Raw genomic sequence first — 128,310 nt, 5'->3', positions numbered from 1 at the left:
TATTTCAGTCATGTTCTCATTGAACTACAAGGCCTAATTATTTTGCTTTTCTTACACATGGAGGACAGTTGTGTTGGCTGGGCCTCTTTTAATACTGTCTCTTGATAAAAACAAAAGACTGTAATTAATCTAATACGTAGAAAGGTTTTTGTTATGTTATTTCAAAGCACATAAAACCAATTACAGGACAGAGTTGGAAGCAGAGCCAGACTTCCTCCTCAGTCTTCTCTGGGGAGAGGAACAGAAAACAAACATATATACAAAATCCTAAAAAGGTGCCGTTCTTGTGGCAAAGTCAAGGGAGCCTTGAACTGTGAAGTGGGAGCAAAGGATGGCTCTACACAGCTTCACAGACGGGGCGTTATCAAGGCTGCCTAAGTTTGGGGGAATAAGTAATATAATTGGAGTAGCACAGTGCCTTGCATGCTGTAGACACCCAATGAATCCTGAATGATTGTGTAGGTTAAATTTTCAATATCTCTACTATCATTTTCTAGTGCATAACCCACAGTATTTTTCTAAGGTTTCTCACTTTGGGAGTTTGCTGAGAACTTGAACATGGATCACTGAGAAGTAAAGCACATTGGAAGGAGTGTGTAGAACCTTGGTTCACACGGGGGAGGCAGGTGGTCACCTGAGGTCAGCAGATAGACGCTAGATATTCATGAATAATGATAGTCTAAATTCTCTAAAGAGAGGATATTTATGGACATCACATACCCTTTATCACCTACTCCTTGTAACTTTTCTCTTCCAAATCAGACACCTTTGGAACATACAAAATACCTGAGGCTTCTATTGTTTTTGTCTCTTAAACCCTAGTTATTTTCGAATAAGGATCATTATTGAGCAATACCGAGCAGGATTTTGCTTTTAAAAAATAGCATTGGTCTTCATTTTCATTAGAGGGACAGTGAACAGAGTGGCCCAAATGAAATATAGCTGAAATATAGCTGTGGGAAATGTATCCTTTGCAGCAGATGCTGTGGGTCAGGGGGACAGTCCCTGGGTACAGCTGTGAAACTGTTAAGGGTCATCTGTAAGTGGTTCTCCCAAGCACTTTTTCATGGCAAGAAGGATCTAGGCAGGGCACCTAGGAGCTTGTGGTTTTTGCTGTTAAAGGCCAGCTTAGCCCACATGTACACACTGACATGTTTCTTGAAGGAGTGGTCTCAGGATTGTCTTCCCAAGACACTGCCTAAATGTCTTCTCTGTTTGCTCTGTCTTCAGCTATTCCCTAGTTACCCAGTTAGTTTATAAGCATAGAAGGGGACAATGTGTTCAGATGAAACAAAGCACACAGCTTAGCAAAGCAGGTATTTCTGGTTTGAGACTGTATGCACTAAGTCCCATGAGAATCTACTTCGGAGATTACATTTATCTGGATTCAGCAAATCACGTTAAAAATTAACACTTTCTCCAATTCGAGTCAAGCCTGAAAATCCAGGATGCATCTAGAGCTGACATATGACTATATCCTTTGATTCTTTTTAGGTCTCATTCATTCTTCTCATGCCTGTTCCACTGGGGTTTTCCTTGCCCAGTACATGTGCCATAAACAGAACAAACAGATCTGGAGTATACTTCTAACAACTCTTTCTAAGTAGGATATGTATGATCTGCCAGTGATATACGTAGATTTATAGTAATAGCTCCGACACAGATATAAATGCTTGTAATCACCCATTAATATTTGATGATGCATAAATGTTATATTTATATACAAATATGGCAGGCCAGGTACATATACCGCGTCCCATGAGGTCCGTAAGTCGGCTTTGGCAACACCATTGTGTTATAGACTCATTCACTCTTTAGGAATCATAATTGTTTCAGGAGTAAACCAACTGAGCAGACTTTAATCCTTCCCAGTTTCATTTTTGCCCATTGGGAAGCCCAAGGGGAATCATCATTAGGTTACCTACTTCCAATTCTATGAATCCACTGCAATCAGTGAGAAGAGTGACTTATATCTCAAGGTGAAGCTTTAAGGCAATCACCTAGGTCACACAGATCCTCAGTGTAGGACTTCAGGTGGTGACACCTGAACCAGGAAGCTATCAGATTCCATTCCTTACTTGCTGTTGGGTGTGGAAACATAGCCTGTGGTCTCGTTTCCCGCAGAAGCCATGTCTCATAAAAGGCAAACATTTACTTCCCTTCTCCCACTACTAGTTAGCCTGGATGTTTATGAAAAACTAAAACAAGGATGCCAAGATGCCTAGCTCCTGGATTTAGGCTGGAAGCTGAGAAAGGCTTAGGGGCAATTCAGTTCTTGGGGAGATGTACTCCGGGTAGATAATGCCAGGAATCCCACGACCGATTGATTAGAGGGTCTCAGGTCATTTCCATCGGTGCATGGAGAAGTATGTCTTTTTCCCGTGTGCTGAAAGTCAAGAAGTCCTTCCGGAGTTGGGTAACTCATCTACTGGGTCCCCAGAAGAAAACCCAACCTTGCCATGGTTTCGCAAAGAGCACACTTCCCCTGTGTTCTCAACAGCAAAAGTGATGGTACAATATTTCCCTTTCGTCAGAGTCCAGGCCTCTGCCAGCGCTTTACTTTCCCATGAACCCAGCAGTCGGTCCGAACAGGTGCGCACACGCTGGGAGAGCCCTTCGCGGCTCAGGCTCCTGCCGGGCAAGTCTCAGCAGCCCTCGCCTGGCCCGTGACCGAAAGTGCTCGCTGTCGCACCCCGGGGAGGTGATAGCTCTTCCCACTTCGCTGCTCTTAAGCTCTTGGGACCGTGCACTTGTCTGGGTTGCTGGGTTTGCTTTTCCTACTCTTCAGCGGAACTCATTCCAAGCCAAGAAAAAAGGCCAAATGGGAATTTTCCGTTATTATAATACTTGCTTTTTGAGTGACAATAGTAGGACCTGGGAGCCTAGGAAGGTTAAGTTTAAGCTAAGAGCCTGCATTAGTTCTCAAGTGCGAGTTTTGTAATTCCACTTGTCAGAGGAGATTAATGGTCTCCGTATCTGTGGTAATTTCTGGCTAAAACCTGAAAGAAAGGCTACTGAGTGCCAACCCGGGCAGGTCGCGTTGTCCGCAGGTTGTACTCCTTGAATGGAGTGAGTTCAGAGCTGCTTCTGATTTTCCCAGAAGAAAAGCCCGATTTTCCCTCCTTTCCCCTCCTGTCTTTTTATTCTCCTTATCATTGTTGCCTCTTAAGGGACAGTTTCGTAAATGGCCATATGAGTGAGTGCAAGGGTTGGTTTTAGAATAGATGACAGGGAATCTTAATTGAATAGTATCTGATTTTATAGCATAAGAGCTATTTTGGGTAACGACATAGAGATGGTGAGAAACAACGCAGTTGAGTAGAGGAAACATTTGACTTAGACTCTGCCGGGTGTCAGCTGGATAACTTACACAAGTCACTTTATGTCCCAGCCTCCTTCCTTCCCATACATAAAGAAAAGGGGTTGGGTTAAAGGATTAAAACCCCCTTCTAGCCCTAAGAATGCATGATATTACGATTTACTTAATTTTTCTTTAAGAGGCTTATTACTATAAAATACGACTTTACCTTTTAAGTCAGAAGGCCCCACAATAATGACGAATCAGTTTGGATTTTTCACATCCTCTTTGGGGGAAATTAAATTCAAGCCTCTCTCTTTATATGATGGATTACAACAAGCTTGGAAGATGGCCACATTAATCCAACACTTGGTGTTTTGAAACACAATCAGCCATAATTTTATAAAACTGCTCTTTGCTTAAACTCACCGTCCCAGTCAAAGTAGTGATTCAGCTCAGGAAAAAGTGCTGCCCGAGTCACCATGAGGGGACTGGACACATCTACGGCCTCACTCAGGCTCTTACATCATTCCTGCTGTAGCAACAGAGCCCACTCCAATACCCAGAACAGTTTTCTCCAAACAGTGCTAATTGCATTCGGGAGCCTTTGGCAAATAAACCTGAGCAGTCTTATGAAACTTAGTGCAACACTTGCACAATAACAGCAACTGTCTGTAAATACCTTCCCTCTCCTCCCGTGTGCAGTCATACTCGCCCATGCCCAGGTGAGCCTGGGGCAAGTCCTTTCTCTGGTTGAGTTTATTCTCCATTTTTCCTCTTGGTTTGCATCACATCACGGGTAGAGAAGCTCTATCTGACCAGAGTGGAGCTGTGCTGGCTCCCACTGCCCTCTTTAGTGCCTGCAGAGTGTCTAGGATTGATAGAAAGCCTGGTCTCTATGCAAGGTGCAAGCCACCAGCCGTGGCCTTTGAACAACCTGTTGTGCTTTTTTGCTTCTGCTGCGACGGGCCACTGCTTGCATCCTTGCCCTTTGTCCAAACTTTTGCTAAATATGGAACAGGTTTAGTATTCATCGTGTTGTGAGCACCTTTACCACCAGAGAAGACTTCAGCTCTTTAGGTTTTGAGGAACCATGTATAAAAGTAGGACTAAATGGATTAGGCTTGCTTTTTTTTTTTAATTTAAAATTTTTAGTGCAGAAGACCTGAAGCAAGAGCAGCAAGAAAACACTATTTCTTAACTGACCCATATATGAACCCATAGGAAAGTAAGAGAAGCTTCCACGTTCTTATTTCAGTCATTCTAAATAATATTCCAAATAATTACTCATCAGTTTTTTGCTATGCCCAGCCTCGCTCCACCTTCCTACCTCCAGACCAAGTATCTGTTGAGATATTTTTAAAAGTCCTGATTGTTATGTAGGGCCCTTCTGTGCTGAGAATAACACCTGCTGCTGGGACAGATGCCACTGCTTTGCGGAGTCGGCACTGGACTGAGAGTGTGGGTAGCAACCAGTCTCCACATCCCCCGGAGACGCCCCAGTTCCTGGGTGAGTGCTGGAACGCAACAGCTCACTGCCACCCTTGTCATCATCCCCCGTGGGGACAGGGATGTGCAGTTAGAGCCTCACTCCTTCGGGGCTCTGTTTCTTCTCATGGCAACTACATAGCCTGCCTCAAACAGCCGGGAGAGAAATGCACACGCTAGCCAAGGAAGTTGGCCTAGCATGTCTCTGGGGTGTCCCCCCGTGGAGTGAGCTCCCTGAGATGTGTGACCAGAAAGCTGACACTCTGGGTGCTTGGGACCCAGGAGCATTCTGTTCGGGTCCTTACTGGGAACTCATCCTCTGGCATCCGGATCTTTCCACACACCCTTCCTCCTTCCCCTGGTGAACCTCAGCATTGTATCTCCATGTTGCACAACACAGACCAGATGATCTGGTCACTGCAGAGATTTGTATATAAAAACTACTTTTGTGAGGATTTTTGTATACTGTTTTTCTATTTGTTTTCTACAGCTTGAGGAGAGAGCTGGCAAACTGTGAATCTTATTTGATCTTGCTGCCAGCAGATATATTTTGGCTTCTTCATAAGAGTCTATGTTACCAGGGCCAATATATTGCCCTCCGATCAGTATTATACCCCAAACTCACAGATTCCTCCAGCCAATCTTACATTCTTTTTTTCCAACAAATCCCCGGGTTTCTTTGCTATTATTTATAAAGAGCATGAGAAAATGTATTTATAGTCCTGGATATTATATGTTTAATATTGATTTAGCCTTTAATAATGGTATAGGTTTCTATCTACTCTTCATAACTCATAAAGAACTCAGTGTAGGCTGAATTCCTCTATTTAGTATCTGTAATTTTGCAGACAGATATTTTCTTATGGTATTTTCTATACAATAACCACATATGTAGAATTGTCATCAATCAGAGCACAAGAAATTTCTACAGCAATTTAGAGCTATCAGTTGCTTCCTGAGCATACAGCCACATTTAAAAAATGTAAGGACCCAGTCCTTTACCATGTAATGAACAAAATGACCATAAAGAACAAGGAATTGCTTAACTCCATTAGCTGGATAGAATCTGCATCTTAACAATTAGTCTTTGTAATCAAGGGATGGTGCTGGTTTCTTATTTTTGACACCAGGCCTTGTTTTTCCAGCTAAGCATCCTAATTTGTACTTTTCTCCAAGATGAAAAATAAAGTGATAATAGCGGGGCTACGTCTGTATCAAAATCTCCCATGCCTTACTAATAATTTATGTAAAAATTGGCTTAGAAAAATTTGAATAGCAGAAATTGAGGGTTAGTGCTAAGAAGAAAATCAGGACAGATTTGTTGCAGTTCTTTCTTGCCAAACAAATTGGTTATAAATCTCACATTGTTATGTGAATTGAGCACATATTTTTAGGGGGAAAAAATGAAACAATATTGGGTCCATAGGTGGGAGCTTAAAGTCACACTGAAATTGTTTGGAAGCAGCCCAGGTAGATTCCATCCTTGGGTGAATAACAATCTATGTAATTTCCCCAAAAGGCAAACCAATAGTCACTTCAAAGACAAGGGGGGGGGCCTTCCTTCTGCCAAACACACTTTCCAATATGGTTGTAGGGCGAGTGTTTTTGCCATGTTTTAAGGCATAGTCAGTTACATAGAAAGTGCACTGGGATATATTTGAACTTGCTGCTCATTAAGCAAAAAGATTAGAAGTTCCCTCAACTGGCAACGATTGCGCCTGTGGTTTTTAAGTACAGATAGCTGTCAAAGCATGAAATTCTTGTGTGTACACAGTAACACTTGGTTCACGCATGAAGAACAGTGCCTATGCACTTGTGTAGCTATAATGTAGGTATCTATGTGTAATTTCAGTGAAATGGTGCATAGATGGAATTTAATTTAAATGTTAATTTTGGTTGTTCATCTAAATGTTGTAGACTGGTTGATTGGTGTTTCGAAACCCTTCTTTTCTTTCTTACGTACCCAGTAGTGAATGATTTCTCCTTTTTCTTAATGTGATTTGGGGATGTATATCAGTGAAGAACTTATCTATGAGTCCTTTGTACCGATGACTGTTTGAAAGTTTGCGTGCATCTAGCACCTTTTTAGATATGCAATTCAGAGCAACGGAGGGTTCGATGTAGGCCATGATTCTTAGTGAAAGGTCATCTGCCATCTGTCTAATGCATGGCAGGTGCAACTGTGGAGCTTTTTGATTGTCTAAGCTTAGCTGGGTTTAGAACGAGGATATGTATCTACAGCCCTCCTCTGCTTGGCAGATTGGGCTCAGAGAGACAAAAGGTTAGTCTGCTTCTGTGCATCATGTCCTTATGTAAAGGTCTGCCTCTCTGATTGCCAAATTCTGATTGTGTTGCTCACGGCTTAAAGGTTCTGAAGAGCCTTGTCTCCCTTGGTTTCTTGAGTCAGTATACAAGAAAGATATTTACTGACTAACTGCCATGCAGGCCAAACCCCACAAAAGCACAGTTCTGGCAGTGACTGCACAGTTGTCTGTAGAAAGAGCACTAGAAGCACAGGAATGGTCAGTGTACAGGTTTTGGGGCTGCAGAAAGGCAACTTATCAAGCACAGATCCCACATATGTGAAGGGAGTATGAACGCTACCTAATAGGCTCTGTGTGCATGTCTTGAGTGATTGAAGATGAGATTAACTAATGCAATTATACACTTGCTGCCTAAAACACACATTCTGTCTGATTATCACTAAATGAAGTGCTGTGGGGTCTATAGCTCCTGTAGCCCCTTTCTCCTCTGCAAGGACTGAGAAGAATGGCCACGTGCAGTTGAGAATGCTGTTCTCCTCTCTTTCCACAAGAGGAGTGAAGCCTAAGAGATCCCTTGAAGGCACAAAGCACATTAATTTTTAGTGGAGTGAGGGGTCTAGGTATGGTAGACAGCCACATTCTCCCTTGAAAATGTGACTTCCTCAACTCCTGTCAAATTCAAGGTAGAAACCTTGTTGAAAGAAAGCTAACCTTTGGGCAGGATTCTCCCTGAAGACTCTTGTGTGTCCAGAATGAAAGATAAGAATAACTGTTTTCCTCATATTCACAATCCCCAATGGCCTAAAGTCATGTAGCATAGAGCATCTATATATAGCACATAGTGTTTAAAGACTAATAGATGAAAAAAGATAAAAACTTCAACTAATTTTTTGGGTTGTTTCTTATACATGGTACTAGGAAATGCCTTGTTGGCAAAGCACATTTTGGGTAGTTGAGGTCTTTCGTGTTCACCTTTAGCTTTCTAAGCTTTCTTACAATGTGGACTGATTACTGTAACATTTCATGTGTAAAATAACTGGATATTCTTTATATACTGGAAATAATCTGTGAATCCAAGATTTCACTAAGTGTTTTAACTTTTGTGTATATATCTCTCATCAATAAATGTGGATTTCAATTTCTCTTGGTTGTTGTCTTGCCTTCAATTCCCATTTTAAACTAGTGTTGGTTACCTAGTAAGAGCCTCCAGTGTTTCTTTTGGAGAAATTTGAGGATTTTAAACTGCAGTGTCCAAATTAATATTTTCTAGGAAGCCTAGATATATACTGGAGTCACATGATCTAAAATTAGTGAGTTGGACAAGTATGGTGTATAATCAAAATGACCCCTGTGGATCAGTTAGTATGGACTGACCCTCAAATCTCAGCAACTTAAAACAACTAAGATTTCTTTCTTTCTCATGGGACATATCCATCACAAGTTGACCAAGGGACTCTGCTCCATGCCATCCTCACTGAAAGAGGAGCTTCATCTGCATGCTTTTGCAGTTGCTAAATATAGGAAAGAGGGAACATGGCAAATCCTACTGACTCTTAAAGCCTCCTCTCATATGTCACATACCTTACTTCTGCTCCTATTTGAATGGCCAGGGCAAGTCACATGGCTCACCTGACTTCAAGGCAGCAGGGAAGTTCAGTCTTACCAGGTGCCCAGGAAGAAAACTGGAAGTAGTTGTGAATAGCTGTAATGACTATCAGTTTATAAAATTTCCTTCCATCATTCATAAAGGATAATGTCCAAACACGTAGTCTTTCAGTAAGTCCAACACAGCATGTCTTTCTCCAGGATTGGAAATCATTGCTATGGAAGTAAGTGGCAAGCAATTAACAGCCATGTTGTAGAAATAAAATGCATGGTCTTCAAAAGTAAGATCATACTCAGCATAATGAGATTCTCAGGCAATGAAAGGTATACATACAAGAATGGAAACCCAGTGAGAGAATGGCGGGTTCTCTTTTTACGCTCCAGGGCACCCCATATTCAATAGAAAGGCTTGGATTAGAATTGTTCTTATTTTTCTTTTGGGGGGAGAGGGGAAAGAGGCAAATATTTGTTTTTAAATAAGTAAAATACATAGATGTGATACATTACAATTCTTTTCACCAATGTCAACAACTTATTTAAATTGCTGATGAAAATAATGGACACTTCATTTGAAAGGACACTTTTCTCCTTCCTTTGGAGTCAAGTCTACAACACATGCATGTTCAAAATGTTATTAAAATCTTATTTGTAGAAAATATGTTCACCAATAAAAACCTAAGCTGCCATTTTGTTTTAAAGCAGCAAAGAGCCACAGATCAGAGCTGTGGTAAACTTAACACATTAGTGTGGATACAATTTGACCAATATCAACCACTCTTTCAAAAAAGGACATGGCCAGAGGGAAATGTGACTTTGCTTGCTTAGGGAGTGTGATCCCCACATTCTACTTTCTTACCATTTCTTCTAGAGTGGAGGCATTTATTTCATTTATTGTCCTTGTGAAGGCCAGTGAAATATTGCTTTTATTTACCACTGCAAGGAAAAATTAATTTGAGGGGTGAGAGTGGAAGGAGGAGTTGTGGAGTAGGAGTTATGAGACAGGAGTTCTGATCTCCGCACAGTCAGTAAAGAGTTGAACAAACATGGTCAAGTCCCTTTCCAACTTGGAAGTCATTTCTGCATGTAAAAAATTAAAGGTTTGGATGAAATAATTTCTAAACTTTTGAACTCTGAAACTTGAATCCTACCAGGCAGGTGAGTCATCATGACTACAATTAGGTTATTTTTCAGTCTTATTATTTTAACATTATATCTCATACATCCAACAGGATATATGTAACCACATATACGTAAGTTATAATACCAGATGATACAGAAGCACACAAACCATTACCCAGGGCAAGAACCAGAGCATCACCGATCATTTCTCTTGACTTTTGTGCCTCCTTTATCCCGCTCATCTGCTTTACTCCCCAGAGGAAACTGCAGCTAGGAATTTTGTGTTTACCATTCCCTTGCTTTAAAATAGTTCTATCTCACACATATGCATGCCTGAAAAAGCGCTGCTTATTTTTTACCTTTATAAAAAGCGTGCCATGCTGCATGTAGTCTTTCCGAGCATCTCCTTTCTGGTTCACACTGTGTCTCGGTTCGCCCATGTTGTTACAAGTGGCTGGGATTGATTCCTTTTCCTTGCTGTGGGGTATGGTATGGAAGATACACTGCACTTCAGTGTTTCCTTTTCCTGCCGGTGGACATTGGCCTTGTTTCCAGTTGGTTTCCATGTCAAACAGTACTGCTGTGGACATTCTTGTATATGTCTCCTGGGTATGTAACCTAGGGACACTTTGACACATGCGTTCCTAGTTACAATATTAAAAAAATTGTGTGCGTGTGCACTCGCATGTGACTAGAGAGTTTCTGTTCAGATCTTCCACCTATTTGTCCTGGGCTCCCTCAGTGGCACCATTCATGGGCCTCTGTTGGAACCCCTGGTAATCCATACACTGTTTAAGGGAGTTCGTCTCTTTAACAGGAATGCTGAGGCAGGCAAAATCCAAGCAGTTTTAGGAAGGGAATTTAAATCTAAAGCTGAAGCCTTCTTTCTTTGGATTCACGGGCAAGACCTTTGAGCATAGCTCTGATGGTAGCTAGGGGCCCACTGAGTCTTTAATTTCTTTGGACAGCAATGCGCTAGGTCCAGCCAGCTCCACCAACTTCAGTAGGCTCTTGGCTATGATGTGAACAGAAAAAGTTGCAGGAAGTACAAGAAATCCCTCCACCTACACCAACAACCACTTGCAGGCCCTTCAGCTACAGCTCCTTGCTCCACAATGGAGGATTAGAGAACTATAAAGAGCAGTGTCTCTGCAAAGGATGAGCTGTGTGGCCTCCACCTGAGACATTGAACCTTCAGGGCACCCCTCCTTCCAGGCACAGTGACATAAACAGGAAGCCAGGGTTCTGTACCATAAAGCAGACATAAATCAGTATGTTCCACCATCTCTCTTTACTGGGTCAGAATGAATGCGTAGAACCCTAAGATCTACTTTTGTCCATAATTTGGGGTAATCGATTTTAGCCTTCCAACTCTTGTCTGGAAAAATCCAGTGTCTTCCAGCCAAGGGGAAAAGGCAAATACAGAACTGTGGGCATCGTGGTATGCTCCTTTTGTTGCATGACCTGGCTCCCCTGGAATTCTCCAATGGCTTCTGTCACTTCTCAGATGTTTTCCAGGCCTGGATAATGTACTGCTCACAGAGGGCGAGGCCGTGGAATTTCCAAATTGCCTTCATCTGAGTGAAAATTTCAACTGGAAACGTCTCCCTTCTTCAGTTGTTTACCCTCCTGATTCCAAACTTTCCTCTCATCTTGGCAAAAGGGACAAAGGTCATGCGAGAGTGTACACCCAGAAAGGACCTCAGAGGGTAAACCTGTGAGGTTTAGCCATGCCTTTTTGCAGATGAGGAAATTGACACCCTAATTTAAAATGAATTAGAGGTGACACTGGTGGCAAACCAAGATTGAATCCTGGTTCTGTCCCTTTCTTAGCTATGGGCTATTGGATTGTGTATTTAGCCCCACTTTCCTCCCCTGTGGAATGGGGCTAGTCATGCCTATGATATAGGGAGTTTGATGAGAGAACATCCGTAAGGCAGGTAACACCATACTTGGCACATAGCAAGGGTCCAGTCCATAATGAGCTGTCATCAACATCATCATCACTATAATCATTTTTAGCATTAATAATCACAACTTCTTATTGACTCAGCTGGAAGAAGCCATGCTTCCTCCTTCTCATTTTGGCCTCTTTTCCAACCATATCACATGGACATGAGCATGAACCCAGAGCTCAGTTGTCCTCCCCCCAAAATCTGAGCCTTGTTGACAGACTCTCCTGAGCCAACCTGGGATAACGCTGTCTTTACTCCCAGAGAAGCCCCTGCATCATGAGCCCGCACTAGCTGATGTTCCAGCTGCCCCTCCACACTTGCTCCTGTTACCCGCCCAGGCTCTGCTTCTTGGCAGCGAGGGAAGACACTGGACTTCTTCAGGGAAAGGAAGTGAATCTCAGCCCGGCCAAAGTGGGCTCTCACCCGGATGGGAGCCTGAGCTGGCTCTTCCAGTGAGAAGCAGGAAGGACATCCAGAAATGAAGAGACTCTTTTCTTCACTGGACAAGTCCTCCGGGGAGTTCCCAGCTCGCAGCCATTGCACGTTCTAGAGAGACAAATGTCATGAGAAAGGCTATTTCTGTGGAATGTACTCAACCCAACAGGACCCTTCAGAACTCCCTTGGCTGGGTCTATTCCCAGCAGCTTCCCTTCCCGCCATCCTTTCCTCCTTTGCCCTGGTGTCTTTCACAAATGACATCCGCTTTCTTGTTCAACAGTTTTAAGAACAGAACTTGGAAGAAACTTTTTAGAGTTTTTGGGGGGAGCTCGTTCATAGCTATCATCTCAAAAAGTGGGTCCCCTCTACAGTTTTCTGCAGCTTCGGGGTATGACCTTATCTTAGGAACCTGCTATTTATGATTAATAGTAGCTATTGTCTGTGGTGGGATCCCTAGAAGCAGCTCCTAAGACAGGATTCAAGTTCACATGATTTTCTTTGAAGGAGTACTTTTCAGGAAACCCTATAAGGGCACGAGGGAAGCAAGATAGAGAAGGGAAAGAGCTGAGCAAGAAGATAGTCTCAGGGAAAGTCTAACTTTGAGTTGTCTGTGCTTGAGGAAAGAAGACTTGTCTTTGAGCACCCATATAAGTCAGGCATTAGATGTGGGCTATTTATGGGACTGGAACATAACTTCCAGGGTAAGACAGGTCCTGTCTTCAGAGAGCCATTCTCTAGAGAAGGGAGGAAGCTGAGAATTGTTAGCTGTCAATGCATCAGTTAGGGGATGGGTGTACCAACCTGAGGAAGGGGATCTGAGCAGAATACTGAAAGCATCTATTAAAACTTTCATTCCACACATGCCTACTATGTGGCAGGCTCTCATATACATCATTGGGTCACTGAGTTCTCACAATATTTCCCAGAAGACAGATGTTTGGTAGCCTATTTCCCTTGCTATAGAAATGGAGTAGACCAGCAATTTTGTATTTTTAATGTTAAATTCTTTTCTGAGGAACAATAAAAGACAGCAAATGAGCCAATCTCTTCTTTGAGTAGCCCTAGATCTCTTAGCAAAGCCATTTAACCGAAAGAATACCTTCGCTATCAAAAAGTGGAGTTTCTATGAAACCTTCCATAAGCCCAAACGGCATAAATCGAAGAAGAAATTACCTTAAGACACATCTTGCTCACAGATGCACAAAATGAATCGAGATTAAAGCCTAGATGCTAATAGACACAGTTCAAAGCTACAGCTGCTTGACGCTGAGACCCTGAGTGCAGCTCCTTGGGAAGGAGCTTAGGGGCCACTGTCTCTGCTGGGGTCGCGCTGCCTTGTAACAGGTTCCTGCAAAACAAAGGCTGAGCGCTATTCCCACTTTCACTCTTTCTTATAAAAGCAAAAACCCTCTTTGGATTTCTTTCAGTTAGTGAAAACAAGTACTCATGTAGGTCTTTTGTAAAAACGAAGTGGTATAATGCAAACTTCCAAAAAGCATGGGCTACCTGTAATTCCAAACCAAAACCAAGAGCCAAAATTTGGTATAGAATCAAATTTCTCCCCAAACGCCACACGGACGAGTAATGTATGTTGCATTTAGACCCAACTAGTAGTCATACACTGCTTTGGAGTCACAGACGATTTTGAGATTCATTTCATAGCTTGTCAGTGCTGACACCAGCCCTCTTAGGAGCGGTCTTGAAACTCATTCCTGCTAAAAAGATCGATACGTTCTGGCAGAACGTATGGTGTAAGAGTTAGGAAAGCAGGGCCTGGCTCTAAGCTGCCCATGTTGGCATCTGGCCCTGCCACTTACAATGCTCCCTGTGCCTTAGTTTCCCCATTTGTAAAATGAAGAAAATAAGGTACTTTAATTCACACGGTTGTTCTGAGTCTTATTTTAGTGTTTTAGCACAGTCTTGTAGTGCTCTGTGCCAGGCACTGTTCCAAGACCTTCGAGATACTCATTCGTTTCTTCTGATAACTCTATGAGGTGGGTTCTGTGATCCATTTAACCACCGAGGTTGAATGCCTTCATTGGCTGATAGATGCAACATGTGTTGAACAGTGTGTGGTCCACAGGAACCATCCAGTCAGGGTCCGCCGTCATAGGCAGATGCCCCCCTGCACATCCCTTGGTCATGGCCACATCTCAGACAAGGACGTGTAGCCCGCACATAGCACAGTGCCAGCACATGGGAGGTGTTCCATATGATGACAAATGGCCCCTAATTAATATTCGCTTCTCCTCAAGATCTTTGAAACACAAGACATTGATTAAAAAGAAAATGTGGCCCATCCGTTGTCCCCTGAACCTTTGTCCCCGCATACAGGCAACCCAGTTCCGCTCCCACACCACACTAAGCCTTTGGTGCAGGGACACCCACCTTCTCTCTCTTCTTTCTGGTTTTACTTTGAGGGTTCAAGTGCTCAATTTCCACATGGAAGTGGGGGGGGGGGGATTCTGAAGCGTCCACTTGGGGGCGCATTATCCACAGGCCAGAGAAGGCCAACAAGATGAAGGGACAGGGAAAATGGTTTCTGAAACAATGTGAACTTAGGTGGAAAAACTCCCATGGAGCTCATCGTTGGCCGGCCAGACGAACACGTAGGACTTTTCTCCGTCAGCTTTTACACAAAGCTCTAGGAGGCAGGGATCTAAAACAGGGGCCAGGGAGTCTTTGCCTGTTGAGAGCTCCCAGCCTGGTGCTGCTCTAAGACAGAGCCCAGCATCACCCATGACTCTGTGGCCCGGGCCAGAGTTTGTGCTTCTGAAGGTGCCATGCCCCAGAGCTCCGTGAAAGTGGCTTCAGGGGGCAGAAGAGAAGAGAGGCCAAGTGTGGCCAGTCCTGCCCTGGGTTGAAGCCGGCAGACCTCACTGAAAATGAGAAGAGGGGTGCTGGCCTCACTGAGACTCTGGGAATTACTCCATACCTGTGCTGAGTTCTGCATCTGCCCTGTGCAGAAGGTCCTGAATAAATAATAGCCACTTAATTTCTTTCAGAGCAATTGCTCAAGCCCTGCTCTTCCTTGCATTCCTCTAACTAGTTTTATCCATCTGATAGCCTTTCCTGACTTTTCTTTCTTCATCTCTTAATGAGATTTAAAGAACCCTGGGAGGAGAAAATAAAAAGTAAAACTCTTCCTGAACTCCAGTAACCTCGCCTGGAGTTTGAATTGCCCGGAAGCCTTTAGTGCTGAAAACCCGTCTAGCCACTTCTGCATGACAAGTTCCCAAGGTGTGGGCCTGGGATCTCTGGAGCGAGGCCCGTGGAATTCCCACCCCATCCCTCTCTGCCCACGTAGGAGCCACCCTGAAGCTTGGCTCTCGCAGAGCCTTTGTGTAGTAAGATGTTGGCAATAATAATCCTGCCTAGTCCAATCTTCCCCAGAAAACAGAGGGGAAGCTCTTTTCCTTTCTGATGACCATTTGAACCTCTAAGGGTGGAGGGGGCTAGGTGTTTAGGACCCCAATTCTTAGAAAGGTGTGGGAGGGGCTCAGAAATTCTTGGAATAGCCCTGACTTCCCCTACATCATGGCTCATATTTTATCTATGTCCCTATTTATTCGCACAAGAAAAACTTTGAAGATGGCAGGAAGGAGGGAGGAGCACCTGCGTACATCTACTATATTCTACACATTTTACATACATTATCTTGTGTAATCCCCCAGCAGTCTTTCTGGTAGTAATTACTATTCCCATTTTATAGCTGAGGAAACTGAGGCTCAGAGTCATTCAATAGCTTATGTAAGTTCATATAGGGAGTAAGGGGCAGGGGTTGGATTTGAACTTGGAGTCTTCCTTTAGAGGCCACCGTTTTCTAACTAAACTTTAGCTGCCTTTCCTGAGGTCCTTGCCATTCCTCTTTCAGGAGCCAGGAAGGAGGAAGTGGTTTGGACCAGACTCCTGGAAAACAGTAGTCATCACATGGTGAGCAAGCAGTCTGCAGGCCCGAGGGGGTGGGGTTGAGGAGGCGGGTTCCGGGAGCCCCGACAGGCAAGCTACTGGTGTTGAAGGCCAGATGTCAACACAGGCCAAGGACGGGGCCGAGGCTGGGGTGCTGGTTACTGGGAAAGGAGTATGGTTTAGCCAGACTTCCTGTTCCCCTGACCCTTTGCCTAGAGCATCATAGCAAAAATCATATTTACACATGACCTCCTCCTTCTCTTTTGAATACACAGCAACTATGAGGTTGTTTACAGTTTCCTAAATTAAATCTGTCACCATTATGGCTTTTAATGATGAGTGTATCTTCACTTACTCACCCCCAAACCCCCCCTGTGGTTTCGGGAAGCCTCCTTTGGCCTCACCAGGCATAGAGAGTGAGGACATGCTGACCTGGTTTGCAGCATTTGGTGACATCTCTTCATTTCAACCAATTCAATTTACCAGGCTTCTGACAATAGGCAATGAAGTGTGTTAATTCAGAGCCTTTGGACAGAGCTGAGCTCTGATCCAGGTTCTACCACTTCCTGCTTGCATAGCTTGGGGACCATAATTAACTTCTTTGCACCCCCAGTGCCTCACCTGTTAAAGATGGGATGAGAATTCTCCTTCCCCACAAGGGGGAACACTCAAAGATACACCAATGCAGGCATCCCTAAGCACTCATAGGTGGTAACTTTGGAGGACATCATTGGTCTTGGCCTTCAGTTGTGTGTTGGAGATACAGAGCCAAATCCTGCCCTCAAGAGGCTCGCTTGTCTCAAGGAGGAGACAGGCCCAGGGGCAAATGAATGAAATGGCAGAGTAAGACCGGCTTCAATGACTTGTGGGGACAAGATAAAGAGGTGGCAAGAGAGGGGGAAATGGCCTGAGCCTGGGTGGAGGTGGAGTGAGACAACTTTCTTGAGGTTACGATCAAAGCATGGGTGGGGCCCCAACTTCTGCTAATCTGCAGGCACAGCTTTAGTGGCCAAGATTTCTTCAAGGGATAACAGCTAATCTGCTTCCTGGACTCCTCTCTCTTCAATCTTGCTTTGAAAGCAAACAGCAATTCTGTTAAAATCAAAGGAGCCTTAGGTTCTGAAATATTCTGGTCCCTGGCACCCTAGTTAAGAGCAACCCACACTTAAAAGCTGGTTAGAGTTCAGGAAAATTGGGAGGGGGAAGGATGGTAAAGGGAGAAGTTTAGTACCTACTGTGTGTATGGGGGAGATAAATTAATATACACATGGGAATTAATCGTTTTGAGAACCTGATAAGTGCCAGGCACTGCCATGAACTTATTACCTCATTTAATTCTCATAGTGCCCCTATGAAGGTTTTATTGTCCCTATTTTACAGATGAGAAAACTGAGGCTCAAAGTAGTTAAGATGTGTGAGCAGGGTTGCACGGTTCAGTGGTAGCATCCGTATTAAAACCCAGATTTGTCTAATTCCAAAGCTCATGCCTTTTCTACTATACCAGTAATCTTCCAAACATGTATTTACACAACACCCTGGTCCTTCTTTTTCCAAGAAACGTAGCGTTTATAAAGTTGTTTATGGTTTTCTAAATTAATACTATTACCAGTATAGCCAAATGGTGTGTATTTATTAAGCATAAACATGAGAAGTGCCCTTGAGCACTAGAATCTTCCAATGCATGTTATAGACTGATGGCCCTTGTGGCCCTGGTCACTGGCCTCCTTGCAGTCACAGTTTTTGCGATATGGCGTTGCAGTGCCTCCCATTAAGAAGTAGACTATGTTCCCCATCCTTTAAATCTGGGCTGCTCTTGTGACTTGTTTGGCCAGCAGTACATGGTGGAACGATAGAGTGCTAGCTCTGGGCCTACGCCTCAAGAGGCATTGTGGGCACCTGCTGTCACTTGGACCCCTGCCAGGCCTGGACTAGGCAGCTGAAAGCATTTTCAGGACACACGAAGAGCCTGCAGCCACCCAGCCATTCCAGATGAAGCCATCACAGATTCTAGAGGGCGTGTTTGTCAACCGCAGACACTGTGAGCGTAGCCATGCTCGACTGAGCCCTGCCCAGCTCAGCAGAAGCACCCAGTCAATGGGTGGGCTCGTGAAAAACAATAAAGGTGTGCTGTTTTAGGCTACTGCATTTTGGAGTGGTTTTTAACGCATCAATAGTTAACAGATATACCCAAAAAGTAATTTTCTTTTTCATTAGACGTCAATGAAGCCAAGGCATTTATTGTTTCATTTGTTAGCCAGTGCTCCAATTTGGACTGACTGTTCTCTAGGTCTGCTGTATAGCTGTCATCTCGGGATCTCCCTTTATCATCACTTTAGGAATTCCCTTTATTTTGTTTCCTGAAGCTCATGACTTCCCCTTTCTTGGTAACTCCCTTGTTTTGATGGAGTACATCCTTTGGGAGTTGCCTGAGAATGGGTGAGTAGGTTTGGAGACAATGCCTATTTGAAATGTCTTCATTCTGCCCTTTCACTTAATTTGTGGTTTATCTAAATTAGAGTTCTAGCTTGGAAACACTACCCTCAGAATTTTGAAGGCACTGTTTCACAATCTTCAACGTCACTGTTGGGAAGTCTAGTTCTATTTTGATTTTTTATCTCCTATATTAACCAGTTTTTTTAAATCTCTAGAGTTTACAGAATGATCTCTTTGCCTCAATTGTTATGACTTCTTAAAATGATGTGCTTTGGTGTGGACCTGTTTTCATCTATTGTGCTGAGCACTCACTTGGTGCTTTTTGCCCAGATATTCATATTCTTCAATTCTGGGACATCTTATTGATTTATTTTTTGGATGATTTCTTTCTCTTCATTTTCTCTCTTTTCTCTTTCTGCAACTCCTATTATTTGCATATCAGATTTCCTAGAATGATTCTCTACTTTTCTCATCTTTTCTCCTCTGTTTCCATTGCTCTGTCTTTGCTCTATTTTCTGGGACATTTCTTCAACTGTATTTTCTAAATCTTCTATTGAGTTTATTTTTAAGTCTGTGCTTTCATGTTTAAATTTTAAAGAGCTCCTTCTTTTAGCCGTCCCCTGAATGTTTTTACCCGAGCATTGTGTTCTTGTTTAATAGATACACCATCTCCTCTTACCTTGCTGAGGTTATTAAGGATCTTTTTTATTTTTAAGTTTCCTTCCCTGTGCATCGCCTCGCCTCCTCTGTATAAGAGTGAGCAGCAGATAGCTGAGAGCCTTGTGTGGTCCTGCTGAGGCTGAGATGTGATCTTCACTATAGATTGCTTTGCTGGGCCATGGCCTTGGGAAACTATCATGTTAGTATCTTTAGGGTTTTCTCTCGGGCTTATCAGATTTCCCAGAAAGACTGAACTTCTGCCTGGAGGACCGTGCTTGGCTGTTGACATTCTGGGAGCCAAGTTGGGGCAGAAGGCTAGGCAGGCTCAACACATGGATTCACTTTCCAGGATAATATTTCCAGTGTCAACGGTGTGTGCCTTGTTGCGCTTCAGTCAGAGACTCTATTTTGTCCCATTCAGGGGCTAAACTTGTGGTCATTTGCTGGAATTGGGAAAGAACAGTCACTCAGCTTCTTCGAGTGGGGAAGGAGATCTGGGGTTCTAACCATGTCTTAAATAGACTTTAAACCCATCCTCCTAATTGAGTCCCACCTCCCTACCACATCCAGAGGTAGCCGATGCTGGCAAGTCCTGAGCCTTTGTGGGGTGAGGTGGTGGTGGTGGGTTCTGCTACACAAATCTGGTTACTTCTCAACTTTCCCCATTTCTGGATTAAGATTCAGCTTTTCCAAATTCACTCAGTTACCAATGAACCATCACTTTTCAGCTTTAAATTTTTGTTACTATTGTCTCTTCTTCCATTCTCTTTGACCCTGATGGTGTATGCCATCTTGAAATACCTCTTATTGTCCTTTGAGTCTTGCCTGAGGAAATGGAGGTATGTTCATTTTCCTCTCTTTACCTGGAAGTCCAGGAGTAAGTAGTCCTTGACTTTAAAGAACTAACACTTCATGATATCATATTTAGTTTAAAATATGTGGACCACACATCTTCAATGGAAAATTTAACTTTTTCCAAAAGAAGACTCTCAAGTGATAGAATTCCATGATGTTTTCCCTTTTAGAAAAAAACAATATGAATGTGACTCTTCTCTAAATCTTTAACCTTGTGCTTCTAAATTACCCAGACAGGCAGAAAATCCCAGCTCTGCCCCTCCCAGGCTCCCACCCTCCCTTAAATCAGAGACTCCTGAGTCCATTTTCTTTAACTTTTAAACAGTAGCCTTTTAATATTTTCCAATAAGCGTTCAACTAGGCAATGTACATATCATGCTTTCCTCATTATTACTGACCCATCAATAAATATACAAAAATCAGAGGAAGGGTGTGCTATGAAAGGTCAAAGTAACAATGGTCATCGTACACATGCGAACAACAGAGGACTCTTCGGAAACTCAAAGTGATTTACAAAAGGCACAGCTATGGCACAGAGGTGAGCGAGCCATGCTGTCCGTGTTCTCAAGCACATTTCACGCTTCGAGGGAAGTGAGAGGTTTCCTCTCTCACCCCCACTGTACCAGCATTGAATGAACATTGGCTATGAAATTGGTCTTCGGTGCCATGGTCTTGATGTAAAACTTTTTGAGAGGTTTGGCTGGAGAAATCCATTCTGCTGGCTAAAATCTACAAAATATAGTATGAAAGTGTCTTTTGTCCCATTTTATTTTTCACCCAATACAAATATAAAGAAAGCCCTCAGGAGACACAAAAGATTTATGATTACAGAAAAAATTACATCTAAGTCTTAGCTTTGGGGAGCTCTCAGCTTTGTCCTCTTAAGCTTTGCGAAATAATGGAACGCTGGCCCCTTACTAATACGAACAAAGCCCAGCCGAATGATTTAGCTCAGGTCCCCTGGCAAGTCAGGGGGAGGGATGGGGTGTAGCCAAGCTGTGCTTCCAGAGTTAGGCCGGTATGTCAAACGGGGGAGAAGGCGTCCTGGCCCCTGAGCGCCAGGCGACCCTGCAGGTGCAGGGCCCCCAGGGTGCCAGCCCGGGGCTCCCGCTAGGCCTATCCTGAGGACACAAAGGTGGGTCCAGATGGAGGACTACCACAGTAATCAAAGGAAAGGTCATCGTTAACTCCAAAATTAAGTAGGAAAACATCCCCTCTCGCAGCCTATTTGTTGGGAATGTCTAGAAGGGGAGGAAAACCATCCCAGCTAAGCAACGGGTGCGACTCCCCAAGGCCCTAGGGAGCAGCCGGGCCGGGTCCCAGGCGGCTGCGGCGTTGGCCTCCCTGGGCCGGGAAGGGCTCGGGAGCTGAAGGCGTTTAGACACCGGTGGCCGTAGCCACGAGTGGACAGATGTCCATTTTCTGTTCTTTCAGCTTGAAAACAAAAAGGAAACCAGACAGCCGAATGCGGAGGCGGCCAGGACTGCGCCCAGGAAAAGAGGAAGAGGAAGGGCCTGTCGAAGGCCGCGGGGGGGGGGTCGGGGGGCCGGGGGGGGGGGGAGCGGGGGGGCGGGAGAGCCCAGGGCCCCTCCTCCCTCCGAGCAGCTCCCCAGTCCCGTCTGCAGCCCAGCCTGGGTCCTGCGGGACCTTCTGCCTTGCTCCCCCCTCCCCCTCCCCCTCCTCCTCTTCCCCCTCTCCCCCCCTTCCTCATCTTCCTCCTCCTCCCCTCCCCCTCCTCCCGCCTCATCTTCCTCCTCCCTCCTCCTCCTCCTTCCTCCGCTCCTCCCCCTCCTCCTCCCCCCTCATCTTCCTCCTCCCCCTCCTCCTCCTCCTCTCCTCCCCCTCCTTCCTCCGCTCCTCCCCCTCCTCCTCCCTCCTCATCTTCCTCCTCCTCCTCCCCCTCCTCCTCCCCCCTCATCTTCTTCCTCTCCGCCCCTCCCTCTCCTCATCTTCCTCCTCCTCCTCCTCCCCCTCCCCCTCCCCCCTCATCTTCCTCCTCTCCTCCCCCTCCCTCTCCTCATCTTCCTCCCTCCTCCTCCTCCTCCTCCCCCTCCCCCTCCCCCCTCATCTTCTTCCTCTCCGTCCCCTCCCTCTCCTCATCTTCCTCCCTCCTCCCCCTCCCCCTCCTCCCCCTCCCCCCTCATCTTCCTCCTCTCCTCCCCCTCCCTCTCCCCCTCTTCCTCCTCCTCCTCCTCTCCCTCCTCTCCCTCCTCTCCCCCCTCCTCCTCCTGGCTCTTTCTTCCCGGCTGGGGAGCATCACCATTCAGCACATTAGTTTGGGCAGCAGGCCGCCTGTGCAGGGTCTAGGGAAGGGGGCCCCGTTTACAGGGGCTCCCCCTTTCCAGCTCTGAGCCCCCCGGGAGGACAGGGCCTTCTGCTCTCACGAACAAAGGCCACAGAAGACCCGCCAAGCGCCGACAGGCCCCTAATCTCCTATTCGGCCATAAACTCGGAATCCGGCCCTGAGGCTGGGATGGCGAGAAGCCCCAGGCTTTGGAGAGAGTCCCCAGGCACTTAGCTTCTGCGTAGCAGCTTCGTCGGGGACAGACAAGGGGAAGGTCAAAGCGCAAACGCACACAGCCTCGGCTGGAGCAGGGCCTGCGGCCAGCCCTGCCGTCCCTGCGCCTTCCCTTCCACTGCTGCTCCTTTGACAAGAGGTCAAAAGGCACTTCCATATTGTTTCTGGACATCACTAATGGGGTGAGGGAAGAGGGACACCACAATGGTAGGTCATGCAAATGTAATGTGACTTTTCATAGCCACTCGGAGAGAACAGGTGGCCATAAAAACATGAGCACCCCTGAAGCGCCTCCGCTCACTATTCTGGCTCTAGGGCCGGACAGAAAGCCGCCGGAGCCTCAGAAACACAACAGCGCTGTCTCCTCGATTGCCTATGAGAGTTGGTGGAGGGAGCCTGAGTAGGGCTTAGCTCTGAGATGAAGTCTTTCAGGGAGACGGTTCCACATCTTCCTGATGAGCTGTCAGGACCCAGACCTTGCTGGTTAAGAAACTGAAGGATCACAGCACAAAGGGTTAAAGTGAAAAAGGTACAGATGTTTATTATGAATGGACTTAAACCCTTTATGCCTCTGACAAAGTAACAAAACAAAACAAAAAAATCATCCTAATCACAGGACCTCCAGGGTTTAATATTCAAAAAAACAGATAAATAGCTTACTATAGATAAATTAGCTTGACCTTTTGGGCATTCTCAGAAGCATCAGAAAAATTTCCAGGGGCCCGGAGAAGGGGATGTGTAGCCAGTACACCCCGATCCCTACCCCACTGGAAAGCAATGCCCAGGGATTGGGCCCCTGGATGGGAAATATAGATCCATTCAGATTTCCTTTCAGGAACCAATTCCTCTTAGTTCTGGGGTGTCCTTTGTATGTGGCTGTCGCCTGGGAGGTGGGGTGGAGGGAAGGTTGGGATCAGAAAGATGTATTTATGGCTTTTGATAGAAGCCATCCATAGCACACCCCAGGGAGTGAGCGGCTTCTAGGTGGGAACTGAAACGGTCAAATTCTTGTTGATTGTTAATTGGGCCCTCATTTCAGAAAGCAATGCTGCTTTTATAAATTGGACTTCAAAAAATAAAACACAATAAACAAAAAGAAGTAGAAAATTTTATGCTAAAAAAAAAGAGCCCCAATGAAATAATCAGTAGCACATTGCATCTGTGAGTGTCCCAGCTCCCTGTAATGGTTATTTGTGATTACTATCCCAGGTCATGGTGTAGGTGTTACACCCCAATCTTCATGTCCACGTTCTGCAGGTTCCGAGTCTCATCAGCAGTCATAAACTGGTCTGGGGTCTCTGACGGCTCCTTGTTCACCAAATGCACCATCTCCTGAGACTTGCTGGCCTCCCCGTTGAGTCCACTTGGCTTCCTGTCCTCCACAGCTCCATTCCCATTGTTGATCACCAGCTTTTTCTTCTGCCCACACCTGATAATATAAAGATCATATGAGAAAAGGGTGCGATGACCTCATCATCATCACTGTCGTCGCCACCACCATTATCGCTACGGTTTATAATGGTCTTAGTATGTTTCATCTTATTGACTCTTAACCATCAGCACTTCTTAAAGTGAGGTTCCCTGAACCGACAGTGAAAGCATCAACTGTGAACTTGTTAGAAATGAAAATTCTTGGCCCCACCCTAGACGTAGGAGTGGGGCCCGGGACCTGTGGTTTAACAGCCTTCAAGGGTTTCTGATGCAGACCTGAGTTGGAGAACCAGGGGTCACAGTTCAGGAAGCCAGTGCTATTATTATCTTTTATGATGGGTGAAGAAACCTTGGGGCTCAGAAAATTCAGTAACTCGTCCAGGTTACTCAGCAAGTAAAGAAAGAATCAGAATTCAACCCCTGGAGCGTCTGACTCCCCAGTTCTAATTCTCCTTTCACCATCTATACAACGGAGATGTTTGCCTCTTATTAGTGCTTTAGCAATTTCTGTAGACTCAGATAAAGGTCAACATGATGATTGTAAGTCATTCTGATTTCTGTATTCAAGAAAGTCCCGTTAGGGGGACGTGGAGAGATTAACCAAAGAACATATATGCATAACCCGTGAACACAGACAATGCGGTGAAGGCCTGGGGTTGGGTGGGGGTGGGAGGAGGGGAGCAAAGGGAGGGGGGTGGAAATGGGGGACATTTGTACTACTGTCAACAATAAAGTTTTTTTTTTTAAGTCCCATTACTTCCTCTGGCAGTCCACACTCTGCTGGCCTCGTCAGGGTTATCACTGCATGTACTGAGAAGAATGAAACACATTTTTCTAGAAGTATAAGGCCTATTGATTTTTCCCTAACATTGGTTACCTTCTATGTAACCCTGGTTATAGGAGGTTGAATTACACAAGGCAAATAGATCAGATAATTTAAGGTTTCTTGGTAACATTTCTTAAGACTCACATGTAGAATGTTCTTCTATGGAAGAGCATGACCTTGCTCTTGTCCCTGAGTCATAGCATTGTCACAGCACCGCCTCACCCCACACAGCCTGACGCAATGCTTCCTCTTTCCTGTAACATGATTGCTGCTACACATCTAGAAGTCAGACTGTGCTTTGTGGAGGCAAAAGTGCAGAGCCTCACAACTACAAGTGGGGTGAGGGGGAGGGGAGGCGGACTAGCATTTATTGGACACCTCCTGAATGCCAGGCACATTACATGTAATTTCATGTCATCCTCACAACAGTCCCAAACAGCAGCTATTATTCCCATTATACATCAATGGAAACTGAGGCGCAGGGAAGTTTAATAACAAACTTGAGGCCACACAGCTCCTAAGACAGAGGGTCAAATATTCAACTCTAGGCCTCTATGACCAAAAGCCTGGACTCTGTCCAGCTCACTCCATGCTGCCAACCTTCTGGAGATTTGGAAACAGTATGAAGTCAGAATGTTCACTTTGCCACTGGATATCTGGAGTTGTAGAGACAAAGTCCCTATTATTCGTGATCGTGGGCCATGGCTGCTAAGACTGCCAAGGCCATAAACTTTAATCTCTTGTTTGGGGAAACAGAAATTATACCTCCTGTATAGGAATTAGATCCTGTCTCCTCTGGCCAGATGCTCAGTGAGGGCAGAGGGAAGGATGCTTGACCAGCACTGTAGATCCGTGGGACTGGGAATACAGATGGAGTCCACACAGACAAGAACAAGGGCTTGGGAGACCTGGTTTTGAGACCTTACTGCTGTGTGACCTGGGGCAATGCACTTACCCTCTCTGAGCCTCAGCTTGCTTATCTGTAATATCAGACTATTAAGAGTACCACTTTCACAAGATTGTGGAAAACCCTCAAAGCGGGGCCTGGCACTCCATACATGAGCCTATGATTGTTTTATTTGTTGTTTTCATGAACATTGTGGGTGAGGAAACCAAAGCCTTGGATAAGCACTTGGAATAGTATCTGAAACACAGTAGATGTTCAAGAATCACTGGCTGTGATTGTTAATATAATGAGCACCACAGAAGATGGATTTTGCTTGTTTCTCTGGCTGCCTCCACCACCCTTTACATTTACTATGAAGGTGACTTAAAAGGCCGAAGATGGACTACTGTTCATGCTAGTTTTGATTCACAGGTAGTATTTCAGGTATCCTTTGGAAGGGAAGTGTCTTATTAAAGTAATTCCCATTTGCCTACCTAATGGGTGCTTGAGAAGTGGAATGAAATATTGCAGGAAAGTGATTTATAAGCATAAAAAAGTTTGTGCATGGGGTGCAGGGAGGATTGATGTTATTGATGTAGGCAAAGCTGATTTTGAAAGTGGATGACATTTGACTTGTAAGGCTTGGGCTTTGTCCTGCCTGAGTTTCCCTTTGGATTTATGTATCTCTGTTACCTGCCTGAGTTCTTTCAGGGGAGAATAATTCTTATAAATAACCCAGTCCAGTATCTAGTGCCAGGCATTTAAATAAGTACTTTTAAAATTCAAGTCCTAATTTTTTCATTCTTAGTTAGAGAAAATGAAAAAGGAACATCAGCACTGAAGGGACTTCGAAGGTAATCCAGCCCAACCTTTTCATTGAGTGAACTGGAGACTGAGTCTGAGTAGTCGAGGCTGTCATCTGAGACCTATGGCAGGACTGGCCGTGTCTACAGCTTAGACTTTCTGAGTCCAAAGGTCAGAGATCGCCACCGAACTCTAATGCCTTTCAATCCTTTCATTAGTTGAGCACACAGCGACCACACGATGTAGATGTGGAAGGACCAGGCTGGAGTCTTGCCAGGAGAAGGTGGGCAGGCTTGGTGGGTGGGATACAAACATTTAGGGCACTGAGGACTTTCTCTTGAAAGACTTGGGGGGGTAACTTAACAACTGATCTTATGTTTCTTCTACCTGATGATCCTTAAAGATATTTGGAGATTTATTTTGCTTTGTGCTAGGGCTGGGCCATTCAATACAATTGCTGCTAGCCACATGTGGCTATTTAAATTTAAACTAATGAAAATGAAATAAAATATAAAATTCCAACTAGCCACATGTAGAGTGCTCAGTAGCCGCTTGTGTTTGGGGATGGGACAGGACAGATGTAGGACGTTTCCATCATCCCAGGAAGCTCCCCTGGACAGCCAGCTGTGTTCTAGGGGGCTGGGTGAGCACAGATCATGGGAGCTAGGCTGCAGCTTCTGAGAAGGCGGACCTGCCAAGCTAAGGGGGACGACCGCCCTCTGGGGTGCACGGAAAAGACGATTATCCCCGTGAGAGTGAAATCTGACGAAGGCCTTTTCTGCACAATCAGGGTAGAAACATTCCTGAATCATTTCTGTTTGTGAAGCCTTTTCTGGTCAGCCCCTCACATTTTTCTTTCCTCCTCATACAAATCAGATAAATTCTTTAAGGAAAAGCCACCTAACTTCTTCTGTTGGGCCGCATCGAGTATCTGCCAACCCAACTGACTCCTAAAACCATTGTTGGCTCTTAAGGACAGTGAATAAAGTCCAATTTTCATGGCAAGTTGCAATTCCAGGACTCTGGCTACATGAAGAACAGCAAGGAAAGGTGACGTGGGCTATGGCAGGGATGGGAAGAGCTGAGGGAATAACAGGGCCCTACATCAGCACCTTTAAGATGATGCCACTGAGCCTCAAGACTCTTCTAGGGAAAGGGTGGCCTGCTTCTTGTTTTTAATCTTCTCTCTCCTACCCAGTGCTGACAGCATAGCTGCCCCTCAAAAGATGTTTGCTGGGGAAATAAATGCCTGTTGTAGGTCCCTACTTTCAACCCAACTTTCTTTGTGGAAAATAAGATTCTGTATCTCTCGAATGTGTAACGCTCAAAGCAGAAAGGCCCCTGCCTTTAAGAGGATTAAAAGAGGCGACTTCAGAAACACAGTGCACATTAAGGGGCCCGTGAAGCCGTAACCGCCCTTCAGCCGCTTGGCAAATCTGTTTTCTATTATCAGATCAGGACACGGTAATTTATGGCGTCCAAGCAGCTACTTTCCTGGTGAGGTCCTTGCTGTGCCAGATCCTGCGTGTCCCTGTTTGCCCTGTTGCTAGGGTGACCGCTGCCTCGGGAAGAGGGGGAGGGCAGCAATCGGGCCCCTTTATGCGGCTCACATGATGGGGAGCGACGTGTGAGCTAACCTGACACACTGCGGGGACTCCAGCTGCCCTTGGGGACAGCTGAGCTGCTTCTCTGAGGTATCCCCCACCGACAGCACCAGGGGCCCCGTTTCTATGGTGACATGTGCAGAGCTCCTGGACTGGATACGTGAGCAGAGGCGACGCATTCTAGGGCCTGGGACAAAGGACTGATCTCCAACAGGCAATTCATAGTTAACTGAGCAAAAGCAACCGCAGAGAAAACAAGGACGCTGAGGGAAAGTATGAAGATTCTTTGTAAGGGGTCCCTCAAGTCACATTATTTGAATTCAATTTAAAAAAAAATCTCTTTCACTTAGTCATAGAGACTTCTAGGAGGGCTTTCAGATTTTCTCTCCTCGGTTTTGTTCCTTATACAGTCAGCTACCATGACTGCTTTTTTTAATTATGCCCTCAAAGGTACAGAGAGCAACACAGCTCTCCGACTTTAATATAGCACTTTTATTAACTTGTACCAGTGTCAGGTGGCATTATTTAATTTCCTCAGGTAATCAGAGATACTACCTGGACCACACACAGCAATGGAATTAGGTATTTGCTATTTTCTAAAGGCAACGAGAAGGATTCCATCATTTTCTCCAGTTCTTCACCTAAACCCAGGGCATTTTCTGGCCTGTTAGATGATCCAGTGATACAATAAAGGGGAATCTCACTTGGAAATGAGATTCTTCTACCTTATAAGAAGAAATCTCAAGGGACACTTATAAGAGGTTTAATGTTCCTTATGCATATGCTCGGAGGATAAAAACGCATCTTGAAAGCATCTTACGCAGGAAATTGAGACTTATATTTGTGAGTACCCTTGTCCAAGTTCATTTCTTCTGTTGCTAGAATGGCTATTTTCCTTGACTTCACTGTAGGTGGTGTTATTTCTGGAGCCTGGTCACAGCTCAACCAGATATACCTATTGTTGTTTAAATAGCTTCTGAAACAACAGGCCTTGTTTGAGGTAGGGAGAGAGGCGGACCTTTGAGGATATGAAAACCATCCCCATGTCAGTTCTAGGAATGTGTCTGTCTTTATTCAGACTTTCCTAGGGGAAGTTCTCCATTGTTTCATAGACCTCACTGTCAGGGAGCTCTCCCAGGCCATGAGGAATCCTTTCAATGGCTGTGTCCAGAAAACAGTGTCCTTACAAACAAACAAACAAACAAACAACAAACACATAAACTCAATGCCCATTTTAGTTAAGAGTTCTAGAAATTTCCATGGGTTTCAAGCAGGGGATGATCAATCCCTGAATCTTTATATGGTGTTTTTGTGCATTGTGAATGCACTTAATAAATATTTGTTTAATATATCAATGAATGAGTATATACTTTTATGCCTTTCTGGTGAGGTATTTCCTAACTTTCATCAGCTAGAGTCTCCATGAGCTTTAAATTCCAAAATAATTAAGATCCCCAAGATTTTCAACCACTACTGAAAAGTGGAGGTCCAGATAATTACAGTGTCTCCTTCTCTTAAAGAGTGTGCCAGAGCAGGGCTTCTTCAACTGTACCATGCACATGAATTTCCAAGACCTTGTTCAAGCAGACTCTGACACAGGAGCTCTGGGTGGGGCCTGAGATTCTGCATTTCTAACAAGTCCCCAGGATGCTGAGGCTGCTGGTTCCAAGGGCTAGGCTCTGAGCAGCAAGGACATGAAGCTTAAGTTTTAATGATGCCCTTCCAAAGTCAAAGGCTCCGATGAGCATCCCCTTACCTTCTTCGACTATTGACTGCAATGCAAACTGCGAGAATCAAAGCCAGGGCCAGGAGGGATGCCAAGATGATCAGCCATTCTGGTGGGAGCAAAGAAAAAGACGCCCATGAACTTGGGAAACACATTTTGTGAAAACAAACACACACTTTATAAAAAGGACCTGGTCCAAACAAGAACCACAGTCAGTACTATGGATAAGTCCGACCAAATGGCCCAGTCAGCAGGCAGGTAATATTGGAAGAGTGATTTTGCTGTCCATGTTTGTCCAACTGGCCTTTTGTTTTAATCTCTCACCATCAGTAGGGATTTCTAAGTCCCTCAAGGAAAACTATGTTTTCAAAAAAACTGTAGAATGGCCTGTTGAAATGTATAGATGCCCTTGGTACAATTATTAAGTAGACTGAAGAAAATGTTCTTCCCTTGAAAAGAACATTCCTTTCCTATATAAGAGCATCCACCTTACATTTTATTAAGAAGCAAAACTAGAGGCCACATACTAGTGAGTGGGAGAAAGGACAGTTCTGTGGGTGGTTGAACTTGTCCACCTTCACTGGGGGGAGGAAGGGGGACATATGGCAAAACTTGTCAAAATCCTTCAAAATGCACATGCTTTTAGCATCGTTTTTCCCCCACAGCTCGAAACTCACCTGGAATTAGAGGTTTCCTCATAGGACCAGAGGTCGTGTTGGCCCTGCCTTCTTGACTCCCACTGGAGTGTCCTAAGGAGAAAAACGACATCTCTCAACCCACGTTTGGACGGGACAACCAGGCGTACAGAGTGGAGCACAGGGCCAGCTCCTGGACCCGCGAGTGGTTTACGCATTCCGGCCACAGGCATTTATAAAGTGCCACATGAAAGGTGTCTCCCCAGAAATGTTGTTCGATTCAGGCTAATGTATTATTGTAACATGCTAATAGGCTATTGAAACATGCTTTGTTTTTGAAGACTGAGCATTTTCTTCCGCTGCAAAACAAAATAAGGAAACAAAGAAAAAATCTCAGAGGAAAGGAAGCATCCACAAGTCGGAACAGGAGGCTCACCAAAATGAGGGAGGCGTCATGTCTTCAAAGAAACTCTGGGCATTCTGTGAAGGGACTCACCCAAAGGCAAGCTCTGCTTTTCCTTTGTGATTTTTATGCTTCCTTTACTGATCCAAAACAAATTTGAAGATATCCCACTGAAATGAACTGTTTTTTCCCTACCAAATGGGATGCTGCTGCAGAAGCCCGAAGTCTTCAAGGGAAGAAACAAAACAGGGCAGCCTGTCTGGGTAGCCAAAGAATGATGATGGCTGGGCCTTGAAGGAAAAGCTCTCCTAAGAGAGTCAAACTTCAGACCGTGCACAGCACGCACTGAAGTCCTGATTACGGTGGTTATTTGGGGTAGGGTGGCTCTTGTTTATGTGATCTGACATTCTTGTTAAACTCAAGTTTTATCCTACGTCTGGCCATTTCAATATACCCCATGCCGTTTTGACAGTGGTCTCTCACTTTGCAAACCTCAGGAGTCCAAGACAGTTCCTCGAGCTGCCTACCAGAGTCCTTGGTCCCTGGCAGGCGTTCACCGGCGCAGGTCAGGGGATATTGCCCTTCTAAACTGGAGATTGTTGGCCTTGAAAACCATTTCAGAGGTACAGTTGCTCTCACCGGTCTTTCCCTGACTCACAGCAGCCTTTGATATTTGAAAGGGAGGCCATTAATGGATCATAATCTCTTTATTTCGATTTTCCCAAAAAGCGCTCCCAGCAAGGAAAGATCTGGGTGTGTTTGCAGGCAGATGAAACCTCCGGTTGGAACAATAGACACCTGCACCGGAGTGAAAACAAAAGAGAGGGCTCCCGCCCACTTGGTTCTCACTTCAAGCAAAACCAGGAAGATGGACTAGATACAGCAGGTCTCGCCTTGAGCCCCAGGGGTCTGCAAATGCAGCTAGGAAAGGGCTGGCGGGGAAAAGCAAGTTCTGCAAAGAGGAATGCTGATACTGCAGTTGGGAGGTGAGATCCAATCAGGCGTGTGCGCGGAGATAATTCGATCGGCTTTCACTGTGAGAAAAACAGTCTAGGGCAGCGCTGGTCAAGCCTTCATACAGGTGCAGTCCACCTAGTGGAGGGGCAGGATCTTGGTTCAGCAGGTCTAGGATGGCTGGGGGTTCTGCACATCCGACCAGCTCCCAGGTGATGTCTCTGCTTCTGGTCCAAGGACCACACTTAGAGTAGCTGGAGTCTCTTGATTTTAGGGTGATTGCCTCTTACTTACAGCCCCTTATCATTTCCAAAATACTTTCAAATTCCTGATACCTCATGTTCTTCGAAAGAACAACAGGAGGTAACTTCGGCCAGTTTTCTGATCTCTTTTTTCTAATAAGGAAACTGAGGTTAGGAAAGGCACATCCGACCAGCTCCCAGGTGATGTCTCTGCTGGTGGCCCAAGGACCACACTTAGAGTAGCTGGAGTCTCTTGATCTTAGGGTGCATTGCCTCTTACTTACAGCTCCTTATCATGCCCCACCCCAGGCCCCCACAGAGTCTGGGACTTCTGTCCTTACTTTAAAAGCATTTCTGATGAACCCTCCCACCCCTGTCCTCTTACGTAAAAGGTTATTACTAAAACCACCATGCAAATATCCATCTTCACTGTGCTTTAAGTGCATGAACCTTTAAGCCTGGAGGCAACTCTACTTCCAATGTAGGCTTGAAGGGGAGGACAATGGTTCATAAGGATGACCTGGCTTGCATGGGGCACCTGGACTGATGATGCTCAGGGACATATGGGTAAGACAGCACCAGCCCAGCCCTCGAGCAGCCCCAGCGTTAGTGGTCACCAGTAAACCTGCTTCGTGACAGACTTTTGCTGCCTGGAGTAATGTTTCCAGGAGTGTGCTCTGAGTCACAGCAAACAGGAATCCATTAAAAATGAATGCCCGGTAGTAATTATGGTCATCACAGAGCGCTTTCTCCAGACTGTGCTTATGAGAGGCGATGTGAGAGCCCCTAGGTTTGGAACGTGGCTCCACCACTCAACTCACTAGTCATGTCAACTCAGCTAAGCTACTTAGCGCCTCTGGGCTCAGTGTCCCCTGTAATACGGCGATAACAATAGTACTGATGTAGGTCTCAGGGTAGGTGGGATGATTCCATGAGTTAATAACAGATGAAACATACAAAATATGCTTCATTTCATATCTGACTATTGCCCTACAGAAATGGCAGTTTGATATGGTCCAACCTAATATATGTAAAGTGTGCGGAACAATGCTACTGGCACACAGTAAATTCAGATCACAGCTAGTTATTATCCCATGTGCTGAGGGTTATGCTAAATGCTTTCCTGCATTCTGTCGTTCACTCTTTTAAACAAGACCCTGTGACAGTTATTATTATTCCAATTTTGTAGGTTAGGAAATTGAGTCTCAGATCTTCTATGCAACATCCCCAGTTTGTATGTGGAGGAGCTGGGATCAAACCCAAGCCATCCTTATTCCAAAGCCCATGTATTTAATCACTCTGGTGTAGTGCAATGTTAAATTGAGACCCTGCCTGGATTCCCCCTGATCCTGTCAGACGGGAGAGTTTTCTCCAAAGCAGTAGTTCTCAACGTACAGCCCCTGCTCCATCATTATCAGTGTCGCCAGGGGACTTAGTAAAAGTACACATGGTCAGGCTCCACCCCAGGCATACAGAATCAGAAACTTTAAGGATGGGGCCCAGCAGCGTGATTTAATAGGCCTCCCCGCGACTGTGACTGATGCTAAGAAAGTTTGAGAACCCCTTTTCGAGAGATGCTGACCCACATACTTCATTAATAATCAGCAGGTTCAATGATGATGACAGTAAACGACTAAAGCAGCTCAAACTCACCAGTTGATTCAGATCCTTTGGTGGTATGGTGCCTCCCGCTGGGGTGGTGAGATGGGTCTTGATCTTCTGTAAGGAACAATCAGAGAAGGTTCAGTGCTGTGTGTTCCGATGACACTGCCACCGGCATTTCCTCACGTTTGCATTTTCATGCACTTTGCTTTCATCACCAAGCTTAGTCTTTTAAAACTAAGCAAAATGATAGCACAGGAGCCTTGAATGGGTCTACAATACAAATTGCTATTCATTTATTAATCTGCTGGTAAGTGGGCTAGAGCTTTCATCAAAATTAAGAAAACTGGTTCAGCACAGACCGTCAGGCTGACCACAGGAAGTGTGGCTTTGGTAGAAACCCAATAACTGTAACACATGAACAAAAATATCATGATGTCTTCACAGATCTGTGTTGAGATTTGTGTCTTTGAAATAGGGACTCTATGCTTTGAATGATGACAAATGTGATTGCTGGGAATGGGTGTATTCTGTGGCTTAGGACATGAGACATTTAAAGAGAGTTCTCTGAGGCAGGAAATAAAAAAAGGTTTTGGTGTGCAGTAAAAGATCTTGGGGTTGAATTTTATAAAGATTCAAAGAAAAAAGTCAATTGTTTACTTAAAGAAAAATGTCTGAACACAAGTGAAAAAGAAATGGGGGAATGATAGCTAACGTGTGACTAATGTATACCTGGTTTTTAGAATATGTTTCAAATAGTAATATTTTTCAAAAGTGAAATCTGCATTTTCAACACCAAGAGTTAATATAATCCATCTTCTCAAACACCCATCACCAAAAGGCTTTAGAGTGAGACTAGTTCGTGAATTGCTAAACTCTGGATCTCCATGTCAGATCTTGAATTTAGCAAATGGAAACTTTTAGTCTTCTCCCCACACATTTTCCAAGACTATAATGGAATCTTAAAACAAAACAAAAAGGGACAATAGTTTCATACAATGGCTATCGTCACCCATTATGAAGGTACCTATAAGGAATATACCATAGTCTGATCATCACCATTTCCCATAAGGTGGAGGCAGGTAATCTCTCATGTAATTGTATAGAGGGGATGCATTGCTTTGTTACTTGGCTGATAGCTAGAATAATGAAAGACAGAATTTGCTGAAATGCCAGGACCAATATCCCCAATTTCACCATCAGCATCACCATCACCACAAGCACCACCAGCACCACCAGCACCACCACCACCACCGCAACTCCAAATGTTTTAATCTTAAGGTTAAACATAAAGACTGAGAAAAATGGGAAGAAATGAGCACTTATCTGAATGTTCTGAAAGAAAACCAAACATGAGAGTCGGATCACTCACTAATCACTTAATCCATGGAGAACCATGGGAAAACTGTTGGTGCCATCATGGAATGTAGAAGAAATGAGAGTCCGTGGATATCAATTTTACAGACAGCATTTTATTTATTAACAAAAAGTCTATGTAATCCTTCTAGACTACTGTAACTATTAAAGTTGCCATTTAAAATTTAAATTCATTAGGTTGCATGACAGGCCTTATTTTGCCAAGAGAAATTAGGCAGTGCTCTAAGATTCATTTCTACAGCAGAGTACTGACCATGACACTAGGAGTTTTTCATAACTGAGGGCAGAACCGAGCCCAATACAGAACCAAAGGGTGTGAGGGGCTCTGTCTTGCCAATATTGCCAAAGTTGGTATTTTCTAAGACTGTTTTTCTTGACGCCCTGGGATGGGCAGCTGAGGAAAGAGGCCACACACATGACGTTCTGGTTTTCTGTCGCCACAGCAGTGAGACCATCACAGCTGCCACCTCTCTTATATGTTGAATTCTCATAAGATTTATTCTTCTTTGGGGAGGGGAAGAAAAATTTATGCTACAAAAAAAAAAAATGCACTAGTCGCTCGTTTTCCACTGGGGATATATTCTAAGACCCCTAGCGGATGCCTGAAAACCGCGCATAGTACTGACCCCTATATATGCCATTTGTTTCCTATACATGCAAACCTATGATAAGGTTTAATTCTTAAATTAGGCACCATAAGGAATTAATGATAACTGATGATAAAATAGAACAATTACAGCAATGTGCTATAATACAAGTTACGTGAATATGGCATTAGTGAGTAAGATAAGGGTGACTTGAACACAAGCACTGCAATACCATGAGAGTCGACCTGATCACGGAGATGGCTACTAGGTGGCCAAGGGTGGGTAGCATTTATAGTGGGGACGCACTGGACAAAGGGATGGTTCACATCCCAGGTGGGGACTGAGCAGAACGGCACGAGATTTCATCAAGCTACTATAAATAGAGCGCAATTTAAAACTTACAAATTGTTTATTTCTGGAATTGTCCACTTGAGATTTTCAGACCACAGTTGGCCCCAGGTAACTGAAATTGTGGCGAGCAAAACTGTAGATAAAGGGGGGGACTACTGTACATTTAAAATCACTAATCTTTAATAGGCCTTAGTGGTAAGAAGTACTTGAATAACTAGTTTTTTTGGCCAGAGTAGGTATTTTTCAGTTCCTTTTTCTACAATGGTAGTTTCTTAATGCAAATGGAGAAACAAAGAAAAGCAGAAGTAGGGAGGACTGTTTGAGGGAAAAAAGTCTCATTCTAGGTCCATGTCCAACTTAATTGAATAAGTCATCTTCGGCCATCTCTTTGCCATTACAACAAGAGACATGGCACCTGTTCATTAACAGTAGGTTCTATCATAAAGTTTTAAGTGTGCATCATAACTAGAAGAGGTTTATCCACAAGCCCTTCACCAAAAGTAAAATCCACCAATCCATCACCAATATAATAATTTCAGAGTCAAGGTATTAGTATATGGAAATTATCTGCATGTTAGGTAAAACCTTACTAAATAGGCAGCATGTTAGTAGTTGAATCAAATAAAAAGGCTAATATTTAACTTTTTTGACCTACAAAAGTATCAATTTCATATGGATCAACTTAATATATCACAAGGTCGGAAACAAGGCAAAGAAAGAAATTCTACCGTAACAACCATGTCACAAAAATAAATGGAAATTACACTGACAAATGAAAGCATTCCTTATCTAAACCCAACCTAAGTTTACTCGCAGTAGAATGATGACGTGATAAAAGCTGCTCCCAAGTCACCAATCAGTCTAATCAGCCTACACAGAAAATGTTCCCTGCAACATGAAAGTGTGTGTTGTTTTTCTACATAAAGAAAGTAAACCAGATAGCGAATGGACAAATTACCTGGCAAGGAACCATCAACATTAAAGCTGGAATCTCCAACAGTACCTTCAGTAACTCCAAGGGACCCAGTGTTAGCAGGGGTCACCGAGGTGGGGGTTGTGTGCTCCTTTGTGTCTGGGAAATGAGGAGTATAATCTTCCACTGAAGTAGCGGAATCTTCAGGAAGATTTCCACCTCCTCTTCCATCATTCCTGTCTGTGTGGAGGTGGAATCAATGGTAAGCCCACATTTGGAAGACCACCGCCCATCGTGTGCTTGCCTTTAGAACATGCGATTACCGCAAAAGCTTCCCGCTTGTTACTTGTGAACACAGAGCAAAAGACAGTGTGATCTGTTACACTATTGCACAGAATCTGTATTTTGCAATTGACAACACCTGGACGTCACTCAGCAGAAGAGATTTTGGTGATCCTAATACCCAGAAAAGACATTTGTTGTAACATCTGCCTGGGTTATTAAAGTAAGGTTTACGCCACTACAACGGTGACCTCGATGTCAACTCAGGTACTAGATAATCTTAAGCTCTTATTCAGTTGGACCCACCTCTGATGGAGTGGAGGAAGCATGTCAGTGAGTGAAAAGGTAAAATTATGTTGTCTGTCATTGGAATAGCCAATGCAAAGACCGTGGCTTTATTTTTTCCTTTGCCAAAGGGCACTGATTCTTACTCACCAGCTCCATGGATTTATGGTCCAGAGTTTAAATGGCAAAATAATATTGCTGATGCAAGGAAAGCAGAGAGTAATACAATTCAAACCTTTACACCAATTATAAATCATAAACCAGCAATCTAAGTTTAGAATTTAAGAAACCTGGCCATTAAGATGAAGAAATGTAGTTGCACTTAATGTACAATGGCTTCTAAAAAGTCTACAAAGCAGAAAAATCAGAGAACCGTCACCAGCACACCTTCTGATCAGAAGTAACAGCACAGTAACAGCCAGTGAATGTACCTCCACCAAAGACACTGCTCAAAGACACCCATAGCTGAAGCCACCTGGGCTTTACCATCTTTACTGCTCGATGTTGGTGTAGAAGTCACTGGCTGGTCTTTATCTTCTTCCAAGTCTCCGTGTGATGTAGAGAAGCTCTGAGTATGACTCTGCTCTGTTTCAATGGGGGATGAATCCAGAATTAATTCGGAGCCATAAAACAAATCCTGTTATCTTGCTAAGAGAAAGGATCTAGCCAAATAGTGTCAGACAGGTAGGAGAGTAAGAATGCCAAGGTTTGTGCACGCCATTCTCCTCTGATTGATAGAAATGTCCAAAAGAATTCTGTTTTGTCCTTAGTTGGTTCCTAAGACCCTTTGTGTTTTTTTTCAGTACAATCAACAAAGATAATGCACCCATATGAAACCTGAGCCAAAACTGTCTATCCCAGATCATCCTGACCCAATGGTGACATTGCTTCTAGTCACCGAGGAAAACCAGAGAACATAGAGGAAAGTAATGTTTGGGTCCCAGCATTCCTATCAACAATCAAGAGCACCTAGCTGTTTGTCAAGAAGTGTGCCTGCAGGCAAAACAAACACCGTGATAGTACATGGCATACCCGTAACCACAAAAGAGGAAGGAGTTCATCTAGAATAACTTGCTCAAGTAACTCAGATCAAATGTATAAAAGGAAATGTATAAAGGAGGGACTTTAGTCCCCCCTAAAGAACATTAAAGTTACCATTTCACTCTATTATTAGGTTTTTGATCTCTCCCATGGATGGGGGATTCTCATCACTGCCCTGAAACGCCAGGAAACGCTTGCCTGGGCAAACACAGGTCCCTCCCTGTAATCTACGCAATTTGAGGTTGAACCATTGCCCATATGTGAAATCGCTTTGACTGTTTTGAGTTAATTTCTTTTGTGTCCTTCTAAGAAAAGTACTGACCTCTGAGTTACAGGTGCAAGCATTCCATAAAGCACACCCAAAAGCCATGTCCACCACCAAGTAAACATTACTACCGGGAGAGAGACATGCACCAAATCCCAAACCCAACATCAGAACAAAAGTCAACAGGGACATAAAGTGGAAATACAAGACCCTCCACTGGCAGGGGCCGTTCTTTGGCTTATCTGCATCTCCTTTAATGCTTAACAATGTGCTAGTTACTTTCTTAATGATCAATGCATGCTTGTTGATTTTTTTTCTTTGCTTAAAAGGGCTTTCATAAAGAACTCTGTCCATTATGTGCAGCAAGCAGTGAAATGAGGCCTTCTTAATTCTGGATTTCTTTCATAGTCTGTCAATAAATTATGAATGACTTTAGGCTGATGTCTAGGATAGCCCTGCACATATAATGGAAATTAAGGTTGCTAGAAGTTTAGCATTGCTTCTACCAGACATTTAGTAATAGGAAGAGGTATTAGCAAATGTTCTCCTTTTGTACCTGGGCCCCATCACCCTCATCAATTGTCAACAACATATATTGCCCCTCTTCTATGGGCTGATGTGATTTCCCTATGTTCTGTGATTATATGGTCCAAAATTGTCTTTTCACGGCCATTAAAACAATATTACCCCTCTTCCGCCTTGATTGAAGAAAAGATGGAAATCAAAAGGGGTTGGTCAGTTAAAACATAGAAAAATCACTGTCCTAACCATGGTCTTGGGTGACACTACCATAATAACTTAGGGAAGGAAAATCAAGTTGAAGTTCCCACATCCGTTTTTGTTTTTTTTAAAATAAAGTCATTGAATCTGGAAAGCACCAAGAATAAAGGAAAAATCACATTTCAAGAACTCCACCAAGAAAATATAGAAATGAAGACAGCTTTTATGTTCTGGGCTGAGCTGAGTCACAAAGCACTAAATGCACCATTCCACCACCAAGCTCTGAATCTGGGCCAGTGTGAGCAAGAACAGAGGCAGGAACACGGGTCAATAAAGGGCTGAGTGTCATTATCCTTACGAGTTGTCATTGAAAGAGATTCTTTCCTGTCCAAGTCTTCCACCAAACCTGTGTTTGGATCTGCAGAAGGCTGAGGTGTTGTACTATGGCTGGAGTCCATATCTGAAGGAATTAAATCAGTATTATTGTTTGATTTCCTAAACCACTACCTGAAGGTGATTTATGATCTGTAGCCAAATTATTCTTATATTCAAACCTGGGTAAAAGGAAAGAAAGCACATACTGATTCATGTTTCCAGAACTGGAACAGATTATGGTTTCTTCAAAAGACATCACGAGAAGTAACTGGCTTTCATTGAAAGGTTGAATTGTATGAAAGGTACACTTTTTGTTTATTTTTGCTGAGTCTGAAAGGACTCTAAATGAGCACATGATGGGCCTCCCAAACCTTGCAGAGACACACATAAACCATGTGTGACTTATCCCACTCCATACACATTGCCTGTCTTATAGACACATGGGATCCAACACATGGAGAAAGGACAGAGTGCACTGGTTCAGGCACCATTTTGTCACACCCCTTACTTGACAAAAGAACTTTTTTTACAGCCCTCTTTCCTCATTTGGTCTCTTCCACTGCACAAAGTGACCATGCAAATAAAACATAAACTCATCACTCAGTACTACCTTGTAGAAGCCATGGTAAGTATTCAAGGGCAAGAAATAAGAAGCAGTGGATGTCAGTGAATCAGTCATCCTGTCAACACAAATATGTGGTATCTTTGGAAATTAACATGTACAATGTTGAGTGGTACAGAAATTTCACTGAAATGTTTACAAATGCTTTTTAAATAATCATCACAAATCAGTTCTGTTGAAATAACAACAGAAGTAAGTGAAGTAAAGGCCAAATAACCTATAAACACCATCATTATTGTTGGCGCTCTGATTCAAAGTCCACCCACATTGCTGCCTCTAGGGAGATTTAATCTGTTCCAGATGACTCTGAAGGGAAAAACTGGGATATTGGACACCCACATCTACACTACAGCCTTTACATACAAAAAGAAAAGAAAATCAATATCTTAAGAAGAAAAAACATGGCTGACTCTATTATCCCAGATTTCAAAAAAGAGGAAAGTCTAGCTAACCTAAATCAAAACCCCAAATGGATATTTTCCCAGAAAAAGTCCTGCCTGTTGATGGTCTCTGGATGCTCCTGTTATCTTCCCTTTTATCAGTAGAATCCTTCATGAGCTAACACACCACTCTATGGTTTGAGCCAATATTATTGTCCTTGACATGGTCATCAGTTTAATGGAATCTCTTTTGGTTCATCAGTAAGGAGACTTAATACTGATTCTGCAGTTATTCAACTGCTTGGTTTTCTACCAGCATATCATCAGAGCTTTCAATAGCCATGTGCAAAAACATGTGTGTGGCGCTGTATGTGGTACTTCAGCCACTCAACATGATGGCCACAGCCTAGCCATTCAAACTCATCTCCCTTTATGACAAATGGATCCATTCACTCTAACAAATTCATTTCCTGGCTTTCCTTCCTCTATGTGTCTCCTTACATGAGTCTTCTTCCTACAAAAACTTCCACCTTTCCCTGATGCTCCCTGGAGGGTCCTCTGAATTTCTTTGGTGTTATTGTTGGCAACATTCATTTGGCATCTAGTACTTGCTCTCTCTCATTGCTAAATATATTTTGGTGCTAAATATTTTCTTTCCCTAGTTAAAATTTAAGTTCCTTAAGAGCATGGACCACGAATTATACATTGTTGTGTCTCCACAATGACTTGTACATTAGCTGATATTTAATACCAATGTAGTTTCTAATCACTAATACTTGGCACTATCTGATCATTAATATTTGGGAATGACAGAAACAGGGGGTTCTAAAGGTGTGAAACCATAAAAACTCTTGGATTCATCTTGGAGATAACTTTGTTCAATTCACTGCCAAGAGGCATGGTCGCTGTGCTCTGAGAGCTCATTTCAATAAGGCTCGTGTTGTGTATACCCTTCACAGTTTGGATCTAGATTATTCAATGCCATGAGTAATAATTCGCATCCTCATATTGGTTCATTGGTTTATCTCCCTTTTTTGGAATGTTACATTTCTGTGACCAAGATATCTTGTTAAGTAACAAAACAAAACTTGAGTAACTCTTCATGGGTATAGTAAGGAACATAGATTCTTTAATGTAGTAAAGACTGAGAAAAGGAAAGTTGTCATCTGTCCTAATAAAGGAAAAATTCTTTTTAAATATAAAAATTGGTCAAATGAAATCACAATCATCCATTCTTACAGAACTACAACTAGTATATTTTTTACTCTCTTGTTTAATTCTGTTTTTAGATTGCTTATAGGTATGTATGAATGGTGTTTAAGAAAACAGAGATTCCATTCTGTATAAAAGTTGTCCATTTACGAAATTCACAAACATTTATCGAGGGCCAGGAGTGGTCTAAATCTTAGGTCAAGGAGTACTGTATCTATCTCTTAATATGGCAAGAGTAAACAATAAAGTTTTCTGAGCTTTTTAGTTATTTGTTCAGAATGAGCACTCACCAATTTTTTGACCTCTAAGATTTCTCTACCAAACACAAGTTATATCTTCAGGTCTACAATGGAAATAGTCCCTGAACTCATCACTTCACTCTTTTAAAAACCTTGCACTTAGGAGTAAATGAAAAAGGACTCTTGACACTGTTCCTTCTTCAGAGGAAATGACTTCCACTCCTATCATTTTAGGACTAATTCTTCTTTAACTCTCCTGCCAAATTCTTCACTCTCAGCTCAGCACTTCAAATTCAGATAAGTGGGCATATTACTTCTACAAAGAAAACAAATTTTTGAAGAAGAAACTTCAATTTCCTCCTTAGGAAAATAGGCTGGTCTGAAACCAAGGGCTTATTTCTAGGAAAATGGCCATTTGGATTTTTTAAAAAACATAATATAGAAAGATTCAGAGGCTATTACCCATTCTTTCTGTTTGATGACCTCGTCCCATTGGATGTGAGATTGGGTCCCAAAAATAAGTCCGGGAACTGTCCTCTTGACTCGGCGTTGTCATTCTTTGATTTGGATGGCTGTCATGGGCTGAGGCTGTTGTAACCATGCATTTCAAGCAATTGTCAAAGTGTTAGTTGATATCTGACCAGTATGTTTTTAAAAAATCTGGACAAGACAGTGAAAACATCTTCCTAGTATTGAGGGCCAGAAAGTTGCATAAAGATAGAATGTTTTAGCAGGTATGAGTTCTGATGCTCATTTTCTTAGCAATCAGGATGTGAACTGGAGGACACAAAAGCATTAATGACTTCTCCAGTGGACAGAATATGAATGATAGACATCAAGTGAAGGTGAAGAAGTAGTTCTCAACCTGTGCCATGTCGCCACCATTCCCAAAAGGAGGAAGGATAAAAGTCCAAGCACATAACGTCATTCCGAGCCAACCACATCCTAGTGAACTGCACATTAGGATGGCAGTGATTTAGAGAAGGAAATCAGGTAACAGCTTCTCATGAGATAAACATGAAAGGAAATGCCATTCATCTCAAAAGCATGAATGAAATCCATTAGAAGCATTACCTTCTAACAATGAGATTTATGTCATAAATGACATCTAAGAATGTAGCACGTGCTTTTGCTTCATTTTGTGCCAATGAAGATGTATAGGTAGGGAAGATTACAATATTAGCCCCTTCACAACAACCAACCACACCACATAGCCAGTCACTGAATTTGTTGCTCTGCCAGGAATGCATTCAGAAGTTGCCACATACTGGAAGGGCATTGTGCATTATTTTCCACATTACAAATGGAAACACGGGGATATTTCTCACTACACTAACTGAGGATACAATTCTTAAAAGGAATTCACATTCTTTTACAAGGCAGGGAGTAATTCAATGTTTCTGTGATGCAAACAAAAGAATCACGGATAGGAGTTCACAGAGTCAAGTTGTCTGGCCTCACTTAGACATGGTGACAAGACTTGAGTCCAGTTTCCACAATCCTACAATTCAAGAATAGAGGAGGTGTAATTTTTTGTAAATCTAAGAAAAAACCTTGTACATTCAAGGAGAAATCTCCAAACATACATGACAAAAGGCCTAAATGACATCAGACAGATATTTTTCTCAAAATGTCTGGCTCCATTGCTTCAAACATTGGGGTTCTGACCAAATGTTTTCTAACAAGCCCTGTATTTTATAGAACCATGCTATAAAGTGTGGACCCACATCACAGTAGGTTCCTTTATAAAACAAAAGGGAGTATTTTATAAGGTCAGAGTCTCTGCTACAATCTCACCCCGGGATGCCCCAAGCTAATCTGAAAGTGACATACACAAAGGTGTATTGTCTGTGTCTCCTTTATGTGCTAATGTCCATAATGTTCAGGCGATTTGTTATAAGCATTTAAGGGTTGGCTCTGTGTTGACCACACCATAATTTATTAAGGAACCTTAACATCTCGTGACAATTCCTTCAATGTTTTATTTGTTAGGTGTCCTCAATGTTCAACATGTAACTCAAGAGGAAGTTTCCAGTCAAATTTGCTTGTTAAACTATCCATGACCAGCTGTCCCTGCTGCTGAATAAGAGTCTTCTTTGGGTGTCTGGAGATGTTCTCTATGCCATTGGTTTGCAAACCACTGCTCTTTCGAGGTAGCTATTTCTTCCATTACACTACTAGGGGTTGCCAGGGGTTGCTGTGAGAAGAATTTCAGCTGTGGGTCATTCTTTTTCGGTTTCCTCACCAACACTCATCTTTTTATTTTAAAGGCATATACACGTGGGAGAGAAGGTAGAAAAGGAAAGCAGCATGGAGAGAGACCACTGATATTCTGAAAGGGATATTAGAAATCAAATGGCCCAATCTTTTAATTTTTCAGATGTGAAAACTAAGGCCCATAGAAGTTTTTATTTGATCAAAGTCCCATAGCCAGATTGGCACAGTCAGAACTACACCACGGTTGATGAATTCCCAGCATTATTTATATTTTTCTAGAGCCCATGGCTTCATAGATCCTGTCTGAGAGAATTACTCAGAGGATTAACCTCTTTAGTCCAGTGATTTTACTATAAGGAACATATTACATAAAACAATAGATGATATGATAGCCTAGTAGGAGGCCTCTGAAATGGTGGTCATGTGACCCCTCATCACAGGCACTGGAAATTCTCCAGCAGTGGATCTGCCCAGCTCAGAGGGTGCTGGGAATGATTGGGATGCTCTTCCACTGGCACATTATGAGGTTACACCTATGTGGCATCAAAAATTGCCACATTTTTAACAAAAATTTATTTTTTAACAAAATTAATTCAGTGTAAGAAAACTACTCTCGCCAGTGTTTGGCATGTAAACAATCAGAATGTATGAGGGGCTTAAAATTTCATCCATTCAGTGTTGTAATTGTCCAGCTTTTAAAAGAATAAAATGAATGGAATGAAACTGTATCAGGGTGCCAATGGGAAAAATTAGAGAGCCACCGACATTTTCATTGAGGGCAACTAATAGCAGAGTCGCAGTTCTCAACAAAAAGCTTATAAACTTGCTGAGTAGAAGTATATTTTGCCACTTGTAAAACTGGTTGAATTTCATTACTTTAGAAAATACATGTGATTTTAGAGTAGCAAAAACATTTAAAAAAATAAAACTTATTGTCCTCGTTCTCCCCTAGAATTGGCGAAAACATTGCTGAGGTTAATTTGTTGTCAGGTGAGAGGGGAGAAAACCCCAAATCTTAAGTTTTACTTTCCACTGTTGGAATCACTGCCTCCTGAGAAGTAATGAGGTTAGAAAAACCACTGAGTGTAATTACAGAAAAAAAGCGCAAAAATCCAAACATGAACTGCCTATTCAAAGTTATTTAAAGAAAGAAAAGAAAAAAAAATGCACCCTCCCCCCCCCCCCCACTCTATAGGCCTGCTATCATTTTATAACAATATGATCCTTTAAATGCCCAGAAAGCCTCACTGCTATTTTCAACATATGGGTTAGCAGAGTAGGATTCCCATGTAAAATATGAAGGCTGATTCTCTTCTAGAAGGTGTAATGTTCTTATAAAATAAGTCTCTTTACATTTATTCAACTATATGCAAATTCTTGGAACAAGAATAAATTAAATATTTGGATTTTTGCATAATTTTTCCAATAAAATTATGACACCTTCCTTCATATTTGAGTTTTGTACTATAATCAAAAAGAGGGTCATTTCTGTATAAAATCCAAGAGCTTCACCAATTTTCCCCAGGACCTTTCCTTAGTCCTGTGAGATTGTCACCTAATTCTTTGACATGTCTCCCGTGTTGTAAAGTCCCTTTGATAAAGCCCAGAGGTCACCAACCAGAATCTCTTTCTGTTTTGTGAGTGCTGATAAGAGAATTTGCTGAGGCAGGTGCTGTTTTCCCTTTGATAGGTTCTGTTATGTCTGGTTTTTCAATTACCCTTCCGTAATGATGTCCCCACCACCACCTTTTGATAACAGGCTCATAAATTCCAAGCTTCTTAAGTAGCTTTCTGCTTTTTAAGTACAAACTGTCTTAAATCAGTTCTAAAATATAGTGTTGGGTCCCAAAGAGGACTGGTGCAGAATCCCATTCTGAAGAGACACCAGCTTCTTTTTTGTTCTTCTATGAGAAAACTCTGTTCTTAACTCAGCCCATAATCCTCATGCATGTAACAGATCTACCAGGGTAGGTAGTGAGATGTAGGCATGTTGGACATATTCAGTACAATATCCAGGACTTACTAACCTATGTCTTAGCTGATGTCTGAAATGTTCCTTTTCTTGTCTGAAGACATGCCTCAAACCATGGATTCTCAAACCCCTTTGGCTTTACCCTTTGGATTCTAAGGAGATGTTTCTTATACTTTTGCTTTAGGAATATCCAAGACTATGAGAATGATGGTTGAGCCATAGTTTTAAATATGCTACAGGCTACTATCCTAAATTAAAGCTTCTTTTATTCCAAATGATAGGCATCTCTCCAAGAAACAGATGAAAAAAAAGTACATGCTTCTTACTTTTTTTGTCCTGTCCCCATCGTCTAGTAGTGAGACTTGAAAGTGTTTTAGAAAACCTGAGATGTTTGCACGTAAGTAGAAATAACAGCAGCAAAACCTTCCCCTAAGTTACCCTGGGCTTAAAAACAGAATATAGACCATCCAAGCTACTGACTTGCCTCCGAAGAGTACAAGGGATGCCTTTCTACGATGCAGTGAGGACCAGAGTGTGAAGAAGACTGGACTCATCAAAGATCTTCATGGAAGATAAGGATTCCAAAGATCATGCACCAGTCAAGCTTTCTTTCCAGATGCCACCTCTAAGCACTAACAAAACACGCTCTTTATTACACATTTTGATAAACACACACAAGTCACCCAACTGAAACCTTTAGGAATCTGTAACACAAAAACCATATCTCAGATCTTTTTAAAATTTCACTTTTTAAGTACATTGGACTTCTGGGCAACCTGGCAAGTTAGCATTTCTCTTCCAATTTCTAAGACTTGTGTGCAGATTTGGCAGTTTTTCGTGCTCTGGAGATAAAAGAAAATTACTGTATGGAAAGAGAAGATGTGACCATGTCTAAAAATAGCCTTCCCTATTCTTTGGAATGACTTCACTAGCTCCTCTAACCCAGAACTGCTGACCGCCATCCTTCTTACTTGTGCTTGTAGAAGGCTGAGCCTCCTCTTCATTGCGATGCTCATGGTGAATGAGAGGAGACTGTGGTTCCTGGGTCCGGTTTTCTCCATAATCACTGGTGCCACTTCTGTCCACATCTGTTGTGATGATGTTTATATACACTGTGACTTTTTATCAGCCAATCTTTGATGGTTGGCTCTTCCATTAAAGTACGTGATATTTAACAGTTCAGTGCCTGAGCATCTACTATCAATTCTTTTGAGTGACTTCACTAATCTCTCCCAAGGAAAAAAAAAACTAATATGCATAGAATCTCTTGATGATGACCTGTTATTCCACCATAACCACTTTCTCAAGGGCAGCGTCATAAACCGTTTAAATATATTCATTTTTATAATGGAGCAACATAAAATATCTTGTGCCCAGGTGGTATGATTGATAAATGACCTCTAAGTTGAACTGAGTATCATCATGGGAGTTCTCTAAGAATTTGTGATGAATTATTAACTAAATTTCTTACTGTGTCCCAACAATTGACCTTTGCAGCATCATAGATTTTGAGGAAAAAAATATCTTTAATTAAGAATGCAGCCCAGCCAGCATGGCTCGGTGGTTGAGAGTAGACCCATGAGCCTGGAGGTCACGGTTCGATTCCTGGTCAAGGCACATGCTTGGGTTGCGAGCTTGGATCCCAGTAGAGGGCGTGCAGGAGGCAGCCAATCGATGATTCTCTCATCATTGATGCTTCTATCTCTCTCTCCCTTCCTTTCTCTGAAATCAATAAAAACATATACATAAAAAAAGAATGCATATCCCATTACCAGTCATCCTTGTGGTTGTCTGAAGTGATTCTTCTGGATTTAAAAAGCCTGGGGTCCATTGATTCCAATCCTGGTTCTGTGTTGGGTGGTCAAAAACCCGTGGTGTGGTTGAAACTGTGATAATGATGATTGAAGTTATTAGGAAAATGGTATTTCTTGAGCCTTCACCACTTGTTTTGTACTTTCCCCCTTCTTTGGTCTATACAGTGAATCATCTATACCAGGTTGTGTAGATGGTTGAGTGGAAATGGAAGGAGAGCAGAGAGTGCCTTCAGCTTGATTCAGCCATATCGTTAAGCATCTCAGTGTCCTCTGCATTCTGTTATAGAATACATTGGGGTCAGGACATGAGATCTTCTGGAGAAAGTAGCCAAAGAAGCTGCAGCAGGAGGAACAGCAGCTTTGAAAACACCAGCCCTCCACCAAGGATAACCAAAGATGGCAGAGCTTTGCCCATCCATGCAGCGCATAACATCTCTTTGCATTTGAAAGCCCAAGGAATTTGTATCACTGGCAAGTGCGCTACATGTTGATCGTCAGGATGAAGACACAGGTACCTGGAAGTTACACCTTGATGATCGCTTTCTTTCATTAGTAGTTTTGGTGGGGAAAGAAATACTCTGGGCATCCAGAGCTTTCTGATAGGCGATTCTAAGAAAGAATATTTACCTATAAGAGCCATATGACTTAGCTACACATTTCTGAGTATTTAGCAAACACCTATGGTATGCTCATCAAATACAAAGCATTTTACAAGCAAGCCATTCATAGCCAGTGGAAAAAAACCAAGACGCATACATTCAGTAGAAAAACACCATAAAGAACCAACCACCACCACAGCAGCTCCCTGAAAAAAAGGAGGCATACATCCACCAGCACCTGGTAACGTCACCCAAAATGACAGGACTGGAATAAGAGACACACCTGACAGAAGGATCATGGCAAAATCAGAATCACTGTCTTCAGCAAAATGGTTATTTGCAAATTCATCCTAATTTTTTCAATCTTTATTTTGATACCCAAATAACACAAAACCCTTTTCAGATCTATACTATTATCATCTCTATTTCACAAGTTAAGAAAATCAGATTTAGAATCATTGACCACATTTTCAAGAAGCACAAAAGAAGTGGCAGTTTTCACACCCTCACCAAAGAAAGAAGGCATCCTGTTGAATTACATGCACAGGTACCAAGCAGAAAAGTGAACTGAAATTGGAAAGTATGCCACAAAGATGAAAAATACCAAGGGATGTTTTCCTCTGGAATGTGCTCATACAATTTATTTTCAGGTTGATCTGTTTGGATTGTGACCCAAGAGCATTTAGTTTCTTGGGAATCAAGACCACTCTTTATTGGTGGCCCCACCTGGAAGATGGGGTCACATCCTAAACCCTGGAGACAGTGTAATAATAAAGCTCCAGTGTTTTTGGTTATTTGGTTTTCTTTCTGAAGTTACTAAAAAGAGTTTTCTTGTTCCACAGACTAAGCTTTGCAGAGATGTCCAGGCTAAGATACCACTTAACAGCTTAGATATAATATATCTAGTTCACCTCAAGGTTTTGTTCTAACAATGTCATATACTTAGATGCCTTCAAGACCTAACCTATTTTTTGGATCCCTCCCTCCCTGGGTTCTGTCCATTTGGGGATGATACTCTCAGATTAGGATGGACAGAACCCAAGACAGCTCATGTAGCACCCTAAAGGGACACCATCTCTAAGGAAAAGCAGAGCTGTTATGGAATCAGGCTCAGGATTCTCATGCCTATTTAGCAATATCTTAGATCATTACAGGTATGAACAGGAAATTCAGTATCTGGCAGAATATTAGACCAATCATTGCATTTTCTAAAGGACATCGTTCAGCTCAGTTTCCATCTCTGGTCTCGAAAAGTTTCATAATTGTCACAAATTTGGATACTATTATGCAGTGGTTTCACCATTTGTTTTTAATAACTGGCACTGTTTTATTAAAGCTCAGCTGACGTTTGGCCTTTGTTTCAATATCTTTCTGTTATATTGGTGCCCAATTTGTTTGTTAAAACTCTGGATTTCTTCCCTTGACTTCAACCAGGTTTTGATTAATTAAGACAATTCTTGAGTTCTGATTCCCACTGTTCAAGCCTTTCTAGGGCTTCCTAAGTCTTCAGTTTAGGATCATCTCCAATTTTGAATGAACACCTTCCCAATCACATTCTCAAGTCCATTGCTTCAATAGATCATGAGTTCCTGGAAGGAAAGAGCTCTGGCTTTTTTTCATCTTTGTGTTCCCAGCACCTAGCACAGTAACTATGCAGTGAATATTTGTTGTAATATTTTACTGTGCCATTTGCCGACAAAGTTTAATGGTTCAAAGAGAATCTGCAGGAGCAGATCACATGAATGAAACAGGAAGGACATGAGGCACTAGGAATTTTTTAAAAGATGCTTTTCCCGTTTCTCCTCCAAATATGATTTAGTTCCCATTAAAAAAATCTATTTTTTCTTTTAAAATCTCATCAAGGTATAACTAAGGTGTGATCATAGGCTTATGTTCATTGTTCATATTAACTGTTTCCCAAGAGAGATACTATTGGGAATCACTCGGGTTAACTGGTAAGCCTCGCACAAATGGTTCTACCGTAATTGATTTTTCTTACTGGTGCTGGAGATAAAATCTTCATCATCATCAATGCCTGCTCCAGAATGACTGGGGTGTTTGTCTCTTTCATCTTCACTTTCTTCAGTTGGCTCCCAGCCTGCTGAGATGATATTTGAATCCGTACCTGTTGTGGTGACTTGCATTAGTAGCTGAGCTGGATGCCAAGGAACCCATTTGACAAAGGAAGAAAATCAGGCACAGAGTATATGATGGAATTACCAAGATTACGAGAAGAAAGTGTAACATTTGATGTGTATACCCTCAAATTCTCATATCTTGGTCTCTGAAGCTAGTCTATGGGTCTAAAAACAACTCGCGATGATCTTTACAACTGAACATTCTCTTTAAGAAGTTAAAGAATAAATATAGACACAACTTGACCAAAGAAGTAAAAGAAACAAAAGGCCAATAAACACTCCCCCATGCTTTTAGATATACTTATTAACTTGTTAAACATGTGTCATTAAAGCTAGGATGTCCAGAATAGAATGGAAAGTTTCATGTGTGCTTATTTGCTTTGTCAAGATACCTTCCAAACAACTTTGGCATCTAAACATGTCAGTCATTTCTAAAATCCCTTAGTCGTAGTCCCAATTTGCAGATTCATATTTTATCTTTTCTAGCATCAGCTCACTGTACTGTAAATGCAAACGAAAGCCACACTGCAGTCCCCAATAATACTTTAGCATACAGCAAAACAAAAGTTAGTCAATTGACAGGGAAGTCATTCCTGGCATTTATTAGTCCACCCTTTCAGCTAACCAAAGTAGACTCCTGCCAAGATTTGGAGACATTCTCACTCTTCTCCTTTGGGAAGCAATCACAAGAAAGAAGGAAACTTTCCACCTCTTTTACATGGTTACTGTAGAAGACGTCTCTTTACCGCAAAGGGGTTTCCTGCATTTTGAATCAGATCCATGCTCTCTTTTGTAATGACCACTTGTCTTTTCAGACTGTTGGTACCTACCCCAAGAATAGTTTCACCAATCGAGATTTTCTACATTTTGTTAGCTTTAGCTATGCTATTGTATTTTCTCCTGTAAAGTCAAAAATTTCAAATGACTTTGGTCATTTTAGAATACCTTTCAAAGACAAAAACCCAACCCCTTTTTATAGTCCCCTTATTAGCCTCCTCCTAGGCTATATTAATTTTATAGAGTAGAAAGAAGAAATCTGCTTAATAGTTCTATAAAATCAAACATATAGATCTCATGATCCTTCTAAAGTCACCAAAAACATTTGTGAAATCAGAATGGACTTTATTTTGACAGTATCCCCAAGGTCAATGAGAATTATTAAAGACTGTCAAGAAAACATATGGAATAATATAATAATAATAATGCATTACTAGCCATTATTGTGTGAAGATGGTTCTTGGACTCTAATGGCTGAAACAACCATGAAAACCAGTCCTGATCTTCTTGCCTCTTGGTTGCTGTTTTGGGAAATGTACCACTGGTGCTCATCAAAGCTGTTGTAACCGTAATTGAATATAGACTGTTGAAAGGTTAGTTATCAGTTCCTAAGAAATAGCATTGTATATGTTTTCACTCTTCTTCTCAGAGAGCTATCTATACTTGATATAGATGAAGGAAAGAAAGGGAAAAGTACAGAAGTTCCATTTCTTTCAGAGGCCCAAACTGGAGTTCATAGAATGTCAGAGATGGAAGGACCTTAAATATCATCTGATTCACGCTGCTCATCTCAGAGATGAAACTTGTGCTGCACAGATCTTGACCAGTCCGAAGTCAGAAGGCTAAACAACAGAGAGGTCTCAAGAGGAGCATGAAAGCTGTCTTTGAATTTTGAAAGGCTATAATGTAAAAGAGGAATTAAATTTTTGTCTGTGTTTGAATTTTGAAAGGCTATAATGTAAAAGAGGAATTAAATTTTTGTCTGTGCTTCCAAATGGCTAACTTGGGACCTGTGGTTAGAATTTCAGGGAGATGACTATTCTTCTAAATGTTGAATTAAAAAATTTAATAATCTGAACTATTCAACAATGAACTTCTTCATGAAGTATTCTATGCCCCACCATCAGAAAGATCACTTAGGAGGAAAGTTGTGTAAGAGATCAAATGATTAGAAGTGTCGGTTGAACTAGACCATTTAAGATCTTCTCCAAATCTGAGAGTCTATGATTCTAAGACCCAGCTCTTCAGAGTCTTAGCCCTTCATCTCCTACACATTCTATCTCGGGCAACCAATATCATCTCCAAGAATTTAAGATATGATATTTCTGTGAGCAATTCCAGACACATAATCCCAGCAATCCCAGACACACAGAAGGATGACACATGAAGTAAAAAATGGGGAAGGGGAAATGCCTTTCTGCTTTTCTCCATTTAGAGTCCAAATCTAGCAACCTTGCCCATGGTCATGTTTTATATCAACACTATATTCTGCAAAACAGAGCAGGACAGTTTGAGTTCCCGCTTTTGAAAAGAGAAAAATCAATCAGGAAAAAGAGATGAATTGACACAACCATCTCACTAATAAAACCAGAAGCAAGATTTCCGATTTGAAAACTATTAAAGACTGCCATTTCTGTAACTGTGATGTGCATCAGAAGAATATTAGATAATAGATTTTAAAAAAACTAAAAAAGTTCAAGCAGAGAGACTGAAACCATCATTAAATTCCCAAATACAAAAGAAAGGTGAATTAGATTCCTTTTTTCAACGATCAAGAAAATCCAGAAATGACCCAAAGTGAAACACTGACAAGACCATTTCCTTCACAATGTTTGTCCTATGAAGATAAACATTTCAAACACTTAAAAATAGCATATTCTTTATTCTGCAATATCTATCTCCTTCCCTCCAGCCCTCTCTTCCTCCAGCATTATCTTAATCACTATGATATGCAATCATAACATCAGCACTATTTTCCTTACTTGAGCATTTGTTGAAATAAAGAATGTAGTTTATTCAATGTCTTACAAGCTAAGCATATGTGAAGGACCATTTTTATTACTCTCCTTCTGCTGAAAGAATACCTAATTACTTTGAAATATGACCATATCCTCCATCAACAAAATTTAATAAATGAAGAGATGCTGTAATCTCTCATTATTATAGACTTTGAATCTTTTCCCACAACAGCTCTCAGGTCAAAATATTTTGTAGGAACTTAGGGTTAACAGTCAAACACCCAGGGAGCTTGTTAGAGGCCTAGGTTCTGACGTAAAGCAACAGGTCACTTCCTACTCTTTGCAGTTGAGGTCTTAGATGTCCAAACAAGTGTCCCAGGCCCACACTTTTCATCTGAAAATTAATATTTCTCTCTATTATTATTGACTGTGATAATTAGCAGAAAGCAGGAGTATGCATTTTCTAATAGACTTTTTTCTAGAGTACTTGTTCTGAGTCTCCTAATGGAAAAAGAATTCTGATTATTTGGCTTGTTGCTGAAAGGAAAATCAGAAAGACACTGAAGAGTATCCACTCGTATCCTGGATCCATAGGCCTCTTTGATAAGTGAGACGGTACCAAGATCCGTAGGCCTCTCTGATAAATGAGATAGTACCAGACCTTGCTCTCACTAACGATCCTGACAGAGCATCAGTAGAAAATGATAACGGATGTCCCTTTCCTCAACACTGGAAGGCTTGGCATTCAGGACAACAAATAAGCAGAAGGCACATGAGTTTGCCTGTCATTGCTGCTGTTCAATCCCGAGTCTTAGGCTGTGACTAATCATAACAGGACCATATCCAGTTTAAGTGCTCCTGAGCTGCTGCATGGCCGTTTGAGTGCACAGTTGAAATAACTGACTCAATTATGGAAATATTGTTTAGTGACATCTTTCTATAAAGCTTTTATTCTCAGTTCTGTCTATACATAATGTCTGTATCTATTGTAGAATGAAGATTTGGCTCAGAGCAAAATCAAGTAGCAACTTAAAAACCTGTGAAGGAAAGAGGTTTTATATTTCCTTGACTGGGTGACTTGGCTGTGAACTGAAGGTTTTCAACTCAGAATTTCATAAAGTTGTTTTTATTCATCTATTTTTAGAGCATCTTTAGAGGTGTGCCTGTATCTTTTGGGTCTACCATTTTACCCAGGTAGCTTGTGATGACAACTGGCCTTTGAAAGCTCCACTAACACTTACTAACCTTATCAACTTTACACTTTATATAAGTCAAGCAGGGGCTTGGCAAAAGGTGTGTGTTTAATGTGTTGAAATCAGGTCTCAAGCACCCATCCATCACTTTCTGTCACTTTTAATTCTAATTCAAAATGTGCTTACAGAAAAAAAAACAAAATTTTCTCAAGTTAGGGAAATTCTGGACTCAGTTCAAATTAGAGAAAGGATAATTGGTAATATTCTACCATTTCAAATCCCTCATTTGACTCTCAAGTTGAACTGAATCCAAAATGTTTCCCTCAAGTCCAACTTGAGAGTCAAATGAAGAATGGCAAAGGTGATCAGGATAAACAAAGGTGATCAGGATAAACAAAGATCACCAGGCTAAACATCTAAACCACTTGTGAGTTTAAAAAATCATGCTGAGTCACACACCCCTCTGGAAAATCTGATAAAAATTACGACTTTTTTCCTCAAAAGAGTGATCCTACACATACACATTCTCAAAGTTTTGCACACTATTTCAGGTGGTCTTGTATACATTATGGCCAGTCCTCGAACCTATCAGAAGTCCATGAACTGCACGTTAAAAACTCTGACTCTACACACACCAAATGTCAACCACCTGTGCAATATATTCTATGCTACGAAGGACACATTTGCTCAGAATAAAGAGTAGAGAAATAGGAGCCAATTTCACCAATGATGCCCCGAGATAAACCTGAGCATTCCCTGGAAAATTCACTGACATCCCGTTCTCACCTCAGAAATTTATTAAAGATGCACAACTCATGTTACCTTCATCCTATAGTGCACCAGGAAGAGGCCAACTGGAAGTAAACATACAGGAGCAATATAGAAATTGGCGTTATTTCTGTCTTCTTGAAAGGAGTTATACAAGATTTGGGGGGAAAGGAAAAAGCTATTGCCTAGCCAGCAGAGTTTCCAATTTTCCCCACCCAAGTAAGCCATGCCAGACCAAAAAAATAAATAAAAGAGAAAAAAATTACATCTAAATATATATATATTTCTTTGACACCCAGAAGACAAGGAAATAGAGTGCTCCCAGGCAGGAGTCTGTTTCCTGGATTAGTATAGGTTTCTGGATCCCAAAGAATTCCAGATCACCGATAGAAATGAAGCTGATGACATGCTTCCAGGAGGGCTCTTCCAAAAATAACACTTGAATAAAAAGTCTGCTGGAAATCGAAACTTAACCATATGGTTGTTCTTATTGGCTTTCCCCACTGCCACCCACTAAGGATCCTTAAGGAAGGAATGAGCCAGCCACGCCAAAGAGCGATTCTAGGTACTCGGCCAACCCTCCTCTTGACCTCTGCCCTCCTGCATTAGAGATGATTTGCAATCACTCCCTCTCACTAAGTTCCAACTCTCAGTCCAACAGTCATGAGGTTTTGAGAATCTCCTCACTGGGTTTGGAAACTATGGTCTATTCAGGAGCTCATCAGTGCTTTTTCCAGTACGACATATGCCACTTTCAAGTTTCCACCTGATTGTTTTCTTTGACACTCTTCTCTGAATGCATCGGTTTATCTGGAGCCACCATTGGCCTAATTGGATCCGATAGCACTTCAATGACTCTCAGGTTATCCCTGGACTCACTCTGGTGGGCAAATGAGTCTCTCTTTTCCTTAACTACTAAAGAAACTTAGCTGAGTGCTCTAGAAAGAGGAAAGCACAATTCCTTTCTCAACCCAAATCCTGAACTATGTTTCAGTGAAATCTCATAGCACACCTCTTCCTTGATTCCTGAACAGAGCAGAGGCTCCATGAAAATAGGTCCAACTCTGAGTCCTCAGTAACTAGGGCCATGTCTGGCACAGAGAAAGACCTCGAATATTGGTTGAATGAATGACTCATTAATAATGGCTTACTAATCCTTACTTCTCTTGTAGAGCACACTCCAATGGTGTTGTCTACTGGGTCCTAAACATTAGAATAGGCGTGGTACATAGTAGGTCTTCAAAATTTGTTTGCTGACTAACAGGCAAGAAAAGTGCAGTCCTTAAAAGATGTGCTATGAGTGTTCAAAAAATGTGCTGATTGGCTTTCTTAAAGCACATGTGAAATACTATTTTATATAAACTATTAGCAGCTGGAATGTTAACGACAAGATACATTTTATCAGGATTTTCTTCTTTGGTGGGAAATAGTATTTTAGGGTAGAGCTGTTGTTGCCTGTCAGCATCTGACAAAACTGAGTGCCCTGATGATAGGCACCTTCAGCACAGCCACTTTTAAAGGGCAGGGAAAGCAAGGAGCAGCAAGTAGCCAGCAGCACCCTCAGCTTCGTCTGCAGGAGCTTCTCTCAAGAACGGTTGTCCAAGGATTACAAACAAGGAGTGCCAAACAGCTGGCTCCAGAGAACCCATACTCCAGGAAAGCCTGGGCAATTTGCAAGTATCTGCTTTTTGAAGTGCTTCAAAGAGTCTGCAGGGGGTGACCAGAACTCCAAACCTATGTGTACCACTCACTGGGCAAGCTGCTCATAGAAATTTAAAGGACAGTCGAGCAAGTAACCTCCTATTAAATCATTGTGCTCTGGAGGTTTTCCTGGCCTCTGGGTGATGAGGGATAGAAAAGGTCCCAGTCTCAAGCATTTGCAAGTGAATTTCTGCCGCACTCTGGAGGCCAGAGTTCCACCCTGAGGAGCCGTGGCCAGGGAAAGAGCAAATCCGCACCATACTAGGAAAGTGGCTCACGAGGCAGGCGCCCTGTTTGAGGTTGAATAATCCTCCACGCAGGAACACAGCCAATCTGGAAACATTTCTTTAAACAAGCCCCGGGAAAAAGCAAAGAGGGAAGCGAAGGAGACAGGAGGGAGATGTAAACACTTCCCAATGCAAGCGAAGCACAAGGCGCCCAACCCAGAGAAGCCGGAGGCATCGGTTACTGTTCCCACCCTCGCGGTCCCCAGGCAGTGACCCCCACGAACCGAGCAAGTGCTAAGAGCCTTCCCCTAGGGGCTGGGATAGGAAACTCTTAAGCAGATTTCATTTGACCAGAGAACTCCTTCAGCTATGTTTCCCTAGACCAAAATCAAAAGAATTGCTCAGTAAATCACGGGTGACAAATCTTGCGCAATCGTATACAGTCAATGAGTATAAATCAGGTTCAAAGAGAAAAACATGAAGCTGAGTGAAACATAAAGGAGCTGATGGAACATGTACATCTGATGGGATCCCAGCTTATGAAAAGAGTCTTATCCAGAGGTGGGTAAGAACCAGAAGGAAACATGCAAAAACGAGAACAGCTTCTGTATCAGGCTTGACATGTCACCATACCCCTGGGACAAGAAAATAAGGAATCTATAAAAACCTTTCAACATGGCACTTCTTACCCCAAGGTAAGAAAAACAGAGCTGCGGGTAAAAAATAAAGAATGGTCGGCGGTGGTGGCCAGTGCACACAGGGCGCTGACGGCCACGCAGCCCCCTCCCCACGCGACGTCCCCAACTTCGAGGGACAGGAGACAGGCTCCGTGGGAGCGCGTATCACTGAAGGACAGGCGTGTTTTGGCAAATGACTCGCTACTGGAAAGCACAGTGGTTCATTCTCCTTACTGGTAGCGTGGGATTCGTCTGGGTAGCTGGACACGTGGGGACTGTCTTGGTCTGGGGTCGGGTACGCAGTTGGAAAGTGAGTGTGGAAGATGTAATTTCCCACAGTGCTTCTGTCACTGGCGAATCCGCTGTTCATGTCCTCCTCAGTAGTGTTGGTGGCGTTGATGTCATCAGGGTTAGTTCTGTATTCACCTTGCTGGGTGTAGCGGGTACCGTCCCGGTTAACAATACCTGGGAGAGAGAAGGCACTTTTAGAACATGACAGCGGACACTTTCTGAGTCTAGAAAAGACTGTGAATCATCATATCAGACAGTGACCGTAAAGCTACTTTTCTTTTATATGAAGGAAAGCAACACCTACCACCTATCTAGTGGGGGGATATGTGGCCGAAGCGTTGAGAAGAGTGCACCCTGCCCTGCCCACTCGTGCGCCTTGGAAATGGGGAGGAGAGGAGAAGCTGTGTTTGGGAGTCCCTGTGTTGGAATTCCAGTTTTGTGTGGCTCTGGACAAGGTAGGTAACTCTCTGAGCTTCAGTTTTTTTCCTTTGTAAAATAGGGATAACACTGCCTTCTGTTATGAGCACGATGTGATATTGTATGTAAAGTGCTTAGCACGGTATTCAAAGTATAGTTGATGATCAGTAAATGATCAATCTCCTGCCTGGACCCTACTTTTCCCTCTCAAGAACATGTAAAATTTGTGCTATTCATTCCACCTATTTCCAGAGAGAACATAAAGTAGGAGACAGAGAGGCTATTAGAGGCAGCAGGGAATATATATTCACAAAGCCAGGAAGAATTAGCTTTTCTCTCTGGGGCCAAATTTTGTCAGCGTAAGTGAATCCCTGCTCCTGGCTAAGAAATTAGCATGCCTGAGTACTGAAAAAGCCTCAGTCATCCTTTGAGAAATCAACCTTGAGAGTAAGAGGCACAGATGTATATTAAGATCAAAATCTTTGGTTTAATCAAGAAAATGACTAGAACGGACAGGAGGAGAAAAGGCAAGGATGAATTCATTCATTGGTCCTCCCTAAAAGTATCTGTTGCCTTCAAGTCTGGGCCACTCACTGCCCGGGTATGCATTTATCTGAAATTATTTTCTGCTGTATTGCATTGGTAGGACTAAAGATTCCTTTTGTTCACCCACCTAGCCTGTCCAAGTGGAACTCTTCAAAAAACATAAGTTTAAAAACATCCCAAAGTCTCAATCATCCTGATAATATCTGCAGAGGAGAATCTGATAAGAAAATATGATCAAATTTGTGCAGCTCTGGATTTTAAAAGACATCCGCGAGGACTGAGGAAGTGGGACATTTCTTGAGCATCTACTATGTGCCAGGCATGCATTAGACATATTTTTCTTATTTCTCATTTGTTGTTTCATTACCCAGATGAGCAAATGGAGGCTCAGAGAGAGTCAGCCATTCCCCTAAGTTCACCCAGGCAGTAAGGAACTAGGATTGAACACGAGGCATGACTGAGACAGCACCTCTCACACTTCAGGCCTCCACTCCCTCTTGCAAGGCACAGGCCAGGGACAATTCCCTACGTAACCGTTCGGGCTGGATTTGTATGGTCTAAGAAGACTCTCGTCCCCCTGACACTGTCACCGCTCTTCTCGTGCACACTGAGGGGTCTGGCTCTTAGCAGGCAGACATTAGGCCTCAACACTGGAATACTTCTCAAAGAAATGAGGCTCAGAGGCCATAAGATCAGAGTTAATAAGTCAACCTATTTGAAAGTTTTGATTGAGATACTCTGTTTTCTGCAGTACCAGATGCCTACTTCTGGGGGTCACGTTAGGTGAACATGGTATAATGTTGAATCACATATCAGGAAGTTTATACCCTTTATAATTATCTTTCAATATTCGTTAAATCAAACATAAAAACTTAGGGCCCAGAATGCCCCTCCCCTACCACTTAATAATCCCCCTCTATCAGAGAGACTACAGCTCTCAGAGCCTTCAGCTGCTAGAATTTAAGAACATTATTTAATTTTCCCTACATTTACATTTATTTTTAAGGTTACCTTCTAATTATGACCAGGGATGTTGGCTTTTCATTTGCAGGTTTTTTTTTAAAAAAATAGATGTATTCTAAGTAGGAAAGAATGGGTCAATTAAATGAAAAATATCAATAATAGTGTTGTGTGTCCACAGAAGTACCAAAAAAAAAAAAAAAACCCAAAAAAGTGAGAGTGGTTTTCAAGTGACTGAAGTTTGAGGAACTGTGCATTGAGCTAAACCAATAGCAGGGTTAAGCCATCACAGAAAAAGAGGAAGAGACATTGAATCATAGCCAATGTGCCCAGCCTTAGGGAAATAACTGCTATTCTAGTCAAATATAAAACATTGGAAATATACTCGATCCCTTTCCCAAGACCAAGGAAACTCAATCAGGGTTGGAAAAGATACCTACTTATGCTAACTTCTCCATCAAAAGCGTTGGGCAGGTCTGTAACTGAGGTACAATCTTCTTCGCGTGGTGCTATAAAGTAGAAAAGAAAAAAGGCATGAGAACTCTGAAAGATATGAGCAAAATCGATTCCCATTTCTATTAGTTAATTAGGATGGAGTTATATTATAACTTATCCCAAATAGCTTTCTTTTTCTGAAACTTGGTTAAATCCCCTGGGAACTTCTCTGGCCTTTGTGATATATTTTCCATTCTTATTTAAGCTTCATACATTTTTTGGAAGCTCACTTGTCCCTCTTCCACCCCAACAAATTCATTCGTTAACAAATATATATGTTCTATATCTGGCATTGTGGAAGCCTGGGGTACGAAATGAGTAAGGTAGGCATGGTCCTTCTCTAATGAAGCACACATTAGAGTTGCTGTTGGCAAAGAGCAAGGAAGAAAAGGAAGGGTGGATGGATAGATGGATGGATGGATGGATGGATGGATGGATGGATGGATGGATGGATGGACGGATGGATGCAGGCAGGCAGAATGCTATCACAAGGAAAGCTATTATCACAAGTATTTTAAGTGTCCTGCCATAAACCATTGGGTGCTCATAACATTAGACAAAATCACAAGTTGAACAAAATAGGGTTTGGTTGTTGCCCAGTTCCTAGGAGCATCTTTTCCCATAGATAGAGGGGATGCCCTTTACCTGCCTATTTCTTTGGCCTCAGAATGAAACTATGGCAGCTTTATATGTCAACTAAAGAAAAGCAGGTTTATATATGGCAGCTTTATATAGTCAACTAAAGAAAAGCAGGTTTTAGGAAAAGCAATTCTTTCAAAGCTGATTACAAGATTTCTCAGAAGAGAGACTCTTCAAAGAGAAAGTTGCCTTCTTGGGAAGGCCGTTCCTCACCATCCAATGTAAACCACTCCCCCATACCCATCACCAGCATACATCGTCTGCTCCATTTCTTCCTCAGGCTTACCACTATCCAAAATTATCTGTTCATTTTACTCCATGGATGCTCATGGCACATCCCCTAACCCCTACCACCTGCTACACATCCACCTCCATAGAAATGTTTAAGGTCCACAAGATGAGTAAGAATCTTATCTGTCTTGGCCAGGTACTGTGGGATGGGAACAGAGAAGTACTCAATAAATATTTGTTGAATGAATGAAAAAGGAAAAAAAGTCTATTCTCCAATAAGTACACCTAAGATGTCAACCCCCAAAATGGTCCGCAAATTTAAACAGGTTAAAGAACATTTAGATAAATGCTGAATGGCAATGCCATGAGAAATAATGAAAGGAAGTTCCAGATATATCAGTTCATTTAATTACTTTAAGCATATACTTAACACATATGACAGATCGCATTAAAAAAAGAAGCAATAAATAAATAAATAAATGATCTTGTCCTTGCTTTTGAAGAATTCACAAAGTCATGGGGGAAGATAAAAATTTATATTTCTTTAGATTTTTACAGTTTTCAAAGTATTTTCCTAATAAATCCCTCATATAAAAGTTAGGGCAAATAGCCAATCTGGGCAATCTTGAAAAGTATCTGCCAGTCTGCCTTGGGGACACCACCAGAAACTGGCCTGACCTGTGACATGCTTCTGATATAGCAACATTGCACAGACCCACAAACAGACCTTGGATTGTAAGTCCTTGATGTCAGGAATGGAAGAACACCCCCAAATTCAAACATAACCGCAGATAACAGTAGAGTGGACTGGGAATTTCTAGGAATTAAATTGTAATAGAAGGGGGCTTGATGTGAGAAACTCTAAGAGAGTTTTGTAAATGATTGGAGCTTTTGTTCAAATGGATCCTCTTCATGCTCCAATTCGCCCTAACTTTTATAAAGAACATCAAATCTGGCAAGCATACTAAGCTGGATGGTGACCCAAAGTGCAATCAGCACATTCACGCTTCCAAGACAGATAGCAGGGCCTCATTAGACGGCCTTTCATTCTGTTTAATGAGCATTGCCTTGCTGGGAGAATCAGGCCTGGTGTGGCTTTCCTGAATGTAAAGATTTGTCAGGAAGGCTCTAAGGTGAGCTTCCTGGTGAGCTGCATCTCAAAACCTTGCTTTCAACGCAACAAAAAAGCCAAGAGAAACGTTAACTATTCAGGTTAGCCCATCACTCTGTGTCAGATAGAAAGACACCTTCCTCGGTGCCTGATACATTGTAGGCATCCAGTAAACATTTGTTCAATAAATGACTGAACGAATAAACAAATACAGAATCGTCCCTAAATTTCTCATTCAAAAGGGAATGAGGTCTTTTATTCAAAGCCAACTTAAAAATAAAAAAAAATTAACTAACTCAAGTTAGCTCTCTGTGTTTACACAGAAGTCACCAGGCTCATGCTGGGCCTTATTGCTGACAGATGAGGCAATAAAAATCACAGAGCCTTTTCAGGGCCTGACTTATTTTCATTTGTAAACCACAGGCTGTGTTTTATAAAGACATTGCTGAAATTGTAAGCATGCAGAAGCTATCTGCTAAGATTGAGCTGGCTTTGGTCCCTGTAACCAGTTTGGGGGGAAGGGGGCGGAAATCACATCACTGAGTCCTGCTGGTAGCTCTCAGGCTGAGTTGGATTCAAGGACCTTTCCAATGAGATCCTTCGCATGGAGCAGCAGGTTATCAAGACCTGTCGCTTGCTTTAATAAATACCCCCATCATCTGACTCTAAGCCAAGACAGTTTAATGAAGGAGTTTATCTTTAGATAAACATTCTTCTCAAGCTCCTTCACTTTTTGTCTTGTGGCTTCAACAAGATAAACTCCCAAGATAAGAAATATGTTCCCCGATTCTTTCTCACTCCACTCTGCCCAGCACAGTACTGAGCGCGTATGGCTGATCAATCAACAGACTTTTTAAAATTTAAAGAAAAACTTATAAAAGCAGCCTACCCATATTGAGTAAATTTGGAAAAGAGAAAAAGAAAAATATCACTGAACTTCACCACCTTAGTACAGCCACTTTGATATGCAAGACACCCCCAGAGTTTGTTAAATTTTTCAACTAAAGTATCTCCCACCCCCCCAAAGAAGAGGAAAGTGAACTGTATTGTTCACTCCCTTCTCTGAGGACAGGTCCAACCTTATGGACAAAAAAAGGGCAGGAAGAAAAGTCTCAGTAAGAAGTTGCCTAGATGGCTTCATTTCCAGGCAATAAATCAATGTGAGCTTCTGTCTTTTTGAATTAAGGTTCAATGTGGATATGCAACCATATAATTTATTGCATACATTCACTTAACCCAACTCAGTGGGAGATGCAGCACGCAGTACCCAGAGTCACTCACGGGGATGCAGTCTGGTGCTAGGTCTTTTCCACATGACCAACCTCTTCATCTAAAGCACCGTCTTCCCAACTCTTCCATGAGCTCTGGCACTAGGATAAGCTAGCCGACCACGGGTGGCTCTGTGTCTATGTCTATTTCTTACTTATTTGTATGAGGTTTTTCTCATCATGTCGCTAGAATGGATGTTCTGTGTATGGGTGTGGGACCTGGGTATGGGCCATGTGCTGTGTAGCCTCAGTTGGACTCTTCCTTCTTACGTTCAAGCTCCATTTGTGTTCTTTGTTTATATGACAGGGGGGAGTAAATATTCTACAGTTTTCTCCTTATTTTGAGTGGCCCTCCCTAGGTTTAGTGACCTGCATGTAATTTTGGTCACTCCATTTCAACTAACCAGCCTGATCATTTCTCTTTCTCCTAAACTCAACTTTTTCCCTCTGAATTCTCACTCCAATCCCTACTGCTCACGCAACAGTAGGTGGGTGGCATAGCCTAAAGCTACTGATGTAATCTCACATCATCTTTGATGTCCCTACTTTAGCTTAAAAATCCATGCAGATTTTATAGTCTACTTCCATATGTAAAATTTCTGTTTGTCTCATAAAAATGATGCCTTGAGTCATCATATAATATCTGTGTTTGTCTCATATAGAAAATGCCTCAAGACACTTTCCAGTCAATTTAAAGACAGGAAGGATGCCTAAAAGGATGCCCTTCCTGTCTTTAAGGAAAACTGGCACACTCGGTAGATGTGCCAAGTTCACCTGGTGGTTTTATCTTCCCCGTTCACATAACCTCAAGCCTTTAGGGGGAACAGAAGGTTCGGTTTGAGAAGTAAGACATTTGATTGCTGGCTTTCAAAAAGTTGACATTTATGGGTTTGACCCTTCTCAAAATACCCTGAAGATTCACGATGCATAGAATTCTTTAGTTCTGCTGGGGCCTGAATTAGAATTGTAAGCACGTGTGTCTAGGCTAGTAGTTGGAAGCGAGTGCCCTAGACAGGGAAGAGGCCTGGCCAGCAGCCCAGCAGGCAAATCTGAACTTGGCTTCCTTGTTCTCTAGCTGTTGGGCTCTCAATTGTTGGGTAGGAACACTCGGCAAGGTCAGAGGCCTACCGTATATCCCCCCAACCTTCTCTCCAGCCCCAACATATAATAAATACCTCTAAGCTAAGCCATTTGGCTTGTACCCCAATGCTATCACTAGATTCATGCCACTCCCCGAAACCCTGCAATGACTTCCCATCACACTAAGAACAAAATCCAAACTCTCAACCACGGCCTTCAAGGCCTCGGGTGATCTGGCGCCTGCTTACCTCTCTGACTTCACTCCTTGGCATCCTGTCCTCCAGTCACTGGGCTTTATTCACCAGCCTCCCTGCTGTTCCCGGAACAGGCCACAGTGATCCCCAACGCCTGGCTAGGCACTGGCTCTCCTCTCCGTTCACGGCTCCCTCCCTCCCGCATTTCAATCAGGGCTCTCCTAGACGCACCCCCTCAGAGGCTCTTTCACTGATCACCTTCTCAGAAAAAAGCATCCCTAGCCTCTCACTCTGCTGTCTTTTTTACAGCTCTTGTCTCTCTCCGACTTCATATAAGGTATTTAATATTTATTTGTTCACTGTTGGCCTCTAGAGACAGGAATCTTGTCTCCGCTGTAGGTATTCACTAAGCATCTGGAAGCTCCGTGAATCCCCACTTAAGCCGAGACTGAACAGCTCTTGGCCAGGCTGCCGGTGGCTGGCCTTCCAAAAGCGACTCAAAACACAAAGACAGTATACTTGGAACCAACCTGAAGCATTGAAGCAGTACGTGTCATAGTGGGAGTGGTTGGAGGTGACAATGTACACCCCTGTGTTGTTTGCGGCACAGATGGAGTTGGGGTGGATCCGGGGGATCACCACGAGCCCTTCTATGAACCCGTACCTGTAAGAGAAACAGCAGCCGTTATCCCCCTGCAAGGCTGTGACGAGTATTTCATCACATCCCATCAAATGCATGTCACGCAGTGCAAGGCTTCATGCAATTCACCCCGAGGGACGTTCAAGGTTTCAACCACTGAGTTAGGTGAACTCCAAAAACAACAGCAGAGGGAGAGTGAAAGGGATCAGCAAGGCTGACAGAGATAAAGTGATTTCATTTAGGGCTCTATAAGAGCTTTTCTTTTCTTTTTTAAGAGATTTACAAAAGAAAAAAAAATTAGTTTCAAATAAAAGTTGTAGTCAAGTCAGCAAGAGGAAGCCCAAGTCACAGAAGAGAAAAGAATGACCACTTTATGATGCGAGATTCACTGTGGCTCTCCACTACCTTCATATTTTTCAAAAACATGCATAAAATGACCAGCTCTCATAAAACAGAATTAGGTGGCTCTTCATTTCAGTGCACAAATGTCAAACCTGCCTTATTTCCCATTCCTGCACTTCTCTCCCCGCCTCACCTTTTCCTGTGATTCCTTCAGTCCAGACTCCGTTACTCTAAACATGGAGCCTTGTTCATATGCCAGATACAAGAGTGTTTCACCTCATGAGCATCCCAGGCATAATTTCATTGCCAGTGGAAGTAAATTGACCGTCATTAAAATACGAGTAACAGTGATTATGTAAGTAGATAGCAATGCCTCATTTAGCTCAGGAATTTTCCAGAAGCACAGCCAGAGAAGCGCCTAAATTGCTCTGCCCCTACCAAGGTGTTTCTGGAAGCACATTGGAGCTGGAGGCCCTTTCAGATACAACATACAGCACCCAGCCTCTTCTATCAGCGTCATGGTGCCTAAATACTGCAAAATTTCTCTGGAATATAAATGCCTCAAAAAAAAAAAAAGAAAAAAAGAGAGAGAGAGGCTGAGAAAATACCATTTGCAAGGGATGAGGTAGTGGCAGGGGAAGGGCAGAGAGGGAGATGCTAAATCCAGCAGGTTTCTGAAAAATGCAAAGCTGGCTAAAAGACCCAGCCTAGATCCTTTTAATCTCTCCTGCCAGCGGCAACAATAGTGCATTGCCCTGCAAGACCCGTGAAAATGGCTGTGAGTTTGAAATTTCGAAGCACTTAGAACTAATCACGCCTATGTTGCAATTGTAGCTTGCATGACTAATTCTTCATCTAAACCGACAGACTGGTTTCTCCCAAGACTCCTCAGCTTGGTGAGGGGAGGAGTCGCAATTAAATGTTAGTAAGTTTCCATATATCTGAGAATTGCTACTAATCGGGGTGAGGCAGACAGGCTAAGGTTTTATCATAGCCTGAGACTGCTATCTGCGCTATGGCACATCGCTGATTCATAGCTACCTGAGTGAAATTATGGAAATGAGTTTTGCAACGCTTAATTCCAGCAATGGGTGGAACAATACATTTCTTGGGCATCACTTTTCTTTTTTCTTTTTTTTTAAAATGATAATACTGGCTGGTGAGCCTACCCCCATCCCACCCTTACCGCATGCGCCAAGTCTGTATAACACTGACAATCTAGAATCTACATTCAACTTGTAAGTTATTCTTGAGTTTTTGCCACTTTGTGTCGACGGCCAGTGTTGTGTGTCTCACTGTATGTGATTTGAGGATATTAAAATATATATGTGTATATATAGACACACATATATATATATATATATACACACACACACACACACATGTGTGTGTATGTGTGTGCATGAATAGGTTGCTCTTCACAGTCAGAAAGGAAATACTCAGCAAATCCATGCATCATACTTGCATCTCTCTTTTGCCCTGGGCTCGGATGAACCAGGACCTGAATTTGGACTCCTCCTCATGCAAGTAAAGTGGCCCAGGGTGAGCTGGGGAACTTCTCTAAGCTTCTGTTGCTTCATCCATAAGTGGGGTAAGATCATCAACTGTGGTGCCCTTTGAGGGTTAAGTGAGGGGTGTGGGCAAGTGCCCAGCATCTGTGTGCTTGCTGATTGGCCAGTGGAAATAGTAAGAACTTCCTTCTTTTTTGGCATATGGAAACATTTCTATATTTTGTAAGTATGCCGTGTCTGCATTTCACAATCAAAATTCAGCTTACTAAATCCACTTTGTTAGTGAATTTCTCTTACCGACTTAGTCCAGGCCGTATTTAAGCAATTAGCCTTGGGAATAGAATCAATGGATCTGCTGAGTGGCCTTCCTTCATTGCAGACTCCAGCTTAGGGCGAGCAGCTACCAGAGCTCTCTCCCTTTCTCTGCTCCTTTTGTGTTCTCCCAGGTGTAGCTCTGAACACACACAGATGTCTTCTACAGCTGCTCTTTGTTCTAGAGCGATGCTACCCAATAGAATAATCACGGACGCGGTCTGTAATCAATGTTGTCACATACAGTAGCCACTAGCCATGTGTGGCTAGTTGAGCACTTGAAATGTGGCTACTGTGCCACTGAAGATCAAGTCTTTAGCTTCATTTCATTTTAGTTAAGTGTAGATCACCACAGGTGGCTAGCGGCTGCCCTATGAGATGTAAAGATTTTCCTTTTCCTGTACATCAGGAGCCTCAGCTAGCACGCGTACAGTGGGTGCCTTACTCTCTAACCAGGGGCAGGGGGTCGGTGTACTGAATATTCCTATTCACATTACATTGCAAAAGCACAGAGGGGGTAGCCACAGGCTGGGATGGAAACTTAGCAGTTGCTCAGATGACTCAGAGTGCTTCTAGTGAAAACCACTTCACTGTGGTCGTCACCACTCGCCACAGGCCCAACGGAAACTCAAAACACACACACACAACACAAAGTCCACTGCCTGCTGTGATTGTCCTCCAGAGTGTTTGAGGAAAGCTCCATGGAGCATGGATACCCACAAAAGCCTCTCAAGAGGCCTTTCTGAGTCCCTCCCATTGTTTCCCAATCATTAGTAATTTGTCTTAATAATTTTCGTGCTCCCCACCCCCTTTAACCCTCTCAAACCAAAGCAACATAGAAGAGAATCACAAGCACAGAGAGAGAGAGTTGTTTGAAAAACCTGCTTCAAGCCGTCTGCAGGGCCTGGACCCCATATTTATTCTAAACACTGTTATTTTGTTTACGTTTTCTTGTGGTTCTGACAATAACATTGCACGTCTCTTCAGAGCCAGGAGAGCGCCTTGTGGAAGCACTTGAGGCAACAGGACTCCAGAGGCCGACCCTCCAGGGCCTCCTCCGGGCAACCCCGCAACGTCGCAAAGGTGTCTTTGGAGGGCTTTGAACCTCAGCTGCCCCGCAGGCTCCTGAGCGGCCCGGCCAAGGTAAGGGGTGGGGCCGAAGGCAATCATCCAATCAGCTGCCGGGGAGGAGCCTAACCGGCGCAAGCCCCGCCCCTAAGGCAGGAGCCCCGAGCGCCGCGGAGGCCCGCGCGGGTCCCTTACCTGCAGGTCTCAAACCCCACTTTCAGGGCTTCCTCCATCTGGGCCATGGTGGGCAGGGTGCAGTCGAAAGCCTTGCAGAGGTCAGCTGCCTCGGTCCGTGAGATGCTGTAGCGACCATTTTTCTCCACATGGAACACACCCGCGTACCGGCAGGTTATATTCAATTCTATGGGATGAAACAGAAATGTTCATAGTCTTTTGCATAAGTGATTTGGGAGAGGGAAGAAGTTTGTTTTGGAGCAGCCTCATTAGAAAGCCAAATACAGTGCTCTACTGGCCAGAGCCTTCAATATCTGCTCCAACATTCCAGGGCACCATTACCTCAAGCTCAAATCTGAGATAAGACATTCAAGTCGCATCACTCTGACTTTCTCTCCATCAACTTCGGCACAACAAGTGTTTCTAAAAGCATATGACTGGGAGCGCTCCTAAGCACTTTGAGTTTGGTGCTGCCTGACCTTGAGATCGATGTTTGCTCAAATAAGCTCTTAAAATGTTGAATGAGCCTCAGTTTATTTTTTAATCCCGGTGACACTGCAAAACGGTACAGCCACTTTGGAAGGCTGAGGGTTTCTTACAAAACTAAGCATTCTCTTACTCTATGATTCGGCAATCACTCTCCTTGGTATTTACCCAAAGGAGCTGAGAACTTACGTCTGCACAAAAACCTACACACAGATGTTTATAGTAGCTTTATTCATAATTGTCAACATTTGGAAGCAACCAAGATATCCCTCAGTAGGTGAATGGAGAAGGAAGGAAGGGAGGGAGGGAGGGAGGGAGGGAGGGAGGGAGGGAGGGAGGGAGGGGGGGAGGGAGGAAGAGAGGGAGAAAGATTAAATAAAAGCATATGATTTATATCTGATTATTAAAGCAATACAAACTTGTAGAAAACTTAGAAAATTCTGGAAAGTAATGAAGGAAAAGCAAGTCCACCACTAAGAAACTACTGATAACATTTTAAACATTTTGCTATGTATCTTCTTTCAGTTTGTTTTTTGAATATGTATATGTGTGTTTCTAGTTAAAACGATACTAAATATACAGTTTTATATTTGGAAGTTTTTCCCCCCACTTAATCTCATGAGTATTTTCCCACAATCCCGTGGTGTCGCTTCCTTGCTCAGAAACTCCTCTAGCTTCCCCTAACACCCAAGATAAACTTCCTTATCATGGCTGATAAGATCTACGAGTTCTGGCTCCTAGCTCCCTCTCTAAATTTTAAGTAGCTCACTCTGCTCCAGATACAAAACTTCCCTTCTGTTCCTTTGGGCATTCTGAGCTGTTTCCCACCTTAGGACATTTATGTCTGCCTTTCCCTCTGTCTGGAATGTTCTGGCTTCAGATTATCACAGTCTTGTTTGTCAACTTCACATCACCTCCTCTTAGCTCCTTCCCTGAAGGCTCTTATCCACCTCACCTTGCATTTGTGTCTTCACAGCAACTAGCTTAGTTATTTGTGCCTTTAGTTATTACCCATCTGCCCTTTCTGTGATGGACACTCCAAAAAAAAGCAAAGGCCTTTTACTGGTGTACAGCTGTGTTCTAATGCTCACAGCAGTACCAGACAGAGAGGAGATGCTCAACAAGTATTGTTGAATGAATGAATGACTCATTGAAACTTCTTCAAAAACACACTTTTAATATCTTGACCCGTAGTAGGCCCAAGACCTGCTGTTTGCTCCCAAGAGTTACTGACATTTAACATGAAGCCTAACCGTTACCCGCTGGTGAAAAGAGTAATTTCATCCAAGGACTTCTGTGAGTTTTGCAGACATTAATCAGAAATCTCAATAAGGAGCTGAAAAATCCCTTGTTTCTACAGGAGCCTCCAACAATCTCAGAAAACTTAAAAGGCCTTAATTGAAAACTCATTATGTTTCCGGGACTGTGTTATCCTGGTTTGCACTTGAGGAAGCTCCAACACAGAAAGGTTAAGTTACTGAAACTGTCTGGGTGAAGCCTAATTCCTCCTGAGCACTTCCTTGGGCCTCAAAGACAGTCCTTCTCTAAGGATACTTGCCGACAGGTCCTCGGGGCTTACCACAGAGTGGACCCTGTGCCAAGCCGGGCATCACTTTGTTAGTTATGAGCCAGGGCTGGATTCTGAGAGAACTGGCTTTAACTCAAACTCTCTCCCTTGTGGGCAGGCCTGGAGGTCGTCAGGAATATTCTGCATATTAATTAACAAGAAAATTGAGACTCAGAGAACTGAGTTGCCCAAGGAAGTAAGGACTTCTGTTCAATGCCCGTAGTCACCTTCCAGATTCTCAGTTGCTTTGTTCTACAATTCTGAGCCAATAGCCTGGGTAAGGGAAGCCTATTACTGCACTGTTCCTGGGTACCCAGAAACCTTTGAGGTTCTTTGTTGCATCTGCTTCCAAGAATCCTAGGGAGTGAGTTTAATTACATATTACTTATAGGTGAAGAAACTGAGGATCAGAAAAATTAAACGACTTTCCAAGGTTGCCCAGCTATCAAGTGGAGCTGGAATGTCATCTGAGGTCTGTTTAATGTCAAACCCATGCTCCAAACCACCTTGCTATTTGCCCTGGGATCCTGTATTATTAGAGCAAGACTTCACTCTGAAGGAGAGAGGTACACCTAAACTATTGGGACATAAGAGCAGAGAGAGGGTAGGTTTACTGAGTTGTACCGGCAACGGCTGCTCTCTCCTTTCTGAGCAGGAAGCAGGTTCCAACTGCTAGAAAACGGTGTCAGGCAAATGTGAAATGCGATGATAAGAGAACGGTTAAACTTCTGAGGGCTCTTTCTTGACCCTGAAAATAGGCGAAAGAAGAAACAAGAAGGGAAGCTTTGAAAAGACATAAGTCAATCTCAACTGGATTTCTCCTCTTTTGTTTGTATCGTTAACACGTAGGTGCTTTAGAAAAGCATCAGGAGTCGGGGAAATGGAGGAAGTGTGTTTTCGTGTGAGATTAATCCTCTTGGGGTGCAAAGGTGTCCTTCTTAAGCCAGCTGCACGGCATGTGGCTGATGAAGCAAGGGGAGCGTGGAGGAAGAAAACACTCAAGGCCCTTTTGAAATACTGTTTGTTCTTACTGACATTTTCAGCTTTGGCCTCTATTGGCCAATTTTGGCAAAAGGAAACTGTGATGCTGGGCGGCAGCCCTTCCGGGGGCTCTCCTTGTCTAGCCTACAAAAAGAAAACAAAGCCTCCCTCTCTGCTTCTCGGAGGCGAGGCTGACAGGGGAGACTTCGGCAGATGGCAGGAGAGGACAGCTACCCGTCAGTGCTCAGCCAGGAGGCTGCCGTCCCTCCCCGATTAAAAATAAAGTCTGCAGCATGGACGGTGGTTTGGGGCTCAATGGCAGTTTCTGCCTTATTAAAACCAATTCCAGTTTGCTACCTGGCATGCAGATATGTAAATGCAACAGGAACCAACTCAGGTTGAGACGTTTGAATAAAATCCTTTGTGCCACAGCTAGCGTGACTTTATAGACAATACGTGCATGCGTTGTGTGTGTCTATATGCGTGTATGCAAGTAGTAGTGCATGGTTGTGTGTGCTCTGCTCAGCCAAGACAGGAAGAAACGGGTAAACTCAACCTTTAGCCTGTCTAGACTTTGAGGCTTAAACAGGGCCTGACATATAGTAAGCATCAGCCAAGGGAGGCCAAATGAATGGAGAGATTCTATGCAAATGTGAACATTTCATAGCACACGCTTATCTTAATCTCCTGAAAAAGGTCCAGCTCCTAATCCTGATGGCATTCAGCCATCTGGAATTGCAAAGATAGTGCTAAAACTTCACTTCAGGTCAACTATCCCAAGAGTGTTCACGATTCCTTTCCTCTGGGTCCTTCAAAGGACCAAACCTTCAGGGCTGTGTATCCTTCAAGTCCAGGTAACTTATGACTTCCCAGTGGGCTTCCTTAACACTTATGCAAACTGAAATTATTACCCTGAAGGGTATTAATAATACCAATGGCGGTAACAGTAGCTAATACCTATTGTGCATTTATTATGTATACGTCGGGCACTGTTCTAAGCACTTTACCAGTACTAACTCATTTTACCCTTAAAACAACCCTGTGAAATGGGTAATATTATTATCCCCACTTTTCAGATACAGAAACTGAGGTACAGAGAGGGGAAGAAACATGCCCAGATACCCAGAGCTTGTAATGATGAATCCAGTCAGTCTGGAGTCAAGAGCCCACAGGCTTACCCACTACGCTACTGCTCCTATTCCCAATTTAAGTACTTTTTATGACCTCTCAACCTTCCCAATGTATAGCTGCTAACATTCCCCAGGTTTAAGTAAAGTTAGAATAAGGCTGAGGCGTGAGTAGCTGTGGACTACAGACCACTTGCGAGCCCCAGTGTCTGTGGCAGTGGTGCTGGCCACGTTGCAAACCCACGCAGGTCTCCCAAGATGTCTGTACGCCTCTCCTGAGAACCGCAGGCCCTTGTGATTAGGGATCTGCTGCGACTCAAAAGGCTAATAACAGCTGGCTGATGCATCTTTCAAACAAGCCTTTCCAACTGGAAATAAATCAAGAAAGTTTTCCGTTGAGCCCTCTGGTCTCCAATAAATCCCCTGAATCACGTAATAAATGAACTGTCCCAAATTCCTTCCTCCAAGGGACCCAACGGGCAACGTCAGCCATGTGAGGCCACTTTTAAATTCAGGGTGGAGCCTCTCTGGAGGGAGAAATGCCACCCGGGCCGTTAGGGTTGCCAGGAAGACAGAGGGGTCACGGGGCCCAGCACTCGGGGATCTCTTCACCTACACGGGAAGGGGCCTAGCAGTGTGACCTGTTAGGGAGATTTAGAAAAAGGAGCTCTCCTAGAGAGCGTCCGTTGTTTAACCTACTCTGGCACCAAACTCACACTAAGGTTGGTAATTCAGGGTTTTAACCTCTATGCTATGCTGCCAATTATAGCAGGCTCTGGGTAAATTCATTTTTACTTGGATAAACCATAGCTGGCCCATGATGCCATTAATCTTAACTTTATTTTCCACTAAGCCTCAGATCAAGGAAAACAGATCTCTAGTAAAATCATCCCAGCACGTTTCAAAACTTTGCTTAGATTGCAGGGCCGAGACAAACAGCTTCTTGGTTTGCCCCAGTCGTTTCCTGAGTAGCAGAAAATCACAAGATCTGCTGGGCATACAGCACCGTGAAATTTTCACCCACTTGCCATTTTCTAGGTCTTCCAGAGCTCTCCCGAGAGGTTTTGGGGGTGGGGTGGGGAGTCACACAGCTGGCTAGCAAGGGACGGTTTCAACCTGGAATCTGCAAGTTGATCTTCAGGGGGTCTATAAACCTGTGAAGCTGTATGCAAGGTTTTGTGTGTATGTATATAGTGTGTGCATGTGTGTGTGTGTGTGCATGTGTATGTAGGTGTTTTGGTGGTAACAGCATCCCTGGGTTTCACTAGTTTCTCGTACAGAAGGCAGCTGATCAATGTTCCCCTTTCACATTTCTCCCTCTCTCTCTCTCTCTCTCTCTCTCAGAATGTCCTTGGATGAAGATTAAAAATAAAAAAGAATTTTCAGTTATCCAAAACAGACTTCTCCAGATGGGGCAGAATGAATTAATTTATTTTCCAACACGAGCCACCCAGATGTGCCTGGTCCCTGTCTGTCATCTCCTCAAAAGGGATGTGGCAGAGTTAGATTTTTTTTCTACTGATTTGGTCCCAGAGTAGGCTATGTGTCTGGGGAAGTTGGTTTTTCTTGAAAATGGGAATAAAGCCAGTTCTCGTGACTCAATGACTGTGCAGTTCTCACGGCCACGATAACAACGGTGAGTACTTGCCCAGCACCTACTCTGGCCCGTAGGAGCTTTTCAACATTATACACGTAAGAATTCATTTTACTCTCACAACTCCATGTGGTCCGCACTTTTATATCCCCTTTTTATGTAGGAGGTGACTGATTCAATGAGAAGACATGAGTAACTGGAGTTAACAAGCCATGGACCTAGGTTTCAGACTGGGCAGCCCGGCTGATCACCTTGCAGTGTTAAACTGGGCATGGGGCAGATGCTAAAACAACAGGAAACCCACTTATTCTCTATGTTTTGTTTTGTGTGGGTTTTTTTTTTTAAAAAACAAAACAAAAAAAACCAACATTTTTAGAGAGAGGGAAGAAGAGGGAGAGAGAGAGAAACATCGATGTGAGAGAGAAACACACATCGGTTGCCTCCAGAATGTTCCTAGACCAGGGACAGAACCCACAACCTGGGTATGTGTCCTGACAGGGAATCAAACTTACCACCTTTCGGTGTACAGGACAATGCTCCAACAAACTGAGCCACACCAGCCAGGGCTCCATGTGGTTTTTAAAGTGTGGAAAGGTGAGCATTAAAAGAGCTCTGGAGAGAGGAATTTGAGCTTATTGAATATTATTTTAATATCAGCGGTCTCTTGATTCCAGACCAAAAGGCTTAAAAGGGCAGGGCTCTTTGCCCTAGAGCTTGGTAAGGCTTCAGTGGGAAAACCCTCATTGACGGAACTTCCAGCCTCTCCATGGGGAGAAGACTCCGAATTTCTCCCAGTTCACTGGTTTTCCCCAGCAGCAGCTGGCTACCTCTCTCTGATTCTACCTGTGCTCTTCCCATGATCCCCTTGAGAACTGAGAGTCCAGTCCAAGCTACAGCTTAGGTGTCCTTTGCCTTTTACAGACTGAGGGCTCTGGCCAAGGTCAGGCAGGGTGAACAGAAGACCCCGGGACTCAGGGTAGGCCCAGGGCTGGGATGCCAGACCACAGGCTGACCTTGTGATATATGTCTTCTGCCCAATCTGAAATCTCACAGTCCAAGCTAAGATCCCAGGCCAATCTAGATGGAGTGTGGCCCTGCGGGTTGCTTGCATCAGATCCATGGAGCTCCTGCAAGTCTCTCACATGCAAGCCTCTTGGGCAGTGGCAGCCCAGAGCACTGGTAAGTTTTCCATTTTTAAAAAAATTTTGTAGTGTTTAGCATGAAATAGTCAGGATTCTGTTTCTGTCTTCTGATATGTTGATCTAATGTCTGAAAAAGATTATGCAACTCACAAACCTAACCGAACTGATTCTCATCAGAAGTAGGAAGAGAAAAAGTCAATTTTAAGAACATAGCATCAATGCTAATTGGATCATCTGTGTTTAAAACCAGGAGGGACAACAGACAGTTTCTAATCCAATTCTCTTGAAACACAATAGAAAACAAAATCCAGAATGACTGAGCATGGTCCCCCAGCCAGTTCTGAGAAAAGCAGGACCTTAGGGGTCCATAACGGCTAGATTCCTGACTCCTAGAACAGTGCTCTTCCTACTGAACTGCTTCTATAAGAGGTCTGAGCAAGTCATTCCCAAGAGACTCATAATCCACTGTCATAATGGGACATAAAGAAGACAGTCTGTTCTTCATTTCTTTGATTGTTGGAGGTCTTTGAAGCCCAGAAGTTTCCATCTGGGAGTCTTCCTAGCTATTATAGCCCTCACTGTTACCCAGGCCTGCCTGTCCAGAGGCTGGCAGGCCTTCCTGCTGCCCCCACGTCACTCGCCTCCATCCCCTGACGTCCATGTGATGGGCTCCTGGTGAAAGGCTCTATTGTTCAGCATCTACTTCTTAATGAGGCCAAAATCACACTCGATGGCCGAATTGCCTTTGGTTCCTCAGTGCAGACCATGAGTTTCAAGTGACTCAGTCTCTCCTGGAATTGCCCCGGAGGTGGGTGAGGGTTTAATGAGCAGAGAAAACAGTCATACACCATCGTACCCCGAGAATTTCCTCCAGAATGTGTCTTGGGTGGCTTCCAACTCAACTATTCATCTCTTGGCACTTAGAAAGAAAATGCACCCAACTTCTTGGTGCCCGGCTGTACCCCATGAAAGCTCAGGCTTTTATCCAAGGAGCATGGAACCTGTCGTGACAGCCAACACTGAACCCATGGGGGCCCATAACACTCACTCTGTCAGAGGAGAGAACAAAGGGACTCTCAGCACTACTCTGTCCTTCAGTCAAGGCCTCCAACGACGGGACCAATGAAGCTCTTGGGCTGTTTTCACAGAGTCTGAAGGGCCCAGTGCAACAATGGGAACTGGGGGAGGGGAGAAGGTGGGCAGAGCCTGTTCGGGCTCTCACTCCCCACCCAGGATTCAACAGTCTTTCTGGCAAAGGAGAGGGTGTCCCAGAACTGTCACCTCCATGCACGATTCGGAAAGGCTAAGCGGTCTTTGGTGAGCGTGTCTCCAGGAAGATGACTGAGGGGGAGAAACCCCAGGGTATGTCCTGTTGCCATGGCGACCAGGAAATGCAATGCAACCTTTGCTTTCTTCTTGTTTGGATCCTATCGCTTTAGCAGATTGACTAGCACAAACCCAGGATGTGGTAAATGAAATTAAAAAGCATCTCAGAGGCCCACATGGGGTTTTCCTGTTGCAAGCAGAAAACAAAAAACAGAGGGTCCTACTTTGTTTCATAACTAGATTTTTTTTCTGAGGTCGTTACAACTATGGCTACATCACCTAATTCAACTACAGCTTTTGCTTGGGGCTGTAACCAGCATTTGGAAGAATGGTTAACTTTTACAGATGAAGAAACTAAGAAACAAAAGACTCAGAGACTCAACATCGCACAGAATTGGAGTAAAATCCAGACCTCCACCCAGATTTTCAAGGTAGAACTTTCTCCATTACCTGCGGAGTTACCCTTTCCATCCTGGCTGTCAACAGGCAAAGGTTCGGAACAGTGGGTGCTCTCAGAGAGAGAAGTTAGGGTTTTCAGACTGTTTCTCCCTCCCACCATGCGGTCTCAGGCAGAACCACAATATTTAGAAAGTAAAAGCAGAGTTGCCCCAGTGAGAGCTGGAGTGAGGGGGTGGGACAGACCCCGGACCCTCCATCCACCCACTGCTCATTCTTGCCCAGCCCCCCTACCAGTGGTCCTGACACCCTCGACAATGGTCTAGGAGACTCAGTGGAACGCTCTGGAGAGTAGGTGCCGATCATAACAATGGTAACTACCACTCAGCAAGGCCTGCAAAGTGTCCGGGGCTCCAAAGCATTTGGAGCTGTAAGAGGGTTAGTCACCCCATGTGAGAGCCATGGCAACAGAAAGTCGGTGCGTTAAGTAATTGGCACCGGGCTCTGCAGCTCAAAGGCTGCGAGGCCCAAATGCAATTCACTGTGTAAAAGTGCTTGAAAGTGATATGGGCTTGGTGTTATTATTTCTGAGTTTTCCCCCTTGGTCTCAAGAATAAAAGTACCTTGCAATTCAAAGCTCTCCCGAAAGATTGTGCCTGGTTTGCCCCATAAGGAGGAAATAGCAAAGTCTGAATTTCCAATCTCATCTTGCAGGGACTGGGGCTGGGTAACAGTGGGCCTGAAGAACTTATTGAATCAGAAACTGAACGAGGCTGCTGTCCTTCGAGAGGCATCCAGAGGGAGGGGAACAAAGGGCCACCACCAATTCCTGCAGAGCCCAACTTCACCACGCAGTCTCGGGTGTCTCCAACCTTGAGTTTAACCTCTTGTCTATCCCTTAGAACATCCTCTCAAGTGAGAAAGAAAAGACTGTGGTGGTTATGAAGCTCTGTTCTGTGTTGGACAGTAGCCTAGATGCCGTAACAGATGTTACACCATATGATCAGCAGCTTTGAGAGGTCAAATTATCATCCCCATTTTACAGATGAAATAAGTGAGGCTCAGAGCACAACTGACCCAACATCCCACTGGGAAAGTGGCAGAGCCAGGACAATATCTGGTCTTGACATGAGTTAGCCAAGACTCGGTTTACCAAAGCCATACCTCTCTGCTTACGGCATGCGCATTCTCACTCTGAGGGGTTTGAAATGCAAAGGCACTGTGGGGTAAAGGATGTGGCTGGGCTCCCAGTAATATCACCACTAATAGAGGACCTACTGTGTGCAGGGGTCTGAGCTAGGTGCTTCACACTGATTATCTCACTTAATCCCCAAAATAACCATATTAGATAAGTGCTATTATTAGCATCAAACTTTTTTATAGATAGGAAAACTGAGGTTTAGAGAGGTGAAAACACCTTCCAAGGAGGCACCTTTAGGAAGTCAGGCAGCCTGGCCCCTTCTCTCTTGGCTGCCACACGCGCATGCCTCTCACGTTGCTTAACTTCAGGAGATTGCAGCTGAGTTGCAGAATAATGCTTCTTGCCAGAGAGTTTGAGCACCCCTGGGCTAGGTCAACATTTGCTGGTGCCATGTAAATAGAGCAGGTGGATGGGAGCTGCTTACAACTCTCTCCTCCAATGGAGTAACTGATAGACCAAATGAATGGGAAGAATTTTACAGAAATATTAGTCCTGTGCTGGGACTTAAGAAACCTGTGCCCTAGACAGGGCTGACCATCTCAGGACCAATCTCAGAGGAGAAGCCTGATGAATGGATCAGATTTCTGCCTAGCTAAATAGCAGATGGGTCACTCTGCTCTTCCCATGATGGATGGCATCAGGTCAGACACCCCTTCGATTGATAGTTTTAGTCTCTTTCTGCCGTGGCATCCCTTGCATTCATAGGAGGGACAATGCCAGTCACACTCTGATGGGCACCAGGTGCCTTACTATCTCTAGCAGCCTCTTTTTCTGTTGTTTAGGAAAAAATCTTATTTGAATGCAAGTGAGCGAGCATGCGAGTTTTTCTAGGATGCAATTTACAAGAAAACAAAGTCATTTATAAGTCTTGCCTCTTGGTTGCCAGTAGCCCTGTACTTACAATTCACCTACAACCAAACCTGATCTACAGGTGGACTGAGACAGAACAAGGATCACACCTTTAGGTTACCCCTTTCCTCTCCAAATACAGTGAAGTGATGTAGCCACAAAGCATTTATTTGCAACAAGTATTGCAAGTGACCAAGGAAAGTTCTAGATTTCCACAGATTCTGAATTTGTTGGGCTCAAAAATCATCATGTCCCACTTTAATAACTCAATCTCTCTCTTTTCTCATTCCCTCTCTCTCTGTCCAGTGCTAAAGTGAAAAGGGTGTGTGTATGTGTGTGTGTATGTGTGTGTGTAAAAGTCTGGCTCTCTTTCCCAGTCCAACAATCCCCCACTATTCATTCTTCAGATGCTTATAAGAGCAACACAAATGTCTCAGAGCAGAAGCCCTACAGAGGGAGAGGCTGGATTGTAGACACATTTTAAAAAATCTGGGCCAAAAGATTTCTAGGATCGGTACAGTTCCAATTGCCCTGTGAGCTAATAGCTTGTAATTCACACCTCTTCCTGAGCCTTCAATCTGTGAAATCTCATCTGTAACCACAGATGCCAGTCTCAAATGCCAGGCTCCAGAAAACTCATTTCTGACAAGCTTTTAAATCCTATTCAAGCCACAGGATTTGGATGAAAATCTTTACCATTTCACGCTCATCTGGAGTGGGCCAAACATAACATCCTGCTCTTAAGGAGCATGGCCCATGCAAAGAGCCAAGAGACTGGAAAATGGAGGAAGTTACAAATGACCCTTCTGTGAAGTTGTCAAAGAAAATAAGGTCTTGAGTTTCCTTCAAATAAGTGGCCATCAAACATGGCAAGAGACCACACACCTGGTGAAGGCCTAGGCGCCTTTCACCACGGACCTTTGAGAGGTGTTCTGGAAACACCAGAATGAGGAAAACAGGGCCTCTCCCTACAAGATGGATTGGTGCTTCCCAAAATACTGACACTTAGAAAAATGCCTGGTATTGGTAAATATTAGTCAATCACTTCAAAGATTAAAGTACATTTATGGCCGCTTAAATATGAAGTGTCTCATATTTTAACTTAATTCTTGATTAGCTGGTCATCTACTTGCTGTATCATTGGTAACAGTCACTCAAGACCTCCAGTTAGGAGTCAAGAACTTAATTTTCTAGATATATGAGCTCTTAATCTACATAATATGTATTCTTACTAGATAGATGGATGGATGATGAATGGATAGGTGGATGGATGGATGGAAAGATGATAGACTATCTATAAAACAGTCTAGGAAGAAGCCTATCTAAAGTGATATTAACCCATATAATCAAAGTGGGTCCCTTTGGGACCATGTTTCACTCATATTCATATCCCCAGTGTGTGAGATATATACTATGGAGCCCAATAGATGTTTCTTTGGTTTAGTGGGAAAAGCACCAGGCTGAGTCCAGTGACCCAGGGTCTAGTTCTGAACTTCTAATTTATGCCAATACTTGGAGAAGACTTCAGTTTCTTTATCAGACCAGGAAGAAGTTCGATTCAATGATCTCTAGGTCCCCAGCCAACCCAGCCCTCTGCCTCTATAAGGAGAAATCTGTGTTTCTTTGTGACTCGTTCTCTCGACACTCCAGAAACCAAGTGGCTCGCTCTCGCCTGCAGAGCTGTGGCATTTCACTGGGGAATCAAGGCAGCGGTGTGATGAGTGCATTAAGCAGGGCGGCCTGGCCAGCCAAAAGAAACAACAGACAAAACAAGAGCATGTCACCGGCATCCTGCTCTCAGATCACACCAAATCAACGCCTCCAGCGCAAGCAGAGACTAGAACCTGCCCCGCCAAAGCTAGAGGGAAAGAATGGTTTCAATTAAGAGGAAACCAACAGAATTGCTGATTTCCTTAGAGAGACTTCCCCTAAATTACTACAAGCAGCCCCAGTGCTCCCTGCAGTGAATTTCAGCATCACGGGCCAACTCACACCATTCTTCAGGCGTGAGACAATCCTCAAGTGAGGCCCAGCTAAGCGGCCCCCACCTGCACAATGGGGAGTCCAGACGCCCACCTCCGACTGGCTCCCTGATCATAGGTGGTCTCGGGGGCTCCACTGCCCCCGCAAAGAGGAGAGAGGGCGTTCCTACCTCCTCCCTTCCTGAAGGTAACTCCCAGTAGTTCTAAATTATTTCAAGGCCCTTCACTTTCAAGGAGCAGAATTGAATTCCAGCCCCACCACGTAAGAGCTGAACCATTCTTAGGCAAGTGACTTCACTTTCATGGGCCTTTGTTTCTCAGCCTGTGATAGGGCTCCGAGGAAATCACTCACTCATTTATTCAATGAGTGTTTGCTGGAAACCTCAAAGAAAAGTGTATGGTTGTTGGATAATCAATATATGTAAAGCACCAGCATTGAGCTGGGTTCGTAACAAGTGGTTTAAAAATGTCAAACTCTTCCCTCCTCTCCCCAGAAGGTAAAGCCGTGGATGACTGGCCACAGCTCTCCCAAGGGGACTCCTAGGTTCTAATTTATGATGTATTTATACCATGAAAAATCACCTGCGCTTTGATAATCGTCCATTTCAGCCTGAACAACAGTCTACAGCTATATTCTCATGAAATTAAAAGCAAGATGAGAACCTGCCAGAAACGCAAACATTCCTGTTCAAAGGTGTAGAAGTCTTAGTCATGTCAGAGGTGTGGCTGGGAGCGGCCTGATCTTCCTTTCTTGAGAAGAGAGCAGAACTAAGCAGTTTAAGGCAACTAAAGGTATTTTGGGAGATGAGAGAGTTGAACACCACAATGAGTGACAGACAGACGGACAGTTTGTGCCCTTGCAGCTGATCCCCCATCCACAACCAGGAAATTCCAAGCTCGGGCTTCTGGGGAGGAAGTGAGCTCTGGGAAACTCCAAAAGTTCCAGAACGAGAAGGAAGCTACTGCATTAAACTGCCCCTAAGGGCCTCCTTATGCTCTGAAGCCAGGGAACAGCCCTGGAAAGAAACACTTCGCTCGAGAGGGAGGAAAATACCATCCCCTCCTCCGGCCTCACCACCAACTGCCAGGACCAAAGGCAGGAAGAGGCCGGTCCTGCTGAGACAAGCAGCCCGGGAGGCCGCCTGACATTGTGCAAGTAAAGACAGGACCTGGGCTCGTTTCTCCATTCGCTTTCGCGAACTACTGCAATCGCCAAGGTTTCCGGAACAACCCCTGCTGCGGCCTTATCTGCTCAGCGACAGTTGTTCCAGTAAGCACGTGTGGGTGGCAGGCTCCGGTGCCCTCTCCCTGCCAAACTAAATGAGATTTTGGCTAATATTTTGCCCAGAAATGGAACGAAAATGTCTCAAAGGCAGCTGGACGCATTTCTCAAGTGCAGCAGGAACAAAGTGAGGGCTGACTGGTGAGGGGACAGGTCCCAGGTCTAACAGTGACAGTGATCACAACGCTTGCTGACGAAGGCTCGCTCCATGCCAGTCACTCCGTCGAGTTTCATGCACATGATCACATTGGCCGTCACACAGCCCCACAAGTAGGTATTACTACTCTCTTTTAAAGATGAGAAAACTGAGGCTCGGGGATGTTAATTGCTTAAACCACATAATTGATGAGTGGCAGGACTCAAACTCAGATCTCACTCCAGGATCCACACTACCTTCTGAGTGCTGGAGACCCTAGACTTAAATCCCCCTTTTGCATTTCTGAAGGCCTGTGCTTGGCCCAGAGACTGAACTATGCGGGCTTGATGAACCGTTCTCAAATCTAGCCTTTAGAAGAAAGGAAGCCTGACTTTGAGAGACACTGTTCCCTGCTAGCCTGTTTGAAGAGAGGCCTGTTTCTGAATGCCTTCCAGGGGTGTGGAAAGCTCATTTGGAGAAGAAACCAAATGAGTTTTCCAAAGGTTTTAACAATGCAAACAATGCAGAATACAAGAGTGGCTGTTGACTTTAGCCTTCCAAACAATATAAAGAACAGGATGCTCAAACAGATAACAGGGTACTTTTCCTATACCCTGAGAAAGAGTCCTTAAGGAAGGCTGGGGATTATCTGATGATGCTTGTTTGAAAGGAGAGTTGTCCTAAACATGTCCTAGGAGGGAGTCACAGGGAGCCCCTCCCTCTACTCCCAATAAGAAGTCTCAAGTGTCCAAGGCTTGCATCCCAAACCTTGTCCAATTTTTCCTATCCCTACTGCTTGTCTTTCACATTCATCCTGAGTGGCCTGACATTGTATATCTTCAGCTTCTCTTGGTACCCTTGCAAGAAACCACAGAAGAGGCTATTTCCTAGGTGATAGGAAGGAAAAGGAAAGGAAAAGGGATGGGAATTGGGTGGAGCACAGCCACAAAGAGCAAGGAAAGGATGAGAGAAGATATGGCCTGCTTGCCGACTCTCATTTGCTCTTTAAGCACTTATCTCTTATTCTAAAAAAACAGAATAAAATAAAACAGAATAGAGTAGAAACGTTATGTGTGTGTTTTTTAGGTTGAATTTGGAGAGAGCCTGAATTACCACAGTAAGTCACAATCTCACAAAACCAACCCAACATTGAAATAAACACAGGCCTTCAGAAAAGGTAATAGGAGTACCAACTTCATTACTTCAACAAGGTTTCATTCAGTGCCCCCCATGTGTGGGGAACTGTTCTAGGCACTGGGACCAGGGCATTGAACAAGGTGGGCAAGGTCACTGCCCCAATGGAGGTTATGGCCCAGGGGAGAAGACAGACATTCAACAAGTCAACAACACAGCATAATAAGTATTGTAACAAAGTACAAGGTGTGAGCACTTGGTTGAAAGGGAAGTCTTTTCTCTTCAAGGCTTTTGCTGTCCCCAAGAGATGCTCCCCCAAGGCAATGTCATTTCAGCTGAGAAGTGAAGGGATGGATTGGGAACCAGCAGGCCAGTCTAATAATCAGCAAGTCTCATGGTCAGGAAATTCACCCTCAAAATAAAGCATAAATCATCTTGGTTTAATAGAATCCATTTCCTGTGGCTCTTCCATCATTAGACTCTGAAAAGCAGCAGCCCCCTTCCTGTGTAAGAAACAATCACATCCTAGAGGTCCACATTAAACATCCCTTGGGCTTCTCTTCTCTGAATGTGGTAATCATAAATCTTTTAATGGTATTTAGGTGAAAAAAAAAAGAAATGTAAAACAAATTTTAAAATCCTGATGTCTCCTCCCCTCCACCCCATGATGTTAGGTTCCTTAGCTAACTACACGGAGGCAGGGGACTGGCCCAGAAAAACCCTCTTGTTCATCTTGGGGCTTATTAAAATGTTAGGATTTTGGACACTTGAGCTTCACACTCAAAGAAACTATTAGGAAGGAGTTTTCCTGCTTATGAAAGAGAAATTATTAATATAAAATTCAATAGTCCATTCTAGACTCCTTGGAAGCAAGTCAGGTCCATTGGGAGCCAACACAGTGGGGTGACATGGACCTCAGCTCTGGGGGTGGAAAGCTAGGGTTCAAATCCTGTGTCAGCACTAATTAGGTATAGGACCTTGGGAAAGTGATTAAATTCCTCTCCTGTACACGAGGATAATAATGCTAACAGTGAAGGAAATGTGAGGGCTAGATTAGATTATGGAGCTAAAAACACTCCATGCATGTTAAAACATGCCAGGAGCAATTAGAGTAAAAATGAGCCAGCTATCTGCCTTGGGGGTCATTGTCTCATCCTTTACAGGAAGAGATGCTCGTCCAAGGTCATCATAATTCTTTTTAAGTGGATCACTACAGATCAGTGGTGTAGCTCCAGCAGTGCTGAGGTTGGTTGCAATAGTGAGGCTTTGATAACAAAATGCTCAAGTGTGCAAGAGATGGACTATTTCTTATAAATTGTAACAGGTTTAAAGTTATTCCCTGATATGCTTTTGTTGGGAAGAGAAAAGGATAGTTATAGCTGTTACGATTGAGTACAAGCCACAGATCATCTGGGCCTCAAACTGTAGTGTGTCCCCAAAGTGAACTCTGTCCAAGATGTGTCTTTTCAGAAGGTTGAGGGTGTGGCTTAGGAACACAAGAATTTAGCTTTGCCTTTTTTTTCTTAGCTTCTATAGCATCTCTAACCACAATTCCACCATATGAGTGAACACTCTTTGGAGCCTTACTCTTTGTAACAGACATTGTTAGCAAGGTAAAGAAGTTCTTTTAATTGAACCCAGTTTTGCATAAAATCACAAACTTGTGCTTCACGGGAGGTGAGGCCCCAACTCCCAGCTCCAGTGGGTGGATCATGATGGTCTAAGTCGAGCACTGTGGTCAGAGTGCTCCTTGCCAATGATCGGTTCGGTGAGGGCATTCCATGGAATGTGAGCTCCTTCTTCCAATGAGAGATAAAGGGAAGTCAATTCTGAAAAAGGACTTCTGGAAAAGCTATTCCTCCCTTTTTTAGAGGAGATGTTTGTGAATAAGCTTTCGTTCTTCTGGTGCTGGATAGTGATTTGTTTTTCATAGGATGCCTGGAACTGTGGGAGTCAGTTTGGGAGCATGAAGGGGGCTAACCAGTAGGAAGACTCTGGGAGTGGCAGAAATCTGAAAGAAAGCTGTGTCTTTGATCATACTGAGCTCCTGGCATTGTCCCACCTCCACACTTCTTGTTGTGGGAAGATGTCATTTTATGAGGGGTGATTGCTCTGCTACTTACAGAGATATTCAGCTGGCATGCATTGATATGGGTATACCAAGAAACATGTGACAGATAACAAACACATTATGGGTTGACCCATAGATGGGTTGTAGCTTATGTTCAATCATGATGGCTTTAACTCCATCCCTATCTCTTTTACTCAAGAAAGCATATCTGAGTAAAAGTGAATGGATGTTATAGCATCACTGGGGGAGGGGGGATACCCTTGAATCTGTTCTCATTTATAAGACACAGTTGTTTATAACTGACCACTTGAATTAGCTGTCCCACTCTCCTGATAGAGCTCACTCTGGTCATCTGTAAGTAATTACCACCAACTAAGGAGAAAGAGAAGCAAGACCCTGGTAGCCAAGTGGTTGGACATCCACAGCCCAGGGTTCTTGCCTGTTCCTCCTGCCTGGACCCAACAGATGCGCCCGCATGGCTGCTGGAAGTCATCCTGCAAACCACCCCCTCGACACGCAAACATTCCTGCCACCAAAGTGCTCAAAACAAGACCAAGAAACTTCCAATAAATGGATGAAATAGTGCCCTAAATTAAGACCTAATGATAAAGATTCCCAAGTAAATTATAAAATTTCCCCCATGACTTAAAATAACCCTGATATCACAGGACACATTGTTTCCCAGAGTTCGGGTTCTGTTGCTGCCCCAACATGTGCTTCTAAAAGTCTGAGTCAGCTTAGAGGTTCTCATGGTTCTTCTTCCCACCACTGTCTATTGCAAAGCAAACATGATAAACAAGTTGCTTACAGAATTTTGAAGAGTAGAGCTTTTTTTACTTGCTCTCTTACTCAAATGACCCAAGGGTGAGGCAGCCAGAATAGGGGCTCCCCTGGCTGGATTTGCTATGAGGAGCTCTGACCCCACCCACCAGACTGTCTCCAGGTCATGAGAGCTGGTAGGGCTGAGAGGTCCAACAAGCAGTCCCCCAAGGAACTGCGGAGATCCTGCAATCATAATTACTGCTTTTAATCCTACAGGTCTAGAGAAGCCTTCCCTGATGCTCTAGATCGGGTGAGGTCACCCTGTTATAAGCTCTCTCAAGAACATGTGCTCTTCCTTCCCAGCATGTACCTCAAGTGTAATTAAATAGGAGCATAATTAGTTGTTTACTGTCTGTCTTCCCAGATAGACTATAAGTTCCATGAGAGCAGAAACTGAGTCTCTCTTGTTTAAAGTTGTATCCCTAGTGTTTGGCAGAACACCTGGCCCATCTTAGTATTCAATAAGTATGTGTTGAGTGAACAAATGAATCCTTTGAAAACCATTGATTGTTGACTTGACTCACAGAATTGCTGAGAGCAGTTGGGAAAAAGCCAGGCCAGGTTATGCTGGACATTCTGGTTTCAAAAAGCTCATTAAGTCAAAAAGGTTCAAAACAAACACCAAATATTGATGTACAAGGTACTGCATAGGAAACTAGATCCAAGCACAATGGAAGCTCCAGCAAAGTGTATACAATGTAGGCTCCACCTATACTGTTTCCCATTGTGTTACCAAAAGCAGTATGCTTTTATCTCCCTCTCTTTGTCATTCCAAGTCTTCTTGCACTGGTCAGCCCACTGTCCTCTTGTTCAGTGCCCTTTCCTCTATCATCTCAAAGAGGGAAATGGAAAGGCCACTGGACTGAGAGTCCAAAGACCAGGGTTTTGACTCTAGTTGTGTGACCTTGGCCAAGTTACTTGCAGTCTTTGAGATGACCTTCTTTTATCTGTTCAATATTACCAGTAGGCTTTGTAATTTCTAGCAATCTTTCCTATTCCGACATGCCATCAACTTTGGCTCTTTGTCACCAGCCCATGATAACTTCTCACTTAGGGTCCTCCTTTTTCTCTTTCTCATCTTCTACCTCTTTGGATCTATACTTTGATGCTGCTGTAGGGGCCCAGCTCAGCCTGCACCTTTCTGATCCACAGCAAAGCATCTGGACACCCTCCCATTCTTGCCTCCAGCATGAGTTACCCCAGCAAGGGCATTTGAATCAACTTGGCAGGACACTCGGGTCCGCTGCCAACCTGACAGCATCTGCATGCTTCAGGAAATGGCAGAACCCAGAAGCCTGAGCACATACCAGGTCCTCCTAGATAAGCACTGCCCAGGAGGGGTGGCAGCTCAGAGAAGATTGGGGAGCATTCCAAAGAATACAGTTTCAACGATTGGGGTCAACCAGCAACAGGAGACAGAGATAAAGAAGAAAGTTACCTTAGGTAATAATAGGACCTTGTAGTTCTACATCACGTGCTTCTGCCAACCAGCACAAAACACTTTCACACCAGCAAGCAAAGGTGGAGAGGTCTAGGGGAGGCAGAGGGATTATTTCCCAGGTGGTTCACAGTGTACTGAAGCATTAGACAGATAAAGCCAGTAGCCCAAGGTCACACAATTAGGCTTTGACAGGGTGGGAATTAGAGCAGAGTGTCCTAATCTTACCCAGGGGCTATTTCTAGTCAACTCTTGATGGAGCCTTTTGTTTATACCTTGGTTCTATTTTATCTTACCTGCCCAGGTAGTGGGCTTGCTTTTTCCCTTGGGTCTGAGTAGTGGGAAACTTGAGCGGCCCACAGTGGGCTGGCCAGTCTGAGTTCAGAATCCAGCCTTCTTGACTTGGATGCTACCAGTGGACCCGTGGGGCCAGTCTGTGGAATGCCGCTGCTGGCTGCTTTGGGAGGCACAGAATAGCCCTGAGTGGCAGCTGAGAATGCAGAGGCTACAGGGCTGATAAAAGTTGTAATTAACGTGCTCATACAACCCTTTCATCTTCAAAGGCTTCACTCACATTAGCTGGTAATTCCTCCTATCACCCCTATGGGTGAGGCATCATTTTTGTCTTCTCAGTTTGCAGATGGAGAAGCTGATGTGGAGAAGGGGCCCTTTGCCAGGAAGTCTGGCTCTTGTTCACACAGAGGATTCCTGGCTCCCAGCAACTAACTTTAGTTGGGGTGATGGGAAAACACAGTGGGAATGAATCATAAGAAAAGGCTCAAGCGACATCACTCCTCTGGGTAGGAGATGGCATTTATATTGTTCTGGAGGGAGGCAGAATCTACAGGATGGCTAGTTGACTAGATGTGAGTGGCTAAACTCCTTGAGTTACCCACACATCAGAAACATAAATTAGAAAATCCTACTGCTCTTCTGTGGTGACCTTCATGTGATACATGGGGTCAAATCCTCTATATTGTGCCCATGGCAGACATCACTAATGGATCACAGAACTCTGTAGCTGAGCCACGGTTTGGCTTCTTAGCACAGCCTCCAGGCAGCCTCTAGTAATCAATAGGAAACATGACATGGGCTGAAATCGATTTGCTGTTGCTGCTCTAGGGCTTGTTCGGGATTCTCCTAACTTGCCACTCTCCAACTCGGGCAAAGTTGCCCAAGTTCCATCTCAACCAATGTTGAAGCTGGCCTGCTTCTGAACTCTGTCTAGCATTGTCTGAGGAGGGTGTCATGAGAGCTTCTCTGCAACAGAAGAACTGGATCTTGTAAGACGGAGCCAGTGTTACTTGATCACCTGGAATCTGTCCAACTTCATCCTTCACTGTTCCTCAACACAGACTCTCTTATTCAGACAGGCTGAGCCCTCTCCTGACCCCAATCAAGCCATACTTTTCAGCTCATGCTTTACCCTTCCATGGGTTGCTCTCCTCTTTCCTCTCTCTGCCCATCTTCTTACGTTCATCTCACCCTCAGATTCCACTCCCACATGAAGCTGTCTCATACAATTGCCACTCACGGAGGTATCTGCTTTTCCTCACCTTCTGGCACTTGATGATATGTAATATTGTGTAGTTCTTTCATCTGTTTAAGTTTTCTCCCACCAAACTGCAAACTCTCTAAAGAGAGAAACGAAATCTTCTCCTTCCCTCACTTTTTGTCCATAGTGCCAATCACAGAGTACTTTTTAATGAACTGAATTGGTGAGTTCATCATTATTTTACAACTGGGGAAACAGTGGCAACCAGTAAGGGAAGAACTCTCCCACAGTCATCCTGTGACTGAGATGGAGAAATGCTAAACCTCTGCTGGCTCCACGTGGGTTCTCACTTCTCCTAGAGGGCTGTGTCTAGGGACTGGCTGGAGATACAGACTGAACCACAGCCAGCAGCCACAGAGAGTGTTGTGTGTGACATGAGAACCCAACCCATCTGCTATTTTATTTCAACTTCTGGTCGGTGGATTACAGATGGATATGAAATGGGCATACCCAGGATGGATGGCTATCTGACTAAGGACTTTGAGTGACTGATGGAAGGTCAGAACCCCAACATGGCATTTAGTCTCTGGCCAGGTTAAGCAAACTCCTAATTAAGGAAGTCTTTATGACTTCCTTTTTATTTATTTTTTCCTCAACAAGAGTTTCTCTGGTTTCATGGAAAAGAAAGATATATCTTCATGGGAGACTGAAAGGTTCTCAGTAGAAGCAGCAACTCACCATCTCCAGGGCCTGCCTTGCCCAGTGCTCTGGTGTGTGTGTGGGGGGGGGGGGGGAAGGGTGTTCTTTTGTTTGCTTGTTTTTAGATTCCAATAGCCACCCATACGACACTAGCGCTCATCCTCTAAGCACTATTTTGGCTGAATATTGTGGTTCATTTTGCACCAACATTGAGGGAAGCTGAGACATCCAAGATACTCAAGGGGCTTTGAAAGTGAAGGACACAATCTTTTCTCTTCTTCAGGGGTTGTTTTTTCTGGCCACTTGAAGCAGTGTTTTGTAAAGTCGAGTTTAAAACAACAGGCATTACCTACAGATCCTCCAGGTAATCCCAGGACTGGCTTCTTGCATTTTTAGCTGTGTGACTGAGACTGTTGCTAGCTGCTCTGGCCAGAGATTCTTCATCTGCCCACGCCCAAGCGGTTGGGAAGATTCGGTGGAGTCCCCTGAGCAAAGTGCCTCGTCCCTAGGAGTCATTCTCGCCCACTGGAGTTTAGGGTGAAACTGGGTCCATACGTTTGTTTCTGACACGAATTAATAATTCACTTCTGACATTAAAGCAAACCAGGCATCACCTTTTTTTTTTGGCACTGCATTAGAGTCGTGTCATTCTTTCCATTAAATTGTGTGAGGCTTAGGTGTTCGTGGGCCCACAGAGTGGTGGGTTTATAGAACATGAGGCCTGGGACGGACTTTACAGATCAACAAGAACCCAACCTTCTCATTTTACACATGGAAAATTGGAGGCAAGTGGGGTGAAATGAATTGCTTGGCCCCACACAGTGAATCACCAACAGAGAGAAACTAAAACATAAGCATTTCTATTCTTGAGGCACCTTCCATGTGCTGGACGCTCAGCTCTATGTGTTAAACATTGTTCTAGAACTTGACATGTACAACTGCCTGACCTCATGCTGCTCTTAAGTGGCACAGAGGGGACTCAACTGGAGGTCTGTCTTGTTTCACAGTCCTTCCTCCTCCTACACAACCCTCTTCCAGAGCCAAACCTCCACATTCCCATCCCAACCCCACTCAGCGTCTGCTGGTCTATGGTATGGAAGGTTATTAAACTATTGAAAGAAACAACTTCCCCTTTTTCTTTTCTTTTAATATGGTGGCCAAAAAGCCAATATCTTTTCTCTGAGTGCCACTGAAAACATGATTTGGTGGCTTGGGGGGGGGGGGGGTTCTTTATACCTGAGGCCAGATTTGGAAGTAAGTGCTGGGACCTAGAGGCAGACAGACCTGTAGGAAACCAGGGTTTCTGTTCTACTGGACAAAACCTAATAGGCCCTAAACTTCCCCTGCCTTGCCTGACATGTCAAATCTCAAGAAAGATACTCTCCAACTGGAGAGCATGCAGAGAAAAGCAATTTCAAGGAGGTTTGAGGATCACTACAAGAGGCACTAGGAAATTAAAATAAAAGGGTTTAAAGACCAGGAAATTTTCTTAGAGGATGAAAAAGAATTACTCAGAACTTTTAAATCACAAAAGGTAAATTATAAAGATGTCTTTGCTAGTCAAACCTAGAAATTTCATTCATTCAACCAGCCATTTGAATATTTATTGAGCACCTACTATATGTGAGGAACTGGGCTCACAGCTGGGGGCTAGCTTTCTTACGTACAAAAGTGTACATAAAGCACAGGTTTTTCCCTAAAAAGTGTATATGTTCATGGGTGAAAGAGAACTGGTTGCCACAACCCAGCTTAGAGGCATTCCTTGAACTTCTTTTTAGGGTTTTTATGAAATGTCAGGGAGAAACTGCTAGGAAACCATAGGGAAAGTAAAAGTCACTCAAGGAAGTCTAGAGGAATGTACCTGACCCCTAAGGCTGACACTGGGAAGACAACTCCTCCTACCACTGAGGATCCACTGCACAGACAAACTTCTGGGCAAGAGACATCTATGGCAGCATCGCTTCCCCCTCCGGACTTTTGCCTGCATGTGTGTGACTAGCGCTCTTGTGGGCATCCTTGTCCATCCTTGTATGGAAGTGGTGGCTGTGGGGCTAATTCTGTCACCTTAGCTGGTCGCCTGCAAGCTGTGAGGTGATGCTCAGCTCTGCTGGATTCTGCTTCTTGGACTGGACACACTCAGAAATGGCAACAGCTGTGACTGGCATATAGTAGATGCTCATTTAATACTTTTCGAGTGTGTGAAGACTAGGGCCAGGGACCTGAGCTGAAACGACCTTCTGGGCCAGAGGCAAGAGACCGGGTATTGACTACATGGAATTGTAGTTTCTCCCTGGTGTCTCAATTTGCACAATGGTGAATATGCGTGAAGGAGCTTTATAATCATCAGTCTAATTAATATTTTGGAGAGTTCTCTTTGAGAGAAGAAATAGAAAAAGATGCTGCCTAGATCCATGACTGGTGTGTGGGTTCTTCTAGAGGTCACTGCAGGCCTACTCAGTGCAAAGAGATGCGTTGAAATGGAGACAGATGGGTAATTTATGATGCATCTCTGCCTTCAGGCCTAACCCACCTTCCTATGCAGTGGTCACCTGCTGGGCCAATAGAAGCCAGGTCCTGTAGTTTGGGCTAGGGCTGGGGAAAGGGGCTACAGTACACCTCCAGCTTCAGCTCAATGCCTTGTGCCCAGGCAAGTGCAGCCTGACTCCTGGCAGCCTCCTCTCATGTTCCCCTCCCTCCCTCATCAATGTTAGCTGGTAGAGAAAGGGCCCTGCAGCCAAGGCGCCTTAAGCTGAGAGCAAACATTTTGCTGCTATTTGGCTCCCTGCCTAGCTTTGTCCAGGCAAAAGCCAAAGTCCTAGGTGATGGAGAAACATCAATCAGCAGCCTCCTCCTGTCGTCCAGGTGACAAGTAATGATGTGGCAATGCGCAAGCAACTCAATTCACCATCCCTTTCAGTCCTGCGCCCTCCCCAGCTTCCCGGCCCATAGAAGAGAACAGAACTTCTATCCAGGGAATGGAATGAATGAGCCGCTCAGAGCATGAATGGAAAGAAGTTTCCATTACAACTTCCTTTTCATTTCTGAACTCCCAAGCCCCTCCTCCGACATCGTGTGCGAAAGGAGGGCAAACCCAGCTCAGTGGACATTAGGCCTCTACCCACACCCGACTGCCAAATGGGGTTTATGAAAACAACCAGGGTGCTACCAGGTACCATCCTGGAGTCTCTGGGGGTGGCCTGATATTCTGAGATACTAAGAGAAGCACAGGAATGGAGTTACTAAGAGCATGAGCCCAGCAGCCAGAATGCCTGGGTTTGAATCCCAGCTCCATCGTTTACTTGCCCCGTCGCCTTGGGCAAGTTACTTAGTCTCCATGCCTCAGTTTTCTCATAGCTAAGAGACAGAGGATAACAGCACTCCTTCATAAGGTTGGTGCATGGATTAAACAAGCTGGTGTATAAGAATATACTAGTATATAGAAACATAAGTTAGTATATAGGAATGTACCAGTATATAGGAATATAAGTATATAGGACTATATTAAACAAGTTAGTTAGTATAAAGAGACAATTAGAATGGTGCTGGCACATGGTTAACACTCTATAAGTATTTGCTATTATTACTAATATTGGTGATGTTTTCTTAAAAACATACAACTAGCTGCAAAGAAGCAAGTGCAAGTTCGAGAGCTCTAACTCTGAAGCAAAGCTGTGGGGAAGAAAGAAGAACTTTCAGGCACCACCAAAGGAGACTGGCAATGACCCCACAGCAAATGCTCAGAATTACCAACCTTTGTGAATAAGCTCCCCCCCACCCCTGGAGTTTTGCAATTAACCTTTATTCTCAAAAGCTGAAGACTCAAGGAAGATTTTTGGGGCTTGAGTTTTGCAAATCACCTCCTTGGTGACTCAGCTCCTCCCCACCCCCTGGGACCTATCTGCCTACACTTGAGCTCAGGAGGGGCACTTGCCTCAGGAGGACACACCCAGACAGGCAGAGCACCCCAAACTCGGGGAGATCTGGTACCTCTCGGTTCTGTTCCCCCACAACATCCTTCCCCATTCTGTTTAACTCCCTGTCTCCAAGTTTCACTGGGCAGATGGGCCATCGGTAGGCAGGACCTGTCCCCATGGTGGGCAACTTCAGACTTGGCAAGTTCTGTGGAGAGGACGCACCATTTGTCATTGCCAGTGTGGCTCCCTATCAGATGTCACTCTTCCCTGAGACTTGCCCCTTTAGTGGCTGCAGGAGACCCACAGAGAAGGCAAGAACCCTCTGTGAGGTTCCTCTGATTCTCTCAGCTGCCACCACCTTCCAGAAGCAGGGGTGGGGTGTGGGTGTGGGTGTGGCCTCTCACCCAGGGAGTCTAACCTCAGGTAAGCATCTCCAAAATAACCAGACCTCTAAGCGGCAGCTGCTGGGGAGGGCTCTATTTTGAGGCTTAAGTTTTGGGGTTGGTGTCATCATCCTGCCGGGCTCCCACTCCCGTCTTGGCTCAGGAATAGTAACCCTGTCTTTAGACAGACATCCCAGCAAGGAGCCACTAAAGCCACAAACAGATGGATGATTTCCCTCTTTGGGCAGAAAAAACATGAGCCCTGTGATGGGCAGCTGGCCTGCCAAGCACCCTGCTTGGGCCTGCCCCGAGCAAGAATGCCATCACCACTGTCACCATATAACATCAGTGTATTTGCACCTTAGGTGTACTGTCCAGGTATACTATGCATAGAGACAAATAGAGTCATTTCTGTATTCTAGATACTCATTTCAGTTCAACAGTTACTGCTAACAACTATGGACAGCACTAAGATCTAGAACCACAAAAATGAGTGAGATACAATCCCTAATGTCAGGGGGCTCCCACAACACAGCAGAAGGCAGATAAGAGAAGGTATGTCAGATTCGGGGTTTTCCCCCTTTGAGGAGTGTGAAAATCACTCTCACCCCTAGGTCCCCAAAGATAAAAAGGACTTTCTGCATGATTTTACTGTGAAGTTTTAAGGCTGATTAACTGAGGACCTTTGAGAACCAGATACCACATTATCAGAGATGAGGTTACTGGGATGGCTGCCATCCAGTTACACCAAAGATTCTCAACTGGGGGCAACTTTAACACCTCCCCCAATTTGGCAATGTCTGGAGGCATTTTTTTTTATGTCACAGTTGGGGTGGGGGTGCACACGACCAGAATCTGGCATGTGGAGGTCAGAGATGCACAGTGAGCCATTACCCAGGAAACTCTACACTAGACGGGGGCAAGGGCCGTTCCTCCTGACATTGACCTCTTCGGTCCTGACTACCTGGTGCACTGAGCAGACAGTGCCCGAATGTTTTATTGAATATATTGTCTAGGTAATTAGTTAACTTACTGGAGGGTGGGTAGATTAGTAGCAGGGTAACAGAAATATGCACACCGTTTCTCATCCCCTCTCCTTCATATATTCAGACCCTACCCTGTCTGCATTGCCCCTCCTCTGTCACTGATTCCTCCAGTCCTCCTCGCTGTGCCTCTGCTTGGCAGCGCTATTCTTACCCTCTAAATCGGCCAGGCTGTCACTCAACTGCACTGTTATACATGTAGAACCATAAAGTCCTTGAACGTAAGGCCGATGTCTAGTACATTTAAATCATCAAAGTACTCAACACAGTGTGGGACCCATAGAGGACACCTTATAAATGCTTAACGGTTGACCAGCAATATCCACATTATATGTGTTCAGACGCGTATAGACTTACAGGAACACCCACGTGTGTGCGTCCACCTCTAGCCAGCATTTCCTGGTACTTCATAAGTTGGAATGATCAAGAAATGGAGAACAGAAGAATACTAATCTTTCTCTCCAAAGTACACATTTTTGAAGCAAACAGCAACTTCATCAGATGCTAGACTGATTAAGGAGTTGCAGAAGTGTGAATTTATTTATGCAAAAAGTCTTGCAAAGTTTTTGACTTCTAATCACACTAACCCATGCATTTATTTGTAGAAAATATATAAACATTTAGTCAAAGTATAGACCATGTGTCAACTGGTGGAGCATTTGCATATTTGAAATCCCGTCTCCTGGAAAGTCTGGCGCGCAGAGTCACTGTGTCCACGTCAGGCCCGATCCACAAGCACAAACTTTAGAAAGCACCCCTTCCTTACCTGGAAAATGGGGCTGGCTTCCCACACCCTTGCTGGCCACCTCATGGGGAGCTCGCATTTAAGAAAAATGTCAACTTCGTAAGTGAGTGAAAAGTGGGGTTTAAGTGTAAGGTAGGCAGAAGTTGCCTCTCTGGTAATTCTAAAGAACGTTTGTGTGCTTCCCATTCAAGCAGCAACACAAAGGAGATTGAGTCATCAGTTTCTGGCTGTGCAAACCCCCAGAATTTCTCTGAGGCAGAAAAGATCCCCTTTGAGGACTGTGCTTTGTCTGGCGGCATCTGCCACCTGCTCCGCTCCTTCGCTCACAAGAGCCACTTCCCTTTTAGGCACTGGGCGGAATCAGCTAAACCGGAGGCGCTGCGGAAACACAAAGTCAGCCCCTATCTTAGCCCCAGCCCAGCCCCGCCCCAGCCCAGCCCCAGCCGGGGCAGACTGCCGTGGAGGCCCAGCTACCTCCTGCCACCTCCGCTCTGTCAGGGGCCCCCAGCCTGGAGCCATCTGACATGCAGGCTGACCTGAAAGCTCACTTGGCTGTTCATGTGTCGCCTGGGGCTCCACACTGGCTTTCAGTTCGAGGTCCTTGACTTTCATAGAGAACTGTGTCATCCTGGGTCCTCAAGACCATCCCTCATTGAGGCTCACACAACCTGCTAAACGCTGAGGGTTTCCAATGAGCACGTGAAGAGGGGGCTTTCAGGGTCAGTGCATTTAATGCTCTCGGGGTCCACGGGAGAGCTTCTGCAGGGCCTCTTCCTTCATTTTCAGGCAGAGGGCATTGCCCTAACTTGTTTCTGAGACAAGGAACACAGCCTCTCCCTTTTTTTCCAAGCCTGCAAATGAGAGCATGTCTAGAAGGGCAGCTGGACTCTGATAAGGTACTGACTTATTTTAGTAATAAATAACTAGGTTAGCATCTCTTGACAGCTGTGGCCACACCTGAGGAGAGGCAGGCCAGGCCAGGGGAGGGGAGGGCAGCCAGGAGTCCACAGCCTGCCAGGCGAGAGAGGAGACCCCCCAGCCAGGCTTCACATTAGCTGGCCGTAGGGATGGAGGGAAGGAGAACCACACATAATTTACAAAGTCCCCCAGGGGCAAAGTAATGGATCAAAGGAGCTCAGGCATTGGAGTCTAACACAGGGGATGTGAGACAATGAGGGACCCCAGCTCCATCACTAACTATCTGTGTGTGATTGGGAAAGTTATGTGATCTCTCTGAGCCTCAACTTCTTTGTCTAGAAAATGGGGTTAAGACAGTGCTAAATGCATACACGCTGCTGTGAGGCTTCTATAAGGTAGCCTATGCTAGCCCCCTCGCTGAATGCCTAACATAGAGCTGGTGCTCATTAAGTGGTATTTCCTGGGGACTTAGGACCCTACTTTACCCAAGAGCATATGGTGCAATAGCTGAGTGTCAGGCTTTTAAAACTGGGGTGCTCCTAACTCTAAGGGATCCAGCAGTGGTTCAGGAAGCTCCAGAAGCCCAGGCAGTACAGAAACTCTTCACTGAGCATTAACTTTGCTTTATGGTAAGAAATATATATCTTATTATTCTTATATTAAACTCAAACGGGGTATATTGTGGAGTAAAATAAACAACTGTGATGAGTGTTTAAGATACTATTTAAGGCATGAAACACCAGTAGACCACACCCTGCCCGCCACTCCAGAGGGTAGAGGTGGGACTCCTGACAGTCATTGATGATGGTAATATTACAGAGACTCTAAGTATGCAGACTGTCCTTCCCTAACACTGTCAGAGAGAGGGAAAGTCATGTACCTCTCTCTTTCAGGGGCTATTTCCTCCTAGGGAAACAGAAGGGGTTTTTCTGAATGATCCTTGGAGTCCCATCTCTGGCTCTTTGACGAGTCAAAAAATGTTTCTTGAATGAATGGAAGGGAGCTGTCATAAGCTAAGAATTTCATGCTGCTTAGCATCCCCTCCCGCGTGGCACAATTTGAAAGAAAATAGAACGTTTTCCTACTGTCAGCCTCAAACACACCTACCTGGCGCCCTGTCCTTGCAGGAAGTAGGAGTCCACTGTGTGTCTGGGGAGTCACTGAATTAATTGATGCTAACCTCAGCAGCAAGAGAGCTTTACTGCCTTGCTCCTTCACCTGGGAAAACACAGCCAAGGCTCCAACACCCAAGAGGGGCCTTTAATGCTCAGAGGCAGCCGAGGACACAAGCCAGCCCCAACCCCAGAGCTCTCAGACACACCCCTTTCTCACCAGCAGGGGCGCCATTCTGTAGCAATGACCTCTGGGCCACTGCCCCGGGGAGGAAGGGAGATGTGTGTGCAGGAGGGCTCATCCCACCTGACCTTCAGCCAGGACCACTTTTTTTCTCCCGAATATGACACCTAGTTCAAGGTGTCTGTTCTCCAGCTCAGGGTTTCTGCATCCAATATTGTTTCACTCCATTTAGCTATTTCTCTACTCTTTGCTTTGCAATTCGGAGATTGGGCCTTTCTTCCTTCCCCAAGCCTTGCCCCTTTCCAAAGTTTCCTCTTTGTCTCCTGGAGCCCACCACCCCTTGGAATGGGGCAACAAGAGTGCCTTCCCCTCCCCCCTCCTCTTTCTCCTTCCACTCTCTGCCTGCCCAACCCAGCCCACTGGGAAGCCATGTCTCTCTCCTTCCCAAGTCTTAGTTCCTTCCAAACAATTTTCCAAGCACATGAAAGCCAGGGTCCAGGCAGTTCTTGCCACTGGCACTTTTTTGCATTTCTTCCAAATGATGTTGCCCAAAGGGACTACGGAAACGCGGAGCAGGAGGGAGCCTGCTGGTCTCTGGGAGAACCTCAAGGGTCAGGACAGAGCCAAATATTTGGGGATGGGGTCCTTCAAAAGAATCAGGCAGACAGGTTGGCAAGACTCTAGAGTCAGAATCCTCAGAAACAGAGCAGAAGACGTCAAGGGAAGGTAACATACAAATAAACTTCCCCAGAGGCCCCTCGTCTCCGAGGCCAGGCCCAGGGCTCTCCCTGCACTCAAGCTTCCCTCTTCTCTCCCACCCCAAGTGCTTCTGACTTTCAAGGGCTCTTTGGATCTCCAAGCCTCCGCCTCTGCTAAGGCCTTTGGTCCACCGCAACCCTTCCTTCCCCGAAATTCTTCTTTATTTTACCCATGCCATACATACAGTCTAACATATTCTGACCAAGCACAAGCTAATGCAGCTGGGTTTACAGGAGCGCCAATCCTCTCACTGTGTGGGCACCGCAAGTCATTTAACCTCTCTGAGCCTCGGTTTGTTCCCACCTGTAAAACAGGCTAATAACCCTCACTGGGCCAGCATGAGGACAAAGTGATATAACACATGTAAAGAATTCAGCACAGTTCCTGGCATAGCAAAAGTGTGCGATAAATGCTTGCTAGTGCCGTCATTCCTATTATTATTATTATTATTATTATTATTATTATTTCTATTTCAGGAATCTAAATGGTAGATCTCCACTTACCCTCACTCTAAAGCACCCAGGTAGGACTGTGTCTTTTGCTTTCCTGGTACCCTCAGAGCTGGGTTTAATAAATACCTGCTGGGTAGAATTAACCATAGGCTGAGCTGTCTTAATGACCCAGCTGGCACTTCTTAAAAGAAAAATTAATTTTCCTAGCGATAAGCAAATCAGCCATGTAATTATCCATACATATATAGACAAAGAAAAGAAACACTTGGAACTCAGCCACGCCAGAATACCTCACACGCAGCCACCCCCTCCCCAACCACAGAAAGGCACAGACCCTGTCTGGGTGGAATTTGGCAGCCCCAGCCCCAGGGTCCCTGGTGCAACCTTGGTGCCCAGGCTCCCGGCCCTCTCCTAAGGCGGCCAGGCAGGAAATATTAGCCACATTACTGTCTGGATTTCCCCTAACTGATTGGCAGAAACAGGAGTTTATAAGGGCTGAGCAGCTGGCCCAGTCATCGCCTTTCCGCCTCACGCTCCCTTCCCCCGGCTGGCACCTCGTGGAGACCCAGAGCCTCCCCCGCAGAGCTGATCCAAGCTCTCACTGGGCTCAAACAGTCATGACGGGAGCCAACTGTAAGAGCTCTGAAACCCATGTGCAGCGGGCAGCGCAGGAAGCCAGGCGGCCTTCCTGGCAGCTCAGGGCCACCAGCGCTGGTGTGCGACTGTGCCCCCGCCACCGCCACCAGGCCAGCAGCCCCTGCCCGGCCCGCCTTCCAGCGCCGTAGGGCCAGGAGCCTGCCCGTCCGGGCGCCCGCCGCGCGCATCCAAGGGTGCAGTTACTTTCCGCCCTGGGCTCCGGCTCCCGCGACCTCGCCCACAACTGCACGCCAGCAGCCTGCCCAGCAAACTTTCCTGTCTCTTTCTCGTTTCCTTTCCACAGAACGGTCCTTCTACCAACAAACTCTCCAGCAGCTTAGCGCAAATCCTCGCTCTCCTTCCCCAAATCCAAGTCGCGCGCTCTCGCCGGGTTCCGGTGCCCGGGGCCAACCCGGCCGCGCGCCGCGGGTCAGCCCTGACCCCCTGCCGCGCCCTCCCGCTGCCCGGGGCACTCACCGATCTGCGCCAGGCACAGCTGCAGGAGGCAGAGTCCCCAGGCTGCGCGCCACCCAAACTTGTCCATGGTGTCGGGCGGACCGAGGGGCGCGAGCGAGCGGAGCTGGGGAGTCCGGCGCACGGGGCTGGGGGCCGCAGGGGACTGGGCACGCAGGCAGGCAGCCGAGCCGGTAGGGGCTGGGGGCTGGCTGGGCAGTGAGGGCGCCTCGGAAGTTGGCTGCTGTTTTTATTCAAGGCTCCCGGTGACCTAAGAGGGAGGGAGGGAGCGAGCGAAGGACACACCCAAGCGAGGGGCTGTGACTAAGCAGCGGGCAGAGGTTTAAGGCCGTACCAGCCCTCCCCCGCGCCCCCGCCCCGCTCTCCGCGGGACACCGAGCCGGGGCTTCCCGCGCGCCGCGGCGAGGAGCGGGTGCCGGGGAGCCCGGGACGCGCCGGCTTCCTCCCGCCGCTGGAAGGGCGGCCTCGGCCGGGACGACTGAGCCCTGAAGTCTCACCCCCGGGCTCAGCCTCTGGCCTCTCCTCTCCGCTAAGTTTCTCTTTGAGTCTGGCGGGGGGGGGTTCTCTCCGGGTTTCACAGGCAGCGGCGTGTGCTGGGAGAGAAGCTGGGGCCGTGGCGCTTCCCTGCCCCCGTGGGGAGCTGGGGTGGAGGGCTGGGGCTCTTCGGGGAGAGAGGAAGAGCGCTTTCTTTTCCCCTTGAAAGAGCAGCCAAGTCCCCACCCCTCAGGTGGAGCTTTGCCTCTTATCAGGACTGTTCAGAGAAAGATGAAGGTCGGCCCTGGGGCTAGCATTTGGCTCCACTACCCCACGTGTACCCCACAGTCTCAGGCTCGCGCCTGTATCGATCCACCCGCACCCATCCACCTGCACCCGTCCACCTGACTCGTCCACCCATCCTCCCAAACATCCTCCGTCCACCCATTCATCCATCTACCCGTCTTCCCTTACATCCTTCCAGGGCCCACACATCCATCCGTCCTGCTGTCCATCCATTTATCCAGCCACCCTCCCCTACAACTTCCCCTTCATCTTTCCATAAGGGCTTGTCCACCCTTCTTCACACACCACATGCATTTATACACTGCCTTCTCCTCCGTCCTTCCACCTACGGACCTGGTCACCAGTGTATCCACGCACCGTCCACCCCTCGTCACACATCCACGCATCCATTTATCCACCCTCTCACCCACCCACACTTCCATCCATTCTTTCTTGCTCCCATTTATATCCTATCTGCCCAGACATTAATCCATTTCCCTCCATCTGGTCTACCCAGTAATTCTCAAAAGGGAAGGAGATGGGCATGGTCTTCAGGGAGGCATTTTGAGTTTGAAAACTCATATTTGCATTGTCATTTCACATCTACCTCTAATATACTGTGGTTTAATCTTTGAAAATCAAAAGTAATATTAATTACCAATGTGGACCACTGAAAGCAAATAGGAATGGACTTCTTGCCTGGTGAGATACACAGAAAATGATAGTGGTTATCAGTGACTGTGACCAGACCCCGAAGGAGCCATTTCACAATTTCTGAGGGAATGTAATTTCTTTCTGATTTTGTTATTTACTGGAAGAAATGGAAAAATGGAGAGAAAGTGCACTCGTCCATCTTTAATTGATCAAATGTGTAGTGAGTGCTCCAAGATGTCAGCAGAAACGAAACCTGCCCTGTCTTCCAGGGGCCTCACACTTGGGCAGCAAATGAGGCTCATGAGCAGGCGGTGACCACACAATATGTATGCAGAGTGCTCTCGGTCCTAGAAAAAAAGAGTTGCACCCTTTCCTGGGGAACATCTAGTTCAATATCAGTTTTTTGGTTTTTTAAAAGTATTTTTAAAAATATGTCTTTATTGATTTCAGAGAGAGGAAGGGAGAGGGAGAGAGAGATAGAAACATCAAGGATGAGAGAGTCACTGATCGGCTGCCTCCTGCACGCCCCCTACTGAGGATTGAGCCTGCAACCAGGGCATGTGCCCTGACTGGGAATCAAACCTTGATTTCCTGGTTCATGGAGCCACGTTCAACCACTGAGCCACACCGGCTGGGCCATGTCAGTTTTTACATTGGGGATAGTCCGAGTTCCGATAGAGAAAATGTTTAGTACTGAAAAATCACTGGGCCTACTCCCCGACCACTGGGCTGGCATTCCATGATTCAAGGGGTGGCCTGCCTGAGATGAAGACAGTGCCTCTGAGCCCCACCTGAAGAGCAGGCACTTTGAAAAACGCTGTCAGTTGTAGCAGGGTTGACCCTGATGTTGTCTGTGACCAAGAGGACACTTTCTTGAAACAATTAGAGGGCAAACTGGCTCCCAGGTAGATCCTCAGGCCTTAACCTCGTGAGAAACCAGCCCTGCTGAGTTCCATGGAAAGAATCTTAAAGAGTAGCCTTGGACACATTGCCTCCAAGGCGTTCGGCTTTCGTTTTTTGGAGGAGGGGAGTGAAGCAGGGTGGATATTTACTAGAAACAATGTCTTACTGTGTCCCATAGAACTTGGAGGTTCCTTGGACACCCCTCAGAAACAGACACAGAGGTCAGAGCAAAGGCTTAAGCACGGGCTGTGCCTCCCTCACCTTTGTTCGCATCCCAACAGCGAAAGTTCCACTCACATCGATCTTACACACTAGACTGCTGTGTGAGATTTCATTCTGACAAAGGATTCTTACTTTTTAAAAATATATGAAAACTACTACACCAGGTCATCTCGAACCCTGGTCCCTTCCGAGTTTGTACGGTAAACAGTCAGCAAATGAGTAAACAGGTGGACAGTGCTTTGCAAAGTATAGCAGGGCATGCAAATTCTAGGGATTGCAATTAGGGTTCCTCTCCCGGGGGGACTATTGGGCAGGCCTGCTTCCTGATCGTTGAGGGAGGGACTGAGGTTGTTGGGCCCCACTCCACAACTGACTCATTTCAAGCTGACCTGGTGACTTACTGAGTCAGGGTCAGCCTTAGGGAATTCCTGGATCACCTCTCTGAGCTCCTCTGTCATCTTTGTTCCAGTCCAGACACACCACCCACACCACTGGTCTCACAAAGACTTTCCCATGCTCTTCCTGGAGCCTCCATAAAGATTAAATCCTTAAAGTTACTAATTTTAGATATTCAGTATCTGTCGTGTGTTGCACCAGATAACCTTTCTAAGCCAAACCATGGGATGTGGGAAACGGAAAAGGAGAGCGTGAGTTGATCTGGGTTGACCTGAGATCACATATTTGGCAGGAATCCAGGGCGCAGTCAACAGCCTTGGGTGGAGAAAGCCCAAGTCTGAGCACCGGCTCTCCCTGGTATCAACCAGTGACTACTCAGGTCACTTAACCCCTGGGAGTTTCAGTTATCTCATCCACAGAACACAACTAAGAAGACCTCTCTCACAGCTCGTTATGAGTAGTAAGTGAAAGAAGGCATCAAGACCTTCACAGGGGTGCCTACCTCACCGTGGGACCCAATGAATGACCTGCTCACCTGCCTGGGGACAGGACAGGTCTATCATGTGCAGCTCTCGGGGCTCTATCTCTGGCTAAGTAAGCACGCATTACATAAATGCATAAGTCACTCTTGTTCTGTTTCTTCCCAACACACCTGAGAGGGGACCTCAGGAATCACTGAGCCGATAGGTAGAAGCATTTAGACAGCTGGACACTTTCTAGGCAAATGGGCACAGCAGCGTCATATCTAGGTGACCTCTTTCAGAAGGCCCGGTAGAGCCAGAGCATGGTTCACTCTGGCAGACCAGTGTTTGTTTATTTTTTTTCTAAATATTGGGGCTTTCTGGCTTCTGTCTAGCAATTAATCTTGTTCTTCTTAAGTAAAGAAAAGTCTAAACCAAATGTGAGCAGGAGTGTGTGGTGTGAGAATGGGAGGTGGGAGCCTGAACCATGGGATTTGAGGATTATAAATACAGAAGGTCACTGGACTCTTTTAAAGGGACAACATTCAATTCTGTGTCCTAGAGAAGGAGCAATCTGGCAAGGAAAAGAGAAAGTACCATTGCAGTTAAGCTGCAAAAAACAAAAATCCATTCTTAGTTCACCCTCCTAGTGTGAATTCTGCATGTGCAAATAAACAGTGGGAAAAAGCTCTCGTGAAATAATTATTAGTAAAGTCTAAACCAGTAATTTGGGAAGCAATCTTCATGATAAATAAATGACGTTGAATGACTGATTAATCTCAAGCTAACCAAGTGTAATAATGGAGTTGGGAAGCCTTAGAATTACTAAGGCTTTCAAATTATGGCAACTAAGGTAGTCGGTGTGACTGCTGCACCCTGGGAATTCCAAGGGGACAAGGCACCTCTAGATTCTAGATATGTCCATGTCGGTTGCAAAATGAGTTTTACACAGATCTTCGGATGTTAAAATAATATGCCAATAGGACCAACTCCACAATTAGATGGTAACTAGTTAAAAATGTGAATTTTTGAGGATGAAATTTGCATTAATGATGTGTGACTTTATGTAGCAAGCTAATTGGGAAGAAGACAAATGAAAGAATATATTGTATGTGCTATTGTTGCAAAGAAATGTAATTGTGTTTCTTTTAAGTACATGTAGTAACAAAAATTCTTATTTATTCATTTTCTCTCCTCTCCAAGCAAATTGTTAGTTAAACATCTTTTGGAAGGCTTTAAGGAATCTGCATTAATGAACATTTAAGCGTAATGTGTGTTGGTCACACCCATGGTTAATATATACAGGGGCAGGCAAAAGGAGGTTTACAGTTGTTTGTATGGCAAATAATACAATAATTAGTACATAATGATACAAGAATAAACTCCATTTTACATATTCACAGCTATAAACCTACTTCTTTTGACTCCTGTAAATGGTCATTAATATCCTTGGGGTTATCTGAAAATAGCTTGTTCTAGTCATTCTTTCACTATGTGATTATTACGTGCTGAGGAAAATTTAAACATCCCTGATTCTGTCATAATTAATCATCACCACTTCGCCACTGCTTCTATCGCCACCACCGTCATCATCAACAACAACAACAACCCAGCCACCAATATTGTCAACATTGCAGCTAACCACCAGGTCAAACCTAATGACATTTAATTGTCACAACAATGATGCCATTTTACAGATAAGGAAATCAAGGCTTGGGGAGGCTACGTCACTTATCCAGAGGCACATCTTCATTTAACTTAAAGGAAATCTTTCTTGCTATTAAGAGATGTAGAAATAGAAGACTTGGAGGCTTTCCTGATTCTTGATCTATCACACATGCTAACTCAATGGAGTCTTAATTTGTTTTTACTGAATTATATTCCAGTCATTTTCTTTTCAAAAGAAAGATCTCCTTTGGAAGCTTGTGCAAGAGTTGAGGAGATAGAGATAAGGTTGTTAAGGGAGAGAGTGGAGAATGTTTATTGTCAATTAAAAATTAGGCTCCTAAAATATGGCAACTTTAAATGCATAAACTCAGGCCTTGATTACTTACTTGAAGATTTTAGGTTTGCCTAGGACTGTGCCTTCATTCTTTATAGTATCATTGTGAGATAGCTGTATGTCCTGCCTAGAAACGTTCAGGTGCTAGAAACAGAGAATAGTGTTCATTCCTCAACGATTTCTGGATTGCTGGCCCAGACCACATACTTTAGATCCTTCTCTGAATATCGTACCCAGATGCTTAAAGGTAGTTCCTGGCAGCCTTAATTTTACTCTGGGACCCCTACCCCCTACGCCCATGACTGATTGATGGACTGATGCAAGTTGGGCCGATCAGAGTCTTTACTCCAGAAATTTGGGATTAGAGTGTGGCTGAACACGTAAGACACGAATTTGGAAGCTGTGGGGTAGCCGCAGGTCTTCATGCGAATGGAGAAACAGGAGAGAGTAAGGCAGAAGCTCAGAGAAAAAGCAGAAATCCTTGAGTTCTGACACTTTTCAGGTCCCTTGTGTTAGTCCGTTCTTGACACCTGACTCCATTCTTGCCCCTGATTTCTATGATGCACCCTCGTGACCTTCAATAACCCCCTTTTGTTCTCCTTGCGGTAGCTTACACTGGTTTGTGTTGCAACCAAAAAGACTTGATGGATAAAGGAGGGGATCACTCTGTTTACAGTAAACAGAGGCTCAAATGAATGGGGAATGTACCTACACTGACGTCTTGAATTCAGACTTTTGACTCTAAATCTCAGGTCTTCCGATTCCAAGTTCCATTCTCTTAAAACTACCTGACCTCTCCTACAACCCTCCCGCCCCCCCATTATCATCCGATTATACCCAAAGAATGCAATTATTTCTCCTTCACTGTTATAGAATCTAGACATCTCTGACTTGCCCACAGTTGCTTGGAAATCCAAATGAGTGGCAGGTCTTCTGAGTCTTGTCTTCCCAGTTCTCCAGAAAGCCCCTTTCTGTCTGAACAAGCCTCACAGCCTATTTCAAAGGCAATACCTTTCCGCTGGCAAATGGTAGCAGCTGCTTCTCTCCCAAACACCCAAAGGGCAAAACTTCTGGGCTCCAATGTACAGGCATGAGGTTCCAGCCAGGTGTTGACGGGGCTTAGCATCAGCTCCTGCAGAAAAGGGAATAGGTAATGAAGTTGGATGTGAGGCCAGGCCAGACCTGTTTTATTGCTGGATACTGTTCTTCAACCACAGTAGGAACTGCTACTTTAGAAGGCATTGCGTGGGTGAGAAAGAGACTCGAACTGAATTAGGAGAGGATGTGGTGAGGGAGGGGAAGGAGGGAGAAAAGAAGACAGGTCTTGAGAGAGCATATGAGAGGTGAAGAAGCACAAAAGACACAGACGTGAATCCACTATGACATGAAGGGAAGTAAAAGTCTTCTAACCATCAATCAGGAATTTAGTGGACACCTGTTATGTGCACTACATGGACTAAGTACCGAGGAAAAGCCATAGATGAACTGGACCTGTCTTCTCTCTTCAAAAGATTATGGTCTGGATCAGGGTTGGCAGGCCAGTTGCCTTTATTTGTTCCAGAAATATTTAGTAAGCACCCTTCTGCACCAGGCACTACTCTAAGCATACAAGAGCTAAAAAAGACAGAGCTATATTTTATTATCATTGAGGAGGTGAGTGGGGGGGGTACAGGGTAACTTTAATAAGGTGGATAGGAAAGTCCATCTGAAGAGGTGACATTTGAGCCAGACTTGCAAAAATATGAGAGAAAAGCTTGCAAAAAAGAGGGCACAGCAAATGTAAAAGCTTGAAATGGGAATGTTCTTGGTTTGTTTGAGGAACAGAAAAGGCCAGTGTGGCTGGATCAGAATGAAAGAGGAAATTAATGGTAGGAAATGATATGATAGAGGAGGTCGAGGTCCAGCTCTTGTGTGGCCTTGCAGGCCATGGTAAGAAGTTTTGGATTTTATGCTGGTTGCAGTGGGCTGATTTTGGTGGGTTTCCCTTTATTTTTCAGCTCCTGTTAATTAGTTGTGGCTGCTTAGGTCACTGTGATGAGAAAGATTCTGAGATCTTTTTTTTTTTTTTTTAAATATATCTTTATTGATTTCAGAGAGAGGAAGGGAGAGGGAGAGAGAGATAGAAACATCAATGATGAGAGAGTCATTGATCAGCTGCAACCCGCAACCCAGGCATGTGCCCTGACCGGGAATCGAACCCCGATCGCCTGGATCTAGGTCGATGCTTAACCACTGAGCCACGCCCGGCCGGGCAAGATTCTGAGATCTTATAACTCAATTGGTAAGAGTTCAGTGGTGGGTTAATAGTATGTATCACATCTGTAGGATGGGGCAATAATAACCTGAATAATCAATATTTGCCACGTCTGATCAGGATGAAATATTACATTGTATTAGTCAGAATAGTCCAGGTAGTGCTGCAGTAACAACATCACCAAAATCTCAATGGCTTGACACAATCACCCAAGAGACTTCTTGCTATGCTAAATCTGTTGTGAGTCCAGACAGTTCTTTCAGGCAGCTGTCTTCCATGCAGTAGCTTGGTGATTCTGGGTGTTTTGATTTTATGGCATCTCCATTTTAACGCAATTGCTGATATAAAGGAAAAGGACAGTAGAAGATCTCATACTAGAGGTTAAATGCTCTGGCTCAGAAATAATATATGCCATTTCTACTCGCAACACATTGGCTAGAACTGGTCACATCATCTCATGTAATTGCAAGGAGGCTGGGAAGGGTAATTCTCCGCTACATAAATGTGCCTAAAGGTAGAGAACCTAATGTGAGTAAGCAATAAAAAAGTAGTGTATGTCAACTTTAAAGAAAATCCAGTGACACCCCCCCCCCCAAGGCAGTTTGTAATGAGCTGAATGAGGAGTTGTAAATAATGAAGGAGTTCAAAGAGTAGTGAGGGAGACTGGCATACTTCAGAAAGGCTATAGAAAGAAGGAATATCTGAGTGAGCTCTTGATGGATAATTTTCTCAGGTGGTCACCCTCTAGCTCAATCCTCCTCACCTCAAGCCCATTAAACTCTTCTCTTTCCATAATCCACCCCTCATGCAGCATCTTGAAATGGACTCCATGCACTTATCTGGCTCTTTATATTTATAATTTTGGGTGCAACATTATATGATGCTAAAGAGCATTATTTATTTGCTGTGCAGCCTTGGGCAATTTACTCAATTCCCAGAGCTTAAGTTTCTCATTTAATGCTTTATATAATTATTGTGAAAATTAATTATATATCTATTTAGCTTAACAGAATTTGGAATATAGTAGGGTGCAAAAATTACAGTTATTATTTTTATAAATAAAGGCTTTACCCATCAGCTATTTGTTGAGTGTTTGCTTGTCCCAGGCACTGTGCGAGGCACTGTGGATCACTGATGAACACACCCTGCAGTCCGCAGTCTCCAATAGTATATAATCCAATGCTAATGTTTATTATAAGAGAGGGGGCCATGGTATGCAGTTTTTCCCAAAATTATTTTACTACAGACACCCCCTCTTTTTCAAAGAAGTTTCTCAAAAAATTTGTGCAAAACATAATTTTGAAATCCCTGAAATAGTGTATGCAAAATTTTAATATTGATCAAATAAAAAAGGTCTTATTTACAACATATTGTGACAAATCCCAATAGAGTACAGTTTATCTCTATGTATATCCATGTATAGAAAAAGGACTGGAAGAAAAAGGGAATACAGACAGCCTATAGACATGAAAAGATGCTCAACATCACTGAATCATTAGAAAAATGCAAATTAAAACCATGAAGAGATATGACTGCACACCTGTCAGAATAGCTATCATCAATAAATCAACAAACAACAATTGCTGGTGAGAATGCGGAGAAAAGGGAGCCCTCATGCACTGCTGGTGGGAATGCAGATTGGTACAATTACTATGGAAAACAGTATGGAGGTCCCTCAAAAAATTTAGGATGGAACTGCCTTATGAATCAGCAATTTCACTTCTGGGTATATATCCAAAACAAAACAAAACTCTAATTTAAAAGAATATATGTGCCCCTATATTCATTGCAGTGTTATGTACAATAGCCAAGATATGGAAGCAACCCAAGTGCCCATCAGTAGATGAGTGGATGAAAAAGCTGTGATACATACATACAGTGCAATATTACTCTGCCGTAGAAAAGAATGAAATGTTACCATTTGTAACAGCAAGGATGGACCTAGAAGGTATTTTGCTAAGTGAAAGAAATCAGACAGAGAAAGACAAATACCAGATGATTTCACTTATAGGTGGAATCTAAAGAACAAAATAAACAAACAAAATCGAAACAGTCTCATAGACACATAGATAAGACTGAAGGTTGCCAGAGGGGAGGAGAATTGGGAGACTGTGTAAAAATGGTGAAGGGCTTAAGAAGTACAGATTGGCAGTCACAAAATAGTCACAGGGATGTAAAGTACAGCATAGGGAATGTAGTCAGTGATATCGTAATAACTACGTATGGTGCCAGGTGGGTACTTTAAAAATCGGGGGGGACACTTTATAAAGCATATGACTGTCTAACCACTATGCTGTACACCTGAAACTAAAACAAAATAATATTAAATGTAAACTATAATTGAAAAATAAAATTTTTTAAAAAGTACTGGAAGAATATGGGGTGGGATTCTTGGTGATTTTTTTTCTAACTAAGTGAATGAAAGGAGAAATATGGCACAAAAAGAATATAAAAATCTTTCTTAAAAATTTTAATTAAAAAACTTTAATCATAAATACAGACATACAGATAGTGAGAAAAGTATAATAAATTCCCATATGCATCACCCATCTTTAACAATTAGCAACTCCTGGCCCATTTTATCTATCTGCCCCTCCTATTTGCTTCCTCACCCCTGGACTATTTTGAAACAAATCCCAGACTTCGTATCTTTTTATCTGTAAATATTTCAATATTATCTGTAAAGTATAAAGGCTCTTTAAAATAACATAACCACAATAGTATTATTCCATTATTGGTGACTTTAAGTTTTCACCACTAGAGGTTTGTATTATAAAAATATATATTATTTTAAATCAAACAATCTTATTTTAAAAACATTTTAAGACGCAATAAACATAACTGGTGTATTCAGGTCTGTGGGAGTGCACACACACACACACACACACACACACACACACACACACGCTTGCTAAGTGGCTCTGACATCCATTAGGGAACCTCCCTAGTCCTGAGGGCAGTCTCCACCACATGCTGGGTGACCTTGCAGCAAGAATGGAGAGAAAATCCCACCCATCCCCACCCCAGTTCTGTGGGACATGGGCCCACAGGGGTCTGACCCAGTCTTACAAGTGCTGTGAGTGGCCCAGTCAGGTGGCCTCTGAAAAGTGATGCAGAGGGGAGGTGACAAACCTGCAGATCAAGAGGCTGGGCTACCACGTGGACTCCTTCAGAGAAGCCCTGTCAGCCCTCTCCTGCCAGCCATCTGAGCTTTTAAAGCCTTATCAGTCACTTTAACCTCTGGGTCAATGAAATTATCTTCTTTTTAATTTTTTTGAAAATATGATTTTATTGACTTAGAGAGGAAGGAAGAGGGAGAGAGGGAGAGAAGAAGAGAAAGAGGGAGAAACACCAGCTGCCTCCCAAATGCACCCTGACCGGGGATCAAACCCGAAACCTGGGCATGTGCCCTGACCAGAAGTTGAACCGGTGACCTTTTGGTGCACAGGCAATGTTCAACCAAGTGAGCCACACTGGCCAGGGCTGGGTCAAGGAATTTAGAAGAGCAGTTCTCACCAGCAGGTTTGGCAAGGGCATGAGAACTCCGAATACTCAGGGAAAACCAAGGAGAAAACCCAGAGAGCGAGGGTGTACCAAAGACATATTTGGCTTCTGTTCGGGTCATACCGAGTCGGGTCTTCTCAGGAGCAAGCCCTGTCCCCCTCCCCAGGCCCGGTGGGGCTATGCCAACGACGGCCAGCTCTGTGCAAGTCACGGCTTGCCTTGCTCGGGATGGAAAACTTTTACTGTGGCCTAGCCTCGGGGTAGGGGAAGGCTCCCCAGGACAGTGGGCCGCGCGTCTCTCCTGACAACCAAGCACGGCGTTTCCATCGCCTCGTCTTGCAGACGGACAGCCCGTGTGCAGGGACCGGCGCCAGGTCCCCTCCGCTGCTCCTGTGCTGGAGGCGGGCGGTGAGGCCTGCCAGGCGCAGAGGGTGATGGGCACCCCATCGGCTGCTCAGGAGCTTTCCTTCTTTCTCACTCGCCATTCCTTCTCTTCTTTTAACGTCTGTTTTCTTTCTGAGCCTCCCCCTTTCTCTTTCCGGGCCCTCCTCGCCTCCTCACTGCTCAGCCTCTCCCCACAGCCCTTCATTTCTCTCTATTTCTCTCTCTCCACTGGTTTCGCCTCCCACCAGCCACATGTGTGTCTTTTTAACCTTCACTGTGGCTCCTTCCACCTGGGCCTGGGCCCCGCCACCGCCTCAGCCAGGGTTTGCCCCTTTCTCTTTCCCCACCCACAGAGTCAGCCCCGGGCGGCCTCATGCAGGCCCCTTGTGCCTTTCCACCCCCGTGGCACGCAATCTGGAAACCCAGGACGGCTGTGGGGTGCGGCCTCAGGGCAGCCCTGGGTCACACCTGCCCTTTCCCTCAGGAAGCAGCGACAGGCTTCTCTTGTTGGAAAGACAGGCTGACGGGGAGCTTTCCCAGGGGGTGGGCGTGGAGGGCGCAGGACCCGTTTTGCTGTCTCGGTAGTGATGGAGAGGCCATCTCCAGGGAGAGAGAGACAGGACTACAATTTATGTCACTGGGAGGCACTGGGAGAAAGGCTTCCTCACGATGGTCACTGAATTTCGGGTTATATGGCCAGTTCAAGATAAAGCATCTGAGAATCAGAGAGGTTAAGTGGCTTACCCACAGTCACACAGCAAGGAACTAGTACAGCTAGAGATGGAACCTGGTCTCAAGCCAAAGCCCTTATTTATTCCACTGCCTCTATGACAGAGAAAACTGGCTAAAAAGACTGCCTTTTGCTGTCTTAACCACCCCAAGAGTGGCTCTTATCACCGACACCTCAGCATTTGTTTTTCTCTTTCCTTCCCTTGACTCATTTGCATGTCATTTCCTCTAGGAAACTTTGCAGTGTGGGTGTAGATGCCTTCACCTGCCCCAAGGACTCCTCGCCCACACCTTACCTTATCGAAGCCACCAGTGCCTTGGGCGAGTTCCCGGTGAGCCTGCAGCTCCAGGGTTCAAGCTGCCTGAAGCCAGAGCCAAAGTTTCCCTTCCCCTGCGGGATGCTCACAGGCACCTGCACTCAGGATTTCAAAGTCTGCCTCAAGTTACTTGAGACCTGGGGTCAGGAAAGGAGAATTGCAGCCTTCTCAGGGTCAGGCTAAAAGGCGCTGGCCAGGTGGAGCTGAGCTGCTGAAGCTCCCGCATTATGCCCAGGACCCCTCGGCCCACCAATGACCTAGCCGGTGCACAAACAGGTCATCCTGCCTACAGGGCCCCAGGCAGACCTCTTCTGCTTTGACCGACAAAGCAATGCCCCTGCAATGTTGAAAACACTCTTGGCTAAAGAAAAATAAAATATAATGAAGAAGAAAAAATTGCCTGGATCTCGCTTGTTATTAAGGCATCTTTGCTTTTGCATATTTGCTTTCGGTTTTGATCACATGTGGGCATATTTTTCCTTTTTACACAAGTGCCACTATGGCGTACACCCCATTTCCCCCTCTGCTTTCCCCCCTAGTAATGTAGTCTATAGTGCTCGTTTTTCAATGTAAGGTCCAAAAAATTTACTCTTTTAAAATTATGTCTAGTATTCCATCAATTGGATGTAGCAAAATGTATTAAAATGTTTCCCTGCTGTTGATGCACATTTAAGTTGCCTCCTCTGGTCACAATTGAATAAAACATTCTAATGGATATCTTATGCAGGCAACTCTTTGCATCTGTTGAGTTCTTTCCTTGGAAAACTTACCAGGAATGGGAATGGTTATGAGCAGTTTGGTTATGATATACAGTTAGTATTGAGAGTGGGGTCCCAGTGACCAAGTTAAAAACCCAGGTTTGGCACTGGTTAGCTGTGTGATGTAGGACAAACTACTTCATCTCTCTAAGTCCCAATTTTCTCAAATGTAAAAATAAAAGCTGATATGTAACATTCAATCCATGGGGTTGTAGTGAGAAGTGAATAAAATAATTGAATGAAATGAAATAAATGATATTCCATATTTCTCAGCTATTATTAGTACTAGCACTATTGCTGCTATGACTACAACTACCACTAACAGGATTTTTCTGTTCCTTTAGACTAAGCTGACTCAACACCATGTGGCTGAAACCCAAATATTTTTCTAGAAGCAAACACAAGCTGGTTTGCAGTCCTCCAACAGGTCAAGTGATTTTAAAACTTCTCACTCCCTTCATAGCTCTCACCCAAGTCACCTGCTCCCTTCACAAATCTACTGTCCATCCTGAGTCTGACATCAGTCAAATCTCAGCTCTTACTTGGTTTCCTTTAAGGTTCTTTTAAGGCCTTTGTGGGACCCTGGCCCTCTTAACTTTGGAAACTACACTCGAGATCACACCAGGCCTGTTTAAACCACCCTTCCCCCATCCTGCAGAAAATATAATTATACAAGAGCAGCTGTGGAGGAGTAGGTGTAACGTGATGTTTTGTATTAAATTAAATACTTACTGATTTTGTTTTTGTGGTTCGCATTAAGGTTTAGGGGTTCAATGAATGATGCTTTCCACCTTCCTTCCTGAGTTCAAAACCAAATAAAAACACATTCAGAAGTCAGAGAGATGGAGATTGAAACACCAGCTTCATTACTAAGAAAAGCTGAAAACTATGGCTTAAGTAGGTAGCCACAGGGAACCTCCTAATACTGTCCCTGGAATGAACTTGAAGTACATCTTCCCCCAAAAATCACCTCAGGCTTCCCCCATTTGCCACAAAGTGGGCGGTAGCCCAGAATGAACTAGAACTGCAGGTGGGCATATCTGAAATCGAGGGAGAGGGAAGAACCGAGGGGGAGAATGTTCAGTTTCTCTCTAAACCCACTGTCTGAAACACGGGGGTAAAGGCTGAGCGGAGAGGCAAGAAGTATTTTAGGCCAGGGAATGACAGGTTTCTTTCTGGACCCAGGACCTGATCCCAGGCTGACCTGCTTGCTGGACAGTTTCAGTCTCAGCATTTTGACCTTGTGTTGTCTCAGGGCCACGGTGAGAACCTCCCCAGTCCATGCTTGGTGGGCTTATAGAGAACTGTCTTAAGATGCTCCTACTCCATCCCAACTGCTACACCTGTTTCATTCATTTTATAATCACAGAAAAAATGAAGACTTTCCTCTTCTTCCACCTACCAGATTTTAATTACTGAGACCACATTTCTCAACAGTTACAGAGAACCTCTCAAACGTACTTCAGTGGCGAGAGGAGCTGGGATACCAAGCATCTTGGAGATTTGGGAAGGAAGAGTGTCCTTCTGAATGAGAGGATGAGTTGGTGCTTTTGAATCTGGACTGTGAAGCGCGAGAGACTTAAACAAGCAGAGTCTGGGGGAGGACGTTCCAGGTGAAGACACGGATGAGCAAAGGCACTGAGGTAGGAATCTGCGGGGAGATTTCAGAACAGGCAAGTTTTCCTGTGTGGTTGGAGATAAAGCTGGGAATGTGGGTTTAGCAGTTAGGATTCTCTGAGCTGCAAGCAGTGAAAGTATGTTTCAAACTGTCTTGGGCAATCAAAATAATGCATCATGTGCTGGAGGTCCAGAGGCAGGGGAACTCCAAAAGCAATTTGCTCAAGGCTCCATGTCCGTTTCTCTGTTCCTCTTGGTTTTCCTCTGCTCGGTGTTCACACTGCCCTCATGGTGGCAAATCCCCATGGTGGCAAATCCTCATGGTTATCAAATGGCTGCCAGATGCCCCCAAGGCATAAGAAAAAAAATAGTTTTGCTTTCCCAGCAGCCCTGAGCAAACCTCTACTCAGATCCCATTGATGCTAAGTGGCTTAAAATAGCCCATTCCTGAACCAATCGATGACAGTGGAGCTACCATGAATGGTATAGAGTGACTGCCTTAGCAAAATGCAAGGTAGGGAGCCAACCACAGCGACTCCTGTAGCAGGCTTGGGCCGGACTGTGGAAAGTCTTGAATCTCAGCCTCGAGAATCTGTATGTAAAATAAAAAAGCATGGGAGCTACTGATTGTTTTTCAGTAGGGGAGTAGATAAAACTGAGTTATGGGTATAATTATTTGGATGTTTTGATCAGAAATAACCCAGCAGAGGGGAGTAGATGTGGAATTACCATGTGCCCACTGTCACCACATCTTCTCCCATCAAAAACGGCTCCCAGGAAGGGAGCTGCTATTGTCATTCACATCAGGTATGAATGACTGATGAGCTATAACTCCAGGGGGAAGGGAAAGGAGAGTTTTGATGGAAGAAACATTGCAGACAGGACTTATAGGATGATTGGAGATGGGGAAAAAATTAAATGATTCCGAAATTGTAAATTTGGGTGATTTATATATGTATATAGTGCCATGAATAGAAATATAGTCATCTAGGGGAGCCAGTGAGATGATACTGAATCCATAAAGCAGATGCATGACAGATAGTAATGACAATAATACTAAAATGATGCTAATAATGAAGTAATAGTAATTAGTAATGTAAATGAGCATATATTGAGCAGTTAATATGTGTCAATATTTACTAAGATACTTACTATTGCTCTGATACATATGTATACATTCATTGACTTTACAATAATTCTATTATTTTGCAGAGGAAGAAACCGATTCATTCCACAGAATGGTAAAAGTGAACAATCCAAGGTCATGTAACTGGTAAGCAGACAAGGCAGAATCAAACCTAGGCTGTCTGACTCAGGAGCATATTTTTTCAATCATTACAATAACTAATATTTATTAAGTATCTACTATGTGACAGCACTTTATATACATTCTCTTTAATCTTTAAGAGCTAGAATGGACAGAATTATCCCCCTTTTACAGATGAGGAACCTGGGGCACAGAAAGGATAAGAGATTTGCCCAAAGTCACACACTTTTAAGCGGCAGAGGTGGGATTCGCACTGCATGAGGCATAGCTGTAAACCCTGCTCTCTTTCCATGAGGCCATGAGGAAGGTAAGTGCATCCTAGCACCGCTTCTAGCTTATAGACCAAGTCTTACACCTTTGAGATACACTCTGGGTGAGGACAGGACCTGGCATTTAGATGCCTGAAACCAGTAGAATTGTGGTCTCTGGTAAACTCTGCATTTAGGAAAAAGCTGAAAATATGGTGGGAGGATCCTGTCCAACCAAGGCATGAAATTGGAGGGGGTGGGAGCTTAAGAGAAGCTGGGGTCAGACAGTTCTGAGTGTAAGCAGCCCTGCAGCTCATTAGCTGGGCAGCCTTGGGCAAACATTTTAACCTCTAAACTCCAATGCCCTCATCCGTAAAATGGGGATAGAACCGCTGGCCCTCACTCTGCAGCTGTCTCACTAGGACTGAATACATGAAGCGAGGGAAATACGTGGCCCGTTGCCCAGCATGTAGCAAGCGTTTGTTACATGATAGCGATGTTGCTATGATTATTGTTATTATTATTATTTCCACAAGAGAATGTGGAAGGCAAACAGTCCGAGCCTCTGGGAGAGGGATTCTGCTGCTTATGTTTCATAATGTTCCTGCCCGTTTGAAGCCTCCAAACAGCAGCTGCTTTGGCCTCCAAGTTTCATGGCAGGACCTCCTCAAACCAGATAGATAAAGGCCAGCTGCTGCCCCAGGAGCAAAGGAAGCCGGGGAGAAGGGCGCTGGGGGTAGCGATAGGAGAGGGAGGTGCAGAAGGGCTGCCCACCCAAGGACGCTTCCCCTGCATCCCTCCCATCCCTCCCAGATGCCCGCCTCGGGGCCCCAGGGCTGGCCCAGCCCCGCTGTCTGCCCAGTCACATGGTTTCCATTTCAGAATGGAACCGGCAGCTGTTGGCAGCTGGCTCCAGCTATTAATACTCTGACTGAGAAGTGGAGCGATGAGGTCAGTGCTGGCGGCAGAGCCGCTGCTTCCCTCTCCACGCTGCCTGCCGGGGAGCAGGAAGGTGGAGAGCTAGGGGCCCTGGGGAGCCCTGGGAACACAGCATAGGGCACTGGCTACCCCGGGGGGGTTTCGGGGCCTTCCAGACTGAGACCCCCAGCTGCGCTAGCCTAGAGCCAGGGAGAATCAACTTCGCCTCGGCAGCAAACGTTTCCCGGAGGCCCTTGGAATCCCGTGAGTGTACAGGGCTTAGTCATGGAACATTAGAGATGACAAAACCCTTAATCCAACCATCCCATTTTAGAGGTGAAGAAACTGAGGCCCAGAGGGCTGGCGTGACTAATTTAAGGTGGCCCTGTGAGTCAGGGCGGGGCGGGGGCAGAAACCCTGGCTGCAAACAGTGAGCCTGGGCTTTTCCATTACTCAGAATCAGAGCCCACCCCAGCACTCCTCCCTAAAAAGGGCTGGATCCTGCCATCCAGGTGGAACCTAGGACCCCAATCCAAGGACCGCCCACCTTTGAAAGAAGACTCTCCCAAAACAGATGATGGGCCAAAATGGTGGCAAAGAAAAGTGTATTTTGACCTGGGAATGTGCCCGCCCTACTGTGTGGAATGAGGAAGAGACAGAGTCCCCAAGCAGAATGTGTGCCGTGGTCCCTCTGGGATAAGAAGCGCCAGTGTGCACGCACACCTGCACACACAGAAAAAAGACTGGGAGGAGACATAAAACAAAGTTACTTTTAGGAGACAGGTTTCCATTTGTCTCCTCTTTTGTCTTACCCAGATTTTCTAAATTTTGTACTTTGAGAGTATTTATTTTTGTAACAACCGTGTTAAAAGGATACAAAATAAACAGACAAGCGCCAGGGTCCCAGCCACCCTCCCCGGGTCAGGCTTGGCTTGCCGAGGCTCCCAGATTGGGCTGCACCCATTGCACAAGGCGGGGCATTTTCCTTTCCGGTGGAGCTGGAACAAGCTCAGACCTGAGGCCGCAGCCCCGCTGCAGTTCTGCGGCCGCGGGGAGCAGCAGCCCGGGCTCAGGGCGCTCCCGAGGCTCCGTGGGCACCGGGGAGGGAGCGCCAGACGCCAGGCGCCAGACCGGCCCTCGCAGCTGGCTCAGCAGCGCGTGTCTGGAGGTCTGAGGCAGAGGCCAGCCTGAGGTCTTGTGTGTGGAGAGTGGGGAAGAGCGACTTGAAGGCCAGCCGGCCCTTCTGGGAACTCTCCCAGTCCCAGGCCACACCCTCCAGGAAACCTCCCGGCCCAGTTTTATCTTTCAGACGTGCACATCTCACTCTCATTCTGCCACTTGCCCACTTTGATGCCAATGTCCTTGAGACCAAACCGCCTTTCTGGGTTACCCCATGAGGGCTGCCTGCCATGTGGGCCTGCCAACCTTCTTCCTGCTGAGTACAGCCCTGGGAAGGTGGGCCCTGTCACCATTGCCACAGAACTCAGAAAGGGTCCAAGGCGGGACTATGGCACCTGCCCAGTCCCGCTGAAATGCCATCACACATTCAGGGGGCACCTCCATCAAGACAGCTTCTCCTGTCCCATAAGGGTGGATCTTGCATCCTCACATGTGACAGATGCAGAGGGAACTGAGCACCCAGGTCCGAGGGAGTCGTGGAGCAGGCAGGCAGAGCAGAGGAACCGAATCCCAGCTCCGCTCTCCACTGGCCTATCTCCCAGCTGCTTATGGGTCCCCCTGAGCCTCAGCTTCCCCATGAGGGCTGGAGTTCTGGCACGAATCATCGACTCTAACCCCCTCCATCTGGGGTCTGCAAACTTCCTCCCTGGAGTACCTATAGTATGCTGCTTGATTTTGTATGGGCTTTAAGCCAAAAGGGTATTTTACATTTTGAAATGGCTGAAAAAAGTAAAAAGAATGGCAACATTTCACAAAGCTTGAAAGTAATATGAAATGCACATTTCAGTGTCTATAAGTACAGTCCTGTTGGAGCACAGCCATGCCCTTTTGTTTCCCTGTTCCCTGTGGCCGACTTTGTGCAGCAGATGGAGTGGCTGTGACAGAGCCCAGATGGCCCACGAAGACTTAAAATATTTACTACCTGGCCCTTTACAGAAGAAGGTCTGCTGAGCCCTGATCTGAGCGGTCTGGTGCGTGGCAGGTTGTTAACAAGCATGGCTCTCCCTCCTCCTCATCTTCTCTTCAAGCCTGTCCACCAGGGGCCCTTTCATCCTGTCAAAACAAGGAGTGGTACCGTTTGGGGAGGATGGTGAATGAGGGGGATCCCTCCTCCCTGTGGATCATCCAGCTCGAAGTTGGAAGATCAGTTATAAGGTTGGACCTTCATTCTGCCACCAACTGGTTCCGTGACCTGGGGAAGGTCACTTCACCTCTCTGAGCCTCAGTTTTTCTCTCCTGTAAAATGGGGGAATGGTGACAGCTAAGACCACCTGTTGTGTGCCAGACATTGTCCCAATTGTATCGGTCACTTATTTAATCATAACAGTTCTGTGAGGCTGGTATTGTCACCAACCCACGTGTGGGCAAAGAAAGCTGAGGCGGTGGGAGGGTGAATGAGCTGCCCAGGGCTCCTTGGTCAGAACTGTATCCAAACAGCCGGGGTCACTTGGGTGCTTCAACAGCTGCATGCTTCGTAGATGTACTGGGAGATTCGGCTGAGATAAGGAACTAATTTCTTTAGCCAGCTGCCAAGTTCTATGGCTTTGTAAGTAAACTCTTTATCTTGAAAGAAGAGGAAGGCATTGTGTTTCCAAATCTCCCATTAGTGGTGGCATGTCAGAGGGTGTGGAGGGGCCTGAAAGGAGACATTTGTGGGTGACAAGCCCTACCTGGACAGTCTTCTCTATTTCCTAGCTCTCAGAGTAGGAGAGAAATCACCACCTTGGTCCAAACGCCAGAGCAGTGTCTTATGAAGACCTGTTTTCAGTCAGCCCTTGAAGGATAGAGAGAAGTCACCTTTCCCTCAGGTGTGGGGAAGCTGGTGGCCACTCTCCCACCTTGGCTTTGGGTCTTGGCCCAGCCACTGCTCTTTGCACTGTCTCGGTAGAATCATCCTCTGCCAGGGGTGCAGACTCTGCTCCTCTGTGTTTTCCCAGCTGCTGAGGACACACCCTTTCCATGGAAGTCTTTCCCAGCTCCCCCCATCCAACCCTCAGCACTTTTCTCCCTCTCACTCTGCATTAGCATTGGGCAAGGGTTGGGTGCTAAGGGTTGGGGCAGGCAGTGTCTTGCCCTTTTGTCTGCTTGATCCCCATGAGGATGTCTTGCCCGTGCTATGTACAGGCTCCTTCCTGTATGGCTGAGAGGGCGGGGAGCTGGCACTAAAGGTGCAGCCTGCACTGTAAAGGGTTAATAGCTTGCTCCCTGCAGTCGAAATTCCTCCACCACTTCCTGGCTGTGGGACCTTGAGCAAGTTACTTAACATTTCTGTGCTTGTTTTCTAATGAGCAGAACAGAGAGAGCACAGACCATACAGGTTATTGTGAGAATTCAGTGAGATAATACATACAAAATGCCTCTCATAGTGCCTGGCATATACTGAGTGCTCAACACGCATGGGCCACTATTATTTTTCTCTCTCAGCAAGCACTTCAGCTTAAGGTACCTCGAGAGTGTGACACAAGCTTTCCCCATGTGCTTCTGTAATGATCTGCACCACAGTGCATCCTTGATTCACTCTGTCTGTATTGAGGGCCTACTAAGTGCACTATTTTAGACCTGGAGAAGGCAAGGATCCCATGGTCAAGAGGAGGGAGTAGGGAGACATGTCGACAGACACATGCACTGGAGCGAGGGATTGAGTGCTTTGAGATCTGTGTAGGGGGAGGGATCCTCCCAACTCTGAAGAGCATGTGGTGGTGGGGGCAGCTGGGGGCAAGAAAGATATGCCAAAGGAGAGATAAACTTGAACTGGGTCCTGAATCATGTGTTGGCACTGGCAGGAGCAGGAAGGGCATTGCTGGCCACAGGAACAGTGGTGGAGAGGTACATACGGCCCATCATCCCCAGTCCACACAGACCCGCCTGAGCCTCCATGAAGACCCAGCTGGGTGCCTGAGCTCAGTGCCCAGGCGCTGGTCATGCAGGAAGCATGAGAGTTCCTATTAGCATCTACTGTTGAGGCCATGGCTGCAGGACTGGGCAGGAGGAGGGAAACTGAATGTTACAGCTGGGAGGGGGTGAAGGGAAAGTGAAAGTTTGGGGGCACAGCCAGGGCATCTCTTTCCAAAGGTGGTTCAGAGCAACTCCACCCCGAACCAAGTGCCCTGCTGCTCAAAGCCAATGAGGCCCAGCAGGGACCGAGAGTAAGAAGGAACAGAAATCAAGCCCCACACAGAGGGGAAAGAACCAGCCTGATTAGGAGAGAGAACAAACCAGTCCAGAGACATGCATCCCGCAGGCTAAGAAGGGAACCCTGTCCTGCAGCCTCCGATTGTGGGGAAAGCACCGCTCTTTCCCTTTACGGGAACTGGATGAGCACAGGGCAGGGGGACTAATCAGACCTGGTGGATAGCAAGTCTGGCTGCTCCAGTGTCTTGGACCCCAGCAGGTGCCCCTTCTCCATTCCTCCCTCCACCCAAGGGAGGCTTTCAGCTCTGTCCTGCTCAACACGGCGGCTCTCAGGTATCCCCTCCTGGGAGATGGCCCTGGAGAGGAGAGAGCACTGGTCTAGGAAACAGAAGCCCTGGGTCCTCATTCAGTCTTTGCCCTTAACTAGCAGTGTGGCCTTGGCCAGGGCTCCTGTATCCACATAATGAGGCCATGCGCTTGCCTCCCTTGCAGCTTGCTCAGAGGAGTTAATGCGATGTGGAAAACAAAACAGAACATTCAGCTGCTTACACTAGGAATGGTGGTGCTGCCCGATTTCTACACTAACTGTGAAGTTGAGGGAGGGGCAGGGAATTCGTCGGGCTCACCTTTGCACTCCAACATTGAGCGCGCCTAGCTTGCTTGGAGGTGGTTCTGCCTGAAATGGCTGGAGTGGGGGAGTGATTTCAGGCTTCAGCGTGTCCCTCCCACCTGCCCAGCCTTGTGATCAGAGTGAGACTCTATCACGAGCTACGAAAGGAACCCCTGGGGCCACAGCGCAGTGTGGAGGAGAGCAGCTCTCGCTTCCTTCATGTACCCCGACCCCTGGGACTGCCTGTCGTAATTGCCTCCCCTGTTGCCACTTGGCCTTCTTTCCTACGGAGGGAAGTCCAGTTTAGTCAGAGCTGGCAAAGCTCAGAGCCAAGAGCTACATTCCTCACCATGCTGGCATCTAGAGCACCATGGGACACAGCTGTGGCCAAAAAGATAAGGCAGCACTGGAATGAGATTCTGGAAAACCTCCAATAAGTTCATCTGGCCTCTTACCATCTGCCTTTCTTCTTCTCACTGCCTGGAAGATGGAACTGATGCCTGGGAGTTTAGGAGCCATTTTGCAACCATGAGGACAAGATCCACTTGCTAAGAATGACTGAGAGAAGGCCCTTGAGCTGTCAAAACGCTGGACAACCTACTTCTAGAAATATAAAGTTTCCTAATTGTTAAAACCACTGCTTTTCCCCTTGGGGAAAGGTCAAAGTGGGGGTGGAATTGGTTATTTGTAGAAAAGCACAATCATAACCAATACACCCTTTCCTCCAAGGACTAAGTGCCGCCTGGGACGCCTAAGATCCCACAAAGGAATCATCGCACTGCATTGTGAGAGCCCGTTACTGTACACAGTCCCCACAAGACTACTATTTCAGGGAGGGCAGGGTCTGCACGTTCTGTGGTGATCACAAGTGTATCACCAGAACACGACGGTTCCTGGCAAATGTTCCACATTCTGTATGCTTTTCTTGAATCAGTGATTAAAAAACCCTTTAAGTTCTGATTCTAGATGTAGCTAGCCTACCTTAGATCTAGGAACCATCATCTCCGGCCAATTTTGAAACCTCCGTTGAAACAGTCAGCTTTTAAAATTGGTTCACTTAAAATACTCAAAGCCATGGTGCATGAGCTTTGTAAATAATTCTGCTGGCCCCTCGCAGAACCGCTGCCCTTTTCTAAACCACCCACAGTCCATCGCGGTGGCCCTGCAGTTGCCACTGCTTGAGCCAGAAGGCAACTCAGGCAAACCCTCTGGCAGGTTCTGGTGTCAAGTGATGATCAATGCTGAGAAATGGCACATCCCGCAACACACGGAGGGCTTGATGGAAGAGGCATCAGTGTGTACATGGAGACATTCTCAGGCAGACTTGTCAGGGTGTTTTCTTGTCTTAAACATCTCAATTATATTGAAACTTGTCAAATTACTTTCTCCATGACTTCCAGAAGGTCCTCAGTCATCTCCTTCTCCACCTCCTCTTTCCTTTATTGTAACTTTCTCCTCAAAACCTGCTGTTTTCACTAGGTGCCCAAAGCATTCACTCTTTTTCTGTATCCAAGTTACCCAAACTGGATATCCAACTATATAACGACTTCATTTGCCTTCCTTTTGAAAAGCATGGTGAGTCCATATATTATTAATGAAAATGCAAAGTCCTTATGTTTCCAACAAGCTTGGTGTTCGTTTGTTCAAGATGTTTGCTGACAGTCACTCAGAGAAAATCACATATAATGTATCAGGGAGGCCTGCTAAAGCCCTGTCAGTTTCTTCTTTGTCAGTTCACACCTTCCCCTGAAGTTGGGTGGGAACACATGATCTGAGAGCCTTACTATCGCTCTTCATCCACTGGCTGAATGGGGAAGATTCCAAGGACCTAGGGGAGCATGGAGCCACAAGGTGGAAGGAGCTTGGGCCTCTTGAGCGGCTGCATGAAGTTGAAACCTGCAGATATCCATGGGGCTATTACAGAAGCAAGAAAGAAGTTTTATGGCACCAAACCAGTGCTTTGGACATTTATCAGTTAGAGCATTTGGCATTATTTACAGATTACTTCCTAGTTATCAATAGCACTTTTTTTTAGTGCCTCTATTCTAAAATGCAGTCACAGTTTGCTGTGCATTGGAGCTACTTACATCCATGGCTATACCATGATTATACACAATGCAAATGTTTATGTCAACAGTTCTCAACCTTGGCTGCTCAACAAAAGTAATTGTGGAGCTTTTAAAAATTCCCACTGTTTGGGTCTCCACCCCCAAGCTTGCGATTCAATTGGTTGGCGGTGAATCACAAACTTTTCAATTTTGCCATTTGGAAAGAGTGTCCCAGGCAATTTTAAAGGAAGCCAGAGTTAGGTAGGAGCTACTGCTCTAGAGCAGAGGTTCTCAAACTGGAGTGTGCATCAGAACACTCAAGAGTCTTGTTCAGACACGAATTTCTGGGACCCACCCCCAGAGTGTCTGATTCAGGAGGTTTGGGGTGTAGCCTGAGAATTTTCATGTCTATTAATTTCCCAAATGAGGCTTATGATTAATGGTGCAGGGATCATATCCTGAGAACCACTGGGCCATACCGTTAAATCCCCCTCAGGAACAGTAACAGTCACTGGTGTCACACTGAGAAACACTAGTCACTCGATAACTGAGTGTATCATTGAACTGAAGATGAAGACAGACAGGCTTTAATACTTGATGAAACATGCAGGCTCTGTTTTGCGGCAAGATGTTAGAGAGGCAGCATGCGCCCTGGGCAGCGAGTCACCCCACCAAGCTCCTGCCCTGGGAACTAAGCCCAGTGTCTCAGCATCAAGCCACCAAAGCTTTGACCTCTGTCAGTGAGGGTCTGGGCTTTACCCCCATTTATTTTGTGCATCTGTTAGCAAGATGTATCCCTAAGGTATCAGGAAGCCTAAGATGAGAGCTAGTAAAGGTGTTAACACGGCGTAAAACTGGGCATAATTAAGCATATTTGGCATGTTTTTTGGGGGGTCTTGGAACACACATAAAATTTTCCATGTAAGTTCATAGTAATTGCTTCCTCACTTTACGTCATTTCAGCTTATGAAAGGTTTCATAGGGACCCTCTGCTTTTGGACAGCAGGGGTAACCTGTGCTCATCCCTGCTGTGTATCACAGAGGCAGCCATAGGCAATATGCAAATAAAGGATGTGACCAGATTTGACCCCTGAGCATAATTTGTCAAGCCCTGGGATGGGGGCAGGCATGTCCAAGCACCCTGAGCACCTGAATTATGGGCAAAGGCCAACCGTAGGTCTGGGAGATGAGCACTCCAGATGGGACAGCTTGCACTTGAACGAGCCTTGGAGTGAGGGATGAAGCACCTTGCAGGGACAGGTGAAGGTGGTGCATCTGGACTGTGTTAGACAAGAGCGAAAGTAGTGTGACAGGCATTCTCACCGAGGGAGGATGCCTCTGCGTCTGGAGTTTGTCTAAATATGGCAGGAAGCCACTGGGGCGTTCTAAGCAGAAGGGTGGTCTGAGAAGGCCTGTTTCTTGTCTGAATGAGAAGAGAAAATACAATTTTCTTATTTATAGAGCACCTGGCCAGTGCTTAACACATGGAAGTCACTAATAACTTCTTGTATACCACTGACAAGGCACTGTGCCTCCAAAGGGTCAGCAAATCCAGGAACAGAAGGGACGGTAGAAACCATCTAGCACGTCTCCCATTATTTTAAAGACACATAGAGAATATCAGCAGTGACACTTGGCCCGATAACAAAGCGTTTATTGTGGGAAGGGCAGGATGATTCTGGATCCAGTATGGTGATGTCACTTTGCTGTGTCAGTGAGCCCAGCCCCATTTGGTCTCAATGCCAGAGTTCTGGGGAGAGACAGGCTGGGAGAAAAACCTGAGCAGCAAAGATCTGCAGGCGTGATGGAGTGGGGCAGAGGCCTGGGACGCAGGACCAAGGCTTGGGTATGAGTGTCCTCCCAGTGGCTGTCGGCTGAAGAATCATGGACATGGGTCTCCCCTAGAAGAGACCAGAGGTGGACAAGAGGACAACGGCAGGCACCAAATGCGAATGACAAGGGCTTGTTTATGAGGG

At 44.7% G+C, this 128,310-nt stretch overlaps 1 protein-coding gene across 2 annotated transcripts; it reads right to left on the bottom strand.

The window, feature by feature from the left end:
* Positions 1–23,057: 23,057 nt before the first annotated feature.
* On the bottom strand, positions 23,058–102,304 carry CD44 (CD44 molecule (IN blood group)). 2 transcript variants are annotated; one of them, XM_016206214.2, is made up of 18 exons: positions 101,976–102,304; positions 69,646–69,811; positions 66,108–66,241; positions 61,000–61,068; positions 58,580–58,810; positions 50,906–51,031; positions 48,266–48,379; positions 47,465–47,581; positions 45,130–45,131; positions 44,369–44,501; positions 42,767–42,892; positions 39,835–39,936; positions 37,937–38,035; positions 36,929–37,123; positions 33,707–33,772; positions 30,497–30,568; positions 29,850–29,928; positions 23,058–23,971 (listed from the first exon to the last, which is right to left on the bottom strand). In XM_016206214.2, the coding sequence occupies exons 1-18, from the start codon at positions 102,040–102,042 to the stop codon at positions 23,767–23,769; spliced, it is 2,103 nt and encodes a 700-aa protein (XP_016061700.2). In that variant the 5' UTR covers positions 102,043–102,304; the 3' UTR covers positions 23,058–23,766. The 2 variants fall into 2 exon arrangements, with proteins under 2 accessions (XP_016061700.2, XP_016061699.1); XM_016206213.2 differs by lacking the exons at positions 36,929–37,123; positions 37,937–38,035; positions 39,835–39,936; ... (4 more) ...; positions 48,266–48,379; positions 50,906–51,031 and having other exon boundaries at positions 101,976–102,173.
* Between the last annotated feature and the right edge of the window lie 26,006 nt (positions 102,305–128,310).

This window comes from Miniopterus natalensis, chromosome 11, assembly GCF_054644295.1.
Source record: "Miniopterus natalensis isolate mMinNat1 chromosome 11, mMinNat1.hap1, whole genome shotgun sequence".
Taxonomy (NCBI): domain Eukaryota; kingdom Metazoa; phylum Chordata; class Mammalia; order Chiroptera; family Miniopteridae; genus Miniopterus; species Miniopterus natalensis.
This window is presented reverse-complemented; position numbering and strand designations above follow the sequence as displayed.

Coding starts and splice junctions, on each gene's coding strand:
- CD44 (XM_016206214.2), bottom strand. CDS start 102,042: ATGGACAAGTTTGGGTGGCGCGCAGCCTGGGGACTCTGCCTCCTGCAG. Junction 66,242..69,645: donor GTGGGGTTTGAGACCTGCAG/GTAAGGGACCCG, acceptor TTTCTCTTACAG/GTACGGGTTCATAGAAGGGC. Junction 58,811..60,999: donor TGATGGAGAAGTTAGCATAA/GTAGGTATCTTT, acceptor TCTCTCTCCCAG/GTATTGTTAACCGGGACGGT.